This window comes from Notamacropus eugenii, chromosome 6, assembly GCF_028372415.1.
Source record: "Notamacropus eugenii isolate mMacEug1 chromosome 6, mMacEug1.pri_v2, whole genome shotgun sequence".
Lineage (NCBI taxonomy): Eukaryota > Metazoa > Chordata > Mammalia > Diprotodontia > Macropodidae > Notamacropus > Notamacropus eugenii.
In genome coordinates, this window is record NC_092877.1 from 297266577 (window position 1) to 297388472 (window position 121896).

General features: G+C 38.8%; 2 protein-coding genes and 2 long non-coding RNA genes across 12 annotated transcripts; 2 read left to right on the plus strand and 2 right to left on the minus strand.

The window, feature by feature from the left end:
* Positions 1-2384: 2384 nt before the first annotated feature.
* On the plus strand, positions 2385-72077 carry CFLAR (CASP8 and FADD like apoptosis regulator). 5 transcript variants are annotated; one of them, XM_072617267.1, is made up of 11 exons: positions 2387-2854; positions 30246-30363; positions 36391-36839; positions 40112-40217; positions 44736-44871; positions 45955-46034; positions 48818-48875; positions 51269-51315; positions 52773-52851; positions 66326-66842; positions 67658-72077. In XM_072617267.1, the coding sequence occupies exons 3-11, from the start codon at positions 36541-36543 to the stop codon at positions 67794-67796; spliced, it is 1461 nt and encodes a 486-aa protein (XP_072473368.1). In that variant the 5' UTR covers positions 2387-2854; positions 30246-30363; positions 36391-36540; the 3' UTR covers positions 67797-72077. The 5 variants fall into 5 exon arrangements, with proteins under 5 accessions (XP_072473372.1, XP_072473368.1, XP_072473371.1 ...); XM_072617268.1 differs by lacking the exon at positions 2387-2854 and adding an exon at positions 29335-29830; XM_072617269.1 differs by lacking the exon at positions 2387-2854 and adding an exon at positions 29335-29697.
* Positions 15690-25415, minus strand: LOC140509609 (uncharacterized). The gene is made up of 3 exons (XR_011968839.1): positions 24608-25415; positions 17774-17921; positions 15690-17393 (listed from the first exon to the last, which is right to left on the minus strand). It is a non-coding gene; the product is annotated as an uncharacterized lncRNA (long non-coding RNA).
* Positions 46916-87406, minus strand: LOC140509607 (uncharacterized). Of its 4 annotated transcripts, none has more exons than XR_011968834.1 (4): positions 87247-87406; positions 73730-73828; positions 54327-66910; positions 46916-50227 (listed from the first exon to the last, which is right to left on the minus strand). It is a non-coding gene; the product is annotated as an uncharacterized lncRNA (long non-coding RNA). The 4 variants fall into 4 exon arrangements; XR_011968835.1 differs by having other exon boundaries at positions 47050-50227; positions 66132-66910; positions 87247-87385; XR_011968837.1 differs by lacking the exon at positions 46916-50227 and having other exon boundaries at positions 52845-54412; positions 66132-66910; positions 87247-87385.
* CASP10 (caspase 10) lies at positions 82697-118331 on the plus strand. Of its 2 annotated transcripts, none has more exons than XM_072617264.1 (9): positions 82697-83940; positions 92380-92733; positions 94281-94374; positions 94895-95030; positions 97646-97705; positions 102738-102811; positions 108076-108184; positions 110014-110518; positions 113769-118331. In XM_072617264.1, the coding sequence occupies exons 2-9, from the start codon at positions 92420-92422 to the stop codon at positions 113944-113946; spliced, it is 1470 nt and encodes a 489-aa protein (XP_072473365.1). In that variant the 5' UTR covers positions 82697-83940; positions 92380-92419; the 3' UTR covers positions 113947-118331. The 2 variants fall into 2 exon arrangements, with proteins under 2 accessions (XP_072473365.1, XP_072473366.1); XM_072617265.1 differs by having other exon boundaries at positions 82698-83940; positions 108079-108184.
* Positions 118332-121896: the final 3565 nt, after the last annotated feature.

A 121896-nucleotide genomic window follows, 5' to 3' on the forward strand; every position in this document is an offset into this window, starting at 1 on the left:
AAGGATAAGGTACCAGACACTGAAGTCCTTGCTCAAGCTGAACTGTCAAGCATTCAAGTTATGCTTCAGAGAGCAGAACTCCAATGGCCTGGCCACATTGTTTGAATGCAAAATGTACACTTGCCAAAAAAACTGTTTTATGTAGGACTCACACAGGGTAAGCATTCACATGGTGGTCAGAAGAAATGCAAGGTCACACTCAAGGTCTCTCTTAAGAACTTTGGAATTGATTGTATGACTTGGGAGTTGCTGGCACAGGACTACTCAGTATGGCATGCCTACATCAGAGTAGGTGTTGGGCTCTGAACAAAGCAGAATTGAAACAGCTCAAAGGAAACTCAGGATGTACATATTTAGCATCTCCACCTCAAATGTTCATACCGACCATTTGTGCCTGACCTGTGGTAGAGCATTCTGAGATCATATTGGTCTGATCAACCACAGCTGGACACACTGAAACCTGACTCTAGCACAGTGATGTCATTTGGGTCCTCTTTGAGAAGGAAGGTCAACAACAACCATTTCTAAAGCACTTTTGCAAACTGTAAAGAATTATATAAATGTTATTATTTAGTTATGAAGACAGTGCAGATTCAGTAGGAAGGAGAAGGCTTACTTATCTTTTCTAGAGAAGTCTAAATCCTTAGAGACTTGAGCCTTTAGCTGCTCCAAATTCATTTCCCCTCCAGGAGGCAGTCCAAACCACAGACTGATGCCAGAAGTCCAGACAATTGCACATAGGCCATAGGGGGAAAGGTGGAACTCATTGGGAAAAAAAAGAGGAAACAAATCAACTGTTTATGGGCTATTATGAATTCTTTATGTTGTTTTGTACATTCTGTAGGATGGAATAAAGGTTATGTTCCTATGGGATCTGGAAACCTTTTTACTCACATCTGTGTAAACTTATCAATGAGTTGTTTGAGCCATATAATAATAATAGTTAACATTTATGGAGAGCTTGCTTCCTATGCCTTTTTCATAATCAAGGAAGAAGTCAAATTGTGCTGGCCAAATGAAGCAATATCCTGTTTTAACACTGCCCAGCCTCACCAGTGTACTCATGAGTACATTTTCCCAAAATACTGTCTCCCTTTGATTTAGTCACACTTCTGCTTTAATAATGACATGTGGGGAGGGGGAGGGTGTGCTAAACTTTGGCAAACATTTTGGCAAATGTAAGAAGAATCGATATGGGTCTTCTGTTCCTCAAACTAGTGATTTCAGGGTAGGATCACAGGCTCATTATAGCATCATAACAGCACACATTTCTTTAGTACTTTATATATATTGCTCATTGGAGACTTCCTATAACTTCTTTGAAGTAGGTGTTACTATCCTCACTTTTCAGGTGAGCATACTAAGGTTCATTGTTGTTAAGGGTCCAGGATTACACAGCTGGTAAGGATCTGAGGTAGGAAAGAGTCAAACCTAAGTCTTGGATCATAGATTTACAACTGGAAAGGACCTCAGAAACCATCTAATGTAGTCCTCACACACACACACACACACACACACACACACACACACACACACACACACACACACACACACACACACACACACACGGAAAGGAAAGCCCAGAGAAGTAAAGCAACTTGCCCAAAGTCAAACAAGTAGGAAAAGCAGTATTGGAAATAAATTCATTTGAGACTTCAAATAACGACGGTTAAATAGGCCCACATTGCCACATTTCCATTGTTATGGCTCAACACAAAATAGCTTTAACAATACAAAATAAAGAAAGAAAAAGACCCTTTTCATCAACTTGAAGAGGAAAAAAAGGTTAAAAATGGAAAAAAAATTGACCCTTCACAACAAAAGCTTTCCATTAGATCCCAGGTTGAAGGGTGAGAGTGGGTGGGGTATGAAAATGGGGATTAATAATGAGACAGCTCTGCAGGCTTTGCTCATGCATAGATCATTACTTTAGAGTCGGGAAGGAACCCCAAAGACTGTCTAGTCCTCCCCCTCATTTTACAGACAAGAACAAGCAAGGTTAAATGACTCATCTATTAGTCAGAGGTCAGACAGGAATTTGAGCAAAGGTCCTGATTTCACTACCAACCCTGCCCCCTCTGCCCTAGAGTCAGCCCTTTGCTCTTTAACTAGAATGTAGGGGAGAGCAAGTAAGCATGGATCATGCCTGAACCATAAAGGTATCGATGTTTCACGTTACTAGTAGTACTTAGGGCTTCAGGTTATTCCTCTACAAAATGAGCAAAACCTTATAAGCTGCTATGTTCACAGGATCCCAGATTTAGAACTGCAAGGAACCTGAAAGAACGAGTTCAATCTCTTCTTTTTACAGATGGGGAAACTGAGGCCCAGAGGTACCTGCCCAAGGTCAGACATGGAGTAAGCTACACAGAGGTATGTTAAACCTCTAAATGACTCTTCCAGCTCGAAATCCCTATGACTTTAAAAAAAAATTTTTTTATTGATGTCTTTTGAGTTAACATAGAGTAAATTTCCCCCGATTCCTGTAACTTCGAACTAGCTACACTAATTATTAAAACCTAATCACAAGAGACCCCGATTTTGAACTCCAGCAATGGGAGAACTACTGCTGGGCGTGGACAAAACCCTAGATCCGTCACCTCCGAGTCCTCAAGCCTGGGGTTGGTCCTGCCCTCCAGTGCTTGGGCGTGCGGGATAGGAGCTCTTGCCCCGGTGCTAAGTTCGGGATCGTAAGCGGCAAACTGGGTAAAATTCTTGTAAGAAGCTGCAGTCCAAGTTCTGAGGAGTGGGCGCAGTGGGCACTCTGTTGGGCTCACTGTTGGTCAGATAGCTCACTGGTCAGAACCTCACTTTCACTTTAGGATTCTGGAGCTCCGGAGCCGCAGTTTTGAGGGTGAGTTACTTACTCCTACCACCCTTGCCCCTTTTTCTTTAATTTTCCTTTCCTTAATGCTGTGAACATGTCTACTTCTGATCTGTCTTTTAAAGGGGTTTAGGGAGGGGAGGGAGGGCTGCTGGCAGACGGTTCTTATCTGAATCATAGGTGGGTTATTGTGTGTTTGTGTTTAAATCATCATTTTGCCTGACCTTTCCTTGGCAGTGGTCCCAGACCAGCTGCTGGCTGGATCTGGAAGGAAGCACAGACTAGAGACCTGGAAAGAAACGAGACATGGCATCCTTCTCTTGGGAGGTACTGAGGATTTCTTGTCCCGAGAGAAGGAGGAACCCTTTTTTCTGTCCTGATCTTTGTGTCCTTTTTAGACCCACTGAAACTGGGGTTGCCACTCAGTTTACGCCGATCAGAAACTTTAATTTGTTTAACACTGAAACAAGTGGCTAGCACGCAGGAGTCTGTGAAATTCGGCAGTTTCCGTTTCTCACTTTAAATAGTCCTAGAAGAGGCAAGACGTTGGTGTGGTTGTTTTTCCTTCTATTTGAAGAGGACCTTGACTTCCGGGGAATGGGATATCCTAACTTGCAAGTGAATTGGATTTAAAAGAGGCAGGGCTGAACTGTGCCTACGTGGTTTCATTTTCCAAGGACTGCTTATTTTTGAAGTTTTACCCCTCCCTCAAAAGGAAAGGTTTATGTGTAAAGGGAGGAGACTGAGTTTATTTGTGTCCAAGGACTATTCTTTATTGTTTCACAATTGTGTTTCTCAAGGTAGGCATTTTGACAGGGTGTGCCGGTTCATGTTTGCTGAGTGTTCCAAGTTGATCAGTCTGTTTTTCTCTTCAGAGTAAAACATCACAAAGTTGTTACTTTAAAGCTTCCAAGTAATTTTAGTGTTACAGGACTGATAGCTGGAAGGGATCATTAGATCCCTGAGAGATCATTCTGTCTAGTCCAACTCTCCCCAGTCCCTTTTTTTTTTTTACAGATTAGGAAACTGAGTCCTAGAGAGGTTTCCAGGAAGCCTCTAGGGAAGGGAGCTGAAACTTGGGTGACCCTAAACAGGTCCCTTGGCCTTGGGCCTCATTTTATTTATAAAGTGGGGACAATAGTCCCCTTAGGATCCACCTTAAAGATTTGTGAGGAGTGTGCATTTTGTTTGGTTTTTTAAAAATGTATAGTTTGTTTTTTACACTAACAGCCTTTACAACTATAACTTTGTACACCTCTCTCTCCCTCCCCAACCCAATATGCACCTCTCAGAGAGCCATTCCTTATAACAAGAATGGGGAAAGAAGTTCAGCAAAACTAAGCAATATATGGAAAAAGTCTGATGTTATTCTACACAGTGTTCCATACCAGGGTGTCTTCCACCTCTGCAAAGAAGGGAGGGTGCATTTTCTAGTCTCTTCTACAGGCTAAACTTGGTTATTATAATTTCAGGTTGTTTTTTTTTTTTCAGGAGAAAATCATTCTTTTTATAAAACTGAGTTTTTACTTTTTTTTCCTATTTCTCACATTATCATGATATTTCACGTATTCCACCCTATACCCCTTCCTGAAAGCCATCTCATGTGACAAATAGTATTTTTTAAATAGGAAGAAAAGTCAGCAAAACTGTTGTTCAGTCATGTCTGATTCTTCATGACCCCATTTGGGGTTTTCTTGTCAAAGAAAGAGTACTTTGCTATTTCCTTCTCCAACTCATTTTATGGGTGAGGAAACTGGCAAACAGGGTTAAGTGACCTGCCCAGGGTCACACAACTACTAATTATCTGAGGCCATGCTATGATGAGTCTTCCTGATTCCAGGCCTGGGACTGTGACACATACCTGCCCTAGCAAAATTGATGGATAGATTCAAAACGGTCTGAAGAAAATATGTGCAATGTGTAAACCTTCTACCTGCTCAAAGGTGTAGGGTGGAGGTGTCTGCTGCTGTCTCTTCATTTGAGTTCTTTTTGATCTTTATAATTTTGTTACATTTGCTTTTGATTTTCTAGTATGTTTTCAGTGTACATTGTTGTAGCTGTTGTATGCATTGTTTCCTTGGCTCTGCTTACTTCAATCTGCATCATTTCATATAGATCTTTCCTTGCTTCTGTGTATTCATCATACGCATAATTTTTTACAGCACAGCAATAGTTCATTACATTCATGTACCACAATTTGTTTGGCCATTCTCTGATTGATAAGTATCCACTTTGATTTGAATTCTTAGTTATCATAAAAAAAAGTGTTGCTATAAATATTTTGGAGTATAGACAGTTCTCACTTTAGGTAAATGGCAATTTTTACATAATACAAATTTCCCCCCTCTTCCTATGGGGAAGAGAGAAAGACAGGAAGAAGGGGCAAGCACAGGTTTCAGGAGAAGTGAGAGCAAGAGGACGAACAGATGGGGACAGAAACTGAGAGCCACACATAGACTCAGATAGGAGTGGTTGGCAACAGGGGCCAGGAGACAGGGCAACACAGACTGGGACAGATGGGGTACCTCAGCCAGACTGATGAAGATTGATGTGTAGCAGGGCAAAGGTTTCCTCTCTGGTCAGCTGCACTAATAGTGGTGTTCTCTCTGCCCTTCTACTTTTACTTCAAGGGTTTTTTTTTTTTCCTGGTGGGGGGCGGGGTACTGCAGAATTCAGAACTGAGGGACAGGTGGAGAAAGTGAGAGCACAGTATTGTACAATAAAGCTAACACAGGTATTTTCGGAAAATGTGGATTTCTTTCGGAATTCTTTATCTAAGCCAGAACTGCTTGTATATGGGAACTATCAGGAGGCTCCTTGGTGTATAAACCCAGTAATGGAGTCTCTGGTTCAAAGGGTATGACCATTTTGGGTACTTCAATTACATAATTCCAAATAGATTTCCAAAAAGGTTATACTTTTCACAACTCTATCAACAATGTATTAATGTAGCCAATCTTTCCACCAGCTCTTTAACATTGATCATTGCCATTTTTTGTCATTTTTGCCAATTTATAAGATGTGAGGTGAAGCTTCAGGGTTGTTTGGATCTGCATTTCTTTCATTATTAGTGATTTGGAGCATTGTTTTTCATGTGAATACTTTGCAATTTTTTTGAGAACTGTTCATATTCTTTGACCATTTATCTATTGGGGAATGGCTAATAGTCTTGTACGTATTTACTGATTGTTTATATATCTTGGATACCAAACCCTTATCAGAAAAATTGATGTAAAGCATTTTTTCCCATTTGACCACTTCCCTTCTTATAGTAGCTACATTAATATTGTCTATGCAGAAGTATTTTCAGTTTCAAGTAATCAATCTATTTTATCTTTTGTCATTGTCTTTATCTCTTGTTTGATTAGGAATACATTTCCTACCCATAACTATGAGAAATAGATGATCTGTTTGTCTTCTAATTTTTTAAACAGTATGATCTTTAATATTAAGATTGCATATTTATTTAGAATGTATTGTGGAATATGGTGTAAGAGAAATATATTTTTTAATTCAATTTTATTTTTTTTAGGTGATAATTCTTTTTAAAGCATTTACAATATAGACCACAAAAGAATTTTTTTTAAACATTAACCAACTGAGACACAAACAATATTTATGTATGCTAACTTCACAAGCCTAATTGTCTCCAAAATATTACTAAGAATTAAAGGACCCTAACTTATTGGTGTTGGTCTAAAGTCCTAAGCCTAATAGCTTAATTTTAGACTTAACCTCGAATGTTCCCCTACCAACAATCTATAATTTAATAGATCTGGTATTAAGCTTACAAACCTTTTGAATATAGGAAATTGCCACCAAGAGTAGGGACATTGCAGGGATATAATATCTCCCCAACTTCATGTCAGTTCCAGGTAGGAGTAGATTGTCAACTTGCATTCAGTCAGTCTTAAAGTCTGCCAGGTGTCAGTGGGGAAATTGAGTCAGGAGAATCCTTCCTCAACCCAGGCTGAACAGCCGCTCTCCCACCCTTCCCATGAGATCACCTTTTTCAGTTCATACCATGTCACCGGCTTACTGGCATCATGGATTGGAGGCTCAGACCACCTTTCTTGCTCCCCATACCTGGAGTTAGACTCAGAAGAACAGTCACTTAATAGTCCCATAGCATCTTAAAATAGCAAGTTCCAATAATCAGGTTTCATATATGACTGTCATTTCACTTTGGCTAAGGAACATCTTCTGAGGCAAGTCTTAAGTGGCTTACATGCCTTTCTATACATGTTCTAGTTCCTGATTAAATAACAATCATAAAATCAGATTTATCATTAAAACCTTAACTTTTCCATCAATGCCAAATTTTACCCCGCAGTTACCTGCTTCTAGGAAATTTAGACTAAAATTCTTTTCCCCAAACTAAAGATGTCTTTGATTTATTCTCAGTAATTAATTCAGTCAATTGTTTTAATACTACTTGCTTTTACATCATTTTGTAATATGTCCATTTTTCTCCCCATTACTCCCCTCTCCCTGCTTCCTAATACCTTGCATTCTGATTACTTCTTCCTTCAATGAACTATCTATCCCTTCTATCATATCCCACCCTTCCCTTATCCCCATCTTCTCTCTTTTCTTGTAGGGCAAGATAAATTTCTATACCCCATTCCCTGTGTTTCTTATTTCCTGGTTATATGCAATAAAAATTCTCAGCATTCGTTTCTAATACTTTGAATTCCAGCTTCTCTCCCTGCCGCCCTCCCTCCCTATCCCCACTGAGAAGGCAAGCAATTCAATACAGACTAAATATGCGTCGTTTTGCAAAACTTCCATAATAATCATGTTGTGTAATACTCTAACTATATTGCCTCTATCCTACTCTATCCCCCTTTATTTTTAAAATTGTTTTATTCTCTCATTTGACCTTGTCCCTTCCCAAAAGTGTTTATTTCTAGTTACTCCCTTCTCCCATTTGCCCTCCCTTCTATCATTCCCCTCACCCCACCTGTCACCTCCTCCCCTACTTTCCTGTAGTATAAGATAGATTTTCATACCAAATTTAGTGAGCATGTTATTCCCTCCTTCAGCCATATGTGGAGAGAGTAGCTTTACTTTTCCCCTCTCCCCTTCTCCCTTTTCTCCTCCATTGAACAAGGTTTTCCTCATCTCTTTTATGAGTTATAGCCTGCCCCATTCCATTTCTCCCTTTCTCCTCCCAGTATTTTCCTCCCTCACCCTTTAATTTTTATTTTATTTTTTGTGCGGATATCGTCTCTTCTGATTCAACACAACCTGTACTCTCTGTCTATATATGTGTATGTGTGTGTGTGTATATATACAATCCCTCCACCTACCCAAATACTGAGAAAAGATTCAAGAGTTATAAATATTTTCTTTCCATGTAGGAATGTAAGCAGTTCAGCTTTGGAAAGTCTTTTATGATTTCTCTTTCCTGTTTACCTTTTCATGCTTCTCTTGATTCTTGTGTTTGAAAGTCACATTTTCTATACAGTTCTGGTCTTTTCATCAAGAATGCTTGAAAGTCCTCTATATCATTGAATGACCATTTATTCCCTTAAAGTATTATACTCAGTTTTGTTGGGTAGGTGATTCTTGGTTTTAATCCCAGTTCCTTTGACTTCTGGAATATCCTATTCTAAGCCCTTGGATCCCTTAATATTGAAGCTGCCAGATGCTGTGTTATCCTGATTATATTTCCACAATCCTCGAATTGTTTCTTTCTAGCTGCTTGCAGTATTTTCTCCTTGATCTGGAACTCTGAAATTTAGCCACAATACTCCTAGAAATTTCTCTCTTTGGGTCTCTTTCAGGAGGTGATCAGTGGATTCTTTCAATATTTATTTTGCCCTCTGGTTCTAGAATGTCAGGACAGTTTTCCTTAATAATTTCATGGAAGATAACGTCTAGGCTGTTTTTTTGATCATGGCTTTCAGGTAGTCCCATAATTTTTAAATTGGTTCTCTTGGATCTATTTTCCAGGTCAGTTGTTTTCCCAATGAGATGTTTCACATTATCTTCTATTTTTTCAAACTTTTGGTTTTGTTTTTTAACTGCTTGGCTTATCTCAGTCATTCATTTCCCTGAACTCAGTTCTCTCTTTCAACAAACTATTTTGTTCAATGACCTTTTGAACCTTCTCCATTTGGCTAAATCTGCTTTTTAAAGCCTCCTTATCCTCATTGGCTTTTTGGACCTCTTTTTCCAATTGAGTTAGCCTCTTTTTAAAGGTGTTATTTTTCTCAGCATTATTTTGGTTTTCCTTTAGCAAGCTGCTAACTCGCATTTCAGACTCTTCTATTACCTGACACCGGTTTAAGTTCCCTTTGGAGGCCCTGAAAGCAGAGGCCTTGACTTCCTCTGACAGAATGCCTTGTTCTTCCTCATCTGAAAGGGTGGGAGGAGACACCTGTTCACCAAGAAAGTAACCTTCTGTGGTCTTATTTTTTTTCCCTTTTTTTGGGCATTTTTCCAGCCAATTACTTGACTTCTGAGTTTTCTCTGCACACCCACCTGGCCTCCAGTTCTGCCAAGCCAGAACTGGGGGCTGAGATTCAGATGAGCTGCTCCAATCCCCCAGGGACTTTAGGTGGGGGCAGGGCCTCTATTCAGTGTGAGATTAAGATCAGCTGCTCAGGTGGGGACAAGGCCACCACACAGGGCTCAGTTCCCTCAGGGGCTTTATGATGAGGCCTTCAACAATGGATTTGGGCTGCTGCCTGCCTTGGGAGCCCCCATCCGCTGCCTCCACTGCTGCCACCTGAGGAGCCCTGAGTTACGGGGACACCCTGTTCCCTTCTTGGCCAGCCGAAAAAACCCTCTCACTGACCTTTAGTGTCTGTGGGTTGAGGGATCTGCGCTACCGCTGGAGATTCTGTCCCTGAAGCCTGCTCAGTCCTGCTTTTCCTGGTGCCATGCAGCCAAGGCTAAGCTGGGCTCTACTCCACGTCCAGTGCGACAGACCTTTCCTGTCGGTCTTTCAGGTCACTCTGGGCTAGAAATCTCCACTCCGTTGTTCTATGGCTTCTGCTGCTCCAGAGTTTGTTGAGAGTCCTTCTTTATAGGTATTTTATGGCTGTGGGGGAAGAGCTAGTGTATGTGCGTCTTTCTACTCTGCCATCTTGGCTCTGCCCCCTATTTTACTTTTAAATGAAGAAAATCATTCTTTTCAATAAAACTTCCTTTTGAACCTGTCCTTTGTATTGCTTTCTGCCTCTAGGACAAAAGGGCATAAAGATTTTCTAGGCTATCATGCTGAACTAAACCCTGATATCCCTTAGGACAAGAGGACTATAAAAATTTTTGTTGAGGGGTAGAGTGAAGATGGTAGAGTGAATGATCAGCAACATTGCCTCAGCTCCCCTAAAACCTCTTACATAATGACCTAAAAAATGTACCAAACTGAATCCTGAGCGGAAAAGCTAAGAGAAAATCATAGTGAATCATTTTTCCATCCCAAGGTGGCTTGGGAAGAGGGACCATCTCCAGCTGTCCTGATGCATATCAGGCTGTTGGACCCAGAAGACTCAAGAGAAGAAAGTGAGGATGGTAACCTTACACAGCCCTCCTCATTCAAATCAAAGTCAGCTGCAAGTCATGTCATCATCCTGATGTCATGGTTCTCTTCGAGAACAAAGGACAAACACAACAACAACAAGCTTGAGAAGTTCAACAGAAAAATCTGCAAACATTGAAGGTAAGAGACAGCCAGGAGGTCCAGGAGCACTGTACAACACAGCAGTAGTGGGGAGCAGCCCAGTGCTCAGAGACAATAAGGAGACTGAACATCGGGGCAGAAAAAGATCCTATGGAACCGCTGTACTAGCTCTGGAAGCAGGAATGGTTGCCATATAGTATCTCTGTTGCCTAGTTCTGTTATCTAGTTCCCCATTGAGAGGAGAAGAATAATTGTGGTCAAGAAGGATTAGAGGTCATACCTGAGTAAGGAGCAGAGGGCAATGAACAAACCTCTTCCCAGATCACATCACATTGGAAGCATTGAGAAGTTGTAGGCCTTAGACTGAACTGTGAAAGCAGAAGAAGGACAGTCATCAGAAGTGAGCAGAGCCCAGCTGTCCAAAATAAAATAAATAAATAAATAAATAAATAAATGGACTTGAATAATGAGCAAACAGAAGAACAAAAAAAGAACCTGACCACAAAAAGCTACTATGGGGACAGTGAAGCTCAAGATACAAACTAAGAAAACAATGACATGAAAACATCTATAAGGAATACCTCAAAGTAAAATGCATATTGGACTCCCCCTCTCCAAAAAAACCAACAACAAAAGGACCAATAAGAATTCTTATAGGAGATAAAGAAAGGGGTTTTTTTTAAGCAAAAAAAAAGGTGATTTTTAAAAACCAAGTAAAAGTGGTAGAAGAAAAGTTAGGAAAAAAAATGAGAGCTATGTAAGAAAATTATGAAAAGAGAAATAACATCTTAGTAGAAGAGGCACAAAAATACTAGAAAATAACTCCATAAAAATCAGAATTGCCCAAATGTTTAGGAAAGAAAGGTACAAAAATGTGACTGAAGAAAATAACTCCTTAAAAATTAGAATTGGTCAAGTGGAAGCTAGTGACTCCAGTAGACACCAATAAACAATAAAACAAAGTGAAAAGACTGGGGAAAAAATAGAAGAAAATATGAAATATCTCATTGGAAAAGCAACTAACCTAGAAAATAGATTAAAGAGAGATAATTTAAAAATCAATGCACTATCTGAAAGTCATAAACAAAAAAAGTAAGCGCCTAGACATCATATTTCAACAAATTATAAAGGAAAACTGCTCAGATATATTAGAAACAGAGGACAAAGCAGGAATTTGAAAGAATCTATCAGTCACCTCCTGAAAGAAATCCCTAAATGAAAACTTCCAGGTATGTGACAGTCAAAATTCAGAGCTCCAAGATCAAGGAGAACCTTTTGTAAGCAGCCAGAAAGAAAGATTTCAAATACCATGGAGCCACAGTCAGGATCACACAAGATTCAGTATCATAAAAGAGTAGAGGACTTGGAATATGATATTCCAGAAGCCAAAGAAGCTAGGATTACAACCAAGAGCAACCTACCCAGCAAAATTGCATATAATCCTATGGGAGGAAAGTGGATATTTCATGAAATAGATGTCTTTAAAGTATTCCTGATGAAAAAACCAGAGCAGAATAGTAAATTTGACATTCAAACACTAGAAAAGCATAAAAAGAGAACATGAGTGAGAAATCGTAAGGGACTAAACAAGATTAAATTGTTTATGTATATGTATCTAAGATGATACATATAAGCATTAACTTTTTCATCACTAGGGCAGTAAAGAGGGTATGGGTGTGGGTCTGTTATATTTAGATGATCTCAAAAGAAGAATGTTAAGAAAATAAAGAGGGATGCACTGGGAGAAGGGAAAGAGAGAAGAACAGGGGAAATCTCACATACATGAGGTGGTAAGGAAGAGTCTATACAATGGAGGAGAGAGAATGAAAGGGAGAGAGGGAAATGCTTGAACTTCACTCTCATCATAACTGGTTTAAGAAGGGAAGAATATACACATGCAAACAGTTTGGGTACAGAAATTCATTTTTTACAACAGGGAAGTAGGGAGCAAAGGGGATAGCAGGAAAAGGGGAAGGAATAACAGGAAAACTAGATGAAGGGAAATAATGGTCAGAAGATAAACAGAATCTTGAGGAGGGGTCAGGGTGAAAAAGAAAAGGCTAAATGTAAGAGAATGGGATGGAAGGAAATATACAGCTAGCAATCATAACTGTGAATGGGATGAACTCATTCATAAAGTGGAAGGGAATAGCAGAAAGTATTAGAAACCAGCATCCAAAATATGTGGGTTTTTTTTGTTTGTTTGATTTTTACAAGAAACCAACTCAAAACAGAGAAACACATAGAGTTCAAATAAGCAGAATCTATCATGCTTGAGCTGAAGGAAAAAAGGAAGTGGTAGTAATCATGATCTCAGACAAAGCAAAAGCAAAATTAGTTCTAGTTTAAAAAGAGATAATCATATCATTAACAATGAACTAATATCGATACTGAACATACATACACTAAATGGCATAGCACTCAAATTCTTGAAGGAAAATTTAAATGAGTTTTAGGAGGAAATAGACAGTGAAAGTCTCCTAGTGGAGGACCTCAGTTTATCCCTTTCAGACCTAGATAAAGCTAGCCATAAAATGAACAGGAAAGAATTTAAGAAGATGAATAGAATTTTAGAAAAGTTAGATATCCCTTTGAATAGAAATAGAATGGAGTATACCTTTTTCTTGATTATACATGGCACCTTCACAGAAACTGACCATGTATTAGGGTGCAAAAACCTCACAAACAAATGAAGAAAAGCAGAAATATTAAATGCACCTTTTTCTGGCCATAATGCAGTAAAAATTACATTCAAAAAAGATTCTTTGAAGCATAGAAATCAATTGGAAGCTAAATAAATTAATCTTAAAGAATGAGTGGTTCCAAGAACAAATAATAGAAATAATCTGTCATTTAATTTAAGATAATTGCATCAATGAGACCACAACCAAAATTTATGGGATGCAGCCAAAGCAATGCTTAGGGAAAAATTTATATCTCCAGATGCTTAAATCAATAAAAGGGAGAAAGAGCATATCAATGAATTGGACATGGAACTTAAAAATAAAAGAGAGAGAAAGAACTAGAAAAACAACAAATTAAAATCTCCTGGTTAAACACCAAAAGAGAAATCCTGGAAATAAAAAGTGAGGTTAATAAAATTGAAATTAAAAAAAACATTTAGCTAATAAGTAAAATTAGGAGCTAGCTTTACGAAAAAAACAACAATAAAATTAACCATTGGTTAATTTGATTTTTAAAAAGAATGAAGAAAACCAAATCAGCTTCAAAAATGGGAAGAGTGAATACAAAGCCAATGAAGATGAAATAAAATCAAATATTAGTAGCTATTTTGTTCAACTATATGCCTATAAAACTGACAGTCTAAATTAAAAGGATGAATATTTATAAAAATGTAAATTGCCCAGATTAAAAGTAGATGAAATAGAATACTTTAAAAAACCCTATCTGAGAAAAAGCAATTAAACAAGTCATTAAACAATCTCAGAAAAAACCCCAAGACCAGATGGATTTACAAGTGAATTCTACAAACAATTCCAATAGCATATAAACTGAAAAATACATAGATAAAGAAGGAATCCTATCATATTCCTTTTATAACAAAAATATGATTTTGATGCCTAAACCAGGGAGAACCAAAACAGAGGGAAAAAGCCAATTTCCCTAATGAATGATGATGGAGATTTTTAAAAAATTACATACTAATAAGAAGATTGGAAATACACATCAAAAATCATACACTATGACCAGGCTGGTTTTATACCAAGGGCTGGTTCAATATCAGGAAAAAAATGTAATATTAGTTTACCATAATAACAAAACAACAAAAATCATATGATTATTTCAATAGATTCAGAAAAAGCTTCCAATAAAATGCAATACTCATTCCTATTAAATACATTAAAAAGCAAAGGAATAAATGAAGCTTTTCTTAAAATGATAAGTAGTATCTATCTAAAACCAAGAGCAAGCATTATCTGTAATGGAGATAAACTAGAAATCTTTCCAATAAGATCAAAGATGAAGCAAGGATGTCCTTCATTATCATTATTATTTAATGTTGTACTAGAAATGCTATTTATAGCAATAAGACAAAAAAAAAGAAATTGAAGAAATAAGCATAGGCAATGAGGAAACAAAATTATCACTTTTTGCAGATGTAATCATGTATACTTAGAGAACCCTAGAGAGCCAACTAAAAAACTAGTTGAAACAACAACTTTAGCAAAGTTGCCTGACATAAAATACACCCACACAAATCATTAGCATTTCTATATATGTCTTGCAAAACCAAACAGGAAGAGCAAACAATATTAAAGATCTCAGACCAAACAATATTAAATACTTGGGAGTGTATGTGCCAAGATACACACAGGAATTATATGAACACTATTATAAAATAGCCTTCATACAAATAAAGACATCTAAATAATTGGAGAAATATTAATTGCTCATGGATAGGAAGAGCCAAATATAATAAAAATGACAATACTACCCAAATTAATTTATGTAGTCAGTACCATATGTATCAGAGTACCAAAGAATTATTTTATAGAACTAGAAAAACCAATAAAACTCATCTGGAGGAACAAAAGATTAAGAATATCAAGGGAATCAATGAAATAAAAATGTGGAGGGTGCCTAGCAGTGCCAGATCTTAAACTGTACTGCAAAGCTGTAATCATCAAAGCAGTTTGGTACTGGATAAGAAATAGAGTGGTTAAGGGAGGGCAGATTGGTGATAGGGGTAATTAGAATGCTTGACATTTTGGGGTAGGAGGAGGGGAGAAATGGGGAGAAAATTTGGAACCCAAAATTTTGTGGAAATGAATGTTGAAAACTTAAATAAATAAATTTAAATACAAAAAAATAAAATAAAATAAAAAGAAATAGAGTGGTTAGGGAATGAGTGAACCCTAACTCTCATTAGGATTTAGCTTAAGGAGGGAATAACATAGACACTCAATTGGGTATGGAAATCTATCTTACTCTACAGTAAAGTAGGGGGAAAGGGGATAAGAGAGTGTGGGATGACAGAAGGGAGGGCAGATTGGGTAAGAGAGTAATCAGAAGCAAACACTTTTGGGAAGGGGCAGGGACAAAGGAAAGAATAGAATAAATAGGGAATGGGATAGGATGGAAGGAAATATAGTCTTTCACAACATGACTATTATGGAAATGTTTTGCATAATTACACACGTATAACCTATATTGAATTACTTGTCATCTCAATGAGGATTGGTGGGGAGGGAAGGAGGGAGAGAATTTGGAACTCAAAGTTTTAAAAATAAATGTTAAAAATTGTTTTTACATGCAACTGGGAAATAAGATATACAGGCAATGGGGTATAGAAATCTATCTTGCCCTACAGGAAAATAGAAGGAAAGGGGATAAAAGAAGGGGGGGGTGGTGATAGAAAGGAAGGCAGATTGGGGGAAGGGGTAATCAGAATGCATGCCCTCTTAGTGTGGGAGGAAGGGAGAGATGGGGAGAAAATTTGGAACTCAAAATATTGTAGAAGTGAATGTTGAAAACTGAAAATAAATAAAGTAATAGTAAAGTCCTTAAAAGTTAAAAAAAAAGAAATACAGTGGTGGATAAGTGGAATAAACTAGGTACACAATATACATTAGCAAATGAGCACAATAGCCGTGTTTGGTAAACCAAAAGATCCCAGTTATTGGAGCAAGGACTCACTATTTAACAAAAACTGCTAAGAAGTGGGAAGTAACCCGGAAGAAACTAGGCATAGACCAACCTCTTACACTGTATAACAAGAGAAGTTCAAAATGGCTAAATTATTTAGTGGATAATAACATATAATATAAATAATAATGATTAGTGGATCATGGAAGAAAGTATTTGTCAGATCTATGGTTAGGGGGAGAGTTCATGACTGAACAACAGAGAGATTTATGGGAGGTAAAATGAATACTTTTATTTACATAAAATTTAAAAGGTTTGGTGCAAACAAAACCAATGAGGCCAAAATTAGAAGAAAAGCAGGAAACTGGGGAAAAAGAAACTTTGCATCAAGTTTCTCTGATAAAGGTCTCATTTCTAACATATCTAGGAAACTGAGTCATGCATATATGAGAATAGGAGCCATTCCCTAATTGACAAATGGTCAAGGGATATGAATAGGAATTTTTCAGAGGAAGAAATCCAAGCTATCGATAGTCATGTGAAAAAACTCTCCAAATCATTAATAATTAGAGAAATGCAAATTAAAACAACTCTGAAGTATCACTTCAGATCTGCCAGATTGACTAAGACGACAGAAAAGGAAAATGACAAAGGGTATTTGAGAAAAGTATACTAATGTACTGTTGGTAGAACTGTGTACTAGTCCAACCAATTCGGAAGCAATTTGAAACTATGCCCAAAGAAGTATAAAATTGGGCATACCCTTTGACCCAGCAATACCACTATACCCCAAAAGAGAAAGAAGGTCTATACCCCAAAGAGAAAAAAGAAGTAGGAAAAGAACCCATATGTACAAAAATATTTATAACATTTCTTTTTGTAATGGCAAAGTATTGGAAATGAAGGGATGCTTATCAGTTGGGGAATGGCTTAACAAGTCATAGCATATGAATGTGATGGAATATTATTGTGATGTAAGAAATGAAAGGGATGGTTTCAGAAAAACTTGGTAAGACTTATATGAATTGATGCAACATAAAATAAGCAGAACCAGAAGTACAACGTATATAGTAACAGTAATATTGTAAAGATAATCAATTGTGAAAGACTTAGTAATTGTGATCAGTACATTGATCAACCACAATTCCAAAGGACTGATTAGAGAAAACTCCACATTAGAGAAAACTGATGAAATCAAAATGCATACTGAAGCATATTTTTTTCTCTTTTTATTTCTTCTTTTTTGGGAGAGGGGAGACATAGCTAATATGAAAATATATTTTGCATGACTTCACATGTAATGTATTTCTTCTTAATGAATGAGAAGGGCTGGATGGAGGGAGAAAAAAAATCTTTGTTAAGTATGAAATATCATATAAAGAGGAAAGTCACATTTAGCTAAACAGGTTAAAAGCTACAAAGTTCAGGAAGGTTAAAACCTTGAGGAAAAAATACATAATATACATGTTTCCTGCCTCAAGTCTTTTCCTACTCCAAGCCATTCTCCCCTCAGCTGTCAAACTGTTCTTCATTACAAACAGGCCTTACCACACCCCTTCCACTCCCAATCAGTAAATTCCAGTGGCTCCCTACTACTTTCAGGATCAAATAAAATCCTCTGATTGGCTTTTAAAATCCTTCCTTATCTGACCCTCTCCTACCTTTCTAGCCTTACATCTCACAGCACCTTTCCTACACCCACCACATACCCTGGAATCCAGTGACACTAGCCTCCTTGCTGCTTCTTAAACAAGGCACTATTTCCTGATTGCTCATTTTCAGTGACTGTCTCATGTCTGGAATACTCTTCCTTTTTTGTCACCATTTCCTGGCTTCTTTCAGCTAAAATTCCACTTTCTGTAAAGAAACAAAACAAAAACTTTTTTTAAAAAAACAAGCACCTTTCAGGTCTCCTTTAATGCTACTGCCTTCCCTCTGAGATTACCTCCAAATTATATTGTACATATCTTGTTTGCATATAGTTTTTTGAATGTAGTCTCTCCCATTAGATTGGGTGTTTATCAAGGGCAGACTTTTTGCCTCTCTTTGAGCTTAGCACAGTACCTTGCTCATAGTAATTGCTTAATCAGTGTTTATTAAAATCAACTTAATTGATGTCTGGTCTCCTTTAAAGCCCTACCCTATTGTCTCATCGTAGTGTGTAGGCATTAAGGTGTGTAGGCATTAAGGCATGTAGGCTTGTCAGAAGGCACAAGTTCTGGTAGATCTGACCAAACCTGAAAGGCTTCTGATGAAAGAGGGATTAGACATGTTCTCTGGATCCAGAGAGCAGAAAGAGGTATAATGAGTGGGGCTAGCATAGAGACACATTTCAGTTTGGTGTCAAAAAACACTTTTTAACACTTAAAGCTCTCTAAAAGTAAAATGGGCTGCCTTGAGAGGTGCCTCTTCCTTGGGGATATTCAAACAAAAGTTGGACAACCATGATGTCAGGGTTTCCTTTCATGTCTGGGATGACCTAGATGACTGTTGAGCACAGGCCCACAGAATGTATGTTGTCAGACCCCCAGCGTAGGTATTATTAGGAAGGTTCCTCAATTCAACAAAGTTTTATTAGATAACTGCTAAAACACTGGAGATGCAAAGTGAAAATGAAATAGGCCTTGCTCTCAGTGAATTTACATTCTACTGGAGAGGATACAGCATACATTCTGACAGATAAATGTAATATAAGGTAATTTGAAAAGGTAAACAACTTGGGAGACAAGGGAAAGCTTTTTTTAATTATTAATTTATTTGTTTTCAGTTTTCAACAATCACTTCCATATGTTTTAAATTTTCTCCCTTTCCCTTCCCCCTCCCTCCCCAAGATGGCATGCAATTTTATATGGATTCTACACATATATTCTTATTAAACACATTTTCACATTAGTCATGTTGCATAGAAGAATCAAAACAAATAGGAGAAACCATGAGAAAAACCAAGCCAAAACAAAGCATGGCAAAAGAGAAAATAGTCTGCTTCATTCTGCATGCCGATTCCATAGTTCTTTTTCTGGATGTGGATGGCATTTTGCATCATGTCCTTTGGAAATGTTTTAGGTCTTTGCATTGCTGTGAAGAGCTAAGTATATTGGAAACTGTCCTCGCACACTGTGACTGTTACTGTGTATAATGTTATCCTGGCTCTACTCATTTTACTTAGCATAAGTTCATATAAATCTTTCCAGGTATTTCAGAAGTATGCCTGTTCATCATTTCTTATAGCACAATAGTATTCCATTACATTCATACACCACAACTTGTTTAGCCATTTTCCAATTGATGGGGCACCACAAAAAAGAGTTACTATAAATATTTTTGTACATGTGGGTCCTTTTTCCATCTTTTGATCTCTTTGGGATGCAGGGGAGGCTTCTTGGAGGGAGCACCTAAACTGAACCTTGAAGGATTCTCACAGGCTAGAAAAGTAGTTACCAGTCTTTTTGGTAATACCAGTTGTCAAAGAAAAATGTTAATATTGTACTCTCAGTTTTAAGCAGAAATATAAACATGTTTATTAATTTAACATTATTGAGGTAGCTAAGTGGTATAGTGGATTGAGTGCTGTGCCTAGAGTCAGGAAGACCTGAGTTTAAATCAGAACTCAGACATTTATTTGATTCTAGGCAAGTCACCAACCTCTCCCTGGCTCAATTGCCTCAACTATAAATTTGGGGATTATAAAAACTCCCAAGAGTTGTTATGTGACAAATGAAAAACACCCAAGAGACAAAGTTTCTGGGTAATTAATATTCAACGTATTAATTAGGCTAGTTAATAATAAATTGATAATCAGTGGTTTCAAACAAGATAATATTTATAAAGTGCTTACTGCAGTGCTTGGCATATAATAGGCTTGGTTTTTTCCTTCTAAATTCAATGATTGCTTGAGAGAGATGCTCAAACTATCACAATTTAATATTCCTTTCTAGGAATCTTGAATAATATGATCAAATGTAGTACATTTTACTTCATCTATTAGAACAATAGTTACTTAATCTTCTAAAATTCTTCAATCCCTTCTTCAGCCACTACCACAAGCCCCATGAGGGTTCAAGGGGCCCTCCTCCCAGGGAACAAGTCAACAAGTCAAGTCCACTGCCAGTTATTAAGCAGTGGACTATATATTAGACTATATGTCTAGTTCCTTCTAGTTCCTTCCGAATGGAAGAACAGATTTTGCTGAGAAAGCAATGATCTTAACTGGACAATAGTTGTAAGTTTGTCCTTGTTCTAAATAAATTCTTATGCTAAGTTTGGTTATCAAACTCACCCAATTTTCCTGGGGCCTTAGTTTTTGTTAAATAGTTATCATTTATATGCCATTTACAATTTGGCAAAGTGCTTTACATGTGTTAGTTAGCTCACTGGATCCTCACAACAACCTTATGAGATAGATGTTATTATTATCCTGACTTTACCTATGAGAAAACTGAGTCCCAGAGAGGTTGTGACTTGTCCAAGATCACAAAGCTAATAAATGTCTGAAGCAAGGTGTGAACTGAGGTCTTCCTGACTCCAAGTCCAGTGCTCCGTTCACTGACTTTTTACACACTTCTTAAAGATAAAAGTCTGGAAAGGACTTTTGAATGGAGAAATATTTACTTTCTTAATATTTTATTTTGAACTAAAAAAAAGAGGTTGGTTATAAACAAAAGAGGGGCCACAATTAGCATTGGTGGAAGGAATACTGTGCCAAAATTCAGTTGTTTTAAAGTTGTTGGTACTTAGACAAGGAGTAGTTCTAGATCAATATTTAGAAACATTTAAAATTTTTTGCTTAAAGACTTTCTGTTGTCGTGAGAGTTTCCCAGCCTTCACACTGTCAAAGTTGGAAAATATCAAAACTAAGGATGGAATACAGCTCTGCTAGGCCTTCAGTTCTGCAGTACTCTTGTTATCTTAAAAGAATAATAAATGTTGGCAGTGTTTTCCCCACGGGTGGTTGATTTTATTCTAATTACTTTTATCAATGCTTTTCCCTCTTTTACACTAGGGAAAGAACCCTCCCTTGTGGTAAAGAAAAGCAGTTGAGCAAAACCAACTCAAGTGTGATGTTGTTGTCATTTTTAGTCATGTCCAACTCTTTGAGGTCTCATTTGGGGTTTTCTTGGAAAAGGTACTGGAGGGGTTTGCCACTTCCTTCTCTAGCTCATTTTACTGAGGAGGAAACTGAGGCAAATAGTTTTAAGTGCCTTGCCCAGAATCAAACAGACACTAAGTGTCTGAAATCTGATTTGAACTCAGGTTTTCCTGACTCCAGGCCCAGCACTCCATCCAGTATACCACCTGGTTGTCTCAATAATGTTAAATTAATAAAAATGTCTGGATTTGTGCCTGAAATAGTCAGAGCTAAAAAGTATCTGAGGCCAGATTTGAACTCAGGAAGATGAGTCTTTCTGATTCTATGCATTGCAGTAGAGCCACTGTGCCATCTAGTGTTTATCTTATTAGTATAAATGAAATTCTGAGCCCATTGTCCATTTCTATATTGAAATGTTTTATCATCTCTATAGTAGGTTTATTGTTTTTAACTGTATTGTCCACTGGAATAGGCACCGTCTCTGAAGTGGACAAGAAATGCCAAGGTTTGGCTTCAAGTAATTAGCCACAAGTGCAGTATTGGAGAGGTAGGGAGACAAAGATTTTAATTTCTGAGTTCCACATTATTGAGCAGGACCAGAGGAGGAGTGTAGTGCAACATGATGGTCTTGGAAACATCTTACATCTCTCTCCGTCCTTGTACAGAAAAGCAACACAAAATAACCATACTCAAATAACCACCTTCAGATTTTAGAAGGGTTAGCATGTGGAGGAGGGGTTGGATGTGTTCCGTTTGGCTTCAGAAGGTGTAAAGGTGCAGAGGAAAGAAAATCTCCCTGACAAGTGGAGCTGTCCAAAACAGTAATGAATAGCCTGTTTGAAGGGGCCCTGGGGTTCTTTCTCACTGGAAGGTGTGAATCTGAAATCAGATAAGGGAGGCAGCAAGGGATAGTGGAAAATCCATTGCATCTAAAGAAAGAAGATCTAAGTTTTGATCCAGGTTCTATTAAATAGTTTTGTGACATTGGAGGTGACTTCACATCCTTGTTTCCTCATCTATAAAATGAAAGGGTTAGAATAGATGACCCTGTCATCCTTTTTATTTAATTAATATTTTATTTTCTCCCAATTACATGTAAAAATTTTTTTAACATTTATTTAAATTTTTCTTTTCATCTAAGACAATTCCAGGGGACTCATGATGGAAAATCCTATGGAGAAGGAATGCAGATCGATGCATGCTATTTTCTCTTTTTTGTGTTTTCTCTTTCTCGTTTTTCCCTTTGGTTCTGATTCTTCTTTCACAATATGACTAATGTGGAAATATATTTAATATGATTGTGCGGGTATAGCCTATGTTAGATTGCATGCCTTGGGGAGGGAGAAGGAATAGAGAGAGAAAACATTTGGAACTCAATCATGTAAAAATGAGTGAAAACTAAAAATAAATTTAAAAAGAGTCAATCATATAAAAGTGAATTAAAACTAAAAATTAAAAAGTCAATCTGAAAAATAAAAAACTTAAATTCCAAATTTTCTCCCTCTCTTTCCTTCCCCCTCCCCCCCATTGATAAGGAAGCAATTTGATATAGACTGTACCTGTGCAGTATCCTTCCTAGCACTGAATTTATGACTGCTTGTCAGAAATGTTTTAGAAGGGATTCTTACTATGGTCTCATTTAGACTGTAGAGATCCCTTCTGATTCTGTGATATTTGGGAGAATCTGGTCAGGAAAAAGAAATAGGAACACCTGTTTCCAATGAAGACCTTGAACTAGAGAGGTCCTTAGAAAGATTCATTTAGAAGTCCCCTCTTTCAACTCATTAAGGTGCTGAAGATGTGAACACACACACACATAAAAGAGTATTATTAAGTGATTTCTATCCACATGGAGATCACACACACACACTTAATTACAATACAATGTATTATATAATAAGTTAATGCTATTTTTGTTCAAAGGCTAGAAAGAAAACAATTTGGATGAGTGTGGAGTAGATGGAGAGGCAAGAGCAGGGAAATATTCCTTCTGGAGGCTTTCCTTGAAAATGATCACTCCTCAAATTTTCTTGAAGAACTCTGTCTGGATCTTTTCTTTTACCCCATTCTGTTTTATATCATATTAATTTGTAACCCTCCCACCCCACCTTTAGCTCATAACATAATCTCCTACAGAAAAAGAGGCTGCTTCATTTTTTAGTCTGTGTTTGTATCCCCAGGCCTAGCATTGTGGTCCTGTCCTTGGTAGGTGCTTAGTCGTTAAATTAAATGGAGGAAGTGACTTTTGAATTGGAGTAAATCCAATCCCCGAGCTAGAGAGCATTCTGGGTGAGATCACTGTAAACAAAAGCACTGAGAAGCTGAAGTACCCCCTTGTTGGTCCGAGCTCTGAGTTGGGGAAAGAAGTGTTGGGAGATGAGGCTCGGAAATATAAATTTGGAAATAAAACACAGAGGATCTGCAACTCTATGCAAAAAGTTTGGACTTTATACAGCACGTAATGGGTAGCCTTTGAAAGTTTTTTTCCCCTTAAAGAAAGGGGGTTGACACTGTGCAAGGAATTTTTCCGGTAGACTTAGCAACGCAAGGACTTAAATGGACTCGAGGCAAAATGCCTTCCACATCCAAAGAAAGGAATTATGGAATTCGATCGCAGAAGGAAGCAGACCATTTTCTTTTGTATAATGTTTTGTTTTGTTTCATGGTTTCTCCCTTCATTGGGGAAAATGTATTTACTAGGAATGTATGTGTAGAACCTACATAACATTGTATGCCATCTCAGGGAGGGAGGGGGGAGGAAAAATCTAAGATATATGGCAGTTATTGTAGAACACTGAAAACAAATAAAATAATTAATTAAAAAAAGAAAAAGGAAGGGGGTTGATATTCTCAAAATGGAAATTTTTATGATTTTAGACTACACCCCCTGCTGTCCCAGACTCTTTTTACGTGTGTGTGTGTGTGTGTGTGTGTGTGTGTGTGTGTGTATAAAGTGGGGAATAGAAAGGTGATATGGTAGAGGTCTTTTTGAAATTTCAAATAAAAACAGTGCAGGGATGAACTCCCTTTTCCAGGGTCCCCAGGCGGAAAGGCTCTGGGCTTGTTTCACCCCTACCGCCTCCAAATTCTATTAATGAGGCTGCATTCTGTGGTTGAGTCATTCTCAAGACGTGGGAGCGGGGAGCCTCTTTACGGAAAACGAGGTGCCTCGTGGTTCTCTGGGGAAAATTTCCCCCTACGCTTCGGTTTCGAGAATGAAAGCATTTTACGTAAGAAATTCGAACTGGAGACTTCATGCTCCGGAGAGCCAGCGCTCAGCCCGAGTCCAGAGCCGGGGCGGAGCGGGGCAGCATCTGCTGGGCTTTGCCACTCAGATTCTCCTAAATCCTCCCAAGAATGGAGAGGAAATCCTCCACCCGCCATTCCAGCACCGAAATCTTACTCTAGAAGCAAAACAAACTACTCCGGCTCCGCCTCCAAAACTTTTGGGACCCACCTAAAAATTTTCTTCCTGTTTTCTGGTCGCTGGGCGAGGTCTCCGGGGAGGAGCCGTGGCAACTGTTGCAAGTTAGGAATTACATTGTGGTGCTTCTTCGTGTCCCCTGTAACTCAGATCCGCGGCAGATCCCAGTGCTTCGGGTGCCCAAGCCTGCCTCCGTGTGAGTACGAGGGAGCACTCGTCCCTTCCCCCCGTCCGGGCCGAGCCGAACTTAGCAGGCGGGCAGTGAGTGAAGTCATTTCCCCGTGGCCCGGGAAGCAGCGGGTTCCAGGTCTAGACTTCAGCCTCTGTAGCCCTGCACTCTGCGTTTGAATTGGGCAACTGTTTGTTTACTCAGCCTTGGACCCTGTGGACTATAAAAACCCTTGGTTTTTCTGAGTTAAAACTGTTACCTCCCATAGAAGTATTTGTTGATGGAATGAAATGCCTGTAAGAGCACAGTGCTTTTCGTTCATCTAGTAGTCCCTACTGATTATATTCTAGATTATATCCAAGAATGAGAATAACTCACACTTGTATAAATTTGTATAGACTTACAGCAGGGCTTCTTAACGTCTTTTGTTGGTCGTGGACGACCCTTTTGGCAGTATCTTTGCCTGTGGTGAAGCCTTTGGAGCCCTTCTCAGAATGGTTTTAAATGCACAAAGTAAAACACAGGATCAGAGGAAAACAATCCAGTTAGGAAAACCGAGGTCATGGCCCCCATCCCTACAGACAGTCTTAGGATATAGTCCCAGGGTGTTCCTGGAAGGTCCTCAGTTACCTAAATGTCCTAAAAAAGAGAGGCAAAGGAAAGGAAGCTTTTTATTTGTGTTCATCCTGTGCCTAGCGTCTGGTCCCTTTCCGCAAGCACTAGTCATTTTAGAGAGAAAAGAAAAATATCCCTAGGGACACATTCCAGACAAACTAGTTACAAATCATTAAAAGACTTGAGCCAAAGTACAGTGTATGCTATGTGAATGTGAGCCCAATACTTTGAGTCTGTGAGGCCTGAGTTCACATCCTACCTCAGACACTTACTAACTGTGTGACCTTAGATAAGTCACTTAACCTCCCTGAGCCTCAGTTTCCTTATTTGTAAATGGGGATAATAATAGCATCTATCTTCCAGGGTTGTTGAGAATCAAGTGAAGCAAACACTTGGCAAAGCTTAAAGCTGTATATAAAATGTTAGTTGTTAGCACCTATTTATGAATTTGTCACAATCAGTAGTACTCAATAAATGAATAAATGAAAAAGCATTTATTAACTCCTTATTATATATTTAAATACTATGCCACTACAAAGGTAAAGACAGTCCCAGCCCTAGAGAAGCTTATACTCTAGAGGCCACTGGGTAATGGAATGGATTGAGTGTTGGAGTTAGAAAGATCTGAATTTGAATCCTGCCTCAGTGCGTCTCTCGGCCTCAGTTTCCTGAGAGATAAAAATGGGGGTAGAAATTAGAACCAACTTCACTTGGTTGGGTAAGTTACTTCCTCAGATGTGAAATGCAAAGAATAGTGATAAGTGCAGTTATATTACATTCAAGGTGAGAGCTGGCCAAAAATGGAACAGATTTCCTCTTAAGATAATGAAGTGAAGGTGTTAAAGTAATCACAGGAACATCCTAGGATGTTGTAGAGGGCATTCATTCATGCTTCAGGTAGACTAGATGACTTTTGAGGTCCCTTCTGACTCTGAGATTCTCTGATTCTTTGATGGGAGAACTATAATTTACTCTCAGTTTTACAAGGAGGAAATGGGAGGGAAGAGGAAGGGAAAGGAAAGAGAAGAGGAAAAAGGGGAAAGGAAGGAAAAAGAAAGGGAATGGGTATTTATTATGGTTCCGCTATATGTGCTGAACTTTACATCTATTATCACATTCATCCTTAGTGTGTACATTATTCAGTTTTTTCCTTTCTATTAACAATTGAGTACTTTCTACATGCTAGTAATTTTAAGGCATACCAAGAGACGTAAGAGAATATTTTGTGCATAGTCCATTCTCAGTAAATATGTACTAAGCATGTGTATATGTTTGTATGTCCTGGGGTGGGAGGGGGTGAGGAGGGCCTGGTAGGCCTGGTCAAGATGAACTGGGTTAAACAATGAGGTTTTATTCTGGCATTGACATTGTTTCTTTGATGGGAGGGTGAATTCCAAGTTCATGTATTCCATGATCCGTCACACCCAGGGAATTGGCTTTTAAATAGTTGGTAGCTGTTTTAATAGCTGAGAGACTCAAAGTGGAGGGCTACAAAGATTGTGTTAGTTTATGATTTACTGAACTCCTGTGCATCTTTGAGGCTCCTTCAAGGCCCCAGGAGAAGAGAGAAATGACTGACAGCAGTAGTGGAGGGCAAAAGAGCACAGTGTATCCAGTGTTGACTAAGTTCTTGGACCATTCAGGAACCAGAGCTGAGAAGTAGCAAAGGGTGGAGTCATGATGTAGATGACCAAACCCAGTCTTTTCCCTTTATTCTTACTATTAATTATGCAAACTGTGAAGGTCCTGGAAAAAGGGGGTCACTCTGTCAACTACAAGTGCCTTCCCCCTGTGGGGTAGATTCACTAGTGACTAAAACCTTCCATTTGGAGAGAGCAACCTCTACCTCTGGGCAAGTATGGTAAGTCCCGAGTACTCTGTAGGTCCCTGGGGGAGATGGGATTTAATTAACCTGGGCTGTTGTGAGTGAGAATCAATACTAATGCTAGTCTGATACTGAGAATCAGATACTTATGAGTGATATTTTCACTGGTTATGGGCTCAGGTGTAAGCTCTTTGTTCTTTGTAGTTGGGTTTTTTTGTCTCATTGAATAAAATCTGTATGATATTTCTATGAGTCCACCTAAATGCTTCCATGTAAGTGGAGTGCCCTTTTAATTTTTCTATAGAGACCTATATAGGTTTCTTTTTATATGTATTCCCAGCAGAAACCTTTGAAGGAGGCATGAGTCAAAGAGAAAGTAATTTGTGAAACACAGATCTGGTCTGGGTAAAAACCCAGAGTTGGGGTTCCATGTTATATTTTGGGTTTCAGGTAGGGAGGCTAAAATCAAAGATTCCATATGCTAATAAATTGAGGAAGTGCTTTAAAAAATTTACTTATGTCTTATTTTTTCATCACCTACATTTCCAATTTATCTCTTCCTTTCTCCTCCCAGAGGCACATTCCTTAAATAAAAAAGAGGGGACAAAAACTAGTTCAGCAAAATTAACTAACACAACAACGACATTTATTCGGTTTATCTACATTATTGTAGTCATTGTATGTTTTGTTTTCCTGGTTCTGCTTAACACTGTTTTGCATCATTTCATTCTGTATTAGTTCACTGAAGTCTTCCTGTGCTTCTCTGTTCTTCATATTCATAATTTCTTACCCTCAGTTACCACTTATTTAGCCATTCTCCCAACTGATAGCCATCCACTTTATTTCTAGTTGTTTGTTACTACAAGTACTGTTGTAATATTATGGTGTATATTCATCTTTGACCTTGTGGTATATGACTAGCAGTGGGATCTCTGGGTCAAGGATATGGACATCTAAGTAATTTTAGATTATTTTAAATTGCTTGTCTTTCCACAACCCTTCCAATACCAACTTTCTTTGTTTTGTCTTAGCTAATTTGCTGGCTGTGAGGTGAAACTTGGGGGTTTTATGATTTTAATTTCTCTTATTTCATTTGGCTGTCAGTAGTTCGCAATTCTTCTTTTGAGGACTATTTGTTTTCATATCCTCTGATTATTTATCCGTTGAGAAATGGCTTTTAGTCTTATGTATTTGTGTTGGCTTCCTATATGGTTTGGATATCAAGACCCTTGTCAGAGATATTTAATGCAAAGATTTTTTTTTCTGAATCCCTTCTTATCCTACTTACATTACGTTTGTTCATGCAAAAGCTTCTCAATTTCATGTAATTAAAAAAAAACCTCATCTTTTGTGATTTCCTCTTTTTGTTTGGTTAAGAGTTACACATTAGCCATAGCTGTGAAAATACCAGATCTAGCTCTTTTCTTGTGTGTGTGTGTGTGGCGGGGAGAGGTGGGTATGGCCTTTAAAATTTAGGCCACATATTTGCTTTCAGCTTATTGTGGTATATGTAGTGGTAGGGTGTGTTCTAAATCTAATTTCTGCCAAGCTGCTTTCGAGTTTTTCCTGTAGTTCTTGTCAAATAAAGAGTTCTTTCCTAAGTATTTTATGTCCCAAGTTTGTTAAATTCTGGGTTATTAAGTTCAATTCTTTTTAATTCTTAGGAAGTGATTCTACGCTTCTATGTTTTTGAGTCAGGCAGAATGATGTAGTGGAAAAAGCTTTGTGAAAAGATCCGGTTACGGGTGCTAGCTTTGACACCTTAACTCTGTGAGCACAGGACAAGACATTTAAACTTTTGGGCCTTGATCTTCTCACCTGTAAGATGAGAATAAAACTTATACATAAAAAAGTGAGATTATTTGTTAGGCATTTAGTACAGGCCAGGTACCTGACTTTGCACACAGAATACATATACAAAGAAGCAAGACAGCCTCTGTCCTCAAGGAGTTTCCATTCCTGTAAGAGAAGACAGTCCCCTTTTTGAAGGGGAATTGGAAGGGAAGAGTCTGGTGGAGATGATGGGGAAGTGGCATGGAGTTCACAAGAGGAGGTAAAAGTTCGCCTGAGAGAACCAACTTTTCAGAGTCCAAGATTTTCTTGGAAAAGACATGAGATTATGGTAAGAGTGCCTCTACCCCATTGGCCCTTTGGGAGAAAAATACTTGATATAAACCTTGAAGTGCTAGTCCATAGGATCCTTAGTAGATTGTCCATGGATTTGGAAACTGCAGTCTGTCCATATGAAGTACAATTTTGATCATTCCCAAACCTAGCCAGCTACTACCCCTGCTCATTCCTCCTTTGGCCATTTAATGCTCTCCAGCAATATGCTCTCTATTGCCCCTCCCCCTACTTCCATCACAGAAAGAAATGAAACTTGATTCTAGAATTTTTGCCCCACATGACTCTCTGAATCACTATGACAAATGAGGTTGGGGGCTGAAAGAATGCCCTTTATATGTATGTAGTCATACTTTGGGCAAGATAGCATGAGGGAACTGAACTTAAAGGGTCAGTATATTCTTTAAATTCACAAATGCTTTTCTGGGACTCATTGTGAAGGTCTGAGTTATCTGGCTGTCATAGTGGGAGTTAACAGGAAATTTTTGTAAAACAAGAGTGTCACTTGAGCTGGCAAAACAAGGTAAAGTACTAAAAACAGTGGAAATACCCCTCTAAACTGAACCAGTTGTTGGAAAATCAGGGGATGTCAGATATTTTTTTTTTAAAAGACAATTATTATGATAATAGTGAAGGGAGCTAGCTGGAAGAATCTCTTCATTTTCTGCCTAAGTAAAGCTAAGGGAAGATGTACAGCAGCAACTGATATGGGGAAACAGGTGAGTGGAGTTCTGAGCTAAGGAGGGACAGAAAGAATAATTCCTTATATGTCTATAGAGGGTGGGAGCATGACAGATAATTTATGCATGGCAGTAAAATCTTATGGAAGATCTGTAGTCCAACTGTCTTTTAAATGTAGGTAAGCCAAGTTGTAACAGGGAAACTTCTTGAAGGCAGGGTCTGACTTCAGGTTTGTTTTTTTTTCTTTGTATCTTCAGCTCCTGGAATAGCGTCTTACACAAAGAAAGCAAATAAAATGTTTGTTGAATTGAATCTCTACTGGGCTTCACTCAAGGACCTACTGCTGAAATCCTAAAAGGACCAGTCTTATTGCAGGTACCATAAAAGTGCCAAATGTAGTATGAACCCATTAGCATGAAAGTATTTAATAATTACACCAAAGTATTTCAGATTTATCTAAGATCATAGATCTAAAGTTGAAAGGAATCAAAAAGTCTCCAGATTTTACAGACGTAGAAACTCAGGTCCAGAGAGGTGAAGTAGGCTCACACCAGGTAGTAAGCATTACAAGAGGAATTTGAGCTCAGAGGCCCTGACTCTAGAGGCATTGCCTTTTTCACTGTGCCATTTTGATAAATCAATATTAAAAATCAGAATTTTTATAAAAATTGTATTTTAATTTTTTTTGCTAGATTATTTTCATGATTTTAAGCAGGTAGGTGGTACAGTAAATTGGGTTGGAATTGGAGTCAGAAAAGTTTGAGTTCAAATTCTTCCTCAGACACAAACTATGTAAGCTTGGGCAAGTCACTGAACCTTCCTCTGTCTCAGTTTACTCATCTGTAAAATAAGGATAAGAATAGCAAATATCTCCCAGGGAGATGAGGATCCAATAAGATAACACATATAAGTTGTTTTTTGGTTGTTTCAGTTGTGCTTGACTTCTTTATGATTCCATTTGGGGTCTTTTTAGTTAAGATACTAGAGTGGTTTGTCATTTCTTTCAGCTCATTTTAACACACGTAAAACAATTTGCAAATCTTAAAGCCCTATGTTAATACTAACTGCTATTATTGTTTCTGTTGCCCCAGAGTTGCATTTTATTCTTCAAAACTAAAACATTTTCTGTTGTACTTGAGTTCACAGGATTTTGGAACTGGAAGGGACCTTAAAACACCCTTCATCTCAGGACCCTGACTTACTCAGTCATGTGCCTGGAACATCCTACATACTTTATAAATGCTTTTTGACTTGACTTAACATGTGACTAACATGTGGCTCAACTTGAAGTCTTTTTCTTCCTTTTGTAACTTCTGCATATGACAGATACTTTCTTTAAGGGACTTAGATCTTGTGGAGTAATCTAGCCTGATTAGCACTGAGGGAATGGACTACTACAGAGTTCTTACCACATATATGTAGAGGAAATGAACTGTTTTTAAAAAAAAAAAAAATATATATATATATATATATATATATATATATATATACACATATATACGTATATGTATATATGTATATCTATAAATATATCCTCCCATCTGTATATCTATATGTGTATTTTAAACCTGTCATCTTATTTTGTTAATTAACTTGTTATTTTGTTAGTTGACCTATTCTCCAGAGTCTTAACCATGTGTATGTTTGTTTTATGTGTGTGTGTGGTAATGAAGGAAAAAAAAGGAATAGAAAATTTGTAGCTTGGCCTAATCCTTGCTATTTTTTGCCATGTAGACTGCCTTCTTCTCCATATTCTCTTCCTATGAATTTTACAAGTTTATCTTTGAGTTGTAAATCTTTCCCTTCCTTTTTTGGCAGATATGGAATACAGATACGTTTTTTTTTTCTGATGAAACTAAAAGATACAAAAGTCTTATAAAAGTTCTCTCTGGTGCGCAGTAGTCATTTCAAAATATCTGAGCCTGTACCCTGGGCAGGTTTTTAAACTATCTCTGAAGTACGATGGGCAGCAGTCCCTATCAAACAAATTCTTGGATTTTTCCACTTAAAAGAAAATACTAAATTTCAGTTAAAGATTAGTGAAAATAAAGATGTAATTTCTCCCTCATCCAACTCCCTGAACCTCTTGAAATCTATCCATGGATCTTTTGGGGGTCTGTGAATCCCAGCTGAAAAACCCTTCCTTGAGGGCATGATTGTGAAAAGGAACCCAACCACCTTCAACTGCCACATTACTAAGTTTAAAATCTAGCATCTGTTAAATCTACCATTGCCTCCTCATCTTTGAAAACTTTTATAGGAATGGGAAAAACCCCCAAACATGTTTTTTTTTTTTTTACAAAAAATAGTAATGAAAACCATGGCTTCTTTTGGTTGTGAAAACTGGTGATTTGCTCTTAAGTTCTAACTCATTGTGTGAGTAGGAATATTGATTTAGACTTTACTGTGAAAACCTACAAATAGATCATATTTTAGAAAATATCATGTGATTAAAAACAACCAGGAAATTTCAGAAAACAAAAAAGACTTTTCACTTTCAGTGTTTTAAATACAGTTCCAAGATTTCTTGCAAAGACTTTTATTTCCTTGAAGCTTCAGATGAGTAGTTCTTATGTGAATTTTTTTCATCAGTCAGACATGAGTAATAATAACAATAATGTAATTTTAGTAAATCCTCACCAGTTTAGCCTGATTGTGGTAAAGGCTGCTTTAACTTACTGAAAAATCCTCTTTTAGTACAGATGAAGTCATTACTTTCAAACACATTTAGTAATGCATGGTTGACCCAGTGTTTCAGAAATCACCATGCTAATATGCTAAATAGATGGGAGTCATTTGTAAAGATACTAAAAGAAAGGTTTTATTTTCAATCACCCTTGCAACCATGTTTTTTCTATTCACTTGCTTAACAGATCATTAAAAAATATTTTATTCAGAAAACATTCTGTTTGAATCTCTCAAACTAAATACTGAAATTTTGACACATCTCATTTATGGCTTGTGAGCCAATATACAGGGCATGATATGGCGTCATGTATCAACATTTTTGATGCAACAATTTGTAAAAAGCATGGAAGTTGTCATATATAGTATGTATCTGCGTATCTTGTGGCACATACACATATTCAGAGCCAGCCTCTCACCAATGAATAGAATGTGTTCCACAAGTTCTTTTGTTAAATTTCTTGGTGAGAATTTGAAATCCATTTCTCTTTCCCCTGCCCAAGAAGCTGTGTTATCAAAAGGATGACTAGGTTCCCCAGCTCAAAGAAGCCTATTTAACCCACAGTGTATCTGGGCTCATGGGATCTTATTAGAGCTGGAAGGACCTTAGAATCCACAGAGTCCAACTCCATCATTTTACAAATTAGGAGGTTGAGGGAGGTGGGCTTCCCTAGTACCTATCAGAGAAGAAAGTGATTTGCAGAAGGTTGCATAGCAACAGAACTGGGATTCATACCCTTGCCCTTTGATGGCAACCACTCCATTCCATTAGGCCTTCCATTGATTTCCTAGTCTTTTCCCTCATGCCGATATTTTGAGTCCCTGAAAGGCAACTTTGAGTCCCTGAAAACAATGCTAATGGACTGCAAATCCTGGTGAGTCCCTCCAAGATGGAAAAGCTTTGAGTAAAAGCCTAGGGATCAAATATGGTCTGAGATGAAGCTTCCTAACTCATCTATAAAATGAGAAGGTTGAATTAGATCAACAATTTCCAGTTTTTATCAGTCTATATTCTCCTTGACTTAAAGAAAAAAATAATATTAATAGGGTTTTATTTTCTGTTCTCTTGCTCCTACCACTGGAAAAAGAAAAGGAAAATCCTTGCAACAAATGTACATAGTTTAGCAAAACAAATTCTTGTGTTTGCCATGTCCAAATATGTACGTCTCATTCAGGGGTAGAAGGGAAATGAGCTTGGAGGATTTGTCAATTTCCAGGATGTCCTGACAGGAAATGGAGGTCAGGTTTTTGTAGGGATCAGTAGCCTCAGTGAGAATTATGATGGTGGCTGGAGCTAATGGGAGAAGGGGTAGCAGAAGTCATCCCTTCCATATATGTCTTCCTTAAGCCAGGTATTGCCTATCGAAAACAGTAAACCATATTTTGTCATTTATTATAAAATTTAGATGACCCCTTCTGCCAAAGCTCGTTAGAAATGGCTTGCTGAAGCAAGTTAGTGGAAGAAGTTTGAATTAATACTGACAGCTTCTCTTTCTTCATTTTCATAGCTTAGTGATTGAACTGAGTGTTTCTCAGCCTCCTGTGTTGGGTTGCCTCCCAACCCAAATAATAACTCCCATTTCTGTAATGCTCTAAGGTATAGAATACTTTTCTTACTATAATCTTGTGAGATAGATAGTCCAAGTATGAGTAACCAAATTTTATAGGTGAGGAAACTGAGCTACAGTTAAATGACTTCTACCTAGTAAAATAGTCTCATACCTAGTAACTGGCAGATTGGAGACTCAACATGGTATAGTGATCAGATTGTTGGACTTGGGATGAAGAAGATCTGGTTCCAATTCTACTTCTGATACTTAATAGCTGTGTGCCCATGTGGGCAAGTAATTTAACTTGCTAAGCCAAACTTTTTCCATTTGCAAAATGAAGGAGTTGGGCTAGATGACTGGGTGCCAGAATTTTTTGATCATACACACCTATCAGTAAATTTTTTGAGTTCCCCATATATGTATATTTACTTGTTTGTAAATATACACTTTAAAAAGGATGAGTTAAAGATGAAATGTTTGATCCTAGAGTCAATAGAGCACTATTAGGTTTTACTGAGTGAATACCATGGTCAGACTTGCACCATGGAGCATGGATTTCAGAGGAAAGAAACTTGAGGCAGGGAGATCAATTAGGAAGCTATTTCCATAGTCGAGGCTTGAGTTAATGAAGTTCTAAATTAAGGTTCTGAATTAAGCAGAAGCAAGAAGGTTTGACAATTGACTGGATATGTGGTTTCAGAAAGATTGATTGATGAACTGAGGATGGTACCATAGATTTTAAACTTGGGTGAGTATAGAAGGATGTTGGTGCCCTCAATAGAAATAAAGAAGTTTGGGAGAGGGGTTTGGGCAGAGAGAGAGAGATAATAAAATGAGGTCGGCTCTGATCTCCGTGCAATCCATCAACTGTCAGCTTAACCTGTGAGACCCACTCTCTTCTACTAGAAATCACTAGCTACTTCGAAAGGTTCCTTGCCCAAGCTAAGAGGTGATCTAGAGGGCAAGCTGTGGGTGCACTTGGAGGTGGGGGAAGGATATAACTTAAAGGTGGAGAGATATAGTTTCTGGGTAACTAATCATTTTATTAGTCATGCTCGTGGATAACTAATAAAAGGGTCATGGCATTCTTGAATGCCAAAGACTTCTCACAGAACCCACTCAATGTTTATATGTCCTTGGAAGAGTGAGTGAAGGGCAATCAACACTGATTGGTTAATTAATAAGAAGAGTAAATACCATAATGAGAGGGCTGAGGGGAGGGGGCTACCTGATGACATCTTTGATCACTCTCACTTCCAGACCACCCCCAGCCTCAGGCAATTAAGACTAAGGATCTAACTCCTTCCCTCCCCTCCTCAAGGCTGAGTGGAACACAAAGGACTTTCCCACTTGGGTGGGGTCTGAACAAGATTGAGGAAAAGTTAATTCAGTTTTATTATCAGCAATGTCCTTCTGATGCTGGCTAACCCCAGTAGAGAATGAGGAGACAAAAAGGAATCTCCTTGGATCTCCCCAATAATTGGTTATTTAATAATCACTTCCTTCAAGGGAGAGAGAATTTTACTTATGCAACTGTTGATGCTCACTTGGTGGAGGTTAGGTTACAACCATTCTAAGATATTAATGCTAATGATATGACCTTTCTCCCACTCTCTCATTGGGTCATTCCATTCCCCCTCTCTAAGGGCCAGTGTTTCCATTTTGGACTAGATAACCTCGAAAGACCCTTTCAGCTCAAAATCCAAGATCCCAAGATCCACGTTTCTTTCCCTGATTCCTTTTCTCCCACTCACAGAAAACTCTTACCTGTTCTTGTTACTTTTCCTGTCATTTCCCTGGTACTTTCCCTTAAAACTTGTATGATGAATTTACTTCTGAGAAGTAAAAGAAAAGCCCAGATAACTCATTAATGCAGCGTATGCTTAGTTTCACATCCTTTGGAAACTTATATTGGGGTTGAGATTTAAATACAGAAGTATTTAAACAGATTAGTGTATGTTTTGGTTTCATCTTATTTGCTGGGCTCCCAAATATAAGCAGAGTGGGCATTTAATTTGCCAAGTTTCAATAGAAAAGGGACAAAGCTAAATATTGATTCCAGGTAATAGCCCTCTTAAAACCTATTACTGAATTCCAGAGCTCTTAGGGGACCTTCTAGTTCAAACCTCTTGATATGAGATTTTTCTCTCCTTCCCTTTAAAAAAAGCTAAAAAACCAAAACCCAAACCCTACAGAAACCTCCCTGTTGGAAAGAAATTTGCAAGACTGAAAGATACAACTAAAGATGATCTTGAAAGCAGCTTGGTTTCTTCTTGAAAAGAGCTAAGTCCACATAGCCCAAATACAGTGCCTTGGAATGACAGTGTATAAGACATCGGCTCAAGTCATTCATCAGATTGAAGAACAGTTGGATGAAGATGAAAAGGAGGTGATTCTCTTCCTGTGCCGTGATCTTGCCCCAGATTTAGTCACGAAGTTGGACTTACGGGATCTTCTGTGCACCTTGAATGAGAAGGGCAAGCTGACTGCTGCTGGTTTGGCAGAATTGCTGTACAGAGTAAGGAGGTTTGACCTGCTGAAGAAGATAATGAAAACAGACAGAGCTTCTGTGGAATCCCACCTGGTCAAGTGCTCACAACTAGTTTCTGACTACAGGTAATTCATCCCTAATTCTTAAGGAGGTGTTGGATGGTTAGTAATTTGGGGATGGGAGTGGATGAAAGGGTAAGGTGGTTGCAACCAAATGGTAGAAATGGAGGACAGAGTCATAATAAAGGTAAAACATTATTAATAATAATGCCTCAAAAATAAGATTCACAACAAGCCTGAAAAGTATGTTGTGAAAGTATTATTCTCGTTTAACAGATGAGGGCATTATGGTTAATGACTTGCCCACGTTCATGGAGTCAGTAAATGTCAGAACTAGAATTTGATTCCAGATCTCCTGACTCCTAGTTCAGATTCAAGGTGCTTTTCTCCTTCCTTCCCCCTCATTACTATATACATACATATGTATGTATGTACATATGTATACACACATAAATAAATAGATGTATGACCACACATATTTGCATATACTTATGATACATGCTTCCCCTAATAGATCAAGGACAAGGATTGTTTCATTTTTGTATTTGTATCCACAGTTCCTGGTATATGGTAGTTGCTTAATACATGCCTGCTTTCTTTATACACATTATAATGATAATAAATATTATGCTATGATAATAAATATCCTTCCTTTCTATGCATACTCTCCTCAGTCTTTTCCATTCCAAACAAAAGGGGAATGTAAGTTCTAACTGCTACACAGTGTCTTAGAAGTTATTTATTTAGTTATAAACACTTGTAGTTAAATTAAAGTGACAGATGGTTTCTGCTTGAATGATGAGATGGAAAGAGACAGGAGTGAATAAGAGTTAGTAATTACTGCCAAATTCTGGAGAGATTTCCCTGGAGAATTAGAGGATGCATCAGTAAGATTTTCTGTGTCAGACCCCAGAGATGAATTTGTAGGAGTCCTCTAGATCTCTGACTAGTTTTTCCTAACCGTTTCTTTATCCTCATTAGTCACTGAATATGATGTATACTTTGAATTTCATCTCAGCCCTAATTGGCTTTTGGGAAGTTAATGTCCCCTTATTTTAGCCCATTGACCAATCAGCAAGCATTTTAAAGGTCTTTGCCAAGCACTAGCATAGAGGCTAAGGATTTCTAGATAAAAATGAAAACAGGACCTGCTTTCTAGGAACTTACTTTTTGCTTTAGGGGAAAGGGAGGAGTACAGTGTTCATGGGTAGGTAAATGCAAACTGGTAGGAAATACAAAGTGATGACAGTGGGAGCATTGATAAATAACTAGGAGCCTTTGGAAAAGGCATTTGGAAGAAAGTGACCTTTGAGTTTTTCCTGGAGGGAAGTAGCTATTCAAAGAGCAGTATGCTAGTAGGAAAAATATTCTAGGCATTTGGGGGCAAACCTATGGAGGCAGGAGGTGGAATGTCATCTATGAGCAAGAGCAAATGCCAATATAGATCAATATAGAGTTCATAAGGAGTAATCTGTAATGTACATTGTTATCAGGATCATATGAGATGAACATGGTACCTGACACATAATAAATGGATGCTTAATAAATGCTTGTCTCCTCCTATCTCCCCCTTTCCCTGTGAGCCTAGAAAGATAAACTGGGACTAGATTGTTAAAGGCTTAAAATGTTAAGGGCCAAAAAGAGAAATGTGTATTTGATTTCATTGCAGTAGGGAGCCATCAAAACTTCACAAGCAGGAGAATGACATGGTCAGAATTATGCTTTAGGAATATCTTATTTGGCAACTGTGTGAGGATAGAGTAGGGAGAAGACTGGAGGCAGAGAAGTCACTTGGATGGCTACTGCAATAGTCTAGGCAAGAGGTGATAAGAACATATTACAGCATCTGAGTGGAAAGGGAATGATGGACAGAGGTGAGAAATGCTGATAAGCTTGGAAATTCAGATGACCACCTCCTGATCAAAAATGTGGAAGAGGGAATTTCTGCATTGGGTGGGATGGTTGTACTAGACCTCTTAAGTCCCGTTTTACTCTAGCATTCTAAGGTTCCGTGATACCTTGGGTCCACCTTTGTATACTTGGTATGTCCTGTGAAGGACCACCAGAACTATCTTCAGGGGTTATAAGTGTATGTTTCCAAGGATAAACTATAGAGTTGTTGGGGAAAAGTAGAACACATTTTGGCTTTAAGAGGCAAGATCCTCTTGGATCAGGTGGTTATTTTAGCTGGAATTTCTTTCTTATGTCCTCCTGTATCTTTTCTAAGCCACCCAAATGACTTTACCAGGCAGAATGGAGTTGAAGGTTCTATGGATCACCACAGAATCTTGCTTTACATAGCAAATCCTACTAGCTCTATCTAATGGATAGGTTAGGGCATCTCTCTTTCCCATGTTTCACCATGACTATCACCTCCACTATTGCCACCACCATCCCCACTCCCCCCAGCAGCAGCACCACCATCACCATGGAGATGGGGTTCTATCCTAGTCAGATAGAGAAAAATCCAACATAGGGCAAACTGAATCTCTGAAATGGGACTCCCTGAAGCCCAAATGTTATTTGTCTACTGAAATAAGAGCCTTGATGTTCCAGGACAGGACAAGGTGATGCAACAAAGTGATTGGTACTAGTACCCAATATGTGCAGGTGTTCTTCAGGGAAAATGGAAATGGTTATATTTCTCTCAAGAATTTGATTCTGCTAGACTGTTGCTCAGATATGTCAAGATCATGTTGAACTCTCTAATGTTACAAGGTATTAGTGACATGGGTCCTTGAGTAGAAATTTTACTGCCATCTTTAAAAGAGAAAAGATGAGGATTCTTCTTTGAGGGAAGTTTTTTCTTCCTCTTTGTGGAAATTAGCTGTGCTCTATTAATAGGCAAAGAAGGGGAAAATCAAGAAGGAAGAAACCATTAAAGTATGAATTTACCCTTTTGAATCCTGTTAAGGCAGGAATTTGTGTGTCTTGGACCCCTTTTGACAGTCTGATGTAGCCTATGGATTCTTTCTCAGAATAATATTTTAAAATAATTGAAGGAAATGCTAAATTTCAGTTAGAGGTTCGTGAAAATAAAGATGTAATTTTTCCCCATTCAATTTCATGGATCCTTTGAAAATTATTTACTAACTTCTTAGGGAATCTGTGGACTCCAGGTTAAGAACCTCTGCCCTAAGGCTTTTTATAGGAATGATCTTTGTGCTAGCAAGTGTCCCTATAGGGCAAGAATTACTTTATAGCTGACTGTTAGTGCAAGGCAGGTGTACCTAAGACTTTGGTTTGGTCAAGCTGGGACTAGGTGGCTCTCATTTCATTTTTTCTAGAGTAGGGAAGCTTCTGATTTCACTGAAGAAAATTCTCTCTCTGGTTTTCAGGGTGCTGATGACACAACTTAGTGAAGATATGGACAAATCGGAAGTGACTTCCTTCAGTTTTCTCCTAAGAGATTACATGGGAGGAGGAAAGACACACAAAAACAAGGTGACTTACCCGCTCCACGCACACATTATTAAAGACCTATATATACCACAGCAAGCTGGATGCCCCTATGTGGAAAGGGAAGGGCTTGAGACAAAGGGGTGGGAGAGCATATGTGAGAGAGAATGAGAACGAAAGGGGAAGGAAAAGAATGAGATGAAGGAGGGAGTGTGGAGATAGAAGGAAGATAGAGAGGAGGGAAGAAAAAGAAAGAGATAGAAAGAGAGAGAGAAAGTCACCTGTCATCACCATTATCAAGATTGCCTAAGAGACCTCTCTTTCCTTCAACCTCAATAGCATTTGTGAGAAGTCAGCTAGGGAGCTGTCCAGATCTGGACATGTGGGGTTCAGGCAAGGATCTCTTGTGGCCGGTAGTTGTCATAGACACTTCTGGACAACTTGCAGGAAGGAACATTGAGACAATATTTGTGGAGAAAAATGTATATAAAAGGAAGGTAGGTACAAGGAGAAGAAAACAAAGAGAGAAAGAGAAAAGGCTAGACCTAGAGTGTAGTAGGGCCCATAGGGAACACTTTGGTGCTTCTCCAAGGCACCCTGAAAATTTGTTCTTATTTCTGAGAACTTCATAGATCTCTTTTCCCTTTTCAGTCAGAACAGTGTTTCCTTTGTGATGCATCACATCAGCTGGGGAGAAGGGGAACTATGTTTGACTCATGCTGAGTAGACAAAGGCAAAAGGAAGTAATGTTGCTTCCTTGTACTTTTGCCATCTTTTCATTTCTCAATTGGTTCAAGGGCATTATGGGAACATTTCTGGGAGAGAATAAGAAGTGAGATTGGGATGAGAGAGAGAAAGAGAAACAGAGAAGGGATGAAGTTCTATGAGTAGTTATATTTAAACATATATGTGTATATGTGTACATATATACATACATATATATAAAATTAGCTATAACTATAATACAGTGTTATTAGCATAACACATTTATACAGTACTTCTGGGTTTATAAAATACTTTCCTTAGACAGTCCTGAAAGATGGGTGGTATGAAGAAACTGATCCTGTAAACCCACTCTTTTTCCTAACTTTCCTGTTTCTAGTAAAGCATCTTTCCACTTAGCCAAGTTCATAGCTTCGTGTCCTGACTCTTCACTCTTGTCCATATCCCTGTAACCAAGAGGTGCCGAGTCTTGTCCATTTCATCTCTACCACGTTTCTCATCCCATCTTGAAGACTCTACCTTAGTTCACTTTGTGTTACTGAAGTAGCCTTCTATCTTAGGGTCACTCCCCTGAATAGCCTTCAGTTTTGCTTTATATTCAAAGTCTGCCACAATCTGGTTCGAACCCACCTTTCTGGATTTATTTCACATTGCTCCTTACACACTCTGCTTTCTAGCCAGCTGTATTACTAGCTGGTCATCACACATCTATCGTACATCTCTATCTACTGTCAGGCCTGAAATGCCCTTCCTTGTCATTGCTCTCCTCGTTCCTTTCAAAGCTCAGCTGCTTCAAGTACCTTCAAGTAACATCTCCTTCAAGAAACCTTTTCTGATTCCTTCCTCCTCAGTTATTAGTGTCCCCTTCCTCAAAATTTCTTTTTATTTACTCTTTATATAATTTTATATTTGCTTATCTACATTTGACTGGATTTTAATTGTCCTGGATGTTATAGCTTTCCATCTGAAGAAACAGATGCAAAAAGTCTAGTTTTGGGCCATCAGCCTCAGTTAGCTTTCTAGGATGCCATCTTCTTCTTGAAAGCTATCCAAGGAATCTTTGCTTTTGCCTCTGGGATTTTCACTTTTCACTACTTTTAAACATCATTGAAACTCAAACCAAGGCCCTGAACCTCCTTCACCTTTTTTGGTCCTGAAGCCTGATTGGCTCCTGAGATTGAGAAATCCCTTCCCATTCTCTTTTCTACTGACGCTGTGCTTACAGATACATTTCTGGTATTTGATGACTTAATTCCACTTCCTGCTACCATGTATTCCCAGATTATGAAAGTGCTTTGCTATGTTTCACTTACATCAGAAAAAAATGACATCAGAAAGAGATATTTATAAATACTCCTAAAAGAAAATGATTCAGTCTTAAACCAGGAGATGGTTAAGCTTTTTAATCTAATCTTGAAATAAAATGATCGATTCTCAGTTTGGACATCCTGATCCTTTCTAGGCCAGAAGCTTTAACCACCTCAGGTTCATACCAAGCCAGTCAGATTTTCTCTCTATTCCTACTTAATCAGTAACTAACTTCCTTCCAGCCCCCATGAGAAAGACAAGAGAGCATCCCGTGAGCATATATAGCACAGGCTCTCAAATATACAAAGACAAGGCCAGTTGGTAAGGAAAAGACTAAGGTCTAGAGTATGATACTAGATTGCTGTTAAAAATGGACCTATTAATCAATCATTAAATATTCATTAGACACCTACTATGTGCCAGCCATAGTGCTAAGCACCAGGAATACAAAAAGAAACAAGAGACAGGTCAGCTTACAATATAACGGGGAAGACTATATGTAAACAAACATATGTAAGCAAACTACATATAGGATAAATAGGAAACAATTAAGGGAGAGAAGCGGCTAGAACTAAAAAGGGTTGAGGAAGGCTTCCAGTAAAAGATGGGAATTTAGTTGGGACTTAAAGGAATCCAGGGAGGTCAGTAGATCGTGCTGAAGAAGGAGAGTATTCCAGACACAGGGAGACAGCCAGAGAAAATGTGTGGAGTTGAGAAGTGGGTGGTCCTATTCATAGAACAGCCAGGAGGTGTCAGTGTCATTGGGTCAAAGAGTACGTACTGGGAACTAAAGTATAAGGAGACTGGAAAGACAGAAAGGGGTTAAGATATGAAGAGCTTTGAATACCAAGCAGAGCATTTGTATTTGATCCTGGAGGTGGTAGGAGCCATTGGGAGTTTATTGAGTAGTGGGGTGACGTGGTCAGATCTACACTTTTTAGGAAATTCACTTTAGGGGCTGAATTGAGGGTCGATTGGAGTGGGGAAGAGATTTGAGGCAGGCAGACCTACTGGCAGACCAGTAATCAAGATATGAGGTGATGAAGGCCTACATTACACTGGTGGCCATGTCAGAGGGTGAAATCAACAAGCCTTGGCAACAGCTTGGATGTGGGGGGTGAGAGATAGTGAAAAATTCAGCATGACTCCTAGGTTTTAAACCTAAGGGACGTTGAGGGGTCAAGAGGGGAGAGAACTGAAGGGTGATCGTTGATCATGGTGAGATTAAACAGGAGGGTTTTGTAAGAGAAGGCAGAGGATGTAATTAGGAACCTAGACCAAAGAGAATCATTATGTTCCTACATCCAAAACCAAGAGACACTTATTTCATGTTGTCACCTTGGTGTTTTCAACTCCTTGTCCTCTTTAGGTTATTGAATGACATTATTTCTCCAATGGAATATAAGCTGCTTGAGGGCAGGAACTCTTACCAGTGCTTGGACCTTAGCAGTTTAATAAATTCTTATTGACTAATACCTTCTGTCATTCACCGCAGCTCAGTGGCAGTCTAGGTGGCTAGAACACACATAAAGCAATTAGCTGGAAAGTGAAACTAGAAGCCATTTCTACTTAGGAAGTGACTTTAGATAACATCTCCCCTCTCAAAGGGAAGCTACTATTCTTAGAAATGACTGAATTTTGCTGGGGGGCTGACATTTACTTTTTCATGTGGAGCTGGCAGCTAGTGGATAGTCTGGAAAGGGTGAATTAAAATTTTATGTCAAACACTGGGAGACCCTGGCCAAAGTCAATTAACCTCTCTGAATTTCCTTTCCTCATCTGTAAAATGAGTACACTAATGATACCTACTACAGAGGGTTTTTAGAAGATCAAAAGAGCTAAAATATGTGGAAGCACTTGGCAAACTGCTGTATAAATGGTAGCTCTTGCTACAGTTTTATATAATAATTTTGTTGGGGTTAGTTTTGGCCCGGTTTTGAACCTTGAAGTTTTTTGGGTGCTCTGATCATGGCTGTTAACTGAACGAATCAATAGAAGTTAGAGACGTGCTGTGTCCTTGTTGAGCAGAGAATTATTTTGAATACTTTTTTAAAAAAAATTCTGTCACTAATACTGTTTTGCTTGCTAGAAATTGTTTCTCTGTTGCCATCTCCCCTCATTTTTAGGGCAGTCCCTAGAGCTTTCAAGTAGAGATCTAATCAGATTTATCAGTAAAAGGGAGAAACTGCAGAAGTTTCGCAGACTGCTGTTCTTGCATATTTTATGAGTTACCTCCCAGAGGTCCCAGTGTTAGCAGCCCTGGGGAGTAGATTGACCTTTTAAAGTTCAGCTGGGCACAGAAGAGGGACTTTCTGACTTCAGGGAATTTTGAATTAGAGACTGTGTCAGACTAGTCTGTGTTTTTTTGTTCTTGACATGACTAAGAGGGGTAAACACAGATCTTCTAATTTAACTGAGAGTCAATCATCTACCCTGTGGTTTACTCTTGTAGGTTAATAGTCTATTTTCCGGACTCTGGTTGGTTATTATCATTATTTATTACTATTGTTATTTCCTCTTTTTTTTTTAAAGAGTTTCTTAGATGTTGTTATCGACCTAGAGAAAGTCAACTTACTCGCTCCTGACAAGTTAGATTTACTGGAAAAATGTCTGAAGAACATTCACAGGATAGATCTGAAGAAAAAAATTCAGAAATATAAGCAGTCAGGTAAGAAGAATTTTGACCTCTCACCCCATGATTCAGTCCAAAGATATGCTTGTATCTAGGAGATATTCAATGAGTATTTGTCAAGCCCAGAAGCTCTTTATCCTTCTGTTCTTAGTTGCTCAACCTTCAGCTCATCAGCCACATAAACATATCTCTCTGTCTTTTCATTTGATAGATAATTTATCTTAGTGTTTGAATTCAGTTAGGTGGCTAGGGTTATTTGTAGTTTTAAAAATGATTATTTTGTGAATGTTAAAAATTGTTTTTACATGTAACTGGGAAATAAGATATACAGGCAATGGGGTATAGAAATCTATCTTGTCCTACAGGAAAACAGACGAGGAAGGGATTGGAGAAGGGGGAGTGATAAGGGAGACCACATTGGAAGAAGGGGCAATCAGAATGCACACGGTTTTGGGGTGGGAGGAGGGGAGAGATGGGGAGAAAATTTGGAACTCAAAATCTTGTGGAAGTGAATGTTGAAAACTAAAAATAAATGAATAAAAATTATTGTTTTGATATTAGCATGATAATTTTCAGAAGTGATTTTGCCCTAAGACTTAGGAACTTTGACCAGTACAATGACCAACCATGCTTCCAGAGGACAGGGAATGAAGCATGCTACCCACCCCCTGACATAGAATTGGTGAATCCATAGTGATGGTTTCAGGGTTTAGAATGGGCCACGTTTTAAAAAAATAAGGCCAATATAGGAATTTATTTGGCTTGAGTATGCATATTTATTGCAAGAGTTTTGTTTTTCTTTTGTTTGTTTTCTACTGGGAGGAGATGAAGAAAGAGAAAATTGATACTTGTTAATTGAAAAATTTTAAATAGAAAAGTGGTTTTCCTTGGAAAGAACCATCAGCTATTACATTTTTTCGTGGTCTAAAGTCCCACTAATTCCCTTATGAGATCCAGCAGAAATACCCTATGATGTCAGATTCCCATCTTGTGCTAGTCCCTAGTTCCTTTTTTTATCTTGGGGGTTTTCTGTTACTTGTTAATATAGTATAACACAGGTAATTCAGTTATGATAGCCACTTGCAAATAAGTCTTAGAATTTCTCTTTCTATTTTCCAGCTTTGGGAACAAACTACATGAATGGTATCCAGGCTCCCTTGCCAAGTGTAGGCCTGAAGAATTCTGGTTATGAGTTGGGGGTAAGTCTGTAGTAAACTTTAAAATCTTCATAATAATTTATATTTGGGACCAGGAATGACTTAGTCCAGTTCAGTGATTCATGTCTGGGATGGAAATTTAACAAGATAGTCACAAACCATAAAATGCAACTCCAAATATTTTGATTTAGAATGATTAAAAATAATACAATTCTTTTAAAAAATGTGGTTTTTAATGAACAAAAATCTATTTTCCCTCTCTTCCAGCTCCACTCCATTAAGGAAAACAAAAAGAAAAACAAAACCCTTGTAACCAAAAAAAAGCTATTATTACCTTATATGGAATTGAGAGAGACAGTGTCCACAATAGAGATAGTACACTGTCTTCTGCCTTGATCAGTGATCAATCAACAGACAGTACACTGTCCTCTGCCTTGATCAGTGATCAATCAACAGGCCTACTATGTGCTAAGCACTATGGTGAGACTACATCTGAAGTATTATATTCAGTTGTAGGTACTATGTTTTAGGAAAGACATTGATAGTCTGGAGATTATCCAGAGTGTAGAGGGTCCCCAGAATGGTGAAGGGGCCTTTGATTTATGCCATAAAAGGATCATTTTGAAGGAAATGGAGATGTTTAGGAGGAGAAGACTTAGAAAGACAGGATGTCTGTCTTCAAGTAGGAAGGGCTACCATGTGGAAAAACTTGTCTTGCTTGGCACCAGAGGTTAAAACTAGGAACAAGGGGTAGAAGTTGGAAGAGGCAAATTTAGGCTTGAGGTCCCAAGGATAAATTTTTTTACTAATTAGAGTTCTTCACAAACTGAAATGGGTTGTGTTGGAGATAAAGTCTTCAGTAACAGCTCAATGGTTACTTCTCAAGTATGTTTTGTAGAAGAGATTCCCACTCAGTCAACAAGCATTTGTGAAGCGTTTACTGTGTGCCAGCTCCAAGTCATCATTATCAGTAATGGGCATTTATTAGGCATTTAACATGTACCAGACACTATTCTAAACTCTGGGGAAACAAAGAAAGCCACAACATAGTCTCTGCCTTCAGGAAGCTTACATTTTAATGTAGGAGACAGCATGCAAAAATTATCCATACACACAGTGAAAATGACAGGATGTCTCTATAGGAAGACACTAACAAGTGTTGCAGTGGGGAGACCCAGAAAAACCTCCTGCAGAGATTAGTATTTGAGCTGTCTTTGGAAGGAAGGAAGAGGCTGAGATGGGAGAGAACATTCCAGGCATGGGGGATATCTGTGAAAAGGCAGGAAAAAAAAAACCAAACGAGATTTGGAGCACTGTTTGCAAGGAATAGCAAGGAGTCTAGTGTCACTGGATTGGAGAGTACGTAGAGGAAATTAAGTATAAGGAGACAAGAAAGGTAGGAAGGGGCCAGGTGTGAAGGGCTTTAAAAGCCAGAAGATTTTATATTTGATTCTAGAAATAATAAGGAACCATTGGAATTTATTGTGTGTGTGAGATATGATTTCACTGATTTTCTTTTTCTTTTCTTTCCCTTCCTTCCTTCCTTCCTTCCTTCCTTCCTTCCTTCCTTCCTTCCTTCCTTCCTTCCTTCCTACCAAATGCTTCCAAGTATTTGCTGATTAACAAAGGGCTTTTCATTGTGGAGAAATAAAAAGAAAAGCTCTTTGTTAATTAGCTAATACTAAAAAAAATTTCTTTTTATTTCTCCATAATTATCGGTGGGAATTTTATGCTGGCAGATAGTTTAAGCCAAAATCCACCTTCTTTAGTTAATCTCTTACCCTAAAGAAGTTACTTTTAGTTTATATATACACCCACTCCTAAACCAATCTTAGGTTTGAAGGGAGATTTTGGAACAAAGTGCAGTTTCATGGTTAAATAATAAACTCTTTTGTAAAACAAAAATACCTTAAGTAGAAACATTAATTATTGCTCTAATTAACATAAATAGTCATGGGATTAGTTATTTCTACTCTTACCCCCACCATTCCCAGTCCTTTGAACAGAGCCTGGCACACAGGTGCTTAATAAATGCTTATTGATTGACAGATTCTTGTTCAGGCTCTCATTACCTTTCACTGAATTACTAGGATAACAACTACCTGGTCTTTCTACTTCTTGTCTACTACCTTTTCAGTCCATTCTTCCCACTGCTGTCCTAGTAATCTTCCTAATGCTTAAATTGGATCGTATTATACTCCCGCTCAAGAATTCTTAGGGGGTCCCTATTGTCTAGTGAGCAAAATGTAAGTTTTCCATCCTGGTATATAAGGGACCTCATAGTTTGAGTCTAGCCTTGCTTTACTTTCCTTATCTTCACACATCACATTCCAAATAAAACAGAATATTTTTTATCTCTGGCTCTCATCCTGTCCTTTCCCAAGAGCTCTGCCACTTACATGCCTTTGTTCGTACTATGCCCCATGCCCCCAAATTTCGGCCTGTTAAAAGCGTCTTCCTTCAGTGTCTAGCTAAAAGTGATGCCTACCTCAAGCATTTCTTGACTCTCAGTTTGACCTCTCATGTTTTTACCACATTCTTTTCTGCTGTAGTTATTTATTTGCCCATTGGACCATTAAATCTTCCCCTACCACAACACCATGCTTTAATATATTAGTCTGTGTTTTTTCACCATTGTACCCCAGTACTTTCTTAGGGCGTCAGACTTTGTAGATGCTTAATAAAGGTCTCTTTGATCTAATTGTGAGACTTCCCTTCATGTACTTTCTTCCTTTGGATAATAGTCTTGTTGAAATGTGTCGACATGTAGTAGGATAACGGGGAAGGAGGACAAAATGTACTATAACCTTGTTGTTTCTTTTAAGCTCAAGAATGGGATAAGTAAGGAAGAAAGACCGATCTTTGGACAGCATGGAATTTCAAGTAAGGCCATCTTTCTTTCCTTTCACTTTCACAAATAAAAACCTGAGGTACCTGTCCTTAGAATTTCCACAGTCATTCCTTTTCCCCAGCTGTGTATTCCATCACTAGTCAGACTGAGGTCCCTCTAAAGTTCATAGTAAGGAAACTGATTATGGTTTAAAAGCTTAATCTCAAGCATGATAGAATTATCTGAATTGAAGTAACACCAAGACTAATCCATTATCTTCATTACTTTGGCTGTATTTAATAAGTGACATAAATTTTCTTATAAAAGAAGAAATAAGACAAAAATACGATCTGGGGTTGTATCTGCAGTGGGTTTAGTCAAAATAAATAGCATGTTCTGCATCCCAAACACTGTAGGTCATTGAACAGGAGGAAGTAAACCTCCATTGTAGCATGTCTCATTATTACATTGATTTAATATAAGTGGAAAGAGCCATGGATTTGGAGTCAGAAAACTTAAAAGGACTTCTGATCCAGGCTCTTTCACTTATTACCGGTGTAACCTTGCTCAAGTCACATAACTTCTGGGGACTTCAGTTTCCTCATCTCTAAAATGAGGGGCATATACCAGATATGATCTCAGAGGTCCCTTCCAACTATTAAATGCTACCTCCTCCTCCAAAAAAATTGTCTTCTCTCCCTCACTTCACCAGAAGCTCTCCCTTCTTCTGTAGGTTTTTTGGAGGGTGGAAGCATGTTTTATAGAATGATATATATGACATGGATGTCATGTAGTCACAAGTAAGCATGCACACACAGTAAAAGCCTGATATGACACAGTCTACAAAAGAGATATAACCCTCCCCACCTTCCACCATTATCAGAATTATAAAGGGATCCTTCTCTAACAGAAGTATAGTGTGCACCACAGAAATATGATTGAAGAAATATAGCAATTTCACTGACTTGTATGTGTCATTGAAATTTTGTGACTTTACCTTTTCACTTCTAAAATAGGTATCATTCAGTTATTAATATATATTTCAATGCAAATGGGCATTGTGGCTTATTTTAGAGAGAGACAGTGAATTTGGAATCAAGATCCTGCCTTGTATTCTGATTCTACCATTAACTAGGTGTGTTATTATGGGCAAGACACTTACTCTGGATAAGCAAGGAAAGTTCAAAGAGAAGCATAAGTACATAGGGCAGTTCTGTTACAGCCTTGTTAAATTAAGAAAAAAAGAGAGAAAGAAAGCTGCCTGGGCCTTTTCTTTGTCTTGGTCTTCAGTAGAAGAGGCGCACACTAGATTTCAGCTGCTCATGTCATCGACATTTCATGATTCTATTGACGTTTTCTATCTGATCCTTCTCAACAGTATTGTGATCCAAGGGCTCCTCATCAGCTGTGAAGGAAAAAAAATGGCCATCAGACATGGAAGCTGCAGAGAGGGAAGGGAGAGATATTGAGCAAATTTGCCTTGCTTTATTTCGCTGTGGGATTGGCATTTCTACTTTGACTCCCCTACAAGGGGCCATCTGTTGGCATTTCCTTCCCAGATTTGTGTTTTTTAGCATAGAAATGCACAACCTGGGCTCTCTGACTACAGAGTAAATTGAACATTCCATTTAATTCAGTGAGTATTTATGAAGCGCCTATTGTATGCAAGATACAGCTGGAGATCAAAAGACAGAACTGAAAAAAAGTGCCCACTTTCAAAAGCTGCTCTTTACTGGAAAAGCAAAGAAGCATTGAAATACATAAGGAGAAAACCGGGATGTATCCTTTGGGAATTTTACCATCCTGTGGATAGACTCCTTATTCCTGTAGCTTTAATAATAAGTTTTCATATTTCTCTAGCAATTTTTACCCTTTTTTTGGTGAGGCAGTTGGGGTTGAGTGACTTGTCCAGGGTCGCATAGCTATTCAGTGTCAAGTGTCTCAGGCCAAATATTGAACTCAGGTCTTGTGCTCTCCATTCAGTGTGCCACCTAGCTGTTCCTTTCTGTAGTATTTTAAGGTTTATCAAGAACATTTTCCTCTCACCAGCACTGTTAGAAAGGTATCTGGACAAGTATTATTGCCTTAAAAGGGGGTGTAATAATACTACATCATCATCATCCTCCTCCTTCACTAAGCTAAGGAAATGGGAGCTTAGAAAGAGAGGGACTTGTCCAGAGTCACGCAACTTTCCTGGGATTGGAACCCAGGTCCTTCCCAACTCCAGGTCCAGTAGTTTTACTTCCTACCTTCTCATATTAACTTTAAAAAAAATAATTTTCCCAATTATGCATAAAACAATTTTAACCTTTTTTTTTTTTTTTCAAATTTTGAGTTCCAAATTCTCTCCCTTCCTTTTCCCCTGGCCCTTGATTGAGAAAGCAAACAGTTTGACATAGGTTATACATCACAGTAACATTTTAACACCTTTTTTTTTTCCCTGCAGAACCAGTTAAAACATCCATTCAAGAGTCTGAAAAATCCTTACCTCAGGTACAGATTCAGTGATATCCTTTGTTGTTGTATTTCCTCAAGATATTTGCTCCCATTTTAAGAAAAACATTGAATTCTGGACAAATGCTTCCAAACTAATTTATTGTTTTTTACAAGGATAGGGGCAGCAGGAAGGGTATTTAGCAGTCTAAATGTTATTTTGGCTAATGCTCCTCTTGAGGGAAGGGGACTTGATAGCCATCGGAAAGAGAAGAATGTACTCTTATTTTGAAAGAAATTAAAATGGACTGAGTGAACAGTTTGGATCCCAGGGAAGAGTCCAAATTACCCTGATGACCGCGTTGCCCCTGAGCAAAAGTGAATGGGGCTGAAGCTGCTTTAGCTCTTGTTGCTCTGTGTGGTCAGTCCTGTTTCTCATTCATTCTTCATTCATGTTTTGGGCAGGGCCCATTTCCAATCAAAACCCTCCCCCCCAACACACACACAAAAGTTGTTGCGTAGAAGCAGAGTCTACTACATGTAACAGGATGGGAACAAGTCAGGAAAATGCCAGTACATGTCCTGGGTGGTAGTGATGGTGCTGAGAGCCCCATGATAAGATCCAGGCACAATCCCAAGAGTCAGATGTACTCCCCCGCCATGCATGAGTGAAGGCTAGAAGGGGAGGAGTGCTGACCAAGCCCTTTAAGGACAAGAATTCTCGGGAGTTCATCCGTAACGACTTTAGCTTGTCCTGGTTTTATCTTCTCTGGCATATAATTTTTTTGGAAGGTTGAAGACATCTATAAAAAATACGAGGTGTTCAAGAGGACTTGTACCTCCAATGTGAGGGCAGCTGAGCTCATTTAACTGAGCTTTAGTGTCCAACCCTCAACCTGTGGTTCCATGAAGCTGTAGCATGATCAGCAGCAACAGCCCAGTAAACTGTCTCAGCCAGTGGTCTAACCCAGGTTGAGGCCTCCAACCTCTCTGTGAGTTAGGGAGATATGTCAGTCCCATTTCTTGATGAGATGCTGTTCAGAGAGGTACTTGTAGAAGCCAGAGTGTTTCCCTTCCTTGTTTGGGAGAAGGAATTACTTCTCCCAAAGTAAGCCCTGTACTTCTGTCAGCCCTGAAAGAATGCCTTATTGTATCTGGTCAGGAAAGGCGGTTCTCTTCCGTTCAGAAAATGTCTGGGAAGTTAAACATAAGCCAGGAAGGGGGGAAGAGGTAATAGCTAAAAATGTTAAAAATGAAAAGAAAACTGAAAGCAGAAGTAGATTCCATATCTTGTAATCATTTCCCTTAATTGAAATAACATCCATGGAAAGAAAATGTCAAACAGATTCCTCCAACTTCAGACCTGATTGACTAATTTATATCAGAGTCTACAGAGAGATTAGAACTAGCTGAAAGGGAAAGCAAATTAAGAAGGAGACATGGCATATGGTTGGGCTTGGAAGGGACAGAGTAATATTCTGAATCTTTCTTAACCCATTTTTCCCCTTTTCTAACAGGTGGCTAGTGAGGAATACAGGCTAAAGAGTCAACCACTGGGACTCTGTTTAATAATTGATTGCATTGGCAATGATGCAGGTATGTATCAGCCTTTTTGGATTAATTGATGTCCCCCAAGTAAATAGGACTCCTCAAGTTTTTACGCAACACTCCTTAACCTTTCCCTTGTACTAGAGCTAAGCAGAACTGTGGCATGGACCACAGCATCTGGGGAGATTGTGGAACTTTTTTTCTTCTTCTTTTGTGAATCTTCTGTTCTAGTAGAAGGAATTCTTAACATATGACTTTATGGCAGTAAGGGGCTATGAGATACTAAATCGTTAGTTACTCAGGGAAATATTTTCTGGAGATATTCCAAGAGTAGAATAAGAGATCTACCTAGGATCCATTGGGTGCAGCCTAGCTAAGCATGATACTCTGTGCTTTGGGATTAATCTAATTTTTGAGTGCCTGCACAATGGTAACTTCCCGTCAGCCACCCATACTTGGGTCTGGATTGGTTTTTCCGTTAGAATTCTATGTTTGACTCCAATAGCATCATTGCTGAGACAACCACGGAAGGTCAGGAAGCCAGTCCATAAGGGAGTTAAGAGGATGTGTTTATTCTTTAACTATTTAGAGAGAGAAACTAGTCCTTCTGTGTCATTCAGTTCTCTAAACCTTGGACATGTTCTTTGGATGTTGGAGAACTATTTTTCAGAATCACATTAAAATTTATCCTGAGGAGCTTCCAGAAAAGGCATTCTTAAGAAGTTAAATAAGCATACATTGGACCATCCTAGATTAAGTTTTGTCCCCCACCCTTATTTCCAGGTCTCCTGTTTCTTTCTTTTAGCTCAGGGAAATGTGACCACACAAAGACTCTCTCTCTCTCTTTCTCTTACTCTTTTTCTCTCTCTCCCTCTTTCCCTCTCTTCCCTTTCCTCTTTCCTTTTTTCTCTTCTTCCCTTTACTTGTCCTCTCTTTTTTCTCTCCTTTCTTCTCTCTTCCCTCTCCCCTCCTTTCTCTGACCATGAAAACCCCAATAACAGCTATAAGATGCTTAAATGAATCTCCTACTCGAGGTAAAAGGAGATGTAGGCACTGTTCAGCTGATCCAGAGAGTTATCAGGACATGTTTTTTAATCTTAGCTCTCTTGTTCCATTCATTCATCATCAGGAAAATTGATGACTCATTTGCTGTTCTTAGTGCTTTGCTGGGCATTTCCCTCGGAGAATCCCACAGACCCAATGCCTGCTCTTTGTAGGAATGCACAGTCCAGGATTCTCACTGGCAGAACATTCTGTTCTTTGTAGATACCGGAATTTTTCTCATTCTTGGCTTATCTGATTTGAATTCCAGAGTCACTGCTTAATGACTTTCCCTAACTCTGTTTGGTAAATAGTATCTGTATACAAAATATCTCTTAATGTTTGGATATAAATATGCAACCTGAAATAGATATGAAATGTTAGGTACTGGGGGAGCACCTACTCCCAGCCCCTTTTACAGATGCTCCCCATTCTTCCATTCATTCATGCTTTCATTCTTTGTCCACATCTCTATTGGGTACCTTTTTGTGTGCAAGACAGTATGCTAGGCATTTGTAGAGAATTCAGAAGAATATGACCTGGTCTTTGCCCTCAGTGAGTCTGTAACCTAGTAGGGAAGATGACATGTACACAAATAAGTATAAGATTGCATCTAGTAAGTGTCATAAGAGAATGAACAGGAGGGAAAAGGCATGATTGGCCAGGGTGGGGAAATGATCAAGTATGACTTTATTAATTAAAGTGGCATTTCAGTTAGACTTTACAGGATCTCAGTAGCTTTTTGACAGGTGAACCTTGAGGGATTGAGGATTTATGGAAGAAAGGACAGAATAAAGAGGCAGAGGAGAGAAAGCATGGATTGTCTTCAAGCAGTAATATCTAATTTAGTATTGGATAAATGTAGGGAGGGGTAGTGGTAGATAAGGCTGGAAAGGTAGTTTGGGACCAGATCTCAGAGGGTTTTACAAAACTACTGTAATAAAAAGTTGGATTTTATTCAGTAGTGATCTATTGATAAGGAGTAAGAGTCATCACTGTGATTAATTGGATTAATGTTAATTTGGTAGTTGGGTATACACAGAGTTACCTAGCTAAGTCATCAGCTTTTGTGTGACTTGGTTTTAGGGCAGCAAGGCGTTGCAGTGGATAGAACAGAATGCAGGGCCTAGAATCGGGAAGACCTGAGTTCAAATCCAGCCTCACACCTTACTAGATGTGTGATCCTAGTTAGACAAGTCGCCCAACTGTGTTTGCCTCAGTTTCCTCACCTTTAAAACGAGCTGGAGAAGGACATGGCAAATCCCTCCAGTATCTTTGCAAAGAAAATCCCAAATGGGGTCATGAAAAGTTTGTAACAACTCAACAACAACATGTCAAAGAACTAGAAATTTGGATTGAGATGGTAGTAAACACTCTGTGTCACAAGTGATCCTCTCTGGGGTTTGGAACAAGGTCCAAACGCTTTTTTTCAGGCTTCTGAATAAAAGATGATCCTTGCAGGTGTAGAAGAATGGCTGTCCTTTTCATTTCTCTCCAACCATTTCTCTAAAACTTGCAAAAAAAAACTGCAAGTATGCTTTTTACATGGACTAGCGTTGTTCAGCTTTGCCAACTGGCTTTTAGAACCTTTCACATAAGAGACACTTGCATAAGCAGAGCTCTCGCCACCAATATCCCATTAGAAGTCATAAGAGGCTAAAAATAGACAGTAGAGAAGTCTTGTGAGCAGGGCCCACTTGGGCCCAGCTGAACATCATTCATTGTTATTTCTTATTTTCTTTAATAGTGCAGAGAGGCAGGCTGAATCTGTAACACTGACCTGGCCTAACGCTGGAAGATGCAGACTCAGCACAATTCATTCAGCAATCTTGGCTGCTGCTCTTTTGTCTAGGCTGACAAGCTGCAAATGAAATTTGGGATGATAGATGTATGGGTCCCTGAGATGGAACAGTAGCCATATGTTATTTTGCTGGCATGGATGGCAGACCACTGGGTTGGGCTTTCTTGTTTTCCAGTCTTGGGAATGCTTCCAAAAAACATGTATTTTACAATGTAATAGAACACTGATTTTTGTGTTAGAAGACCTGGGTTTGATCTGTTGTGGACTAGCTATGGAATCTTAGGCAAGTTCCTTCACTTCATGGGTCCACCAGATTTAGAGATAGAAGGGATTATCAAGTCCACTTCTGTCATTTTGCCTCTGAGGAAAAGAGACCCAGAGAGGTTAAATGCCTTTGCCTAACGTCATATGGGTATCAAATGACAGAGCCTAACTCTAAACCCAGAACCCTTTCCACTGCTTCATTTTTAAAATTAAGATAGTAATAGTAATCCTATCAACTTCCCAGTTTGTTGTATGAATTAAATAAAATTCTTTTTGGAAAACATTATAACCCACTCAGCTCATTTCAACCTGAATGTAAAAAGGACAATCAGTAGGGAAGAAATATGAGTTTTTTGTCGTCTCACCTTCTAATCAATATAATTGAACAAACATTTATTAAGCACCAACTATATACAGGGTACTGGGATACAAGCAGACAAACAAAATCCCTGCTCTCCATGATCTTTTGTGGGGCAACACTATGTAAGTATTGTGAGTTTCAATTCTATTTCAGACTCTTACTGACTGGATGACCCTGGATGATTGGCTTAATTTTTTTCTACTTCAGTTTCCTTAGCTGTAAAAATTAAGGGGCATGATTTTGTTGGCTTTTGAAGGTCCCTCCCAACTCTAAATCTATGCTCCTATGATTGAGAGTCTACTCCGCAGATGACAGATGGCTTGTATGAACACATAGCAGTCAATATGAGCTGTGACTATCCAGAGCTTCAGGAAATAGCTAATGATCTGGGTGGGCTTGAGCAAAGAGTTCATGAAGGCTCATAGTATGAAATAAGGCTGCCCTGGTAAGTCAGCCAGATTGTGGAGGGCTGCTGTTGTCCAGTCAGGCTGCGGTTCATTTTCAGTCCTTGCTGACTCTTCATGACCTCATTTGGCATTTTCTTGGCAAACACACTGGAGTGGTTTTCCATTTTCTTCTCCAGCTCATTTTACAGATGAGGAAACAGAGGGCAACAAGGTTAAGTGACTTGCCCAGGGTCACACAGTAAGTATCTGAGTCTAGATTTGAACTCACAAAGATGTGCCTTCCTGACTCCAAGCCCAGTGCTCCACTAAGCTACTTAGCTGCCCCATGTGAGGCTAAGCCGTCTTTATTTTATTCTGTAAGTAACGTGGAGCTATTAAAGATTTTTGATCAGGTGAAGTGACATGGTCAGACTTGAGCCTTTGGAAGGCTATTTTGGCAACCCGCAGCAGGGTCGGGGTGGATTGAAGAGGGGAGAGACTCAGAATGGAGACCAATTAGGAGGGAAAATGAGTAAGGCAAAGTGATGAGAACCTGACCCAGGGGTGGCGGTGGTGGTGGAGAGCATGGCTGAGTGAGGAGAGGACAGATGTGAGAAATGTTGTGCGGGCAGAACAAGTGGTACTGGGCAAATAATGGAATCAACATATCTGTATATCTAAAACATGTTTGTATATCTTTATATATTATATTATATTGGTATAGTATTATAGTTTTATTATATATTAAAAATATATTACATGTTATTATATATGATAAATATATGAATATATCTATGTGAGACATGTATGTATATATGTATGGAGGAGAATAAAGAGTCAAGTGGGAGGAGATGATGAATTTAAGTTTGGATGTTGTCTGTTTGGGAAGATCTAAGTTCAAACCCTGCCTCAGACACTAGCTACGTGACTCTGGACAGGTTAGTCTGCCTCCCCTGTAAAATGGGGTAATAGCATCTACCCCACAGGGTTCTTGTGCAAAACCAATGAGATAATGTATTTAAAATGCTTTGCAAACCTTAAAGCTATATGTAAATGTTAGCCATTATTATCACCTTCATCATTGTTGCTAAGGATGGTGTTTATAAGTCATCCAGGAGATATTCAACAGCAGTTGACAGTTTATTATTATTATTCAAGGGAGAGATTAGGGCCAGGTAGATAGTGTGGGGAGTTGTCTTCATAAAAGTGATGTTTGAACTCATGAAAGCTGATCACTAAAGGAGAGGGTGTGGAAAGAGAAGCACTAACATTGAAAGGCCAGGAAATGCGAGATATTCCAGCTCGGATTAGGAAGAAGGAAGGATCAGATAGGGAGGAGAATTATGGGAGAGCAGATTTAGGGAGGGGCATGTGTCTCACTGGGAATCAGTAGTCTCAAAAGCTGCAAGTAGCTCAAAGAGAATGGGAACTAAGAAGCATAACAGATCTAGTTGTTAGGGAGATTTCTGTTGCCTGAGCGGACTCTGATCAGCAAAACCTCCTTAAAAGCTTCATTAATTTGGAACCATTGGAGCAGATGTAAGTGTATCTACATTTAAGAAACACTTTCTTTTTAAGAAATGCTGTTTCCTCTGCATGCAGTCTTAGTACAATGCCTCCTTGTAGCACAGAGGTGACCCTCAATGCTCAGATACCATGCCGGTTGAGCCCAAGTTTTGGCAAATCTACCAAGCTAGAAAGGCTTGGAATATGGGTTCTTTGTTTTATAAAGAAAGCCTAAGTTCCAGGAGCCTTGGAACCAGGTTGACCTTCCAGTGTTTAGTTTTTTGCCCACAATAAGGCTTTGTACTAAAATGTCGAGAAGTAGAGTCCTTATGGGTGACCGCAGGACACACACCAATGAAATCAGAGATCTGGTGAAATTTTGAAGTACTGTGAACACGTGCGATAAACACTAATTCTCCAACCTACCCACCCTGGAGTTGAAACTATCTGCATTTTAATCAGACAAAAATGATCTATTTAAATAAAATAAAAACAAATGAACAAATAGTTTCTTCTGTAGCCCCTTGTATCTGTTTTGCTTTTAGAAGCTCCTCACATTAAGGAGACCCGTGTTCAGGTTTTGCTTGTGGCACATGCTGGTTACGTGGTGTTGGGCAAGTTACTTAGTCAATAGCCCAGGCAACTCTCTAGGGCTAGAAATTTCAGAGAACATATTGCCATGCGCTGGTAGAGGGAGTTCCTCTTCCAGCAGATGAAAGCACAGGACAGAGCCCTTCCAGGAAAAACAAAACAAACTGTTGACTTTATTACCTGTGTGCCAGGCTCAGAGGAGGCACCAACGATTTGCTGGTTAAACGTGTTCCTTGTTCTCTTGCTGCACTATTGGTTTGTTTAGAAATGTTTTTCTTTATAGATCATGTGGGTTGAATGACCAGAAATTCCATATTGATGAAACCTAAGTGAACGTGAATTTAGTGTATTTATTCTTGTGGATTGGTCTTAGCCAAACCTTTACAATCCATTTGTGATTGGTTCTTCCTCAGAAATTCAATGCTGAGGAGATAAGAGAAAAATTATTGATAGGAGAAAAAGCTTGTTTCTAGAAGCTCATTTCCTAAGAGAGTTGGCCCATTCAGTAGGGATTTTCCAGGGCTTTAAAAAAAAAAAAAGGAATTTTTTCTAATTTATTAAATTCCATTTTAAAAAGGTTTTATTGAAGGCTTTGGGGTTTTAAAAAATTCTTTGAGTCAAGTGGGTTATTTATTGTGTGCAAAATGCTATGTCTTTGTCCTAGGGCCTACTTCCTTCGGTTATCACACCTTCTTGTCACTAAGATGGGTTAGGGTTTCCTTTAGGGCAGCTAGGTGACTCAGTGGATGGAGCACTGACCCTAGAGTCAGGGAGATGTCAGTTCAGATCTTGGCTTCAGACACTTACTATCTGTGTGACCCTGGACAAATCACTTAACCCTCTTTGCCTCAGTTTCCTCATCTGTAAAATGAGCTGGAGAAGGAAATAGCAAAGCACTCTAATGTCTTTGCCAAAAAACACCCAAATGGGGTCACAAAAAGTCAGACAAGATGGAACAGCAACACCAGGGATTCCTTTGAGCTCCTGATTAAAATTAAACTCACTGATATAATTAGTTTTTCAATTTTCAGGCTTCTTCAGTACGTTATTTCTTGACAGATGGTTCTCACTGCTATTGGTTTTGATAAAAGTCCAGATATGTAGTCCCCCTCACCTTGTAACAAAGATAAACAGCCAAGCAAAACCAGTTGATGTAAAATGAATCCAATATCATGCAATATTTCATACATGTAGCTCCCCTGCCTCTCTGCCAAGAGTAGAAAATTGTGTTGTGTTGTAGATTTAGGGATGAAAGGATCTAAGTCGTTTAATCCAACCCTCTTGTTTTATAGATAAGGAAATTTGAGGTCTACAGTTGGCCAGGTAATTAGTAGCAGAGCTGGAATTTGAACTCAGATTCTCTACATCCAAGTCCAGTTTTCTTTCATTGCCTCTTGCTGCCCTTCATCTGTTCTTTTAAGACCAGCACTTGAGTTGGGGCCTCCTCCATTGTCTGTTCCCTGGTAGAGGGAGGTGGGTGTGCTATGCATGAGTCTTGTCTCCTTTGTGATCTCTGAGTTTGGAAACACACCCTGAATAGATGAGATACCTAAAGAGAGATAGAAGTAATTTCTAGTGGTTTGTCCTAGAATTACCTGGGACAGCTTAGTTTATTTCTGGGAAGAAGCCCACTTGTTGAGTAATTTCTATTGCCTTCAAATAAAACCTTATGAGACAAGTGTCCGCTACTTCCATAGTCATTGAAGAACTCATGTAAAAGAAAAAAAAAAGTGAGGGAAAGAGTCTCCTTGCTGGTAAGCAGCAAGAGAGGTGGAATTACTGTAGCACTGGCCTATGCAGACAAATGTCAGATTTTTAGGTGCTGCCTTTATTTTTTTCATTATTTCCCAGTTGGAAATGAGAGAGTGAAGGAAGTATTCGTTTTCTTTACTTTTGTAGTTAAATATTGTCATGGCTTTCCAGGAAGCAGATTCCCAATCTCTTCCATGAAGGAAATTGGGTATTCTGCCCATGCTTACAGAGACTGGTCTGATAGGCCAATCAAGCCCCTGTATGTTTCATTGATACTCAAAACTTAGTACATCTATCCCAGTGACTCTTTTTCTCTCCGCCTTAAAAGCTAAGAGTTGGTGAATTGAATGGAGTATGGGGCTTTGGTGTCAGAAAGACTTATCTTAGTGAGTTTAGATCTGGCTTCATACACTTACTAACTGGGCAGGCCACTTAACCCTGTTTGCCTCAGTTTCCTCATCTATAAAATGAGCTGGAGATGGAAATGGTAAAACTACTCCAGCTTCTTTGCCAAGAAAACCCCAAATAGGGTCACGAAGAGTTAGACGCAATTGAAAATGACTGAACAATAGCTAACTCTCTTAAAAGAAAAAAATTAACAAAACAATATATTGGTCGTGTCTGCCATCTAGTCTCTGAAGTCACAACTGATCACTGTTTTGATTTGATCTAGTCTCTGAAGTCACAACTGATCACTGTTTTGATTTGAGTTCTGATGTCTGGTGTAGCTTATTGTCTTGGTTCTGCTAACTTTGAACTTGGTTCTGTTAACGTCCTTTCATTCATTCAAGTCTTCTCATCTTTCTCTGAATTCTCCATAGTCATTTCTCAGTAGCTTAACAAATTTTGATTCCATTTTTATAGCACAATTTGTTTGACCATTAGCATTAGTTTTCTTAAATGGAACTAAATAAAATTGAAGTGATCTCTAATAGTTTTCCTATTTGTAAAAAGAATTTCTTCGTTAAGGAAAGCAAGTTTATGGGTGTGTCTTTTTTTATCTAGGTTGCCTTGTCCACCCTGTGTATATAATGGGCAGTTTTGTTTTGATTATTGACTTATTGCGTGTCCAAGGACATAGATAAGGAAGGTTGGGAGGGGAAGAATTTATCCATAGTTAAAAAAAAATGGCCTTGAACCAGTTTGGCCTGAGCTAATTACACTCACCCAGCTGGGAGGAGAATAACTCATTTCAGCGTGAGCCCCTGCCCTGTATGGGATAATAACTGACATTTGTTTCCATATGTATCAGTAGCCCCATTTTACAGCTGATTGGACAGTAGCTTGGTGGTATTATGACTTGCTGGTGGTCATACAGCTAGTAAGTCAGAGGTAGGACATTCCTCTCTATTACACCCTATTGCGTCCTTTCCACATGACATGTGATAGCTAATATTTACATAATGCTTACTGTGCTAAGTGTTTTATAATTACTACCTCATTTGCTCCTCACAACAACCCTGGGAAGTAGGTGCTATCACTCTCACTTTACAAATGAGTAAACTGAGGCAAACAGCGTTGAGTGACTTGCCCAGGATCAAACAATAGTAAGGATCTGAGGCTGGATAGGACCTTAGGTCTTTCGGACTCCAAGCCCAGCACTGTGCACTGTGTCATCCCCTTGTTGCCACATGGTGATAGATACCCAGCTGTTGAAGGGGAAATACTCGGCAGTTATGCAGAGAAGTTTCCATTTCTGCCATTCCTATTTTGAACAGAATAGGCCAATTACCGATATCCTCATTTCCTCTTTTGGAAAAGGCACCAGGACTTGTAGGTACTTTCTTACTCTCTTGCCAGGTCAAGTGGGTTATTTATTGTCAGCAAAATGCTATCAGTGCCTTATCTTGTGCTAGGGCCTACTTCCTTCCAGCTTAGTTACCACACCCTCATCATTAAGTTTTAAGATGGTTGGGGCTTTTTTGTGTCCTTGATTCAAATTAAACCTACTGATTTCATTATTTTTTCAAGTTTCAGGCTTCTTCATTGAGTTATTTCTTGATAGATGGTTCTACCCGCTCTTGGTCTTGATTAAAGTTCAGCCAAAGAACTCTGGACTTTGAACCTCTTTAGGGAGCTACAGTGGGTTCAGATGCAATGGAATCACCATTTATTAAGAACTTACTACATGTGAGGGACCTTGCCAGCCCTTGAAATTGTCGCAGAGATATAATGAAAGCCTTGTTCTCCAAGAGCTTAAATGTAAAGTGGTGGAGTTGAGAACTTCTGGGAGTGTGCTAGGAGAGAAGATAAGCCACACTTGATGATGTATGTTACTGATGACGAGTTTGTAGATAGGGAGGGAGTAATTATTTCAAAAACAAACAAGTAACAATTCTATAGTGCTTTCTGTGTGCCAGACACTGTGCTAAGTACTTTTTGATTACTATCTCATTATTATCCTCACAACAACCCTGAAAGGTAGGTGCTATTATTATCCCCATTTTACAGATGAGAAAACTGAGGAAAACAGAGGTTAAGGGACTTGCCCAGGTCACATAGCTAGTAAGTATCTGTAGCTGGATATGAACCCAAGTCTTCCTAATTCCTGGCCTGGTGCTGTATCCACCCACTGTGCCATTTGGCTGCTGCCATTATTAGCTCTTCTGGTTCAGTTGACTCCATATATGTAAATTCAGTTCTTACTTAAATTAGGGATTGGTTTTCCAGATTGTGGTCTGTCTGGGCATATTTTTCAGGGCTGATACCTTCTGCTGCATCTCTTTTGGCAGTTTTCTGTTTTCCATACAATAAGCTAGGAGAAGAGAGACTCAAATGAATCGGTTTTACTACATCTAGTAAAAAGTTTGGTTGGGGAAAAGGTTGAAAGCATTGCCTAAAATGAGCTGTGAATTGTTTATTTATTCTTGGGCCTTCTTTTCTCTTAGTTATTTCGAACCTCCTTTCCCCCTTTGACTCGTTTCAACCAATATAAACCTTTTCAAATGTTTCCCTGACCAAACTTTCTGCTGGATGCCAATCCACAGTGAAGATGACCTTTATTAGCAGGAATAATTGAACTAGTGATATCCAAATATCTGTTGTCCTTAGCTTTTATATTCCTCTGATTCTGTTCTTCGAATGATGTCTAAATTAAATTGAGATTGACTTTTTGGGGGAATAACCTTCTTCCTTTGGTGAAAATTGAGTCTATTACAGTCAGTTTATCTAAAGTTGAGCTCAGCATCTTGCCCCAATACCCACGTCTTCATTTCCCTTTCCTTTTCATCCTTTCTTTTCCCTTCCCAAGTTTGAAGGCTCAACACTGTCTGAAGGGGTGAGAAAGGCAGAGAGGTACAGTGGAAAGAGTTCTAGATATGAAATCAGGTCAGCTGAGTTTGAATCCTAGCTCTGTCCCTCACTGTTTGAGTATCTTTAGCAAGTCACTTAACCTTTTCATGATAACTGTTACTTCCACAAATATGTAATAATTACTAACCTTTATACAGTGCTTAGGACACCAGTGGGATGAAGTGGGTAGAGAGTGCTGCGCCTGGAGTTGGGAAGACTCATCTTCCTGAATTCAAATCTGGCCTCACACACTTACTAGCTGTATGACTCTGGACAAGTCACTTAATCCTGTTTTCCTCAGTTTCCTCATCTGTAAAATGAGCTGGAGAAGGAAATGACAAGCCACTCCAGTATTTTTGCCAAGGAAACCCCAAATAGCGTCATAAAATGGCATCTGTCATAGATATGACGAAAAATGACTGAACTAAATATAAGACTTTAATATAATATCGGACTTGGATGGCAAAGCAGTTGGCATCTATTATCTCATTTGATTCTTACAGTGTGGAACCTGTGTGACTCAGTGACTTGCCTAGGGTCACACAGTTAGTTAGTGTTTGAGGCTTTATTAAGACTCAGGTCTTTCTGACTCCAGGACTGGCACTCACTCCACTGAGCCACCTCATGCTCATTATCTCCTTTCCACTTTATTTGCTACCACCCTTTCATTACTGCTCTGCAATAGTCTCCTAATTTATCTCCCTTTCTCCACTCTCTTATCCAGTCTGTTCTCACACCCTGTCCAGGTAACCTTACTGTGGCTTAAAGCCCAAGGGCATAACTCCCCTAATCAAAAACCTGGAGTCAGGAGGTGGGAGTTTGAATCCCACTCCAACACTTACTTAGTTTACTTATCTATAAGTAATCTGACCCTTAGTTTACTTATCTATAAAATAGGGACAGTGAGGCTGGCACCATCTACCTCCCCATATCATTAAGATGAAAACTCTTGGTCAATTGTAAAGGTTCGGTAAATGGGAGTTGTTATTCTTGGAGATTTTCTTGTTGTTATCATTTTGGAATTGTAAAACATTTGGAATGCTAAAATTCTAGATGACTTTCCTTGTAGGGTCAGGTTATTTTAATGAGTGATCATCCAAGTGAACACAAGAAAGTGAGTAGAAGTGAAAATTTAAAAGTGTGTTTGGGGTTAACTCTGAATGCATACATATATCTTTGTGTGTATTTGAAATAGGATATACTTAAATAGGTTGGTAGATAGAATTCCAAGCCTGGAGTCAGGAAGATTTGAGTTTAGATCCCAGCCTCAGACACTTACTAGTTGTGTGACCCTGGGCAAGTCACTTAATCCTGTTTGCCTCAGTTACCTCAACTGTAAAATGGAAATAATTATAGCACCCCTTTTGTGGTTATTGCAAGGATCAGATGAGATAATATTTGTAAAGCACTCAGCACAGTGCCTGACATGTAGTAAGCAGTACATAAATGTTAGCTGTTATAATAATATATTTAATAATAATGATATCAAACTCAGGTCTTCCTGACCCCAGGCTCAGTACTCTGTCTACTGTGCCACCCAGTTGCTTTTTATAATTATATATATATATTTTTTCTTCCTTCATAGAAGGAACTGAAAACTAGAGGCATCCTCTAAAGAGAAAACAGGAACTTAGTGGGCAGCCTGAAGGGTAACATAGGCTTTGAAAGATATTGAAAGTGGAAGTGTGCTTCTGTTATCAGAAGGAGAGGATAATAATGCAGGGCAAGGCACCAAAGATCAGGTGTGCATGGCATGAAGGCCATGTGGATACTAAAGAAACCAAGCTGAAAGTCCAGGCTTGAAGTCCAGCAGAGCCACCCTTAACAATCAGCACAAGGGAGATGTGCTTCATTTCGTGTAATAGGTCCCAGGAAAGGGGGAAAGAAACAGGAGACAGGGCTTGGAAGTAGCTGCAAGATTAGTGCAGGCTGGGCTTAGGGCAAGAGGAATAGGTGATCTTTGGGAGTCATGTGCTTCATTCAGGTGTCTGGGTGCATGGCTGGCAAGAGGCTAGACATAGAGCCAGAAATCAGAGACGATGATCAGAGATGGAGGACGAGAGAAGGAATATAAGCCAAGGTTCACAAGTGGTCCTGGGAAGGAAAAGTTTAGCATTCAGCTTAGATAGGACTGAGATAAGTGGAATGGGGTTGGTTGGTTGGTTTTAGTTTAACTGAAATAAGAGGCCACATCTTGGGCGGTCAGCTTTGACAGAGGGACTCAGTCTCCCTCTAGTGGTTAATTTCAGTAGCACCAGGGCCTGACCAGCTCTTGAAGCTGGAAGGTAAATGGTAGGAAAAGGAGAATCCTCAGAAAGGAGGAAGGTAGACAGACCTGACCAGCTGTGGGTCTGGCTTCTTGCCGGCCCAGTCCCTCATGGCCTCTTGTTGCACAAAGACTGCCTTTGACATCTGTTTTCTAAAAGTCAAAATAATACAGGATTGACATTAGAAAATATGAAACCTTCCTGCCACATTTTCCTGTGAAATTTTCTCAAATTAATGTTTTCTACTTTTTTTGACCCCCAGATCCACTTAAAGACACATTTATTTCCCTGGGGTTTGAAGTTCAGTGTTCCAAATACCTGGAAACAAAAGACATCCATGACACTCTTCATCAAGTTTCCTGCCTTTCCAGACACCAAAATTATGACATCTTTGTGTGTATTCTGATCAGCCGCAGTGATTCTGAGAACATTCTTGGAACAGACCACCAGCCTTGCTCAGGACTCCCTCTGCATCAGATACGGAAGTTCTTCACTGGGGATGCTTGCCCTTTGCTCTTAGGGAAACCAAAACTCTTTTTTATCCAGAACTATGTAGTCCCAGAAGACCACAAGAAGTCCAGTAGTCTCTTAGAGGTGGATGGCAAAATGTCTTATAATGGATGGAGACCCAGGAGCTCTACAGGAGCTCTTCTTCATCAAGAAGCTGACATCTTTTGGAGTTTGTGCAAGGTGAATGTTTCGGTGCTGGAGAAGTCTCCCGGTTCACAATCTTACTACCTTCGATGCCTCTCACAGCTCCTGCATCAACCTGAGGAAAGGTGAGTGTCACTGACATCCCCGAACAGGTCTCCTCATGGGTCATTAGTGTTGTGATATATATTCGGGGCTATTCAGGAAGAAAAGGGTTTTAGCTTTCTTTTTTTGAAATTTTGTATTTTATTTCCCCCCAGGTACACGTCAAAACAATTTTTAACATTGGTTTTTAAAGATTTAGCTTTCTTCATATCCTGACCACCACAGCAACTCCTAATTTCTGGCTGGATTACTTTTTAATAGTTTTCTTTCTAAGCTGGTTCTTGGGAACTCAGAACATATTTTACAGTAGAAATGATATTATAAGAAGTGGGTCATTAGGTTCCCCAGAGCACTTCCCAAAAACCTGTTTAACTTCTAAGGTATATGAAGAATTGTAATACTAGTACAATTTTATTTTCATCTGAATAGTTGTTATGTTTGTGGGCCTCTGCATACATTCTCTCCCAATTCTAATTTATATATTAAAAACCATTTATTACCCTGAAGTTCCTAAGTTGGGAACTGCCTGTATTCATATACATTTTTGTAATAAGGTTTTTTTGCTTAACTTCTTAAAAGCTGTTTCACATCTTTTATCTCATCTTCCAAATGTGAGGTAGGCAGAGGATATAGTATATAATTATATTATATTATATATATTATTCCCATTTTATAGATGAGGAAACTGAGAGCCAGAGGGATGACTCTGTAAAATTGGAATAATGATATGCAGGTGTCTCATCTCCCGACCCTTGCCACAGGCTGCCTCAGTCACTTAGGATTGATTTTAGAATCTACCCTGCCTGGCACTCATTTTTATCTCTTCCTCCTTCTTCAGAAGATGCTCACTGCTGAATCTCCACATTGATCTCAACAACAGAATCTATGACTGGAACAGCAGAGTGGCCCCTGAGGAGCAGTACTCCATCATGTCAGAGCATACTCTGAGGAAGAGTCTTTTTCTTTCCCACAGATGAAAGGAGAAACAAAAAAGAGCTCACATGATCCATGCTCAGAGATTGGACCTCAGTCCTCTGTGTGTAGTTTTCTTCAATGCCTTGCATGTGTGTATGTTGGTGTGACTGCTGTGGGATGAGGTCTTGGCCCTCAGAAAAGCACTTTATTGAAATGATGGAAATGGAGCTTTGCCTATTGAGTGGTGTTTTATCGTATGAGATCAGGGTCCAGAGAACCAGGGAATAAGTAATGCAAATATGAAGTATGGTGCCCTAGGGCACTAGACCACATTCTACTGCTACTGCTATCTAGTGGTGACCTTTCATTTTAGGAACTGGATGTGGTCTATTGCTAAAAATCAGAGTTTCTAATTGTTTTTGTCTTTTTTTCTATGGAAAGTACTATTTTGCTGGGGGTTTGCCTGGTGTGCTGTACCTGTCTTTGTAGAAGAGTTGCAGAGCCACTTGGGAGTCTAAGAAGGCTCTTCTTCCCTGGCAGCCTTTGTACTATCTCATTGAACTTGGGAATGAATCAGTAATTATGGTCTTGTTTCTTTCTATCTACACAAAAATAAGCTCAGGATTGCATGACCCACTGACTCATCACTCATCTTTAGGCATTCTTGGAAAATTAAAACAGAAATCATGCATAATACTTTATTTTTAACTTTTTTAAAAAAATTTTCAACATTCAGTGGCACAAGGTTTTGAGTTCTAAATTTTCCCTCCGCCTCTCCCCTTCCCCCACTCCAATCTGCATGTGTTGTGATTATCTTTTCCCCCAATTCCCCCCTTCTGTCACCTTCCCCCCCATCCCTTCCCTTTCCATAATACCTTTTTTTAAAAAATATTAAAACACATATGCAATACATATCACTTGTCAGGGTAATTACAGAAGATACGCTCTTTAATATTTATTTGTGCTTTTTTTTTAGCTTTATGTAGTTTTCTACAACTAAACATATATTAAGTGTCTGCTGTACGCCTAGCTCTGCAGAAGCGTAGAGCAAAGTACACTTTGAAAACATGTAATTGGTTCTAAGCAAAGGTATTAGCAAAGTAGCAAGGAGAATGAAACCTCAAACTGAAGTAATTTTAGAAAGACATTAAATCATCAAGAAGAGGGGGAAAGCTATAAAAGGGTGGCTTACTCCCTCTTAGTGCCTTTTAAGTTACACATCTTATAGGATTCAAACAAAAGAATCAGAAACTGATTGACCATCCCAAATAAGACATGTGGGTTGCTTGAGATGAGAGAAAACGACTCACATTTTATGCATTAGTCTTCAGGGCTGACTGGGATTCTGGTTAGCATGACTTAGATCCTGAGTTAAGCATTAAACAAATCTGGTTTCCAAATGACTCTTGTGCCCAAGGCTAGGTTCAAACAATGTAATAACATTTTTCCCACAGTGGCAAATTTGGGTTTGATGTAAGGGGGAAATTCCCTGATGATGATCATTATCCCCACATGGAAAGGGGGAAGGAATGGATTCCCTCTCACTGGTGGTCTTCAAGTAATGACTTGGGTATATTGTGCAGGAACTCATTTTTATTTGTGAGTTGTACCAATGGCCTATGAAGTCCTTTTGCCAACTCTGGCATTTCTGTGGGATTCCTTCAGTTTGTACTGAACATTGAATTCCAAACTTTGTTCACTTTTTTAATATAAGATGACACTGCGTGAATGAGTCTTGGAGATAGAAAATTCATCTATTCTCACTTCTCATCAAGGACTAGGACTCACAGTCAACTCTGTTGCCTCTCTGAGTCATACCGTGGGGTGTTAGTGGACTTCAGACAAGAAGTCTGAAATCAGAACTCTGTGCCTGTTGATCTTGGAACCCTATACCAGGGATCAGCTACTTCAGCCCTTGTCAAGTTCACCCAAGGCCCAGTGTTCTCCAGCTTGTGATGAACTTGTAAGTCTGCTGTTACTGCTTCTCAGGCCTTGCATGTCAAGGAGAAAAACAGTCCAGTGGTAGATAAAATATTTTTTTATATTTGTATTTATACAGCTGTACCAACCTTCAAAAAATGTTATTGTCAGCATTTTTCCATGAGCAGCCTCCTTAAAGGGGAAACTGTCAGGATGGCTTTAAAACCATCAGGCCTAATTTTATAACAGTGGTTTCTATGCATAGATTCTATAAGCCAAAGCCTTCCTTAAGGGGAAACTGTCATAGTGACCTAGACCACCATGCCTAATCTTAAAGAGAAGGTACAGAAGCAAGGGTTGTAAGTGAGGAAACTTTGTCACTGAGAGGTGTCTGTAGAGATTCTTGGGAATCAACCTCACTCCCCTTCTCCACTACCACCTTGCATCCTTTCCTGACCTGTTCTTGCTGTGAGCATAACTTTTGCCACCTCTGCTCATTCATTACAAATTCAATGAACCTTTGTTAGTTTCTAGGTCTTATGATCAGAGCACCCCCTATCATACTACATGTGAAGCAATTTCTAGCTTTTGTGACTGAATAGGAATTTTGGAGATGAATGGGAATTTAATGATCTTAAGATGGACTTCGTATTCAGAATGTAAATAAAATCTTTTCTTTTCCTAAATTATCTGTCCTTAGACAAAGACTCTGAATCTCTAGGATTCAGTTTCCTGATCTGTAAAATGAGGCAGCTGGATTAAATGACTGATTAAGTCTCTGTGATCCTATGATCTTCAAACTTATAAGGATGCCGCTAAGTAAGTCAGCAAGCGTTTATTAAATACCTACATTGTGTAGGCACTATGCTAACTGCTGAGGATACAAAGAAAGGCAAAAATCTGGTTCTTATTTGTAAGGAATTCGCATTCTAATGGAGATGATATGTAGAGTAACATACAAGAGAAAAAAACACTGACTGAATGTGTGGGTGGGGAAAGGTTAGAGAATAAGAAGACTGGAAGAGGCCAGGTTGTGAGGGCCTTTAAATGCCAAAAAGAGCACTTTATATTTGATCCTGGAGATAAAAGGCAGGGAGTCACTGGAATTTACTGAATAGTTGAGTGACATGGTCAGGCATGAACGATATAGGAAAGTCACTTTGTCAGAAGAATTGGATTAAGAGTGGGGAGAGATAAGACCTTTGTTTCTAGGAAATGACAAATGAGAAAGCATTCACCTTTTATCTATACCTATCATGATTTTATACATTTTATTCCTCTTCCCCATCACTTTTATCATTCCAGAATGAAGTATCTTTTTCTGTTCTTGTCTCAGTTCCATATCACCTTGTCATTTAGACGCTATAGATTGTTCATAACTTTATTAAAGGTCCATAGACTCAGAAGATAAAATCTAGTTCAGTTTTCTTGTTTGACAGATGAAGACAGTGAAGCCTCAGTACAAAGAGGTGGACACATTTGAATTCTTCAGATGTTTTGCATAATAAGCACAGTTGCTCAATTTGGCCACTAGAGGACGCATGTGCTTGCTCTTTAAAAACTTGGGATTTTACTGTTTATGCACTATAGGGAGTTAAAGAAAAAATGTATTGATTTATAGAGGTCTTAATCCTACAGTATATAAAGAGCCTTAAGTTTTTGTAATAGAAGTTGGCAAAGCAACTCTGTCCTCATTCTACTGACTGTCTCCTTGAGTTTCTCTTTGGCCAGCATCAGCTTGCCCAGGTGGCTCACCCTTCGGTAACTTTAAACAACTGGCTCTCTGAAAAAAAGAATCTTTGTAGGACATACTTTTAAGTTTAATGTACATTGTTAACATTTCCTTTAAGTCAAACAAATCAACAAAACAATAAGTCAAGCTTTGATCTGTCACCTTTGCTGATTGCTGAGGTGTAAATGGTCCCATTGACTGTCTGACCATCATCTGAGAGCCAGTTTGAGCAGACTTCCCCACTGCCACTCTTAGGGAAGATGGAGGACCAAAGAACTTTGGATTTGTTCGTTGCTCCCATCTTCTTCAGTCTTCTCTTTCCTATGGCTAATTGTATGTTCAAGTTCTCCCTTATGTGAAGAATAACTCACCACCTACTGTTCTCCTTAACTTTATTCTCTACCTAGCATATTACTATTCTCTTTTATGTCATATGTATATATTTTGTTTCCTGACCATGTATGTTTGCATGTTCCATGAGGTTCTTGAGGGCAGGGATTATCTTTTGCCACTTGTACCCCCAGTGTGTGGTACATTACCTAGCACATAGTAGTTGCTTAGTAAATGTTTATTGAATTGAACATTACATATTTATATCAATTCTTAACATATTTTGTATGGTAGACTTTCATCAGAATTAATTACTGCATAGATTTCTCCCCCCCAATAAACAGTTTTTAATTTATCTTCATTGATTTTGTTCTGGAAAATTGTCTTAAATTTTATGTATTGAAAGGGTCAATTTTTGCTTTTTATAACTTTTACTACTATTTAAGAATTCTCCTGAAGAGAAAGGGAGAGGTAGAATGGGCTGAATTATCTCACATAAAAGAGGCAAGAAAAGGCTTTATAGTGGAGGGGAAGAAAGGAGAGGTGAGGGGGGGGGTGAGTGAATCTTACTCTCATCAGGATTGTCTCAAAGAAGAAATAACATATATAGGCAGTTGACTATAGAAATCTTTCTTACCCTGTAGGAAAGTAGGAGGGGAAAAGGATAAAAGAAGGGAGTGGGTTATAGAAGGGAGGGCAGATTGGGAGAGGAAGTAGTCAAAAGCAAAATACTTTTGAGGAGGGATAGGGTAAAAGGAGAGAATGGAATAAATGGGGGTAGAGGAAATAGGAAGGAGGTGATAACAATAATAACTGGAAAAAATTTTGAAGCAAGTTTCTCTAATGCCTCATTTCTCTAAAATAGAGAACTGTGCCAAATTTGTAAAAATAAGAGCCATTGCCTAACCAATAAATGATCAAGATATAATCAGTTTTCAGATGAAGTAATCAAAACTATCTATAGCCATATGAAGAAATTCTAACTCACTATTGATTGGAGAAATGCAAATTAAAACAATTTTGAGGGAGGGATATGATGGCATGGTCTTTAGGGATTGGCAGGAGGAGAAATGGGAGGGTGAGTGATGATCCTGTGGGAGACTTCTCTTTGTCTTGGTATACTGAGGTTCTGGCAAGTTCTTGACACTCAAGTGAATGGGTAGGATTTAGCTGAGGTCATGTAATCTAAGCCCAACAAGAAAGTTCCCTTAAGCATGTAAAGGACAGGGGTGTTTTAGGGAGCCAGTCATCCTGACTTTGGTACATTTAATTGCCTCCTCGCTTTGAGTTCACAGGACAGGGAGATGCCACGGATTGACTTCCACTAGCTATTCAGTCATGAGGTTTGGAGATTTTAGGCAAGGAGGAGGAGTATATCTAGAGTAGGAGTGGGGAACCTATGTCCTCAAGGCCCTCTAGGTCCTCAAGCACTGCCCTTTGACTGAATCCAAACTTCACAGAACAAATCCCCTTAATAAAAGAATTTATTCTGTGAAGTTTCAGGCAAAGGGTGGCTCTTGAGGATCTAGAGGCCAAAGGTTCCCCAACCCTGATCTAGAATATAGACATTTTGCCTTATGTGAATAGATGTGCTGAAATATGGAAGGTTCTGTTTTTGTACTCACACAATAATAGACCAAGCAGGCACCATGAATCAAATAGCAAAGTATTAAATAGTAGGTGGTACAGTGAATAGAGAACTGGGTCTGAAGTCAGGGAGACTCATCTTCCTGAGTTCAAATCCAGCCTCAGACACTTATTAGCTGTGTGACATTGGGAGTCATTTAACCTGTTTGCCTCAGTTTCCTCATCTGTAAAATGAGCTGGAGAAGGAAATGGCAAATCACTCCCAGTATCTCTGCCAAGAAAATTCCAAATGGGATCAAGTGAAAAGTTGGACGTGATTGAGAAATTGAGAAATAATAAGGAATTTGGAAAGCAAATAGGGAAAACCTAGCAGGAGAATCATTCTTAGCACGCTACATGAACGAGTTAAATTTCCCGTGTACTCACTTTGCTGAAGATTCTGCCGTATGGTTAGGAACTTCCTCATATTCTGTTGCCTTCTGCTGTCCATTGTTCTTAACTTCCCTTGATAAAAGTTCGTCGTGACTGCAGGGACAATAAGACTATATTTTTTACAGATTTAAAAGGCACATGTTCGTTCTGGGGGTTGTTAATAGGAAATGCTGCAACTTCCCCCTTGCCTTTACCATACATCTGTGCCATTTTAAAGGTGAATACTCAAAGATAATAATACCACTTAACTCACAAGCACACACAGTACACAAATACAAGCAGTCCCCACTGTGCTAGCAATTCATTTGAATTACAGAAATTAACACTCCACAACTCTAACTATGCTTGCTATATAAATGCTAATTCCAAATCAATGCACAAAACCAACCATGTGAGCAGTTCTTAGGCAAATAAAATTTACTCATGAAGAAATAAAAACCAGACCATATAACTGGGCCTGCCTTTATAAAAGAGAAGAAAAACACAGATGGACATGCATTTATAGAAGAGAAGAGACAAAATTTGCCAATCCGTGTGTCAAAAAAACAGAAAAAACCCAACAAAACAGGCCTTACCAGAGTGATCCAGATCAAGAAAAGGGGTCCTCACAATGAAAAGTGGGTCCGATATAGTGAAATGAGAGTGGGGGCATTGAATCTGCCAGACAAGGTGAGTTGGGAGTCTGGAAAAAAGGCCTGGTGGCACCTGTCCTTTCTCCCCTGTACTAGAGAGCTCAAGGCTCTACCCTAGGTTCACCTCTAAAAAACTTCTGACACCGGGATTTTACTGAGCCAGTATTTAACCTGGAAATTCTCAGAGCTTCACAAAGCAGGGCTAGAGACAGGAGTACCAGTAATCAAGTAGTGGTTTAATTAATCAGTTTAGAGAGGAAAGCTTACTGTCTAAACTGGAGTAAAAGCATGGCTTATATACATAAATCACACAAGATGAAGGTAGGGGGAAAGGTGGATCACAAATAATCATTCCCTAGGGCCTAAGTGGTTTCCCATGACAAGCCCACAAAAGGAGGACAATACAACAATTCTTTGATTATTTCAAATTTGGGGGGTTGTGACTACCCCCCAATGCCCAGAACTAGGGTTCTGTGATGGGAACGGGTTCTAAATCTTTGATTCACTTCACTTAAGGTATATAGGCACAAGAATGCAATAACTGTGAGATCATTGTCAAGGTTTGATTGGTCATTTCAAGCTGCATTGTAAGCCTGACTCCCAAGACAGAAGAAGCAATTCTGAGAAATCAAATCTATTTGTATATTCATTATACATATATCAATTAATATGAAAAATCATCATTTCCTTCATAATAGTCTTCCAGTCTCACTTTAGTGACCTCCAAAAGGGTCCCTTAGGTATGAGGTTTGCATACTCACACTTCTCAACAAAAAGTCTACAGCCCTTACTCCTGTGAGTTAGGGTCATTCCCTGTTTGAGTGGTACTGAGTCACAAAGAGGTTAAATGATTTGCCCTAGGTTGCACGGTTAATAACATAAAACATTTGAGGCAGGATTTGAACCTACACACAGATATAGGGAAGTGGGTTTTTCTTGCAACAGCAATTCTCAGAACTAGGAGAAAAACAGGAAAGCTGTTTAACCCACAAGTGTATAGCCTAATGGGCATGCTTAATAGCCTCATGAATATTAACTTCTCCCCAGGAGGAGCTAAAGTTTAATTTAATGCATACGTGCTGTATGTGGAGGAAGGAGAACAGATCGAGGAGAACCAGCAGCAGGCTTATTTGGGAAGCTGCACACTCAGAGTACTCAGCCATTTAGGAAATGGAGAAGGGACTTTGCATTTCAGGTCAGGTATATAACTGCTTGTTCTCATTTCTGTAAGTGTGTCTGCCCTAGCAGCACGCCCACTTGCAAGAATGCAGATAACTGAGCTTGCCTCATCTACTTCGGGAGTCTTTGTTTTTCCTCTAGAGATTTCATTCCTAACACTACTGAGTCTTTTTTTGGGGGGTGGGGGAAGGGGAAGAATAAATACTTGTAACCCTTTCCACTTCTCTTTCTGATACCTAGCATGCCCCAAAGTAACTAGTGCTGGGTCATTAAAATTGCCTTGAAGCCCTGAAAAAGCCTTAAGAAATCCTAAAAGGGGAGAGGGCAAAAACTTGCAGTCTATGCCAAAATTTCTGTTGTCATGGCAAAGTCCCATGTCCTTGACTTCCATTAATACAGTCCATAATATACTTAGCCACTCAGCCTTTCTTGCCTGGACCTGTGGCATCCAGGAAAGACTTGGAGTTGGGAAAAACCAAGGTTCAGATCCTGCCTCAAATATTTTATGTTACTAACTGTGCCACCTAGGGCAAATCATTTAACCTCTTTGTGACTCAGTCTCCTCAGTCACCTGTAAAATGAGAGAGTTGGCCTCTAAATTCCCTTCTAGTCCTAAACCTATATTCCCATCATCCTATAGCCTGGCCTGTGAGGCTTTGCTTAATGTTCTCTTTCTCTTCTCATTTTAACAATCCTTATCCATACAAATATGGAGGTGGTTAATTTTTCCCACTAGGCAGGATAAGATGATGTTCACCCTAACCTCATCTATGAAAAGTGAGCAAAGAGACCCAAGAATAGTTTGTATTAGACCAGAAACTAGTGAAATGCTCTTAGGGACTCACTTCGAGGCTGAAAGGAGGACATCTGACTATATCCAGGTTGGAACATATTCATTCTATACCTACAAAGCTGTAAATGCTCTGGGGCTGCGTCTCCTCCCCCTTGTTGCAGCACTGACTTTGTAAGCCTTAGGAAAATACCCTGTATAACTGTGCAGAAAGAGGAAGCATTTGGATGGGGCATTGCCTTCCTATTCCCCCAATACCTTCTCTTCCCCTATAAAATACATGTAACTCTTTCAAGAGAGACAGTGTGGAAAACCAGGAAGCTCAACCTAGCCTAAAGCACTTTTCCTTCTCAAGTCATCAACAAAATGGGCACGCTCTTCCTGCTTCTGTCTCCCACAAATCATCAAAAGCCAAGTTCAAATACTTGTGACTAATGAGGTAATGCTTGCCTGAGCCTTCTCTCTCCCTAGTAATGCTCACAGCCCAGGTGTTATGTTCAGTAAAAACTGACCTTGGAGTTAAAATGACCAGAGTTCAAGTCGCATCTCTGACACATAGAAGCCCAGTGACCCTGGACAAGTCAGTCTCCTCTTCATTGACCCAACGCAACAGTCTAGAACTATGAATTTCAGAGCAGTAGTGGCTAGGTGGTGCCATAGTGCATAGAATGCTGGAACTGGAGTCAGGAAGACTCATCTTTCTGAGTTCAAATCTAACCTCAGACACTTACCAGCTGTGTTACCCTGGGCAAATCACTCAACACTGTTTGCCTCAGTTTCATCTGTAAATGGCAAACTCCTCTAGTATCTTTGCCAAGAAAAACTTAAATGTGGTCACAAAATCATCCAGGACTGAAAAATAACAAAAAACCTGATCATCATTGATTGAGGGAGTTTGCTGGAGGAGAGCTCATTAAACCATTGAATCAAAAATCCAGACAAAACCCCCAAGTAAACTACTCAAATGAGCTCTAAATAATGCACTAGAATATTACTCTATTAAATCTTTTGGAAAAACAGAATAATTTCATCAGAATGATCTGGGTTTGGGGCCCCTTCTAGCACATTTCATGTTTTGGACCAAAGGCACTCTGAGTTCTCTCTTCCTCTTCCTAAACACATAGTTGCTTTCATCTCATTGATGTGGTGAAGGGTACAGGAGGACCCAGAGGACATCTATATGACTGGGAAAAGGACCACAAAGAGCTGAGAAACTGGAGAGGGAATGAGGTCATTTTTTTTTTTTTTACCAGCAGGGCTTCACCTAAGCTAACTAGCTGTCATCACAGTGTCATGGGGTAGGAGAGTTCTTGGGTTTACCAGATCTCCCTTTCAACCAAGTCTCTCCTGCCCCCACACAACAATAGAGGACAATCCATTGAAACTAGGGATCAAACAAAAACCTAAGGTTTAAAGTAAAACTATAGTTTTACTATACTATACATTTACTATACTATACTATATATGTATATATAGTATGCTATGTGTATACTATAGTATAGTATGTTTATTTATTTTAAAATTTATTTTATTCATTTATTTTTTAATGTTCTACAATCACTACCATAAAACTTAGATTTTTACCCCCCCACACCTACCCCTCTCCTCCCTTCTCCCTCCCCAAGATGGCATACAATTCTGTATAGGATCTACATATACTTTCCTATTGAATACACTTTCACTATAGTCACGCTATGTAGATGAACTAAAATAAATGGAAGAAATCATATAACAAATCAAAACATAATCTGCTACATTCTGCAAATGAATTCCATAGTTCTTTGAGTGTGGAAGGCATTTTGCCTTAGAAAACCACTGGGAATTTTTTTTTTAAGTTTTTGTGTTATTACGAAGTTCCAAGTCTACCAGAAAAAACTCTCGCACTGTGGTCATTGCTGTGCACAAAGTTCTCCTGGTTCTGCTCCTTTCACTCAGCATTAGATCATATAAGTCCTTCCAGGCCTCCCTGAAGTCTTCTTGTTCAGTATAGTATATTTATAATATACTATATATTTACTATACTATACATTTACTATGAAGATATATTCATAGCATGAAGCAGAGCTCTTCAATTAACCGGTTAATTTGATCAATTGTGATCCCTATGTTGAATAACTCAGAATCCTAAATGTACATTTGGAAACCTGATCTAGTGGGTTTGGTTATCTGTTGCAGATTCAGTTTATCCAGGTGATGCCACAACTTGATTTCCTTTCATCCTAGGTAGGCTGCAAACTAGAGCATTGTAACTTCCATTCCTTTTTCACAGGTAGTCCGTCCTCCACCTCAGGTCTTTCTCTAATGCCTCATCTGGTGTGAAGGTGACTCTGGGCTCTTGATCAATCAGTCAATAAGGATTTATTAAGCACAAGCTGGGCAGCTAGGTGGCACAGTGGATAGAGTGCTAGGCCTAGAATCAGGAAGACTCACTTTCCTGAGTTCAATCCAACCTCAGATATTTACTATCTGGATAAGTCACTTAACCCTATTTGCCCCAGTTCATCTATACAATGAGCTGGAGAAGGAAATGGCAAACCAGTCCAGTATCTTTGCCAAGAAAACCCCAAATGTGGTCCCAGAGAGTGTCACAACTAAAAAGACTAAACAACAAGCACAGGTTATGTTTTAAGCACTGTGCCATGTCCTGGACCTCAAGGACAAAACCAAAATGCTTTCACTCTCCAACCCTGAAGGCTCTGTTAATGGAGCATCAACTCTGATAGAGTCAATTAAACTGCAAAGACTTCGAACCCAGGCTCAGAGCCAGACTGTGAATGGATGCTTGTTGTGTGCAGATCAGACTAGCCAGGAGCATCATCAATAAAAGATTAGATCCTAGGTGAAGAATATAATGGCACCCAGAAATGCATGAAAACCCAGTTATTAAATAGGTTGTGGTTGAGGCTATCCTATCTGTAGATCCATGTTGTGGGAGTGTCCTTAACTTCATTAAGTCTTTTGAAATATTGCACAAAGTAGATTATACAGAGCTTGGGCTATGTGTGTATGTGTGTGTGTGTGTGTGTGTGTGTGTGTGTGTGTATTTTTTTTTTTTTGCCTGCTTCCAATCAACCATGTGAGATTATTGGAAGACTATTTCTGGATGTGTATGAATCATAAGTTTACAACAGGAGAAGAAGAATTAGTTGTCGTGTGGGAAAAGCTCATGACTCAAGGTGTTGTGAGCCAAAATAATGGTGGAACTAGGAAGGTGTGTTAGTTTCCACTTCCCCTCTTCTTCTCTCCCCCCCAACACCAGCCTAGACTTTTGCAAGCAAGAATCAGTTATGATGTAGACCTGGGCAATTGGAGTTAATATTACCCAAAGATGGATTGAACTGGGACCCAGTTGTGGGAATTTGGGCCAAGAGGTGTATAAATGTAGCTCTTCAGGTTTTGGGGGAAAGTGCATTAGATCCCAGGGAATCTTCTCGCCAATCCAAGAGATTTCTGTCTTGCTGAGATTGGGAGCTGTTTCCACCTCAGGGTACTGGAATATGATTTTAGTAGAATGATTGCTTGTTTGAACTCTTATATTCTGTGTGATCCTTTATACTAGATATGGAATAGTGACCTGGATACAGGGGTATACAAAATTGGGCTACTGGTCTCTCTGCCTCTCTCTTCCTTTCTGGCTATTAAAATGTGAGGTCTATTTTAAGCTGTGTCTCTAGAGTTGGGTAGGGCAAGAGTCAATTTTCTCTTCCTCCTCACTTTGGTAAGTGTATGTCAATATAATTGGTTTCCTTTGTAGTCCTATGTATTTTATTTTATTCATTTAAAATTATTGCTCTGAGAAAGGGTCCACAGGCTTCACCAGACTGCCAAAGAATCCTATGACCCTCTCTTCCCCCAAAATCAAGAACTCCTGCTCCAGGGAATAGGATCTGGACACAGAATTGACCCAGGCTCAAAACCTGGAAGTTTGCTTTACGTAGATACGTAAGAAAGGCCAACAACAACAACAACAAAAAAGTAAAAGAAGTCAGGAAAGGAAGAAAGAAATGGACTTGCCATTCCAACATCTTATTTTCCTCCTGTTATTTCCCTGGAAATTCTAATTGTGCCTGTATGACCTGCAGTACATTGTTTAACCTCTCTGGGAAGAAGTTTCTTCATCTGCAAAATTGGGGAGTTAGAGAACATGAATTCTTAGGTTTCTTATAGTTCTGAATTTGTGATACTATTACATGATGCACTAATAACTTCCAACTGGACACTAAAATTAATATAAAATATATTAGAGAAAGGTGGGGTGGGAGTGGTGGTGGAAACGGATGGCTGTATCTTTTACAATTATGTCTAGGCAGAGAATTCTCAGCCAAATAAAGGATGAAGCACATCACAGAAGATACGATAGATCAAGGAGGTCAGCAAACTATGACTTAAAGGTCACCTGTTTTTATATGGCACAGTGACATATTAATGGTTTTTGCATTTTCAAATAAGGTTTCTGTTTTAAATGTAAGTTCAACAAAGTTACCTTCTGAGATAAAGTTGTGTTTTTAAATTTTTATGTAAACTTTAAAAATAGTTGTATTTAAAAATTTCTAAACATTTAAAAATAAAGTTCACACCTTAAAGGTATATTTTAAAATAAAGTTGTATTTAAAATTTTTTTAATGTAAAAAAAAATTATTCTTAGCTTTTCAGGCTGGATTTGGCTTTTGAGCCATAGTTCATTGAATCCTTAAATAGATCATTTGATTTCATTAAATTAAAAAGGTTTTTATATGAAAAAACTTAATACAATTAGTTTGAGAAGGAAATCTGTTGACTGGTCAAAATCTTTGCATGGAATAATCTAAACAGTAGGGTCTGCTATCCAAGGAATATAGAGAATTAACTAATAATAATGATAAGATTAAGAACAATTCCCTAATGGATAAAGCCTATAAACAGATAATTTTCAAAAGAATTTTAAACAAATGAACAAATGTCAAGCAAAGAAATAAATTGAACAAATTAATTTCCAAAGAAACTATCAGCTATCAGTAATAAAGATGCAAAGCAAAACAAGTCTCAAATTTCACTTCACACACAACGAACTGGCAAAAATCAGAAAGCTGAGAAGAAGGAATGTCAAGGGGACTGTAGGGGCACAGGTACTGACTGGCCCCGCCTCCTGGCTCTGTACCTGAAGCATCCAACATCTTCCACCTTCCCTGCACAAGATGCCTGCATTTTGTTGGAGGACTGGAGCCAGTGGGGGGCAGTACAAGGCAGGATAGGGCTCTAGAAGTGGGCAGAAAAAGCAGCAAAATGAAAGAGGCAAGCAAAACTGCCCTGTCCATAGGCAAAGAAGAGACTGACTCAAGTTCTTGAGTACAGGAATCTTCTTGTGGGGTATGGACACATGGGTGTGTTTGGTGTGGAGTGCTGTGTGCTGTCTGTTTTTATAGGTATAATAGAGGGGCCATTTACCTCCTTCCTCCTGCCTTGCTCCCCCAACCCGATTGGGGTATAGTAGTCACAGAATGCTGTCATACATGGATGTGTGACATGTTGGCCAGATAAGATTTTAACGTGTAAGCAAGGTGGGACACCCAGGAAGAAGGAAGAGTAGGGAAGGTATGGGACGTGGGGGTAGTGCAGGAGAGAGGAAAAGAAAACCAGTTTGATTCTTCTCTACAGTAACTTGCCAATACCCACCCATTTCATTACCTATTACCTAGCATCCCATCTTAGCTAGTTTTGAGAGAATGAGGGAGAGAGAGGGAGCCATTTTGACACTTGTGACCACAGTTTATGGTTCCAAAGAATCGGTTTCTTTTCTCATTCCTCTGCATTTTGATTCAAGAGACCACTGGGTAATCACTGGGCTAGTTGGGAAGAAGATGGGTGGGTCTCCCTAGGGAGGGCCATCATAATTTCTCCACACACACATGCTGAACATAAAACTAGTCCTGTTGGAGTTCGCATTTATCATCATATATTTACTTTCTTAAGGTGTTCTAGATATCTGTTTTTATATGTGGGTAGCTCACTGCCTCTAGGTGTCAAGATTCTAGGGGAGGCTCATTAATTAGAAATAATAAAAGAAAGGCATCATTCTCTTATTAGTATTAATTTGAAGAAATTCATTTCAGATAAATAGTACTGACCACTTCTTAACCTCTCCAAGGGTATGGAATCTTACAAAAGGCTTAACAGGAAGGCTGCTGTCTCTCTTTAACGACAGGTTTCGTTTTCCTTGACTTTCTATTTTTGGTTTCTTGCGCCTTCTGGTACCCAGTAGGTTCATCAGTACTCCTGTCAGTCAACTTGCATTTATTAAGCTTTTGTCATGTTTCCAACACTGAGCTAAATGCTAAATAAATAGAAATAGAAAGAAAGCCAGTCCCTCGGACCCCACCGAGCTTACATTCTGGTACTCTTCCAAGAAGCCATACGTAGAGGAAAACCCGAGCACAGCCTGGAGAGGAATGAAACATGGATGGTCTGGTGCTCTCCTCAAAAGGAGGTTGTGGGAGAGCCGTCCAATCAGACGGAGAGGATGCTGGGCTGAGGGTGTTCCGACGTGGGAATTCTGGGGCTGCAGTGAGGTTTCAGAACTGGGGCATGGTAGAGGAAGTCCAAAGGGTAGCTTGGACACAAACGGGGAAAGGGAGGGACACTCCTCCACCTGTCATTCCTCTCCTGGCTCTGTTTCTGATTCTCTGGGCGTCACCACCCAAACTTCAACTTTCTTCTGCCCCAGTCACCTCGTTCTGCAGTTATGGTCTTCTCATCAGGAAATATCCCTCTTCTCCAGGCAGAGTTGGACTAGGCAACTGGGGAGAGTCAGGCAAAAATAGGCCAAACCAGGAAGAGACTCAAACCAGGGGTAGGGAAACAATTGCTTTCTCCTTCATCTCACCAGGAGTCTCTTTGGAGACTTTGGAACACTTTGATTCCAAGACATCCTTCATTTCCAAAGCTACATTTAACGTCATTGGGAATCCCCAGTTGTCTGCTTTGCAATTTCTTTTCTTTGCTGACTTTATCTGGTTTTAGTGAATTTATCAGCGGCATGATTTTAAAGTTCCTTTTTAGTATTTCCTAGTTCCTGTTCCAGGCTAAGGAAAAATGAAAGTAAAAACTAAAGACCTTCTGACTCAGCTTTTTTGTAGAAAAATATCGGAGCTTCTAAGTCAGTAAGTAAGTACCAGCTCCTTGTTCTTGGCAAAAGAGAAACTCTGAGACATAGAAGGCAAACGTAATACTCCATAAGGCCACACCTCAAGGATCTGCATTCATGGAGGGGATTCCTGGCATGATGAAATGAGAAGAAAAGGTCTCCTTTGAAAGAGGAAATATTCGTCCTAGAAACAGGCTTCTGCTAAACTCTCCCTTTCCAGTTGGCTCTCTGATGGCTATTTAGGATTAGCATTTTCCTAGTTTCCATTGAATTCTAGACAGTGACAGCTTTTCACTGTCTTTCCTGTTTCTGGTTCATTTCCCACATCTTCCCGGAGGGGATACCTGCAATCTCAGAGACTTAAGGCCCAAAGTGCCTTATTTTGGAACTGGAAATACAAAAGGAATGCAGAGAACGCTTGTGCTGTTTAATAGGAATCCCCTTGAATTTAGGACTGGAGCACGGAGTAGATTCAGTAAATAAGGTATGTGCACAGAGGAATGTGACTGCTTAATTAGGGTTGGAAAATTTTATGCATACTCTATTGATTATTTTTCTTGGCACATTTACTAAAATACTCACTGGGTTTGATCTCTTTCTCTTAACCAAGTCGTTGTTCTTATATGTCATTGAGTGTTTGTCCAGTCTCTTATTTTGAATGGGGGTGAGTGCTAAAACCTTGAGGACTTTTGTCTAGGTAAACTGAATCACAGCAAATCTTAAAATTGTAACAAATAGTTGAAACATTGAAAATGATTTCATGATTTACACTCCAGACATTAGCCATGTAGATTTCTTGTATCAAATTACTTTATTCAGCAGCCTTTGAGTTGTTATATTACAAAGTATCCTCTTTTAAATACTTGACTTGTGTAGGGGTCAGAGGTCTGAACAACCAGGAGTTATGCCTTCTAGACCTTGTTTGGCTAGTAGATAGTTGTGTGACTTTCATATGGATTTAGAACTGGAAAGGACCTTGGAGGTCATTCAGTTAAAAGGATCTTGTTTTACGTATAACAGAATTGAAGTTGGAGAAAAGTGTAGGTAATAATTCATTGCCTTATTACTGTAAACATTAAGTTGCAACTCCTGGATCAATTTTCAAAAGTTCCAGTGTCACAAATACAGGAAATTCATTGGCAGAGCTAGAATTTGAACCCAAACATTCATATTACAGATTCAGTGCCCTTTCCATTGAATGGGATGTCTTATTTTGGACAAATTTCTTCCTTATCTGCATTCTGCCATCTGTGAAACAGAGGATTTAGATTAGGTTCTCCCTCTGTCTCTCTTTTGGGAAGAGGCAATTGGGGTTAAGTGACTTGTCCAGGGTCACATAGCTAGTAAATGAGTACGTGTCTGAGTTCAGACTTGAACTCAGGTCTTTCTGACTCTTTTCACTGCACCACTTAGCTGCCCTGGATTAGATCTCTGAAGTCCTTTCAAGCAGTGACATTTTAGAACTAATCAATTAGAATGGGTGAAGTTGGCATGCGTAATTTAGCTTTGAATTAGAAGTAAGGTTTCCAACTTTTTGCTAGTAATACTTCTGTAGATTATCAGAATAATTTAGCCAATTTCAGAAGGGAGCATTAGCTGTGTTCTGCCTGTACTCTATTTTTACTAGGTACAAATTTACTTGATACCTGGATGATTTCTCTTTCCTGAAATAAAACCTATTTCACAGGGCTTTCCTCTGATACTACTTCTGGTTATCGCCACCTTTCACACTCATACCCCTTATGGCATTAACAGAGAAGCACATTACAGTGCTTTGAATTTAGAAAATATTCATCATAAATCCAGACCTTCTGGTTAGTAGTTACTACTTCCCCTACTTGATGGCCATGGCAACGCATAACCACACCCTTGGTTGGCATGTCCTAAAAGTTGTTAGTGAGCTTAAGTTTATTCATTATATGGAACACATGCTCTTTAGCACTAATTCCAGACTTTTTATCCTGAGCTTTTTCTGCCCTTAACGCGCTTCTACTCAGAAGATCCCTGATCTGATTGTAGTCCAGAATAAACGTTCACAGCAGTATTGGAAAAGACCACTTGCAACTGTGTCAGTCATTTGCTCTCCTTCAGTGGTTCCTAATCTTTTTGAGGAGGAGGACCCCCCCTTTTTTAGTCAAAAATATTTGTGGATCCCCATATGACAGGAGATGGACTATCAATATCCATTCACTGAGAAAATCCATTTTAAAAAGTTCCTTTGAATTCCTCAGTGTTTTAAAAATGAATTTGTATTTTTACTAATCACAAAAGCATTTGAAAATCTTCTGGAAAAGAGTAATACATATGCATGCAATACAGAAGGCAAGTTTACTTATTTAGTATTTCTGAGTCATGATGTATGCGTTGTTAGAGCTAAATAAGGGGCAAAATGCTTGGTGGACTTTTGGTTTCTAGGACCTCTTCCAGGCTCTGCAATGTTCCTTGCCTATAGGCTCAGAATTCTGCTGGCCTAATTGTTGCCTTGTAGGAGAACAGAAGAATTGCCATGACCTAGGATCTCTTAGTTGAGCTATGTCAAGGTTCCCAGAATTTTAGAGCTGGAGTAGAAGAAGCATCCAAAGGCATCTAGTGCAATCTACTCATTTTATAGATGAAGGCTCTATGACTTGGATATGGTCAAGTATCAGAAGAGAGTTAAACCTTGACCTCCTGATTTCAGAGCCAGTGCTCTCTTTCTTTCTTTTGTCCACTATACTTTGCGTTTTTGTATCTGACAGAGATTTCACCACAAATATTGACCCAGGTTCTGAAGAGCAGTGATATCATGTGCTATTTTTATTTTTAAAATAATCTTTATTGATACCCCACTTTAGCTTTTTACATTTTTATTTTTTTCAATTAACAAATATATTTTTACTTTCTTTCCTCCCTAGAAAAAAAAAAGAAAAACAAGACCCCCCCCATAACAAATATACATAGTCAAACAAAACAAATTCCCAAATTAGTCATCCAAAAACATAGGTTTCATTCCATACCATGAATCTTTTACCTCCCTGTCAAGAGGTGGATAACATGCCTCATTGTTGGTCCTTTGGAGTAGAGGTAGTCACTATATTGATTTGAGTTCCTAAGTCTTCAAAATTAGGTTTGAAAGCTATGATCAACATTGGTTTCAAAGGACTAAACCTATCCACCTTTTGACAGGGAGGTTATGGGCTCAAGGCATGGAATGCTACATATTTTTTTTTTGAATATGGCTAATGCAGGAATTGGTTTTGCTTATTTATGCAAATTTGTTATAAAGGTTTTGTTTTTCTTTTCTTTAATAAGGGGACAAGAGGGAGAAAAATAGATTTTTTGTTGAATAAAAAATAAATTATAATTTAACAATTATGGTATTATAAGAATTATTCTCTTGATTCTGTTTCACTCTCCATTAGTTCAGACAAGTCTCCCAGGTTTTTCTGAAACTCTCTTTTGTCATTTCTTCAGGCATATTCGTAGTCCATTATTTTCATATACCACAATTTGTTTCACCATTTATTAATTAATTGGCATGCCCTTAATATCCTGTTTTTTCTACTTCAAAAAGAACTGCCATAAATATTTACAATATCATCCTTATATAAATTTTTCTTCTGGTTCTGGGACTTTTTGTTTTTCCAGCATCATTTGCAGCTCTATTTTTAACTCACCCCACCACTAACACCAACAATTCTTCCCTTTCAACAAAGAAACAGTGTAACAAAACCACGCAGTTAGGTAAGGACCCAGTGACCAAGTCTGCAAGTATATATGACATCATACAACCATAGTCCCCTCCCCTTACCGTTTTGTGGAAAGGAGGTAGGTGCTTTCTAATCTCTCTGGACTCCGACCAAAGTGATTCCCTAGGTGTTACCTTCTTTGGCTCTCTCTGCCTGTAAGAGTAAAGACTCCATACATAAAAATGACAGTCCTAGAGAGATCTCAGTAGAGGAAATAGCTGAAATTCCCTGTAAGGGTGGGGTGATTTCCCGTATTTCCCACGTGTGCTTGTGCTCCACAAAGGTTGGAAGCTGTTTGCCAAGACTGACCCCAATTATTGTTATAGTAATTCTTTTGGACTGGGAAAAGAAACTTCTATTGGGGCATTATACTGAAAGACTGATGCCTGGGCCTTCTGGCCCTCTTGCCTGGTTTCCCATGTTTGAAATCTCTTGTAATTATCAGCTGAAACAACCAGAAAATAGCTAACCTCAATCCTTAACAGTGTGAAAGAGGGGCTCGTGGACCTTGACCTTGGGCCCTCCAGATCCTTGGCCATTGCCATTTACCATGCTGCTGCACCCTAAGGGCTACCACATTGTTCCATCTTCCCTATGGCTGAACCCTCCTATAATAATGTTGTTTTTCCTAATGAGAATGTGAATTCCTGAAGAGCAGAGATCTTACTTTTCTAATGCGCGGCTCATAGTAAATACTTAATAAATACTTTTCCCTTTATTTTTCATTCATTCAGCTATCAAGTCCTGTCAATTTTATACCCATGGTATTTTTCACCTGATCTACAGAGCACTTACTTTTCTTCCCCTGGACCTTTTTTTATTGATACCTTCTGTTTTTGCATCATATTAATTTTCTTCTTTTTCCAATTCTTCTATGCCTAATAATGTATGTCTCTTTGCATTTTAAGTTTATTACCTCTCTGTAAGGGTATGAGTGGTGTGTTTCATCTTTAGTCTCCTGGAATCCTGGTTCTTCCTTATACTGATCAGGGTTATAAAAAGGCTCCTAAAGTTTTTTTTCTCTCTAATGTTGTTGTTTTTGCATAGATTACTCTCAAAATTCTGCTCATTTCACTTTGCAAGAGTTTTTAGAGATCTTTCCAATTTCCACTGAAACGGACCATTTTGTCATCTCTTAGGGTACAATAATATTCTATTACACCCATATGTTATAATTTATTTAGCCATTCCCCAGTACGAAGCATCTCCTTTCCTTTCCAGTTTTAGGCTACTACAAAAGAAGCTGGTATAAATATTTTTGTATAGCGGTCTATTTTCTTTCTTTGGTCTCGCTGATGTGTAGACCTAGTAGTGGTATGCACAGTTTAGCAAAGTTTGGGACATAATGCGGTTCCAGATGGCTTTCCAGAATGGCTAGATCAATTCACAATTCCACTGGCAGTGCACCAATATATCTGCTTTTGCACAGCCCTTCCATTCATCATTCTCCTCTTTTGTCATCTTTGTTGGTCCGAAGGGTTTGAAGTAGAATCTCAGAGTTGCTTATTTTGCATGTCTCTAATAATAGTGATTTAATGAATTTTTTTATGTAGTTGTTTTTATAGCTTAGATTTCTTCCTTTGAAAAATTCCTTTGACCATTTATCTGTTGGAGAATAACAATATTAACTAGCATTTAAGTTTTGCAAAGCACTTTACAAATAATATCTTATTCTATCCTCACAATAATCATGGGAAGTATTATCCCTATTTTATAGATGAGGAAGCTGAGACAGGCAGAGTTTAAAGTGATTTGCCCAGGGTCACTCAGTTGCTAAGTGTCTGAAGCTAGATTTTAACTTAAGTCTTCCTGACTCCAAGTCCAGGACTCTATCCACTGTACCACCAAACTGGTGCTAATGGATAAGAATGACTCTTAGTCTTACACATTTTAATCGTTTCTTTATATTCCTTAGTTATAAGATCTTTATCAAAGAAATTAGCTGCAAAGATTTTCCTCCATTTCTTTCTTTCCTTTCTAATTTAAATACACTAGATTCATCTGTGCAAAAACTTTAAAATTTTATATAATCATAATTGTTCATTTTATCTTAATGAACTTTATCTTTAATCATAATTCTCTCTATTGCCTCTTTAGTCATGAACTCTTCCCCATTCATAGATCTGAAAAGTAATTTCTTCTTTGCTGCTCTAATTTTCTTATAATATCATCTTTTATACCATTTCGAGTTTATCTTGGTGCATGGTGTGAAGTGTTGATCTAAATCTAATTTCTGCCAGACTGCTGTCTAGTTTTCCCAGCTGTTTTTGTCAAAAAGTGAGTCCTTCCCTCAGTAACCAAAATCTTTGGGTTTATCAAATGCTAGGATATTAGTTAGGTTCACTTCCTTCTGTGTGTTTTGTACCTAATCTGTTCCACTGATTCATCTCTCTTTTTTTTTACCTAGTACCAAAATGCCTTTGATCCATCAATCAACATTTATCAAGCACCTGCTACATGCTGGGAACTGTGCTAAACACTGGGGCAGTCCTTGCCCTCAAGGAGCTCATAATCTAATGAGGAGACAATATGCAAACAAACATATATATATATATATATATATATATATATATATATATATATATATATATATATATATATACATATGAAGCAATTTATATACAAGAAAAACAGGAAATAATTTGAAGAGGGAAAGCACTATAATTAAGAGGGATAAAAGAAGGCTTGCTGGAGAATGTGGTATTTTAGTTGGGACATAATAGTCAAGTTGGTCAGTAGTCAGACTGAAAAGGTACAGCATTCCAGGTATGGGGAACAGTCAGTAAAAATATTTGGAGCCAAGAGATAGATTGTCTTGTTGATTGAACAACCAGGAAGCCAGTGTCACTGAAATGAAGAGAATGTGTTGAGAATTAAGGTATAAAAAGACCAGAAAGGTAGGAGGGGGCTAAGGTATGAAGAGCTCTGAATGCCTAAAAGGGCATTTTGTATTTTCTCCTGGAGCAATAGGATGCCACTGAAGTTTATTGAGTGGGGGTGGGTGACATGATTGGACTTGTGTTTTAGAAAAATCATTTAGTGATTGAAGGAAGAATGGATTGGAGTGGGGAGAGACTTGAGGCAGGCAGACCCACTAACAGGCTGTTGCAATAATTGAGGCATGAGGTGATAAGGGCAAGCACTAGAGTGGTAGCAATATCAGAGGAGACAAATGAGTTTACTGCTTTGTAGTACAGTTTGACCTCTTTCTTTCCCACTTCCCCCCCATTATTACCCTTGAGATTCTTAACTTTTTGTTCCTCCAAATGAAGTTCATTGCTATTTTTTCTAGCTCTATAAAATATTCCTTTTGTAGTCTGATTGGTCTAGAATTGTAAATATGAATCAATGTAGATAGTCTTATTTCTATTATATTAACTTGACCTACTCATGAGCAATTGATATTTTTCCAGTTATTAAGATGTGCCTTTACTTCTGCCAAAAAAAGTTTTATAGTTGGGTTCATGCAGTACCTGGTTGTATCTTGGTAGATATATTCCCAAATATTTTATAGTTTTTGTAGCTATTTTAAATGGAATTTCTCTTTCTAGCTCTTCCTCCTAAGTTGTGTCATAAACATATAGGAATGCTAGTGATTTATGTGAATTTATTGTATATCCTGAAACACTGTTGAATTTGTTTCAATTTATTTTTGTCTGACTCTTTAGGGTTTTCTAAGTAAATCATCATTTCATCTGTAAAAAGTGATCATGTTGTTTCTTCTCTGCCTATGTTTATTTCTTCAATTTCTCTTCTTGTCATGACTACAGATAGCATTTCTAGTACTATGTTAAATAGTAATGGTGTCAATGGGTATCCCTTACCCCTGATCTTATTGGAAAGGCTAACTTTTCTCCATTATACATAATACTTGCTCTTCAGTTTCAGTAGTTATCATTTGCTATATTATAAAAAGATCAATTTACTAATATGGTTTGTAGAGCTTTTAATAGAAATAGGGGCTGAATTTTGTCAAAAACTTTAATATCAATTGACATAATCATATAATTTAAAATTTCTTATATTAACTTTTTTATATTTATTGTTCCCCTTATGTCAAACCAACACTGCATTCTCAGTATAAACCCAACCTAGTCATAGTGTATAATTATTCTAATATGTTGTTACAGCCTACTTGTTAACATTTTAGTTAACATTTTTATGTCATTATTCATTGGGGTTACTGGTCTGTAGTTTTCTTTCCCTGCTTTATTTCTCCTTGGTTTAGGTTTCAATATCATGTTTATAATATGGATAGGGACTGGAAGGGTGCCATAGGAGGTAGTGGAGGAAATATCATGCATTTTCCAATGTACCACATTCGTGTGGCTAGGTGGTGCAGTGGATAGAACCCTGAGCCTGGAGTCAGGAAGAGTTCAAATATAGCATCAGAAACTTACTAGTGGTGTGACCTTGAGCAAATCACTTAGCTCTGTTTACTTCAGTTTCCTCAACTATAAAATTTTTCAGCCTTGGTAACCCTTGAAGGCTATCTGTCTACTAAGTTATAGAGGAATTGTAATATGAATCTTATTTACCAACATTATCTTCCTTAGCATGTAGCATAGTGCTTTTTCTGCATAGCAGGCTACAAAACTTTGTTTAATCTTTTGATGAAGATAGGAAAAATTGTATGGGGTCTCCTCCCTCTCTTTGGTGGGCAAGGAAAGAAAGGTATATGAAATGTTCCCTGAATGAAGAGCAAGGGAAGCTAGTAATTTATTTATTTTAAAAAATCACCAAACCTTTTTTTAATTGAATTTTTTAAGAATCACCAAGTGACATATCTGAATCAAGCAAGTATTTATTAAGTACTCACTATGTGCTAGGTGCTGGGGATACAGAGACAAAGATGAATCCATTTATACCTATAAAAAGCTTACATTTTATTGGTTGAGATGAGATATAAAATGTTTGTGTGTACATATATATGTTTACATACATAAAATTATATACATACATATATATGTATACATACATACATATATGTGTGTGTGTGTATATATATATATATATATATATATATATATATATACACACACACACACACACACACAAGGTAATTTTGATAATCCTGGTAATTCTGGAGATAGGAATATTCCATTGACCTTAACTTTCTCTGCATTTAACCTCTCTCCCAAGAGATGGACAAGTTTTAAATCAGAAAGTCTTCTTTGATTTTTCTCTTTCACTAGGTCACTATCTTGCCTTTAAGTGCCAAAATCTGACCTCAATATGGAGGACGAGAGTAGTGTTGAGTTTCACCAGAAGCTTCTCTCCATTGATGAGAAACTGGGGCTTGAAGATATGGAGGCGCTTAAGTTTCTCTGTAGTGACTTGATCTCACCTAAATACCTTGAGGATATAAAGTCAGCTCACCAACTGTTTCGTAAATTCATGGCTGAAGATTTGTTGGATAAAGAAAATTGTTTCCTAGTGGCAGAACTCCTCTTCCTAATTAAGCAACATTATCTACTACAAAATATTGGGTACACAAAGGAAAAAGTACAGAATGAACTTTCTACCAAAGGGAAAATCTCCTCATACAGGTAAGGTTTCTGTGATTTGGGCTAATTTGAAGGGAATTTCTTCTTACATTTTCACTTACCTTGAGTTTTTAGCTCTTATACTTTCCATAGTACCACAGAGTATCACATAGCATCATAGTATCACAGAGTTGTAACTAGAGCAAGATAATAGGGGCTTTGACCCAGGGTACTGAAATTTGAGGTAAAAAAATTCAAAATAATGATTTTAAAAGTTTATGCAAAAGCCTCTGATTGATCGAGTAAAGATATTTAGATTCTGTTCACACCTAGGTCAAACCTCTTATTGATTGGTTGTTTTTACCCAATGAAGGGATCAAGACATAGCATCTTGTCACTTTAAGTAAGGTGGCAGGTAACTGAGTGACTTAATGGATTCTCCATCCTTAAACATGTGTCCTAGCCTTTCTTCACAGTTAGTAGATTTATTCTCTACATTGCTGACTGATGTTTCTATATCTTTTGAATTTGGAGGGGGAATAATAAGTACCTAAAGCATAGTGAAAAAAGAGAAAAAAGCCTTGTTACTAGGGGAGGAAGGGAACCATCCATGTACCTATCTGCTTTGACAGGCTTTCACACATTGTTTGACAGCTAAATCCAAAGGCAAATGGATAAGATGAAGGGCGGGCCTGCCTTAGAGCATCCTTCAGCAAACACCATTTTAAATGGCACCATAATGTATATGCCAGGGAAAGTGATATTTCTCAGTCCTTCATATCTACCTGCATCACCAGACTGGAGGTTTAATTGTGGCAAAAGACTAAACACATACCCAGGCATTGTTGTGTGCTTACCTCATGCACCAAATCTCTGGATTCAAAGAACCTGAGTAATCTACACTAGAATTTTGAAAGTCAATTAAACAAATATTTATTGTCATTTGGGTACATTGTCATATGGATACCTGTTATGTACAGGGCACTGGACCTGGCATGGGTGAGGGGATGGGAGAAGGACACAAAATTCTGATAAGGCTCTGTCTCTGCTGTCATGGAGCTTATAATCTCCCTGGTGGTACTCCTTGGTTCTCTCTACAGAGAATTTGAAAGAATGATTCTATACTGAAAAATTTAGATAAGAATCTATGAAGGAGACTCAAGCATCTTGTATGTGCTAAGTCAGTCCAGGATCACTTGAATCCTCTTTAATCTAGATTACCCTTTTCTCAATCTTATATCAATTGAACCATTAGCAGGGGTATGAGGGAAATGAAGGGAGATACAAATTGTACTCCTCTCTGTTATGTCTATGCAGCTAGATGGTGCCATGGATAGAGTGCTGGGGCTGGAGTCAGGAAGAATCAGTCCCCTGAGTTCAAATCTGGCCTCACTAACTGTGTACCCTGGGGAAGTCACTTAATCCTGTTTACCTCAGTTTCCTCATCTGTATAATAGACTGGGGAAGGAAATGGCAAACCACTCCAGTAACTTTGCCAAGAAAACCCCAAATCAGATCACAAAGAATTGGACATGACTGAAAAGTGATTGATCAAAAACGGTTATGTCTGCAGAATATTCATTACTAATAGCATTAAATTCATGTCACAGAGTTATGCTTTACAACCTATCTGAGGAAATTACTAAAGAAGAGTTTGAATCTATCAAATTCCTCCTGCATAAAGACGTAACAAAAACGTTAACGGTGAGTGGAGAAATTGACCATTTTTCTAACTCTTTACCATTTCTCTTTCTACTTGTGTAGGCTGTCTATTCATGGAACTCCATTGCACCCACTTTCTTCCTCTCTTTCCCTTTTAAAAAAAAAGCTTGCTCTGCAAACAGCAATGTAATGTATAAACCAACCTAAAAAAATAAAACCAGCCCAGAAGTTTTGCTCTCCTTGTTTTTATATGCTGCCTATGTATAGTGTCAGAGTGGTAAAGATGACAGCTTTCACTGAGCTAAGCTGCACAGCCTTCCTGATTGTGCTAACACTTGCTATGGTCTCCACTACTTCAATCTTCTGCCTACCTTCTACCATCCTTTCCCATTCTCCTTTTCCTGTTTTGCTTTGTGTTCTACCTGGGAAGCTTGACTAAAAAGTTCTTAGCATGGTTGTGAGCCACTTGCCCATTCCTTTTCCCACATACTTGTGATCAAAATAACCAAGATATAGACAGACCATGATGTAAGTTAATATAATAATGTTGATTCCTTTTCAGTCCTTTTTAAATCTTTTGAAATATATGGAGAAAAAAGAGCTTTTAAGTGAGAATAATCTGGAGATGCTGGAGAAAGTATGCACGCCTTTGTCAAAAAATCTTACAAAAAGGATCAACCAATTCAAACAGGAGAAAAGTAAGTTAGCTACCTTTGAGTTTGTACCAGACTCTGAGGGGAAGCTAGGTGGTGCAGTGGATAGAGCACCAGTGCAGGAGTCTGGAGGAGGATCTGAGTTCAAATCTCACCTCAGACACTTGACATTCACTAGCTGTGTGACCTTGAACAAGTCACTTAACCCCAACTGCCTCATCCTGGGTCATCTCCAGTCATCCTGATGAATATCTGGTCACTGGATTCAGATGGCTCTGAAGGAGAAGTGAGGCTGGTGCCCTGCACAGTCCTCCCTCACTCAAAAACAAAGTCAAGGGCAAGTCATGTCATTATTTCTCTGATGGTATGGTCTTCTTTGGCAAGGAAGGACAAACACACACACACCAGATCATGGATTTATTCTAAGTAGTGTTGTGGATGATATTTTATGCTGCATTATAGATAACCCAGGAACCAAGACTTTTGTATTCAGAGGGTCACAGAACTTCTCTTATCACTATTGCTGGGATTTTCAATATAATATTGAATAATATTGGTGACAGTGGATATCCTCATTTCATTCCTGATCTTACTGGGAAGGCATCTAGTTTATATCCCCATTACAAATAATGCTTATTGATGGTTTTAGATAACTGCTTTTTATCAATTTATATAAAAATCCATTTATACCAATACTTTCAAGTGTTTTTAATTTAATTGAATGGAAATAGGAAGGAATATACCTTTCTCTCAGAAGTTTATGGTACTTTTATAAAGACTGACCATATATTAGTACATAAAAGTTTTATAATTAAAAGCAGAAATAGTAAAAGTATTTTTCAGATCATAATGCAATAAAATTATATTTAATAAGGGATCAAGGAAACAGATTAAAAACTAATTGGGGATTAAACAACATAATCTTAAAAAATGAGTGGGTTAAAGAATAAATAGTAGAAACAATAATTTCATTAAGGAGAATGACAATAATGAGACAACATATCAAAACCGATGGGATACAACAAAGCAGTGACTAGAGAAAAATTTGTATCTCTAAATGCTAACATCAGTAAAACAGAGAAAGAGAAGACTAATGAATTGGGTATGCAATTAAAAAAACTAGAAAAAGAACAAATTGAAAATCCCCAATTAATCACTAAATTGGAAATCCTAAAAATTAAAGGTTAAATTAATAAAATTGAGAGTAGAAAGAACCATTGAATTAATAAATAAAACTAGGAATTGGTTTTATGAAGAAGGTCACAGAACTTAAGAGGAATTTTACAGTAGAGAAGATTGAGGTGGCAGATGATATGTGAATAAGGAGTGGCAGTACTATATCTGGTACATACCAGCTATTTAATAATTGCTGGTTGATTGTTGATTGAACTTGGGGGGCCCCCACAATTCTGCATATAGTCTCTAGTTGTGTCAGTTTCTACCTATATGGACCCCAGATGCACCTCTTTCTAAACTATCTCTTCTAGTGGGAAGTTACATCTTGGCAAACTGTACAACTCTATTTCCTGCCATTGTAGCATAATTAATTAACTCTCGACATGGCCAAGAATAAAAATATGCCTTTGGCACTTGCCACAAAATTGTTTTCCTCTGAGTTCCTTTCTCCATATGTTCCCAAAACAGGGAAAGAGGGAGAGAGAGAGAAGAAGAATCATCAGAAATTTGATATCTGAAAGCTTTTACCCTCTACCCAAAATATTTTAATCTTTTAGGAAACTGAGGAAGGGTGGTATCAAACTCTAATGTTAAAAGTCAAATGAATTGCAAGTCCCATCTAAAAATCTTGGTTAACATCCTTTGAAACAATCTGGGACAAAAGACAGTGTTGAAAACTTATTCAGTATCTATATTCAAGGTGGCCTTGTACTCTGACCTAGATTTAAACTCTTCCTCAAACATGCACACTCTTTGTGACCCTGGACAAATAATGTCATCTCCTGGGTCTCAGTTTTTCCATCTGTAAATTGAGGGGGTTGTACTTCATGATCCCTAAAGTCCTTTCCTGTTTAAAATCTCTGATCCCGTGATATAATTGGTATGTAACACATATCCTGAGATGGTTATCCCAGCTACCACTCAGAATGACAAGTTGGGCTCCCAGAATGTGATTATTATGTCTCCTTATGAAAAAGGGACTAGGGGTGGTATCTTTTCTAGTGCTATAGCTCATAAGCCCCCATTACCCTGTTCTTTCCATCACAATACTGATTCCATTTTCAATCAACCAGCTGGATAATCTAAATGAACTCATAGCTTTTCCTTCATTATTCTTTGAAAGGGGAGAAGAGGAGAAAGGGAAGAATGAGGAAAATAGTAGTAGTAGCATTTGTAGCATTCTGAGGTCATGCATTCACAAAACTAGAATTTTAATTCATTTGCTCATTCATTCACTAAACTACCATTCATGCCATGTGTTGTGGGAAAAATAAAGATAATTCTGCTAGAAATATGTGGCAGCAAAATGGTAAATTTTACTGAAGGATCATATGGAGAAGAGAAAAAATGCTGAACACGAGATACAGCTGGTTAAAGTCACAAACTAGACATTTAGAGCTTAGCAGCAGCTCTAAATAACAGTTTTATGTTACTTTCATGTTATGCAAATAAGCATTTGATTTCTTTTCTATATTCTTTTCCAGAGGAGTCTGAGTGGCCATTGGAGCAGTCTGTACCAGAACAACCCATGCCAAAGGCACAAGGTGCTTTAACTGAGCTAAGTTTAATTCTGAACTGGGGAGGATTTTTTTAAATTAAAATTTTCTTTTTAAGTTGTGGCCTCTACCTCCTCCCCCTCACTCCCTTATTCCTTTCCCTGATCTAGTATTGACTCTTATAAAAAATTTTTTTCACTTTAAAAAAAAATTTGTTTTAATTAGCCAAAATCCACCTTTTCACCCTCCTGCCCCAACTCTTTCCACTAATTGGGAACATAAGCAAAACACAACACATTACATACATGTATTGTCAATCAAAATGACTTTGTATATTGGCCATTTTTAAGATATAAGTAGAATTTTGCATTGAGTCCCTTACCTCTCTATCAGACTCTGGGAAGCATGTTTCATCACTAGCCCTCTGAAATCACTGATAAGATTCCATCACATTTAGACGCCATAACTTATTCATTGATTCCCCAGTTTATCAGCATCCCCACCCCGATTCCTATTCTTTGCTGCTTCAAAAAGAGAAATAAATATTTTTGTGCATACTTAGAGTTTGTTTTGCTTAGGGACTAATTCCTCCCCTAATTTACTCTCCCTCTAATTCCCCCTCTCCTCCTCTTCCCTTTCCCTCCTATTTTTCTGTTGAGCGAAATGTATTTCTGGATCCAATTCTGTGTGTGTATTCTTACTTTTTTTGACCAGTTCAGATGAAAACGTTGTTTAAGTGTTAGCCTCTCCCCTCTACTCCCTCCTCCTTGTTTGTATGGATATCTAATTGTGTACCCTGATTATGTGAGACAATTTTTCCGAATCTTACTTTCCCTCTCCTCCCCCTGCCCCACTCAGTGTATTCCTCCTCCCCTCTCTTTCCATTCTTTTCTCTTTTTTTTGGTGGTGAGGAAGAGGCAATCAGGGTTAAGTGACTTGCCCAGGGTCACACAGCTAATAAGTTTTTTAGGTCACATTTGAACTCAGATCCTCCTGACTCCAGGGCTGGTGTTTTATCCTCTGTGCCACCTAGTTGCCCGCTCTTTCCATTCTTAAGATCATTGAGACATAATAGAATTCCTGCCAGGTCTTGGCCAATTGGATTCCCTCCATTACCCCTGATAATGTTAGGTTTCAGAAGGGACACATGTATCATATTCTCATATTTGAATATCAACAGTTGACCCTGTTTACCTTTTTACATTTTTCTTAAATCCTGAGTTTGAACTTCAGAGTTTTCTATGTAGCTCTGGTCTTTTCATTAGGTACTCCTGGAAATCCTCTATTTCAGTAAAAAAAATCCATTTTTTTCCTCTGTAGTTTTGCTTGGTAAAGTTATTGGCTATAAGCCAATATCTTTTGACTTCTAGAATATTATATTCCAACCTCTTCATTTCTTCATATAGTGGCACTTACTAAATCTTGTGTGGTCTTGATTTTGACTCCTCAGTACTTGAATTCTTTCTTTTTGACTCCTTGCAGTATTTTGAGTTGATCTGGAAGCTCTTCATTTTTTACTATATTGCTGCCAGAAGTTTTTATTTGAGATTTCTTTCAAGAAGTAATTAGTGCTTTCTTTTAATTTTTACTATTTGCCCTTTAGGTCTAAGAGATCTGGGAGTTTTCTTTTATGATTTCTTAAAATCAAATAAAATCTTTAAAAAGATTTCTTAAAATTCAGATAGTCCAATGATTCTTACATTTTTTCTCTCGTTTTCTAAGCCCATTTTACCATGAGATACCTTAATTTTCTTCTATTAGACCAGTCTTTTGACTTTAATATTTCTTGTTGCCTCATGAATTTATCGGCTTCTATTTGGTTCATTCACATTTTCAGGAAGTTTGTTACTTGAGCAAGGTTTTGTACCTCCCATGCCAAGCTGTTAATTCCCTTTCCAATTCTTTCTCTCATACTCCCCCCCCCCCAATTTTTTGCTCAAGCATTCTCATTCTGTTTATAAAAACATTCTAAAACTCTTTTTCAAGTGTTTGCTTCACCTCTTCCTGGCATTCTATAAAATGTGCCCAAGCTGTGCACAAACAAATAGGAAACAGAACAGCAAGCTCCCCTCCACAAAATTTCTCCAAACACATCTAGAAAATGCACCATCCTGAATCTTGATGGGGAAATCCAGAAAACTTCACAGGGAGTGCTTTGTCCTGTCCAGGTCAGCTCAGGGAGACAGACAAATTGCTTTCCTCTGAGTCTTTGCCTGGAGCTTGTAGATGTTTTGGAATCAATCTCTTCTTCTGGATTTGTGTCTTGAGTTTCCCTAACATTATAATAGCTCTTTTTGGAGGGTAGCTAAGTGGCTCAGTGGTTAGAGTGTTAGAGTGGCTTTGTGTTAGGAAGACCTGAGTTCATATTTGCCTCAGATACCTACTAGTTGTGTGATCTTGGGAAAGTCACTTAAATTTTCTTTGCCTCTCTTTTCTCAACTAAAATGGGGATAATAATAGCACCTACTTTTTCCAGGGTTGTTGTGGGGAACAAGTGAGATAATATTTACAAAGCACTAAGCGTAGTTCCTGGCATGTAGCACGCATGATATACATGCTAGCAATGATGAGTATGGTAGGTTTATTTACTTGTTTGCTCATCCTTCCAACCTATTTCTTGACTTTGGACTTGACCTTAGGCCTGGGCTCTGTGACACTTCTGGAGGAAAGGTCTTTGATAGTCTTTTTGGGGCATTCTTAAGGTATTAAATATTGTGTTATTCAGGATATGAGGCTCAGGCTGGTGACCCACAAGCTTTGGGGAGTGTTCCCCAAGTGTTCTGACCCTGGACAGAGTCTGACTGTTGTCAGAACTCTGCAAGTCCTTGACCCAAGGCTTGGTTCTGAGCACCATTAGGCTGCGGCTAGACTGACCCTATAAAACCAGCTGAAAAACTCTGATGGCTCCGAGTGGCAGATTGTGGATTCCCCTTCGGGACTGGAATTCTTTCCCTGGTTATTCTGCTGGAGGCTAGTTTGTCTAAATGCCTGTTCTGAGCCTGAGGTTTGCTGTTGCAACTGCTGGCTTATGAACTTCCTCCTTTCTCCATATATAGTCCAGGGCCTCCCTACTGTGAAGGTCACCACTAACTCTCATCCTCCACCTCCATGGTTAGTCAGGGCCCTTTCTCAGCCTGTCCTGGAGTTATGACTTGAATTCGGTTGTGGTTGTTGTTCAGCAGTGTCTGATTCTTTATCCATGGGATTTTCTTTTCCTTTTTTCTCTTTTCTGGAGGCAGTCAGGGTTAAGTGATTTGTCCAGAGTCAGGCAGCTAGTATCTGTGGGATTTTCTTGGCAGAGATACTGGAGTAGATTGCCATTTCCTTCTGCAGTGGGCTAAGGAAAGCAGAGGTTAAGTGACTTGCCCAGCTAGTAAGTGCCTTACACCTAGTGAGTGTCTTAAACTATATTTTAAACTTGGGTCTTCCTGACTCCAGGCCCAGTGCTCTAACTATCCACTGAACCACCTAGCTGCCTCCTTTGAACCATATGGTGGGCAACAAAGCTGCTAGTTTGCATCTGTCCCAGTCATTGTGCCCCAGAATGGACATGGTGGAGCCCCACATTGACCGTTGGACCTCTTCTTGGTGTGCAGCCTCTCCCTGGGTCTGTGTGTTCCTGAGCCAACCTGATCCTACCCATCCCCAGTATTTGAAGACCTCCCTGTCTGTCTCCCTGAGCTGACCTGGACAGGACAAAGCACTCCCTGTGAGGTTTTCAGGATTTCCCCATCAAGATTCAGGGTGGTTCATTTTCTAGGTGTGGTTGGAGAAATTTTGTGGAGGGGAGCTTGCTGTTCTGTTTCCTATACTTCTGCCACCTTGGCCTCCCCTTCTACCTCCCCTCTTTACCCTTCTACTTTTCTTCCTTCTGCTTCTCTTCTATCCCTCTCCCACCCCACTGATCCTTTTTGTTTGCTATGGAGTAAGTGCCGACTCCAAAAGAGTTGGCTTCCCCTTAGAGTAGAAAAACAAGACTATATTTTGAATTCTAGGGTCCCATATCTATTTTAATGCTCTTTCTGATTTGTCATAATAGTCAAATCCATTAAGAGGGCTGAGCAATCGGGATTTTGTTCCAGGGTGCTGACAAAACCTCTGTTCCTTCAAAATATATAGAGATAATTGAGCTTAGTACCTTTTTATTATTAGTTAAGTAATTAGTTAGAATTATCTAATACAAAGTTATCAAATGTATTTTATGCAGCTATTCCTATGGGCAAAAATGTCTGAGAATGGCTGTGGTGGTGCTATGTATTTCTAAGACTGGTTGTGATAAAAGCGGTATACTTGGCACCTGTCTCCCCCATCAGGGTGGGGAGTAAAGATTCCTGGGTTTACTGTTGTAATGAGCCTGGACTTGTCTATATAGAGAAACGTTATTCTTAATTATAAAACTATATGCGTGAAACATAGTGTGCCCTATAAATAAATTCTTATTAAATGATTAAAGTAATAATAATGGCTAGTAAGGCAAACAAATGGCACGCTGGATAGAGTTCCAGGTCTAGAGGCAGGGAGGCTCATGTTTCTGAGTTCAAATTTGGCTCAGGTACTAGCTGTGGGAGTCACTTAACCCTGTTTGCCTCAATTTTCTCATCCGTAAAATGAACTGGAGAAGAAAATAGCAAACCACTCCAGTATCTTTGACAAGAAAACCCCAGATGGGGTCGTAAAGGGTTGGACATGACTGAAATGACTGAACAACAAAGTTTTTATATAGTGCGTTAGGGTTTTCAAAGGGTGTAATCAACGTTATCCTATTTTATTCTCACAACAACCCTTATTGAGAGGGAGATGCCATTATTATCCCCATTTTAAAGCAAGAAAACTCAGGCAAAGAGAGATTAAGTGACTGTCCCAGCATCACACATCTAGTAGGTATCTGAAGTTGAATTTGAACTCAGGTCTTTCTGACCCCAATGTTCTGTGTACCATATGGTGCCCCATACTTGCCTCACCAGACAACAAATTCCCAAAGCCAATAGAGTAATTGAAACATTTCATGTAGAATGTGATTTTAGCACCATTCAGGAAAAAGTAATTAAAAATTCAAAATTTTGTGTTCTTTGCTTTCTAGAGGAGAAAAAGTTAAGTGTTACTTCAAGGACTGCTGTGAGCTTGTGGAAGGAATCTATTGAAGAGAACCCAGAGGTTTGAATACTTTCTTAAATATTTTTCTGATTCAGTCATCAATGATTTTGAGGCCTCGATAGTGCTTTTGGCATGTATTTTCTTACGTTTTCAATTCATGAATTGCTTCTAACTTTCCTATCCCTCTTCTGAAATAAATGAGGAAAAGATGTTGATTGTCGTTGACAGCCCTGAAACTTCAGTAGGATGTGAGTTTTCTTTCTAGGCAAGTCACAAAGTATTGATTAAGTGCCTACTATGTGCCAGGCTCTGTGCTAAGTGTAGGGGGATACAAATAAAGGCAAAAAACAGTCCCTGACCTCAAGGAACTCATAATGAAGGAAACGACATGTAAACAAACAAGATCTAGGCGGTAAATTGGTAATTATTTCAGAGGGAAGGTGTTAACATTAAGGGGGTTTGGGAAAGCTTCTTGCAGAGGGTGGGATTTTAGCTGAGACTTGAAAAAAAACAAACCAAGGAAGCCAGGAGATAGAGATGAGGAGGGAGAGCATTCCAGGTGGGGGAGCAGCCAGTGCAAATATGTGGATTTGGGAGATGGGGTGAGGAGGCTAGTGTTGCTGGATTTTGAGAGTACACAGAGGGGAATAAAGTGTTGTCTTTTTTTTTCCTCTGGTTATATCTGACTGTGACCCCATTTGGGGATTTTCTTGGCAAAGATATTAGAGTGACTTGCCATTTCCTTCTCCAGCTCACTTTATAAATGAGGAAACTGAGGCAAATAGGGTTAAGTGACTTGCCCAGGATTACACAGCTAGTAAGGGTCTGAGGCTGGATTTGAACTCAGGAAGATGATCCTTCTTGACTGCAGGCCCAAGGCTCTATCCACTGTGCTACCTAGTTCCCTAGAGTAAGAAGACTAGAGAGTTAGAAAGGGCTTTAAAAGTCCACCAAGAATTATGTTTTCCAGGAGGGGCAATTTTTTTTCCCATCCACATTTTTCTTTTTTTACCTAAGTCACCTTGTTTATTTTTTATACCCTTAAAAATGAATCTACAATTCAACAAAGACAAAAAATAAGCTGGGTTCTCCATCTTAAAAGAATAGGAACCCCACACTTCAGCAAATAGAATGAAATAAACTTCTCCTTAGATGAAGGCATTCAGCAATCCTTGCCTTTGAACCTGTATTTATATTATCTTCTTACTGAAGTCTTGCTCTATCTCAGGCTCTTTCTGACATCATTGGCATGACTCAATTATTGTGCTTTTGCCATATGACCTGGATTCCCCTTGGTTGTCTTAGGAGAGTTAGGGCGCACAGTGGATAGAGTGCTGGGCCTGGAGTCCGGAAGACCTGAGTTCAAAACCAACCTCTTACATTTGTCAACCATATCATCCCTGGGCAAGTCACTTAACCTTTGTTTGCCTCAGTTTCCTCATCGATAAAATGGGAATAATGATAATAATAGCACCTTACCTCCCAGGGTTGTTATAAGGTTCAAGAGAGATAGTAATTGCAATGTTCTTAGCATAATGCCTGTCACGTAGTAGATGAAATATAAATGTTAGCTATTATTATTATATCACTTGTTGACTTGCTCTTGAGCTCATTGCCACGTCTGAATAATCAGTCCATGATTCTTTTTCCTGGAAAAGCAACAGATGTGTGTCTCCTGGCCTGTCCCTTTGTATTGCAGACATGTTCTCACCTTTGCTCCTGGTGCTGTTGTCTGAATCATACCCATTCTCTCATGCCTCCCTCCAGCCCTGCCCAGGAGCAAGGACAGGTGTGCCGGATCAATCTAACTTTCCTTCCCCAGGCCATGGATGATCTATTGACTGCCACAGAGCCATAAGGAACGACATGCCCACAACAGGAGGCTGCAGTGAGAGCAGGGCCAGACCTTGAAGGCAAATGTGACTCTCTTAAGACTGACCTCCAACCCAAAAGAAAGAAACCAGTGGCTCAAGGAGAGGCTAGGAGCACTTACCTTGCCCCTTCGAATCCCAGTCAATGCTCCTGAAAAATTTCTGATGTGGCATTTAAGTGACCTTATTCAAAGAGTCACACAGAGGCCCTGTGATTTTACGAGCAGTGATATTCTTACTGATATTTCATATTTTACTTATATACCTCATATAGCTATGTCAAAGTTATATAATGTATAATATAATATATTATACTATAGTATATTAGGTTATTTCATGTCATATTACATATTATTATAATATATGTTATACTTATTACATATCATATAATATTTATAATTATTATAATATAATATTAGTAACATATTATATTATACATTTGTTGTAGTGAACTATATGCACGCCTATTTTAACTCAATCCATTTGTGCATTCTGAATTTTATAGATCTAGTGGAGTGAGTCACTTGGAGAAGCAGCAGTTGATGCATGTTGCAACAGCACATGCTTCTGATCACAGGGTCCTAGGAGATGGGAAATGTGGCCAAGTAATGGAAGTTCCCAGATCCTAGCCTCTTTGAGAGAGAAGGGGGATTTCTGAGCAATACTACTAAATGATAGTTTGCTTCTCCAGCAAACCCAAGCTTGAGTGTTTGGGCATCTGCTTTCCTAGTAAGAAATGGGGAAGCTCTATCTTCCCATAGAGAAAGAGGATCCTAGAGATCCTGCCTTCTAGAGAGAGGAAGAGGAATTACTGGGAAGTACCACTTGTTGGAGGAACAGAGGGTCACCAATGTGACCCCTGGAGCTGAAGACCTTACAAGGGATTAAAACCACATAATATTAGGGGGTGGGAATATGAACTTGGCCCTTTGCTGTTTCTTTCTTCTTTTCTTTTCTTTGTTTTTTCAGGCAACCAAGGTTAAGTGACTTGCCCAGGGTCACACAACCAGTAAGTATCTGAGGCTGAACTTGAACTCAGGTTCTCCTGACTCCAGGGCTAGTGCTCTATTCACTGTACCACCTAGCTGCCCTCTTTTGCTATTTCTTTTCACAATTTAAATTAATTTACAAAGCGAGAGTATATAGCACAAATGGAAAGTTGGCCTCGGATTAAAAAAGACCTGGGTTCATGTACTGATTGTGTGACTCTGGGCAAGGCCCTGTACTGCCAAGGCAATATTCATAGCATTGATGGCAACTATGAATATGATGGTGTAGTCCTGAATCACAAAGTATAACATACTCTCCATATAGAAAGCAGAAGAAAAACATTTATTGAGATACCAGAAAGCCAAATCCATCATAGTAACCAAGAAGACAATGCACATTAGCACTGCAGGGAGCAACACCATTCCCAAGCCTCCCCTCTCCCTGCTAGGGCTTTTCCACAAGCAAACACTCACAAGACTAGCTGCTCCTGTCTGGGTCCTCTCTCCTGCATCCTAACTACTCTCACCAACTTCCTCTCAGCTCTGTTCCACCCTCTGTTTCACCCATTCAGCAACCTCCTTCCACTACATGAGAGTTGGGCTTCCATGTGATTTTAGCAGGTCACATGGGACTATTAATAAGTGGGAAAGATCTTAAAATTAAGCAAAAATACATGGACAATACAGGCCCTTAATCTTTTGTTGTCTAAGGCATGTCTCAAAGACTATATAAACTGCAGAATAGAAACCCGTCTGCATTGGTAGAGGGAGTTTGTCACTGGATCTCTTGAATCTTATGAAACCAGTGGTCTGGTTTAAAAACAAAGCTGTATTGATGCTTCTTTAAAAAGAAAATCACTACTGACAATTCCAAATGATTCTCCTTGGCCTCCATTCCTCCCTTGTAACAAAGAAGGTCAATTAAGCAAAATGGGTCAATATACTTATCACATGTGTGGTTGTTCAGTCATTTTTCAATCATGTACACCTCTTTGTGACCTCGTCATCTGGGGTTTTCTTGGCAAAGATAGTGGAATGGTTTGCCATTTCCTTCTCCATTTCACTTTACAGATGAGGAAACTGAGGCAAACAGGGGCATATGACTTGGCCAGGGTCACACAGCTAGTAAGTGTCTAAGGTCACATTTGAACTCAGAGTCCAGGACTGGCACCCTATCCGTCGTTCCACTTAGCAGCCTTATATGGACATATTCTTCATTCCACCTCTGTTGACTGCTACTTAGCTATTGAGAGGACAGAGGTATGCCAATGATGGTGTTGATCAGAGTTCCTATGTCTTTCAATGTTTTTTCTTACATTGTATTGTTTTCCTGGTTCTGTTTGCTTCACTCTGAATCCGTTCATATGAGGCTTCCAAATTTACCTGAATTCTTCATTTCATTATTTCATACAGCACAATAATATTCCACTTCATTTCTATCCCACACATTGTTTAGCTCTTCTCCAGGCAAAGAGTACTCATTTTGTTTTAATCATTTACTACCAAAAAGAAAAAGTTGCTACAAGTATTTTGATGTACACATGACCTTTCCCTCTTTGAGGAAAAGATAGGACCCTCTCTGTCTCTCCATTGCAGGGCTGGATAAGGAAGTAAGGTCAAGCTTCTTCAGGAGTCAAGCTGCCTAGCTTCTTCCATCTGAGGCACTTTGCAAATGCTCAGACCACCATTACATTTATAAAGAATTCCTCCAGCTATCTGGACTATTTATACACTCCAATTTTGAACTGAGCATTGCATATCTTCAGTTTTTGTTTCAATACATGTCATGTTCTAGTCATGGGGAAGTCAAGGGACCTCTTGACCTTGATCAAGGGAGGTAGTGCCACAGAAGAAATTATAGGAGTTTTCAAGTACAGAAGAGGGGAAGGAGTGCCATTCAAATAAAATTTGAATTTGCCAAGAGAAAGTAGAAGTGACATTTGGTAAAACTGAATTCTTATCATTCAGGTTTCTGGGTCTCAAGGCAATGGTTCTTAACCTTATTTGTGCCATGGACCCTTTTGGCAGTCTGGTGGAACCTATGGACCCCTTCTCAGAATAATGTTTTTCAGTGATTAAAGCAAAATGCATAGAATTACAAAGGAAACCATATATATTGAAATATAGTGATCAAAATGTTTAAAAACCAACAAATCAAGTTCACAGATCCCTGGTTAAAAACCCTGTCCTAAGGTACTTTAGAATCACTGATATATAACCTAGTAACAATTTACCATTAGGATAGATTACAAAGAGTTCTCTTGCATTGTCATGTATTTGATGAGAGACTTGGGCTAAGGAGGAAAACTATGCTTGTAAAATTGCTATGGGAAACTGCCGACCTCCGCTTCTCTTGCCCACAAAGATGCATGAACCATAAGGGTGGCTATTTAGGAACTACAGAGTAGTACCCTTCATGGGAGTGTGGATTTCTGTAATTCTTTGTTTTGTTTCTTTTCCTGAGGAGACAAGACAATATGTGATGGGTCGCAGACACAGAGGTTACTGCATCATTTTCAACAACTCTGAATTTCAGACCATGAACTTCAGGGAAGGAAGTGATAAAGATGTGGGTAAGGAATTTGGGTGGTGTTGATTGAAAGGAAGCCAATGGATTTTGAAAAGGATATTGTTTGTTTAATTTCAACAATTTCATTCAACATACGGGTTTGCTACATGCCAAGCACTGGTATAAACAAGGGATACAGAATTTTTAAAAAGCAAGACCATCCTTGTTCTGAAGGTGATTACCTTCTATGTCTATATTTTCTTTCTGTATTTTATAATAATGACTAATATTTATATATTTCTTTAAAGTTTGCACCTATATCACCTCATTTGGGCCTGACAACACCTTTTATTAGACAGGAGCTCTCATCTCTCTTTTACAGAACTGGACATTGAGGCTTGGTAAGAAGGTGGCTTCCTCATGACTTATTAAGTTTCTGAGGCAAGATTGGAACCCAGTTCTTCTGACTCCAAGTCAGCACTATACCGTGATGCTTCCCAAAGGTTTTCAGTTAAATGTGACCTTGAGAAAGTCACTGAATATTCTGGGCTTCTTTTTCCTCCTTTGTAAATAGACTAGATAGCTTCAAAGACCCTTTATAGCTTCAATCTATGAAATGTTGGTATGGCGGTATAAAGGAGAGGGGTAGTGAGAGGTTGTGGAGTCAGGAAGACCTGAGTTCAAATTGGGCCTCAGACACTTACTAGCTATGTGATCCTGGGCAAGTCATTTAACCCTTGATTTGCCTCAGTTAGTCATCTATCATCGTCGTTATAGTCGTGTTCATCCTTTGTTGCCGAAGAAGACCATGCCATCAGAGAAATGATGACAGGACTTGCACTTGACTTTGTTTTGAGTGAGGGAGGGCTGTGCAGGTCACCAGCCTCACTTGTCCTCCAGAGCCATCTGAATCCAGTGACCAGATATTCCTCAGGATGACTGGAGATGGCCTGGGATGCACTGGGAGACCTTGGGCCCTTTAGGCCAAGGTCTTTGCCGGCACTCACTTAGGGTGAGGCAACACCCATTCATTGAATAAACCTGTTTAAGAAATAGCCAGGGCATGGCCCCTTTAATGAGGCCAAGAAAAAACAAAGATGTCAGGCTAGGTGAGAAGCAGCTATAAAAGAGAAGGAAATGGCAAAGCACTAGAGTATCTTTGCCAGGAAAACCACATACAAAAAGTCTATGGAGTCAAAGAGTTAGATACAACGGGGCAACACAGTAAAGGCTACGCAATTGTTGTTGTTGTTTTTCCTTAATGAGATATTGCTTGCATGTTACATGTGACAAAATGTTGAGGCGTATAGGAAGCATGTGTATAAGAATACATAGACTAAGACTTCTATAACAACAGGGAATTTCCACTATCGACAGAGATCACCAGCCCTTTCTATATCTGTATAAGTCTTTGGCAGTTGCTTCTGGGGCCTAGCAGCACACAACTAATAAGTGCCAGGGTTGTGATTTGCATCCAGGTCTTCTTAATTCTAAGGACTCTGAGGTAGTTAGTGGTGGTGAAGCGGATAGAGTGCTGGGCCTGGAATCAGGATAGACCTGAATTCAAATCAGGCCTTAGATACTTACAAGCTTTGTGACCCTGGGTAAGTCACTTAACCTCTGTTTGTAAAATGTGGCTAATAATAACAGCATCTATCTCCCAGGGTAGAGATGAGGATTGAATGGGATAATATTTGTAACGTACTTAACATAGGGCTTGGCACAAAGTAGCCAATATATAAATTATTATTAATATCCACATTTTCCTGAATCTCTGCCCGTGTTCTACCCATCACCTTGGGTGGAAGTAGGGATTCTGTAGGTACTTATAAAGTCAAATTTCAATGCTTCAAGGGGATTCACTCTGGAATTTTGTTAAAAATCTTTTAACAGCTGAACTGACAAGTGTTTTCGAGTGGCTTGAATTCACAGTGACAACTTATGACAACAAAACAAAAGAAGAGATGGAAGAGATTCTGACCCAGTGTAGCGTCAACCCAGAGCATCAAGACAGCGACTGCTTTGTGTGCTTTGTCCTCACCCATGGCGAGTCTGGTTCTGTGTTCTCCTCGGATGAAAAGAGCATAGCCATTCTTGACCTCACATCCTACTTCAGGGCCCATCGATGCCCAGGCCTGAAAAACAAACCCAAGCTCTTTTTCTTCCAAGCCTGTCAAGGCGAGGATATACAAGAAGGCGTACCTCTTGAAGCAGATGCTAGGAATGCCAACATCTCACCTCCTGCCCCCAGAAATATCCCTCAGAAATGCATTCCAAATGAAGCAGATTTCCTCATTGGGATGGCCACTGTCGATGGCTGCTCTGCCATTCGAAATAAAATAAAAGGTTCCTGGTATATTCAAGCCCTCTGTCATCAGCTGAAGCGCTTGGTACCAAGGTACTTTCTCTAGGCTGCTTGAATATGTTAGTTATTGTTCTGGGTTGAGAATAATGGGTAACACCTAGAGATGATGGATAATGAATACACATCCATTAGATCAAGAATTAAATCAGTATTGCCATTGCTACTGGAAAGGGTATGACAATCTCCTGGTTCTAGGTAATGCTCTAGCTCTAGAGGCAGGTAGGAGGCACAGTGGATGGAGTGCTAGACCTGAGTTCAAATCCTGCCTCAGGCACTTATAACCCATGGTGAACCTGGACAAGTCACTCAATCCCTTCCTGCCTCAGTTATTATCTATAAAATGGGGATAATAATAGCATCCAATTCTATAGGGTTGTTGTAAGGATAATAGGAAATAATATTTGACAAGTTGTTTACAAACCTTAAAGGGATACATAAATATGTTATTGTTATTATTAACACACTCATAATCTCATGTGACCAACTAATTGCGGGGTTCTTCTCAGGGGTTTGGTGGTGAAAAAAATTATATCTTTATTTTCCCTAAACTCTAATTGAAATTTAGATTTTCCTTCAATTGTGAGTGTAGGCAACAAAACATTATTGTGAGAGGGACTCTATAGGTTTTACCAGATTGCTGAAGGGATCCATGGTGCAAAAAAGAGGCCTCCAGGCCCAGCCTAAAGAGCTTTTTTTCTGGCCACTACTGCCTAGTGTGTATTGTATTCCTGTGACAGAATGGACAATCCTTGTGGACGGTGACTATTTTTTGTATCTTTGTAGCCCTGGCACCCAGCACAGTGTCTGGCAATATAGTAGGTGATTAATTAATGCTTATTGTTTGAATGATTGATGGAAAGTTTCTAGAGCATACAACTTTCACTTAGGATGATACACGAGAATATTCATTCATGTCTGTGACCAGAAACAGAATAATAAGCAACCTTTGCTAAACAAATATCACTGCAAAAAGCTAAATTTGAGTTATGGAACAATACAGATACCCATGGTACTACAAAGAACTCTGGATAAAATGGAGTTGGGGGACCAGGATTCCATTCCTATCAAGTTATATAGTCTTGATCAAGTCACAGCCTTTGGATGTATCACTTTCCACATCTATTAAATGGGTGTAATCCTATCCACAGTATCATACTCTCAGAATACGATTTCCGTCAGACTACTCTACTGAAACTATGCTTTCATAGGTTAACAGTAGTCTTCTAATAGCCAGATCCAACCATTTTTTTCATCCCTTACACCTTCTTTCTTCATTCTGTCTAACACATGCCACTGTTGAATTCCCTAGCAGACTCTACATGCTCCTGGTTCTCCTACCTATCTGACTTATCTTTCTCTATATTTCTCATGGCTTCTCTTTCTGCTGCTTCCCCCCAGTACAAGTATCCCCAAGGCTTTCACCTCGGTGCCCCTCTCTATCCATTCTCTTCCTTAGATAGCTCATTCCTTTCCAAGGTTTTAACTCTCTACCTCTATTTTGATGATTCTGTCCTGACAATGTATTCTTGCTTGAGTTCCAAATTATAATTCCTATTAGATCCTCAGATATAACACATATAAAGTTGAATACCTCCTCACTTTCTGAATGAACTCCTTTCCCTAATTTCTCTACTAATTAACTTATTAATTAATTAACTCTATTAATGGCTCCAACATCTTCCAGTTACCCAAATATGGCTTTAAAACCTTATCCTCCAGGCAAACTCATGGTTCCTCAACCATATCCCATGCTTTCCTACTCACACGCCTTTGATTATCTTCTTTCTCTTGTCTGGAATTCTTGGCCTGTCTTCTTCTCCACCTTTATCCTCCATCAACTTACCCAAGCTATATCCTTCCTTTACCTCCTCCAGGAAGCCTTTCATTCTCCCTCTTTCTCTGCCCCCTCCATACTCATTCTCTTCTCAACTCCCATACCACTCTTTTTTGCACTTTTATTATCGAATTTAACTACGTGGTATTATAATGATCTGAGACTGCTGAGTCTGGAGTCAGGAAGACCTGAGTTCAAATCCAGCCTCAGACACTCACTAACTTTGTCCCTGGGCAAGTCACTTAATCTCTGTCTATCTCAGTTTCCTCTTCTGTAAAATGAGGATAATAACAGCATCTGCTTCCCAAGGTCATTGTGAGGATCAGATGAGATAGCATTTGTAAGACACATAGCCTGGCATAAGAACTATGTTGAGGATGATGATAATGATGGCCTATTTGCCCCCACCAAGTATACTCCCGGAGGGCAAGGACGGTGTCAGATTCACTCTTGTATCTCCTAGGGGCTTAGCGCGGTGCCTCTCCCATAGGTGCTCAGTATATTTGTTGGATGAAATAATGGATAATGTAAGTTAAAATTATGTATGAGGCATTATCATGAGGAGGCATCGTGTGGTGGTTAGAGAGCTGACTTTAGAGATAGAACTGAGTTTCAAGTTCTATCCCTGACATTTAGTAGCCATGTAATCTTGGCCAAATTGCTTAGCCTCAGTCTGACTGCTGCCAGTCTTCACAGGCCAGGAAGTGTTCACCTGGAAGAAAAACAAGCAGTGGGCCAGATGTGGCCCTCCAGCGATAGCAGGCCAACCTCCACTCTAGACAGCTTTGTAACACTCTTTAAGCGGCTGACTTAAGGCATTGGTAGAGAGATTTCTTCACTAGGGACTCCTAATATTTATGAAATCATAGGTCTGGTTTAAAAATAAAACCCCCACCCATTCCCATCCCCCATGCAGTAATGATTCATGTGGTAGTAGGTGCCCACATACTCACTGAAGTCTAGGTCTTGTATGTTAGTAATGCCCTCTTTCAATACAGCTTTCTCTCCTGGTTCAGAATACATCTTGCAGTCTTTGGAGAATTGCCTGGTACAATGAGAGATATTAATTCATTTGCCCAAGGTCACAAAGCCAGGCTGGGTCATAGGTACACACACACACACACACATACATACATACACACACATATACATATATCTGTATCTATCTATTTATTATGTATCATCTACCAAACCCAACTTGAGCCTTTTGACAACTCCGTGATTTGGACACTATGGGCATCTCCATTTTCTACATAGGACAACTGAGCCTCATTTAAGTGACTTGCTCAGACTCATGTATTAAGTGTTATAGTCAAGATTGGAACCTGGGTCTCTCCTGACTCAATGTCCTTCACTCTTTCCATTACAACACAATGCTTTTCCTTTGGAAAACCTCATACGTGCTCTTTGCCTTCTCACTAATACTTTTTCCCTTCCTTCTGGATGCAGACAAGAAGACATCTTAACCATCCTAACAGTAGTCAATGACATCGTGAGCCAACAGGCTGATCCAAAGGGAAAAATCAAACAGATGCCCCAGCCTGCTTTTACTCTGCGGAAAAAAGTTATATTCCCAATGCCACAGGATGGTCCTCCACCATCAGAAGAGAATTTTTCTTCACTTTAAGAATGATACAATCTCAAAGAAGGAAGTGACTCAAGAATTCATCTAGAGAAGTCCAAATAATGAGGAATCTTCTTTCCAATATGATGACAGATGGTCATTGAACCTCTACTTGAAGTGATTATGAGAACCTCATTAATTTGTGATGTGTTTTATTCTCTCTTTGGATAGTTATGATCAACAGGAAGTTCTGTCTTGTAGTAAGCTAAAAAGTTTGGCTTCCTCTATCCACCGCTCAGTGACATTAGTTCATTTCTCTGGAGTGGCATGACTTATCTCTAAACCCTCTTTCATAAGGGTACAAGAACTTTTCAAATACTAGAGGATGGCAGTCTTCTCTTTTCCAGTTCTACTACTGAGAAATCTGTGACATTTAGTTGCTATTATACTTTCTTGGTGGGAAGATAGTTTCAGGTTATTACTGAAATCCTCTGAATGGCTAGGGATGCATTGTTGGTTGAGATGGGGATAATTCCGCTATGTTTGAGTCATGGTATTATAAATATGATGGAGCACTAGCCTTGGAGTTAACTGAGACTGAGATTCCAGCACAACCTTTGACACTTACTAGGTATATGACCACAGGCTAGTCACTTAACCCTTGTGAACCTCAGCCATCACATCTGTAAAATGGTGATAATATCACCTGTTTTACTGAAAGAACTAAATGGGACAGAGAGGGACCTTACATGTACTGTCGTTGGCATAAAGAATTCCCAGGTAAGGACATTCCCTCCACCAATGTGGTCCAGCAGTTTCTCTGTAACTTTTTGGAGCTGGTTCTGGCCCTCAAAGATTAAGGGACTTGCTCAGGGAAATAGTTAAAAAGATGCTAAGGGGCATACAGTCTGCTATGTGTCAGGGAGAGGAATTTAACCCCAACCTTTTTGACTCTGAAGCTGGCTCATGAACCATTATTCAACATTGGTTCTTATAAAGTATAGAACTTTAAAGTGTTAGAACAATTAATAAATGCCAGCTACTATTATTATATTAAACTTATGTGAAAGTCTGGCCGTTTCTAAGTTCTACAATATTAGTGAGGCTGGAGTAAAAACACTTGGTTGAGGGATGCGCCTCAGTTGGTAACTGCTGGACTTCTGAGAATTCTGCCTTTTAACTGGAAAAGATATAAGGAAACACTTTCTAAAACTTAGTATAACCCAAAATTGAAAAGATGACCTCACAAAGTAGAGAGTTTTCAGTCTCCCCACCCCCCAAAAAAGAGTCCTAGTAAGTAATAACAACATTCATTCTGACTCACTTGGAAAACAATCCTCCCCATCTGCCCCTCCTTGCTGCCAGTTTCTGGACAGCTTCCCCAGGAAAAGAAGCAGCCCACAACTCTGAGTCTTGATACCCTTAGCTGATTTCCAGCAGTGTATAATTAATATTCACTTTAACAAAAAACATTGGGAGTTAGATTTTTACATTTGGCAGGAGAATAAGAAATTTTTAATGAAAATAGAGAAGCATGGGAAAATATACAATCTGATTCAAGGTGAATTGAACAAAACTAGGAAAACAATGTACAAAGTGACTGCAACAATGTAGACAGAAAAAACAAAAACAAAACCATTGAGAATGTGCTCTGCGAAATTGTGATGGCCAAGCTTGGCACCAAAGAAAAGATACCAGAGGTCACTCCCCTCTCTGCTAGGCCAGGCTTTCTACTATTATGTAAGTATTTACATGACTACACATGTATGACCTGTATCATATCAATAAGGGGAGGTGGGGAGGGAGGAAGAGAGAGAATTTAGGACTCAAAGTTTTAAAAATGTTTGTTTTAAGTTTAAAAAAAGTTTTAAAAAGGAGTGTTAAAAATTGTTTTTAATACGTAACTGAGGGGAAATAAAATAAGTTAAAATAGGGGCAGCTAGGTGACAGAGTGGATAGAGTTAGGAGGATGTGAGTTCAAATCCAGCCTCGGACATTTATTAGCTATGTGACTGGGCAAGTCACTTAACCCTGATTGCCTCCAATATAAAAAAGGATAACAAAAAAAGAAACTAAGTGTCCTCCTTTCCTATGTACAATGACACCAGCTTATAGGATTTAAAAGTGGAAAGGACCTGAAAACTCGTCTTGTCCAGCCTCTTCATTTTACAGGTGGGGAAACTGAGGCCCAAGAAAGTAAACTTAATTATTGATTAGTCTAGTCAGAATTTGAACCCATTTCTTCTTATGTCAAAACCAGCACGTGCTTGGCACAGTACCTGGCACATAGAAAGCACTTACTAAATGCTTGTTGACTTGCCTTTGCATTCATATGTATACATATATGTGTGTGCACATACAAACACATAATTAAAACACAAAGAGAGGAGAACATCTGTCACAGCTGGGAGTATACCATTTGTATGACTCAGGACACTTTATATGCTAATTTTTTACATATTCTCAGCTTTTGACAAACTGTTAAGGGGTATGGGCAGCACTCCAAAACTCACATCTGCCTAGAAATTCCAATACTTTTCTAGCCTGTCTGCAGCAGGCTCTTTTACAGACTTATTTGGCTGCTATTACCTGAGGATGACACCTCCTTGAGGTCCGTCTTTTGCGCCTTTCTGCTTCGGTAACCCCAGGAATCCTGGAGCGGAGCAATGGCAGGTTTTGGTGTTGTTGGGTTAGCTTCCACCAGGAATTTGAACCTACTTAGTGGAGAAGTCTTTGCTCAAAGTGATAGAAACACAAGTGTACCTCATTTTATGCCTTAGAGGTCGGTGCTCATGAGAAATTGTGTTAATGAGATCTTAGCACTGGGACAGAACTTAACAATAGTCCTAATGAACCAGTGAACAAGAATCATAGAATCTTTGAGCTAGATACTCTATCTAGTTCAGTGATTCTTAATGTGTAGTCTGTGGATGTTTTTTTAAAAAATATTTTGATAACTATTTCAATATAATTGGTTTCCTTTGTTATCCTATGAGAATTCTTCTATGCATTTAAAAACATGGTTCTGAGAAAAGCTGCATAGGCTTCACCAGAGAGCTGAAGGAGGCCATGACACAAACCTTTGATCAGTGCTAACCCTAACAAATAGTCCTTCACTATGAAGTTTTCCTTAATCCCATCAGATAAAAGTACTCTCTTTTTTCAAAATTTTTAGAGTACTTTACTCCGATTACTTGCTACCTTGTGTTATATATTTATGTGTGTACATATGTCTCTCCAAGTAGAAGTTAGGGTCTTGGTTATTAAAAAAAAATCTTTGAATCTCTGACTTTGTATAGAAGAAAATGCTCAATCACCATTTTTTGTTGGGGGCGGTGATCCTTTCATAACTTTGTTAGGGTTTAATAGCATTTAATGTTAGGTTTTTTTTATTTCCTTTAGTTTCATCCTGTTGTGAGATTTAGCTGTCCACAGGGCAGTTCTGCTCTCCATAGAATCGGAGATTTAGAGGTGGAAGAAATCTCAGAAACTATTTAATCCAACCCCTTCATTTTAAAGGGAGAAAACAGACCCCCAAAATGTTAGATGACTTGTCTTGATCTGTCTCCTCCCACTGCAGCCGCCATGATAACCCATGAGTGCTATTTCCTTTCTTTTCTTTGAAGCTTGAAAACATGAAACTATCAGACAACACTGATTCTAAGTAATTAACATTATATCAGGAGGTCTAAGATTTTTTTCCTCCACTACTCTACTAAAGATAAGCACAGATGTATAGAGAGCTGTGATCAGTAATAAACCGAAAACTTAATGCTATTTTAAATGTATAACGAAAGCAATCTGGTGGTGAATAATGCGTGGTTTTGTATTTGAAAATTTTTTGTAAATGTGTTTTTTTAAATACAGTATTTTCTGTTTAAAAAAAATTATCCATGTGTACTGTGAAATGCCGTTCTCAACCAACTGATGAAAATAGTAATATTCTTTAAGAAATACTGGTACGGAGAGGCAGCCTTTACTTGATAGAGATCCAGCCTCAGAGTCAGGCTGAACTGGGTTCAGATCCCACTTTTGCCACCTAGTAGCTTTGTGACCCTGGATAAATCACTTAATCTCCCTGGGTCTCAGGCAACTCTCTAGAACTATAAATTGGAGAGACTACTAATCTACATTCGTAGAGATTACTAATCTGCATTGGTAGAGGGTGAGTTCCCTACTCTAATGGCATTTTAGGTGTGGGGAAAAGGAAAGAAGGAAGGCAGAAAGAAAAGAAAGTAAGGAAGAGAAAAAGGAAGAAAATTTCAAGAAAGAAAGGAAGAAAGAGGAAGGAAGAAAAATGGAAAATAGAAAGGAGGGAGGAAGAAAAGAAAGAAGAAAGGAAAGAATGGTATGATTAGAAAAGGAAAACTGTAACAATGAAAGAAATAATTCAATAAATTAGGAGGAATCAACTGGTCATGAAATAAACGAAGTTTTGTGCTCTCTAACCTCTGAGTGTGCCTCTTCTGTTTCTTTTTTGTGTAATGAGATCAGTGTCATTTGGTTTTTCTTTTTGTTGGCATTGTTGAAATCATTGTGTATTTTGTTTTGTTCTATTCAATTCACTTTGCATTAGTTCATACAAGTCTCTTAGTTTTATCTTAATTCTGCATATTCACTTTTTACTTAACAGCATGATAACATTCAGTAGTATTCACACAGAGCAACTGGTTTGGCCATTCCCCGATGGATGGACACCCACTTTGTTTCCAGTTCTTTGCTACCATAAAAGGAGTCCTGTGAACATTTTGGTACACATGGCACTTTTCTTTCTGTCTTTGATTTCTTTGACTACTTTGTCATAGCTTTACTAACTAGAGAGGCTAAGGTGCTGGACTTGGAATCAGGAAAGTCTGTCTGAAACACTTACTAGCTGAATAACCCAGGGCAAGTCACTGTCTGCTTCACTTTCTTCATCTATAAAATAGGGATATTATAGTGCCTTCCTCCCAGGGTTACTATGAGGATCAGCATGTCAAATGCGTTGTAAACCATAAAGTGCTAAGTAAATGCTAGCTTCTATTGTTATTATTAGAGACAAAATATTACAAAATAGAACCACAGACTGTTTGAGTGGGGAAGGATGTTAAACAGTATTTCATCCAACCTTCTCAATTTGTAAATGAGGAAACTGAGGCTTAGAGAGGAAAAAAATGACTTTCCTAAGGTCACACAGCTTAGTAGATCCCAATGTCTCCTACTACAAATGTATCATGTTATTTGCCTCCTCCTAACATACTACATGTTATATTGGATGCAGAGTAAAATAGAAACTCTCAAAGCCCATAGGGACACTTATTTAATATTTGTATTTCAGTGTGCTGTGGGTGAGGAGTAGGGTGGAGGTGGAGAAGACACAAGTATGGGGAGGGTGGAATAAACCTCATGAATTTCCTTCTTACAGGAAACTGTGACCTGTTCCTTTTTATTGCCAGCGATTGTACGTACAAAACATAAGTACTGACTCAGCAGCATACATGCTTGTGAAACTGAGTGTCAGATGGGGCTCCCAATCTCTCTGCTCTGGGCAACCAATTCTCCATAAATTAATTTGTCTCTTTTGACCCATATGAGATTCTTGAGAAAAAGGACTGGTTCATTTGTGTCTTTGTTATCCCCAGTGTCTGGAAGACTTTCTTGCACGTAGTATGTAAATGTTTGTTCTAGTTCCCTCTCAAACTCTTTTCTGAAAAAAAAAAAGCCACAATCTGACTCATTTTCACTATCTCACAGAGCTTTTAGGCTCCATTCCCAGTCCCACAAACAATTCATTCCAACCAGCCAAACAACCAAGATTCAAGCATAAATTGTTTTTCTAGTACATCATTGGAGAGGCTAATATCTCAATCTCTTTAGGAAACAGGAATTATCCACCTTCCACGATCATCACTCCTGACTCTGGGGTGGGCTAGTAAATGTTGAACAACTGTTTTCTAAGTTTTCTTTTTTAAGTATACGTGCATTATCAACATTTTCTCTGTCACTTTCTTAAGTCCAAGCAATCAACAACAACAACAACCTAAGCAGCCAGATTTGTAGTTTTTGCTGATTTCTGAGGAGTAATGTAAGCAAGTACCGGTTGGCTTTAGCATGCCACTAGCCCCCCAGTTAAGTGATTCCATTTCTGTCTTGGAGAATTCAGAAAAACCAGTTGAGGAAGTTCAAGTGTAAGTAGTTCAAGTAGTAAGCTGCAGTCTTCCTGCAGTCAGCATATTTTGGGTCCTGGCCAATGCCACTTCTGCTGGCATCTCTTTACCTTTGTTTGTTTCAGCAGCTTCTGAATCTGTCTCTGCATCTGTTATCTTCAAATGTTTTCTAGCTTCTGGTTTGGCTGCAGGCACTTCTACAGCCATGCTTCTACCCACTATCTTTAGGAAACTTTGCACTCTCTGTACCACAGATTTTCCTCCTCCTTCCTCTCCTTATGTCTTCCTGGTGGTCCTTGGTTTATCTGCTACATGTCTTCAGCTCATTGCATTCTGAAAAATGTATGTAATGAGAAATCCTATGTGTGGCAAGGAGCTATCCCCTCCTTCCACCCCACCTCGATGGCTATTGTCATGCAGCGACAAGAGAAGCAGAGTAGACATCTCTAGCCTTTTCCCTCCCTTCAAATTACCCTTCCCTAAGGGAATCTTCCATTCCTGCCAAGAGGGGGAGTAGGAAGTTGGGAATGGAGACCAGTCTATTCTCCTGGGGGGAGAGGCATCAGACTAGAATTATATCTATTTGCTCCTTTAAATACTATTAATTAGGGGGATGTAATCAGATTCAAGCTATTTTTAAAATCTCCATTTTTCATTGTTGGGGAGAAGCAGAATCCCAAGCTATATTTCCAAGGCTTGACCTCTTTTCCCACCATGAACACATAAAGCAAATAACAAAGAAATCTGTTTATCCATATCATAGCAAAAGACAAATCAGAGAAGATGTACATAGGAGAATTGCTGTTGTTTGTTCTTCATTCTCGAAGAAGACCATAATACCAAGGAGGTGATACCATGACATGCAAGTGAATTGAATTGAAGTGAACAAGAGCTGTGCAAAGTCACCAACCTCATTTTCTCCTCCCTAGCCATCTGGGTCCAGTAGTGAAATATAGATCAGGATGATTAGAGCAACTGGAGATAGCCCTGGATGCAGGATAATATATACCAGACAATAGAATGAAGGAACTCTCCCATTGGGAGTGAGGTAACAGCTCAAACAAGAGAGTTCTAGATCTCACCCAAGGGAAAACTTGAAGTCTCTGTTATAGCAGGTGGGAGATATGGACATGATGGTGACTGGCAGCTGGTCTCATGTCTTCCCATAGTGTTTTCTTTCAGAAGCTGGAGGTCAGGTTGACTTCTTCCATCTTCCCTCTAGAACTTGGAAACCAGAAACACCTAAAGCTACTTGAAGCTTGACAAAGGTCTTAAGAAAACTGAAGAAGGTTGGAACTCTCCTGCTCTCACTGACTCCACACCATCCCTCATACAGGGCAATGAGGAAAAGAATCTACACCAATGGGCTTTGGGACAGGGATTATATTCAGTTTTCTCTTACTGTCACCATATTCTGTACCTAGGCTGCAGGATGTTCCTTCCTTCCTTCTTCCTTCCTGTCCCCTCCCTCTTCAAAAGAAGACTGGAAATTAAAACAAAAAATGGGAAAAGTATCCACTTGGTGTGTAACACTTGGATGTACCATCATAGATCAAGAACTGAAAAGGATCTCAGAGGTCATCTACTTCAATCCCCTAATTTCATAGTTGAGGAAACATATCAGGAGAGATGAAATTATTTATTTAAGGTCATAGAAGTAATAATGAACAGAGGTGGGATTGGAACGCAGGTTCTCTAGCATCAAATCTGGTGCTCCTTCCAGTGTACCCTCTAGGGGAAATGCAAACAGTTACTTTGTGCAGTCATAGAAGGTCCTCTCTCAGGGTACCACAGGTGCTATTTATAATAGACAATATTCATTAGACCATTTTAGGATTCAGATTAAAGTGGCAAGAACTTTACCTGA

Excerpts from the sequence above, each read along its gene's own strand:
- CFLAR (XM_072617267.1), top strand. The coding sequence starts at position 36,541 with ATGACAGTGTATAAGACATCGGCTCAAGTCATTCATCAGATTGAAGAA. Across the intron at positions 40,218-44,735 it reads GAAAGACACACAAAAACAAG|AGTTTCTTAGATGTTGTTAT; the intron begins GTGACTTACCCG and ends TTTTTTTTAAAG. Across the intron at positions 46,035-48,817 it reads ATTCTGGTTATGAGTTGGGG|CTCAAGAATGGGATAAGTAA; the intron begins GTAAGTCTGTAG and ends GTTTCTTTTAAG.
- CASP10 (XM_072617264.1), top strand. The coding sequence starts at position 92,420 with ATGGAGGACGAGAGTAGTGTTGAGTTTCACCAGAAGCTTCTCTCCATT. Across the intron at positions 102,812-108,075 it reads CTATTGAAGAGAACCCAGAG|GAGACAAGACAATATGTGAT; the intron begins GTTTGAATACTT and ends TCTTTTCCTGAG. Across the intron at positions 108,185-110,013 it reads AGGAAGTGATAAAGATGTGG|CTGAACTGACAAGTGTTTTC; the intron begins GTAAGGAATTTG and ends ATCTTTTAACAG.